This window comes from Dryas octopetala, chromosome 5 (genome assembly GCF_963921425.1).
Source record: "Dryas octopetala chromosome 5, drDryOcto1.1, whole genome shotgun sequence".
NCBI classification, from domain to species: Eukaryota; Viridiplantae; Streptophyta; class Magnoliopsida; order Rosales; family Rosaceae; genus Dryas; species Dryas octopetala.
Genome location: NC_141370.1, coordinates 12,884,243 through 13,026,792, shown reverse-complemented (window position 1 = coordinate 13,026,792; position 142,550 = coordinate 12,884,243). Strand labels below are relative to the sequence as shown.

Here is a 142,550-nt window from a genome sequence, read left to right as displayed (position 1 = left end):
ATTAGAGCAGTTTGGAATACCTATGTTCAGGTATGGTTCTTATTTAGAAGCAATTAGCAACTAGAACTGAGGGGCTGGTTGTATCTATTATGGTCATGCATTTTTTTGTTTTTTTGTTTTGGAATTGTAGCATGCAGATTGGTTTCTTGGCTTAAAGTTAATGATGCAGTTGGTGTTGATCTATTATCTTGTCATTCATGTCTTGCTTATTTGATTGGTTGTTCCCCATATTTCATTTGTTGATGATTCTGTTTGTTTGACATGTAGCATAAAAAGGAAGCAGAAAACTACAGAGGCAAATCTTGTCCATATTATGAGAGAGTCGTACATATATTTGGAACAGACCGTGCAACTGGAAGAAGCTCTCTTGCACCAGCTGACATTTTTGAGAAGGTCAACCAGAATCAAACTAATATAGAGGTTGGTGAAGTATCGGCTACTAAATCTCATTCCACACAAAGGAAAAGAAAAAGACAAGATGAGGTTTTATTTGCTGGGTTAGACAAGTTTGCTGAATCATTCAAGGAAGTTATGCATACATCAAATGAGCAAATACGCCTCCTAATCCAATCTATGCAATCCAAAGATGACAAAAAGGATAAACAGGAGGAGACTCGGGCTAAAAAAGATGAGGTGCAAACTGAGCTACTAAGGTTGGGGCTTTCCACTACAAATCGAATTAAAGTTTTAAAAGTGTTTGTGGTTGATTCTGATGCATCTACAGTTGATCTTTTTCTTGTTTTAGATACTGCAGAAGATAAAATGGAGTACGTATTGCAACTCATCTCATAAAGAATGAGTTGCATATTTGAGTAGTATTTGAATGACTAGATTGGTGGATACTAATTTTGGTACTATTATTTTGGTATGGTGGCTAAACTCATTGCATGACCAATGAGTTGAATATTTGAATAGTTTTTTATTTACTATATTTGGTGGATATTAATTTTGGTACATTATTATTTTGCTTGTATTGAAAAAATTATTTCCTTTGAAGGTGAATAAAAAAATTTGTTATTTTATTTCATATATTATTATTTTGTTAAATTTTATTACTCAAAATATGAAAAAAAAAATGGTTACTTTTTTGAAAAACAAGACTAAAATAGCATTATTTAGCTAATCTTGCCTTTTAGTTTTGTGCACAACCAAACATGGCATTGGATTAGATTTATCCTTTCCAATCCAATGCTTTCCAATGCAATACAAGGATGACTATCCTTTCCAATCCAATCACGCTTACCAAACGTGGCCTAAATGTGATCCATAGAAATACACAGTCGACCTGAACTATGACTACCAGCTAGTTTTTAACTTTTAATTTTTCTTTTTCTAAAAAAACATTTCTACAAGCTAAGAAATTTCAGATTGCATACAAATTTTGAGCATATACTATTATTTGACGAGAAACAAATAGGATGTGCATGCATAAGGCTCCTAATCATGCATGGTATGCTTTTAAGTAGCTGCGCACATAAAGTACTTAAGATAGAGAAAACAAGAATTCATCGGTCAAACTTAGGAGTTAATTTGGTGGAGAAATTAAATTTGACGCTCTATTTCAATTCCCACCATAAAATTGATTTCTCCAATTCCCATCATGAAATTGAATTCCAATTGACCAACTACAAATCCCTAGAGCTGGTTAAGGGGAAGGAATGTTGAATTCAAATTTAGCACACTGTTTTAATTAATGACCTTATAATCCAACTTGCATTAGGAATCCAAGACCTGGGGATAGAGATACTGCCCCCAACAAGGAAGGGCTAGTACAGTAGTACACTAGTACTTTGAGGCCTTGTGTGGATCATATTGGTAGATAGACTCAAGACTCCAGTGGAAATATAAATAAGATCTGAGATTGGCTTAAGAGGAAGGCAAAATTGTTGACATAAGACTTGTATGTGTCTGTGTGTGTTTCTATAACATTTGCAACTTAATTTGTACACACATTTTGAGGCCCAAGATGCCTGACCAATTAATGCATTGGACCTGAGCCCAAATTTTCTTGGGCAGGAAGCAAATGCCCACATGTCCTAAAGGATACTGGTTAAGTTTAATCACAAGACCAGCCCAAAGATCTGAACTGAATCTTTCTACTGTGCAACTCACATTAAGGCCTACCAGAGAAATAAACAGAAAAACTAAAAAAGTGCCAACTTTTATATTATTTTTTTCCTTTAATTAATAAAACTCTATAAAAAATTTGGGCAATACTTAGGCAGGGTTGCTATGTTATGTTTTTATGTTCTAATAATAAAATTTCAACTAATGAGACTAGAGATCAAAATTTTACTCTATAAAACTTGTTCAGAAGATCAATTGCATACACCCAAGTAGGTGTTATACAATACAATTTGGGGGGAAGAATGAAAAAACCTTTCCTTTGCTCTATAACAATTAAGAAAGTGCATGCAAATTGCAATGTATATCCTCATTCTCCAATCAGTTTCTGACTGAAGTTCAGATAATATTGAACCACAATAATAACACGATACAAAAACAGAACCTAACAACATATAATTAAATGATTGCATATTCACTAACAGTTGTTTAGCTGACATATACAATGTGTCTGTCTGGTTAATAACAAGAAAAAGAAGGTATAGACGCATCAACAGCGTGTTGATGAGATAAATGAAAGAGGGATCAAAACACAGAGCCAGTGTTGCAGCCAAAATTTTTTAAGAAGAGGCAGTAACCTGTCAGCTTCTGGGGTTAAGAGTAACTTGAGTTGGTATTTACACCAGTTTGAGAAGTTAGCAGAGGACTACACCTAATAGTCCGAGTGGAGAAAATCTTGGTAAGGTGTTCCCATAAGTGTCTTCTTCACATCATCCCAGTTCATGATATGGTCTGACAAGGATCCGTTGTGTATCTTTACCTGACGGCTAGTTAATTCCACTTGTGGCAGCCTGAGAAATTCTTGAACATCTCTTAGTTTCTGCATATGAAGAATAGTGACCACCTTAGATTTGTAATCCCACAAAAATGTACACCAAAATAGTAGCAGTACTAACATAAAGTCAGATGTGGTACGCAGTTGTCTCCAAGTGAGTAATGACAATATTTAGATGAGACTAGCATAATAAAGCACTACTCAAACTCAAAGATTTCATGAAAACTTTACGTAGATCCTTACAGTGCGGTTTTTGATAATATCCTCATAGTATAAAATGATGTGCCTGGTGCTATTGAAGTACTCTAAAGCCTTTGCAGCAGTCAACTCCATTTCCTTAAGATTACTAATCAATGTCATGCAATTGATAGTAGGCTTGTACTTTGACAGTGTATCAGCCTGTATATACAAGGAGTCACCAACTAAAATTCAAGACCATGAATATTTGGGGGATGCCCGGGGGGAAGAGAGAGAGAGAGAGAGTGACCTCTTCTTCAGAATGTACATGTGCCTTGTGGGTTCCATTCAATAGCTTAGCATTTCGATCATAAGAATTTGCAAGAACTGAAACCATTCTACGCAATAAATTTCTACGGAAGAGAAATATTGCAGAAACACCCCTCCAATTGAAATATTGTACAACTTCTTTATGGTGCTCCATTAAGCCCTGCAAAAACAATGTTACCTCTTCCACTGTCTCCCCCATAAAAAAGATTGAACCAAATATTCATAGTCAATTACTTTAGATATATTGCAAATTGCACACACACACACACACACTTCTTTATGGTGCTCCATTAAACCCTGCATAATCCATAAGTTAGCTCGTGCACTGTCCCTCCCCCCCCCCCCCCCCCCCCAATATTTAAACCATAGGCAATTACTTCACACATTTGTCTCAAAGCTGGTGGTTGCTACTATTTCAAGGAAAGGGTATAATGCAATAGTGTACCCTATGGAAATGTTACGATTATCCAGCAGCTTATATGGAATTTATCAAACTCTTCTTTAAACTATTAAGTAGTTCAGATACTTGAAATATTTATAGTCCCAACATTTACACTATTATCAACGTTTGCCAAACCAGAGTTACCAAAATCGTGGTATGTTTGGGTTTTCATTACAAGTAAGGGAACCTATGCCCAGAACATAGTATGTTGGGTTATACTCCAAACTACGCAATCTGTACCTCCCAAAGTTAAAATTACATCAGAAAGTAATCTTTCCTTTTAACTAGCTAACTCTAATCCCTCCTGTGCTAATCACATAGAGCAATGTAGAACTGAAAAAGGACTGCATTGAACTTAATTCCAATTTTCAAGGCAGTCTGGGTAATTGCAACCTTTTATATTGATATGATCTTTTTAATACTGAGCTGGTCAATCCTGTTAATTTGATGCTATGTATGATGCATATATAAAGCCAATAGGAGACATCACGCAGATACATAAATCAATAATTTGAGTAATACAAGAAGTAAAGCGATTATGTCTTTAAGAATCTTAGGATGAGTAAAACATCCCTAATATCACATCATATATAAAATTATTGATTATTACTAACTTATTGCATAAAAAACTTCAAAACAATAGTAATTAATCAAACATAATCTGTAAAAAAGTTGACAAATTATCGAACATGGGATGAGAATACCCTATAGCTGTTCTGATGTTTAGAGACCAATGATAGTCTACATTTCCAATATTTCATAATTGCAACCACTTAGGTAACAAGATGTTCACATTGTTTCACATTTGCTACTACTTGTCACTAAAAAGATAAGTTTTCTACTAATCACTGAGAAGAATACTTCGTAAAAGAATATGATTATTTATATACCTGGTTAAGCATCCACTTCAAGCCAGTTGCAGCAGAGCACTCATTCTTCGAAGCACTACTGAACCAGTCCAAATTGTAAACTTTATCTAGAGTCTGTACAATTGAAGAAATGTTTTCTCTCCTATACCTAACGGAGAATATCTCTCCATTAGAACTAATATTTTTGTGACTATTAAGTAGGCTTTCGAACCATCCACTCCCCGATCTCTGCATCGACAAGATTGCAAAAAACCTTACAGGATTTCGTGCACATTCAGCCCTAGAAAATAGACCAAAACAGAGATTAACAAAGTTGAAGATGCCCAAATTCAAAGTCAAAAGGTACAAATTCTCAATTTACCTGCTAAATGTTTCAGGCATTGGGTAATGCATATAGGGCATTTTGAATAGTTTGATGTCGTGAGAAGGCCTTCCAATGACTTTGATGTTTTGAAATTTAGTCATGGTTTGGATACTTATCTGCTTTAGACACATGAAGCAGATATAAATTCCACAGACCATTGCAAACATCAAGACTGTCATCCTCAATAACAAAGGAGATTTCTTGGGAGGCTTTATGATGAAAGTTTCCTGTGAACCAAAAGGGGGAAGTGGGGAGAGTTAAAAGAAAATTTTCATAAGGAGAGATTATGAAAACCTTCTAATGGGTATGCACAAATGTAATGTAGGTTCTCCAAGTAACACTAACAACAGTAATTTAAGTATAGAAATCCTTAGACCCACTAAATACCAGCTCAAAAACTAATCCACAAATTAAAAGTCAGTTAGAAGAAATCTTATGTAAGTAGGTTTTAAAACGGTAATATTAACAATAACTAAGCTTATGGAAACTTATGGAAACCCATATCATCGAACCCAAATCAAAACCCAGATCGAACATGCAGAGGAGTGGCAAGCATCGGAGTTGCAAACCAAACATTCTCCTTCAAATCCATATATATTTTTCTTTCACATCCATGAATCCACCACAAAACTGAGACCAAAGTCTGAAGTATAACACCTTTACAGGTGATTAAGGAAAGTAGAAACTAAAAAAAGAAAACGAAGATGCCCATGTATGCTACAAGACCACCAGAACATATCTCATACCCATAACTTCTTTCGAAATAAAAAATAAAAAAGGAAATTTCTTCAAGAAAAAACAGCATTTTTGAGCAAAACCCACTACTTCATTCCAACAAAAAGTGGACTTGAAAAGTCAAAAACACAAAATAAGGAAAAATAAGGAAGAAAAAAACAACACCTTGTTGAAGAAACAGATGTCTTCAGCCATTGGTTTTACCAGAAACCCAGAAGCAGAGTGAAAGACTAAGCAAACAAGGACCACCAAGCAGAGCTCAGAGAGTGCTAGCTGTTCATCCCCAACCTTGTATGCTGAGCTGCCGCTTGACCCTCTCAAAGAGAAAAGAGTGTTTGAGTCAGTCAGTCAGAGAGAAAAAGAAGGCAGAGTCACAAGGGTCTGGGTTTAGCCGTTTAGGAGCTTTTTCTTTTTGGCCTCGTGAAAAAACAGAACAACAAGGCCATGAAAAATTGGAAGGCTTGGGTTATAACTTATAAGACACTTGGAGTTTAGGCCAACTAGGAAACACACAGCCAACAGAGCCTACTCCTAGGGGAAAAACTCTCCTTCTTGTTTTTGGTCTCTGTGGGTCTGTGGGATTCTTTATTTGGTAATAAAGATTTTATTTTTTAAGGAATTTTCTTCTTGTGTTAACTCTTCATTCTATATCTAATCAAATTGTCGTACCCCCAGATGCCGTAACCCTGTGCAGTCTTAAAAAAGTCCAAGTTGAAGCCAACAAAGCACAGGACTTGAAGCGTGTGAAGAGAAAAGAGAGTACAAGCCAAAGAAAATAAAGAAAATATAACTGTTATTTGCACACCTCATTTTCTCTCATTATACACCTTTTCAATTTTTTAAAATTTGTGATTTCTCATAACACACCTCTCACATTACCAAAATATCCTTATTTCATTGCTCTCATAAAATTTATCACTACACACCCACCCACCCAACACATCCAAATACTATACACCTCACCCCTCAACACTACCAAATTGATACCAGCAACATACAACACACGACACACTCAAGTCAATGCCGCCATTGAGGTTATCGGACCCTACCATCTCACGGTCTCACCACCTTGCTGCAACATCTTCTCTCTCCACCATGGTCATTGCTGCAAGTTGGAGTGCGGGTTTTTAGGGTTTAAAATTGGAATTTTGGGTTGGGGGTTGTCACTTTCACGGTTCGTTCGGCACTAGTCTGTCAAATAAATTCATTTCATTCAGCAGCAATTTGCTAAACAAATTCGATTCATTCGGCAACAATCTGTCGAATAGAACCTAGATATTTCGATAGAACACTACCGAACAATACATGTGAAAAATAAATAAAACAACACAAAGCACAAAAGTACACTCATTTAGAATCACATCCACATAATTTTATATGTTAGTTGCACAAGGGTTAACACTTTCAACCGTCCAGTAGAAAAAAAAAAATTTGAAATTGTCGAGCGTGCGTCCAAAGGGGCCGAGCACTCAATCCTACACTAACATGACATGGAACACTGTTTTGACGAGCTATACGTTATATTGTGGGTCTTTTTAACATTTTTAAAAACTTAAGTGGACATTTTTAACATCCACTTTATGAAAGTTATTTTATCAGAGGGGTCTCTAAAATGATCACTTTTATCATTTACTGTAAAATTAAATAAGTTGTTATTTTATAATTTATTTTTTACTAAACTTTCTTTTAATTTAAGATGCCAATTGCCAAATCTTTTTCTCAATTTTGACTTTCCATAATTGGCAGGTGATATGACCAGCCCATATTAGCATAACACATTTAATTTTAAAGCTTAACACAACACACCTACACTTCGTTTGGGACGTTATAATGAATTAAATTATGCTAAATTATTGTTTTGGATTAGATGAGATATAACTTGGAGTCGATTACCATCTTGTACGATATAAAATTTAGATTAGACTATATTATATTTTGGAATAAATGAGATATATAGATTGGACTGAATTCTTAAAGTACTATGATGTTTTTGGTGAGGTATTAGATTAGACTGTGTTGTTTAATTTAATTGTAATCATCCAACAAATTTATAATTAAAAGTCTAATAAATAACAAGTCAAATAAGGATTGCTCATTTTTCTTAAAAAAAGAGTAAATTATTAAAAAGAAAAGTACAACTGAATAATATATGCATTCAATAAACCTATACTTCATTAATATTGACTATAGTTAACAACATAAATTAGCATGATTAATTTAAAAAATGAACTCTTGGATGATTAACCATAATTTCTAACAATTTTTAACACTTCAAAAATTAATTTTCAAAAATATTATATATCTTTAAGAAACAAATTATATGGCATCTTGAAAACTTGCGTCGAGTACTCGAACGCTCTCAAAGAGTGTTTGAAGACTTTGGAGAGTGTTCAAAAGTTGCAATGCAATTGCAACTGATGTAGTGATACTAAAAGATGCAATTACAACAGTGTTATTAGGTTATTAGGGGTTATTTGGGGGTTATATAAGGGATCTATAGCTTTCATTAGGGATATATAGATGTTATTGTAGGCAAAAGACAATGGATGCAGAACAAATAACTATAAAAGATAATTAGACTTAAGTTCTTTAGAAAAACAGTTTTTAGATGGAGACCAGGAGTGCTTTAAAATTTATAAGAAAATTATTTTAATTTATAATAATTTATAAGAAAATTCTTTTAATTCATAATAAAGTTATTTTAATTTATAAGAAAATTATTTTAATTCATAATAAAGTTCTTCTCCGATTTGAAGAGTATTTCCTTCTATTTGAAAGGTATTTCCCCTCCTAGGGTGTAGAGTGAGCTTTGTAGAGGTTGCATGTTAGGTTTTAACTTTGAGATTTTGGGCGGAGCCTAAAATATTGGAGTTAAAACCTAACATAAAGTCGTTAAACAAGAAAAATAAAAGGACTTAATTAAAAACCCTAAATTACTAATGGTCTTAGTTTAAGAAAGACTCATCAAATGGACTGTACTCTAAGTTTCCCTAACTATAATTATGTTGAGCATTAGAATGCTCAATGTACATTGCACTGAAAAAATTATTTTTAAAATCGTTAAATTTTCATAAGTTGATTTATGGATAAATTAGAAATGTGTTAAACCCTTATTAATTAAAATCACATAAAATTATAATACTTGTAATTTACTGATTCAAATTTGTGGAGATATTAAATTGGCTAAATTTTACTTCAGTCTTTGTGGTTTGATCATTTTTCAATGTTATCCATGTGGTCTTAATTTTTTTTAATAATGCCCCTGTCGTTAACCCTTTTTTTTTGTTATTGAGTGGCAACGATACGTATACAACCTCTTTGATACCATCGAAGAAATTAGATTATTTAACTCAAAACCAATTAGTAATAGATAAAAAGACTTATTACTTTATAAATTATTATGCAAGAGTTTAGTTATCTAATGTGAGATATTCTAAGCCCTTCTCTTTCTTTTTATCTCTCTACTGCACTGGCCTTCTCATTTGGCCATTATTGTGGGGGTGAGCCTCACATGATGTCTTCAAATTAATTCACTAACTCAAATCCTTACTAGATCGATCACTTTCGAAGAATGGTTTATGGGTAGTAGGTACTCAAAGAGACTTCGAAGATAAAAGAAGGATAATGAATTAATCATGAAGATTTTTTTTCATGAAAAAAAAATAGCTAGCAGGAAAAGGAAAGGGATGATCATTGATTGCGTAAACGCTAAAGAATAGCCACCGACCAAACTAATGTTGCTGCATTAGTTATAGCATTCTAATTTTGATTTCCTGCGCATTTGGCCATTAAACTTTGGTGATGAATTTCAAATCATTCTTTAAATTTGAAAAGATAAAGGGGTGACTCAATTTTCTGTATACTTGAAAAGGTTTTAAAGTGCATGTGAGTTAAAAGCACTTTAACATTGTCAAACCATTGAAAATTATTAGTTCTAGAAGTGCTCATTACTTCCAATTTAAAAACTAGACTTATGATTTTGCTATCAAAGGAAGGACATTTTCTCTTCCAATATTTTACCAGTTAGAATTAATTTTCACGCGTCAGAACTTTGAAGTCTTGGGGTATATAGATGAATATTTCTTCTACTCTGACAAAAAGAAAACTTAGAAGTCTTTGTGTAGATGCATATTTTAAACTCTAGCATTTATATGAATTAATGATCCAGTCTATTTAGCATCCATCATCATGACCTAAGACTCATTAAAATCCCTAGAAGACGGTCGTGCTACGTGTATGATGCGATATTCATTTATATAATGTTATTGGCGTGTGTTCTTATTAAAAGGAAAAATTATAATTTTTTGAAGGGAAACAATGATTTTGGTCCTATATTTTACCCCAAAAAACAAATTTGGTCCATGTGATTTTAAAACTCCACATTTGATCATTGCTTTCTTATATTATTTACAATTTTAGAACAATTTTAACAAAACTTAAATTTTCAATTTGAGGATAAATTATCCAGTTGTTTTCAACAAAATTTTTTGAAGGACCATCTTATAGGTTTTCTAAAACTAATTTCAATTTTTATTTTCGTCTTTATTTGCTAAAAATATTGAGGTTAAAAAAATTTTAAGGTTTGAACTTTAAGTTTGGGATTTCTCTAAATTTTTGTTTAAAAATCAAATTCAAAGTTATATACATGATTTTAGATCATTCTTAATTAAAACTCGCAAGTTTAAACAGGTTATTAGTTTCTATTTAAGAAAAAATTTCATATTGGATGCAAAATATCCTAAGATTGCAAATAATATAAAACATAAGAACCAAATGTGAAGTTTTAAAACCACGTGATCAAATATGTTTTCGAAATAAAACACATGGACCAAAATTATTTTTTTCTCTTAGAAAAAAATATAGAATACATACATGGCACTATAGTATTAGGTGTTCATATCGTACATATGTGAATGAACTATTCAAGACTTTTTTAGCTAGATTTTTGGTTTAGTACGATCCAAATCTGCTAATTATCTTGATTTTGAGTCTCAATTGACCTGGTCATTCGTCATAGCCGTTAAACTCCTTTTTATTTGGTCAGGACATAGCCGTTAAACTCACTAGACTAATATTTCATACCCTTTTATTCTCTTAGCATTTCTCTTTATCTTTTCTACTCTCTCTTATACTTTCTTAGTTAGATCAATGCAATGCTGATTAATGATTGTATGCATTCATATTATGGGGATGCAAAACCTCTAAATTCTTATTATTTGACATTTAATATTCTTCCAATAAATGAAGTTATTTTCTAACAACAAAATAAGGTTCAATATAATTTCTTTTTGTAGTTTAAGTTGTCATCTATTTAAAATTTTCATCAGATTTTCAAAAGCATATATAAAAGATAAGTTTTGATTTCCCTTACAATAATGCTAGTTGTCCCACATTTTTTTTCTTACATTTGTATCCCATTTGATGTGTTATTACTTTACTGGAAGAGTATTTTCTTTTTCTTTTTTAGGTTTTATTTTTTAATTTTTAGTGTCCAATGTATGAATGCCATGTAAGATGATATAAAATTGTGGTATAAAAATGTGGTAAGTGTAGCATTACTGTTTCCCTTATTATGCATTGAAGGAAGAACTCTACATTTAATCCTATTTCAGATAAACCCATCAATATTCAATCCAATCACATGACGTACTTTCCAGCCCTACTTGAAACATGAAATCAAAGAAATAAATTGTAGCCTCCACAACCCAGCCACATGCAGTTTTTCAAGAAGACCCAATTTATATATGAATTAATTACCCTAAGCTACATACTAGTTATTGTTTTTAATCTGTAATACCATGATCATTAAAATGTAACAATTAGGCCACTTTATTAAGAATTAGGTCACTGCATTTGATTTCTTTCTCCATATTATCAATGCACTCAACCCACACTTCCCACTACCCACCCTGATCTCATTCTCTCTTCTTTCTCCTCCGTTTCTCTTTCTCTTTCTCTTTCTTTTTTTTCCTTCTCCTTTCTCTTTCTTTTTTTTTTTCTTCTTCCTTTCTCTCATTTCCTCCATCAGTAACTCCATCCCCCACCTGGGTTGACCACCAGCCCACCTTCTCTCTCTCTTTCTCCATGCTTTCGCCCCCTACCGTCGCCCCCTGCCGCCGAAACCCACCAAAACCCAGCCCCTCCTCTCTTCCTCCACATCTTCAGCTCCTCCCAAATCCCAACTTCCACATCTTCAACTCCTCCCAAATCCCAACCTCTACATCAGTAGTAGGTTCTTGATTTTTTTTGTTTAGTTCAGTTTCTGAAACTGCAGTTTCTGGAACTGCAGTTTTCTGAAACTGCAATTTCTGGAACTGCAGTTTTTTGCAGTTTCTGGAACTGCAAGTGAACTGAAACTGCAGTTCTGGAACTGTAAGTGAACTGAAACTGCAGTTTATGAAATTGCAAGTAAACTGAAACTGCAGGTTTCTGCAGTTTCTGGAACTATAAGTGAACTGAAACTGCAGTTTATTGGAGTTGCGGACTCGCAGTTTCTGTTTCTGTTTTTAGTGATGCGTTGATGCTGGTATTTTTGGAAGATGTCTGCATGTTATATTTTTGGTGTCCGCAAATGAAGAATGAGTTTGTGGTAGCTGGTCCGCAAAGGAAGAATGAGGCTTTAGGTAGTTTTGGTTAATAAAATTAGATGTTAGTACCTATATATTAATAGACTCTTTATATATTGACTTATATCTAGGGGTGTGATTTGGATTGGAAAATCCGAATCCGACCGATTTCAATCCCAAAATTTTCAATTTTGGAACGTCCGAATCAAATTCGAAATTCAAAAATACCGAATTCTGAAAATTTTGAAAAAAATTGGATTGGAATTGAAATGTATCAGTAAATTCCGATTCAATCCGAATTTCGATTCGAAATTTTCCAAAGGCATTCCGATTCGATATTTTCGAAATTATGCCAATTTATTTCGTATTTATATTAATATTATATCATTTATTTAGTTTTTTACTATATGCTTCATTAATTTGTTATTTGTTTCAAACATACACATACATATATATTAAAATAAATAAATAATACTATTAATATAAACATATGTATATTATAAATATATGTGTATCATAATAACATAAATATTAACAAAAACACCCACATTTTTTGTACGTGTAATTACTAATTTTTTTTGTTTGTTTTTACTAATAACAAAAAGTAATGTGAAGATTCTGATTTTTTATTTGAAAATTTCGAATTTTTATCCGAAAATTCCAAAAATGTGATATTCCGAAAAAATCTGAAAATTTCGAGAAATTCAAAAATTCTGAATTGGAATGAAATGTTGAAATTCCGATTTTTTGGAATAAAAATTAAAATAAAAATTGAAATAAAAATTTTATTTTGAAATTTTTTGAATTGGAATTAAAACACCCTATTTTCGATCGAATCCGTTCGAAACACACCCGTATTTATGTCATCAATGTTCCCTTACAATTGAAGTGTCATTCAAATTTCGAGATGAGTTATACTGAAAGAGCAATTATACAAGGACAAAGATACAAGACATGGATATCATATGAATGAAACGTGAAGCCCACTCTGAATAGTTTATGACAAATTGACAATCAACTTTGTCCAGTACTCTTATTTTGCATCATTATTATATATGTCTGGTTTAATATTATTATATTCTTGTTGAAGAATCGACCAGTACTTATTGTCGCTTACCACACTGGTCATTGCTTGCATTTTAAACCATATGGAGTCATTATTGTCTTTGCAAAAAAGGGAGAACATAATAAGTTAAAGTGGAAACTAGCTAGGTCACTTCTAGCAAGGAAGGATATGGGATTTAAACGTCAACCATGAATTACATATTAGTTTGGTTAGTCATGAACTACATCTTAGTGACCAAATAAGAATGCATGAAATAATACTCGTGAGTAAAACTTGTCCTTACAAAACCAAATTATAAGATAAAAGGTATCCAAAAGCTCATATACTTTCTCGTCTGACTGTAAAGATAAATTACGAAGTCATAGCCATACTATTCTCAATGTGGTGCTTTGATTTGATACTAATTAATAGAACACTAGAAAACTTAAGCATGCTCAAGAGGTGAGGGGTTGGACCCACTTGGCAGTCCCCTCTCTAGTTAGAAGCCCATGGGCTTAGGTCAACCCCAAAAACATGATCCACAGGTTAGGATTGCCCAATACTTATAAACAGCACAGCCAAGTGGTTCCTTAGAGTATGTACATTGCTGGGATAAATGCAAGCCTAAAGGCAACATTTAGCTAAAAATGTGAAAATATCCCTATATTGCTAGGCCGAATACAAGACAATTTTTGCCTAGCAAGATTTTAGGCTAAATGTAGTCCAAAATTTTGTTATTGTTCGCACAGAAGCCAAGGAATTGTGCAGTCTGCATGGAGAAAAAGCTGGTGGCAGTACCTCTAGTGGAGTCTAGGTGTCGCGCGCGGATTGGATAAGCGGGCCCTTTTTGTCTTCATGTTTACTGGCCTAGAAAAAGTTTTCCAATTGTTATTTTTATTTTTGACATAAATTTAATTTAGACACAAACTATATAAACTATTTCAACGTAGTTTATGAACTTTAAAATATTTCAAATATACACCCGATCTATTATTTAAATTAAAAAATGAATTTATGTCCATTGATTCGTTGAGAGCTCAGTTAAATGACAGTTTGGCTTTTGCTGACCGAGATTACTTGACGACATGGTGCTATCTCAGCAAACATTTTCCGCCGAATGAGCGACACAGACCCATAAGTTTATAATAATAGAGAGAGTGAGAGTTTGTGGGCCTGTGTCAGGGGTTAGGTGGACTCGTGTAGCTCATTTCTCGCCAAATGAGCGACACAGGTCCACCTAACCCCTGACACGGGTCCATAAACTCATCATTTCTTTCTCGCTCGTTGAACACAATTGAGAGATTTATATTCGAATTTAGGGGAAAACGTTATGTTTTTTGGAGACTAAATGGTCAAGAGAACGTTTGACGAGCATGAAAGAGGTGATGGGTGTGTGAGCCCGTGTCAAGTGGACATGTGTTGCTCATTTGGCGGGAAATGTATGCTGAGTTGGTGCGACGTTACCAATTAATCCCCATTAGTAAAAGCCAAGCTGACATTTAACTGATCTCTCAATAAATTGATGGACGAAATTTCATTTTTCAATTTACATAATAAATCAGGTATATATTTGAAATATTTGAAAGTTCATGGACCCCGTTGAAATAGCATATATAGTTATGTGTCTAAATTGAATTTATGCCTTTATTTTTTAAAGCCCACCTATCAATTTCCAACACATGGCACCAATGTTCAAATTTATGACAATTGCCACTGTTCACGCATGCATGCTGCCTTTTGTTTTTGTTTTTGTTTTAATTGCCACTAGCCAATAAACAAATGAGAAAAATAATTAAATAGGTATTAAAATAATAATATTTAAATATATTCAATATTATACTCATATTAAAGATCTCATTAAAATAATTATAATTATATAATTATATAATTATTAAATTATATTAATTTATAAATTTTAATTTATAAGAATATATATGAATACACTTAATAAATTAAATATGTGGGTTTTTGCCTTTTGTCTCTAGCAATATATAAATTTGTGCATTTGGCTAAAAGCAAAAGCTAAATCTTGCATTTAGCCTTGCATCTTGCCTTTAATAATGTACATTAGAGCATGTATAATGACATGATTAAATGCTATGCTATATGCTAATTAAAGCAGAATTGATAAAAAAGCTCACTACAATGGCATAGCTAAATTTAGCATTTGCTATGCTATTGCTAAATTTTCCACCATATAGTAGAAAATTTAGCAATTGCTATTGAGGAACTCAAGAAAAAAGTTGACCCACCATCTGAAAAGTATGGGTAAAGAAAGAATAAAAAATCAAGTGAAAGAAAGTGATTGGTTGAAAAAGTGCTGGGTCCCACGAGAGAGAGAGGAAAAGATATTCACATGGATGAAAAATGTTGCAGCAAGAGGCATGAGGAGCAAGAGGCATGAGGATGAGCAGCTTGCATGAGTTGATTGACCATGTATTCAAATTTTACAATTCCTAAATTTGACTTTGACATGAAAAATACTAAAATATTAATTTGAGTATTAAAATAATAATATTTAAATATATTTAATATTGGATTCATATTAAAGATCTCATTAAAATATTTACAATGATATAATTATTAAAATAATTTAATATATTAAATTTAATTTATAAGGATATATATGAATATATTAAAAATATAAACATACTAACATATAACTATAACTTTTGTGCCATTGGAGCAAAAAACATAAAAATTATTACTAAATGCTAAAAGTCATGCTAAATATAGTATCATAGCATATAGTAAAAAGCCATTATACATGCTCTTAGTGATGTGGGACAAATTCTAAAAAAATCTAACACTTGTAAAAGAATGCCAAAAGTTCGTACGTTAGCTTAAAATGTTTAATCCTCCAATGTGAGTAGTGACGGATCCATATTGGTCAACGGGGTTTGTTGACCCCAATAACTTTTTTTTTTTGTCTTCTATTACTGTTGAGTACGTCAATATACAATTTGACTTCAATATTGTTGAATTTTTATTTTAAAAAAATAATAAGATATTTGATGAAATGCCTCAAATATGCCCTCTTTGATGTATTTCATTAGCTAAGAGAAGGCTAAAAGCACATTATGTTCAATTTCATAAACTTCTTTATCATGCACTCTTAGTGATTGATAAATCTTTGACTTTAAATGTGAGATGAGATACAGTTAAAGATTTTTTTTTTGGTCTGACAATTAAAGATTCTAACATTGTGATGTTAATTTTCTTTTATTGGTACAACTAGTGTTTGGGTAAGGGAAGGATAGGATTTTTTTTTGGCCATGAAGGAGGATAGGATATAAGTAGAAAAAAATTACTAAAAGGTAAGTAATATTATAAAGAATAAATACTTGACTCAGTCCTTTGTTGGAGCTCATCCAACCTCTTTTCACAAACACATGTCTTTTTAGTCTTTTTCATTCGAAATAAATAAAAAATTAAATTAAAAGATTAAAAAAAACATACATATGTGAGAGGGGGTTAGAAGAGTTCTTCCAACCAAAAATTGAGGCAGATATTTTCCTATTATAAATAGGTAGACGGTAGGAGGATTCCATTGTCAATCATAAGTTTGTCAACACCTCCACCTTGGCTTCAGCTTGAAGACAAAAGAGAGAAAGGGACTGGGACTGGGACTGGGACTGCCAAGACACGTGAGTGGAAAATCCTAGCTTCTGATAACAATGGATGGTTATGGAACACAGCTTGAAATTTGAATACAATTAGAGGAGCCTGCAAATCTGCAATATATATATATTCACTAAAGACAACTTATACTCGTGCATGGCACGTACACTGAATCATTGACTGCACAGCCCATGACTCATGACTCATCCCTCATGAGTTCCCCACCTGCAGGCACTGCCTTTCAATGTGGCTAGCTCCTAATAATATTTCACTACTTTATTCCATGGCACTATGGCAGTGTCTAAGAATTAATACATTAATTTGATGAAACTGGAAATTACTCCAATAGGCTCAAATCATATAAACAGAGTGATTAGCTCTAACCTCAAACCAGTTGGGTGACTCAATTTGACAAAAGTATAAACAAAGTAATTAGTTTTTCAATCAGCACCTACCGAGCACTCGACGCTATTTCGGAAGTTTAAGTTTGTGACTGGCTGATCTTGTGGTTAAGAAAATTACATTTTTTGTCCTTCTAATCAAAGCACCTTACATTTATTAAAGTAGAGTGGAACTTTGAGTTGATTTGAACTTCGGGTTGAGTCAAGACTCAAAAGTTGTGAGATTGTATGTGTGGGAAAAAACTTCTCTATTACTGGCGTATACACCTACTATCTCTCTCATTATACAATAGGTATGAAGAGAAAAATAGAGGGAATAAGTATGGGCCTAATACCCTTTTGTTTTAACACAGACTACTTGGGGACATGTTTCCATGGCTCAACAAGTGTACTCTCCTTTGGTCCATTGGAGGTCCAATGGGCTTCTGGGCCGTTAAGCGTCTGTACAGCCCACTAACAAGATTTGCTCAACTCCTTTCAATTTGGAAATTTATGAGCAGCAACCTAAAGAAGGTCAAATTAATGACATTCTATTTTATTTTTTGGTGAATAATGGCATTTTATTGCCTCACACTAAACCAACGTTTTGTTTTATCTGTTGGTACATGATGGATTAGGCCCAAATCTCTCTCCATTCTATTTTATTGTAGGTGTCCCGTTTGGATCGATCTCTTCCTCTAGTCTACTTAAGCTTTGAATATAGTATAATACAATTAAAGTAGGAAATTGAAAGCACTCTTTAATTATTGTCATTCTGAGAGAAATGATCACAATCACTAATTAATTAATTAAGCACACCACTAACATCACAATCACTAATTAATTAATTAAGCACACCACTAACATACTCTTTCTTGCCGATGAATAATTTATTTTATCTGTCTTTCACGAGCTGAAATGGCAGGCCTAGGTCAATATTACCAAGCATTTCTTATAGCATTAGCTCATTACCTACCTCAGATTTCGTGTGGGTTTACATTTTGCAGATAGCCAATTGCTATAAGAAAACCTGGTTATATACGTAATTAACATAATCTCTGGTATGTTAATAATCTTGCAGAATTTTGGTTTTCCCTAATTACATGATAAGCACTTACTTGGACTTGACAACTTCTTGCGTGGACTATTACACCCAACCTCAAGAGAGCGAGAGAAAGAGAGATATGTGACAAGATTTCCTTTAAAAAATAGGCACCTGAAATTAAAAGAGAGCACAAATTATTAAGTGACTGGACCAACTCACCAACATGTCACCCAACTTTATCAAATCTTAAGATAAATTAAATGGGAAAAGATTTGTATCAAAGAGTTTACGTGACAATTTTAAAACTTAATTAGTATAAATCTAATAAAACTTAAGGTAAGTTAAACTCAAAATGAGGGATTTGAATCCTCTCTTAAGCACTATAATCTCTTAACCTTGTTAATCTTTTAATTATAGAATGTCACGTGTCTTTTATAACATCCTATGGTTTACATTAATTTAAAACTATAATCACTAATAATTAAAAATAAGAAATAATCCAACCACATAAACATAAGAAACTTAAAAAAAAAACCATAAGCCCAGGCGCGCCCAGCCCACCCTCCCTCCCCAACCTCTGACCCCTTCCCTTCTCTCTCTTGATCTACTCTCCCTCTCTTCTCTGCAGATCGGATGGTTGGTGCCAAATTCTCCACTTTTCTTTGATTTGTATTCATGACTTCAATTTTTATACTTTACAAGCAGCCTCCCCACATGTTAATGGCAATGATGTGTTACGATTCTGCATGCAAATTAAGTAATTGCACAATAAACAAATTCAATGAATACTGTGTAATTTGATATGATATTTTTTTAATCATAATTGTATCTCACTCAATAAAGAGAAGGATAAGGTAGTAGTATTTCAAGCTGTTTTTTTATTTAATTTTTTGGAGGGACTCCGATCTACAGAGAAGAGAGGGAGAGTACGTAGAGAGAAAGAGAAAGGAAGAGAGAAAAGGGAAGGGAAGGGAAGGGAAGGGAAGGGAAGGGAAGGTGGGCTGGGTTTATGGTTTTTTTAATTTTTTTTTCTATTTTTTAAAGTTTTTTAAGTTTATGTTGGATTACATATGTGTTTTATTTTTAATTTTGATTTAGTGATTATAATTTTAAATGAGTATGAACCAGAGGATGTTATAAAAGACACGTGATACTCTATAACTAAAAGGTTAGCAAGGTTAAAAGATTAGAGTGCTTAGGAGATGATCTAAATCCCAAAATGAGACTTACAAAATAAACTTTTGTCTAAAAAAGTGTATATTTTTAAGAGTAATTATAACTTACACCCTTGAGATTTGGGGTGTTTCACAACTTGCACTATACATTAGTTTTCAATTTAATACCCAACGTTTTGATTTACTTACAATTGACTATCACTTTTGTCAGATCATCTAATTAGATGTTAACTGATGATGTGGCTATTGTGAGTCCACATTTTTGCTTACCTGCAAGGCTAAATGACCTCCTAGAATATCTCATAGGAAGTGCTTCAACTGTTTGATATAAATTTTGGTTTTAAAACAACCTCCCAAAATCCATATCAAACTTGATGTCTCGAAAATGCATATGAAGAGAAGTCGTTCGGCCTTACATGTTAGCAAAAATATAGAATCTGCAACTCCCACGTCAAAAGTTAATGTCTAACTAGATAGTCTGACAGACGACAGTAATCAATTGTAAGTAAATTAAAATATTAGGTACTAAATTAAAAAAATTGAAACGATAAGGTGTAAGTTGTGAAACATTTTAAACCTCAAGGGTGGAAGATGTAATTTACTCTAGTTTTAATGTTGATATATCAAATAAAACATACGAATAGTTATGGTGAGAGACTGAGAGGAAGAAGCAGGTATAAGAGGAAAAATGGACGTACAAAGCACAATGGCTCGTTTTATTTGATATGCGGTCGTTCTATCTAACCAGCTATGACATATGCCCTACAGATTTTCTACTTATGTTAATTTTTTGTGCTTATATCGTCAACATGTGCTTATGTCTAAAACTACCAAGGATAAGGCCAGCACACATTAAACCCCAATGGCTCCAAGTCCAAGCTATAGCGATCACCTTCTCTAAATTCAAAGATCGATCTAGCAGAAATACTTTTACCAACACGCAATTAAATAGACTAATCACTTATAAGTCATCATTTTCCATCGTGCACATATATAGCTTCATACATATGCTCTAATACTAGTACTACTAACTAGGGTTGATCCATCGCCATCCACAAGCTTGTCCTCAAGTACACCAACAAAACTAGCTTCTCTAAATTCAAAGATCTACAAATACTTTTACCAACACGCAATTAAATAGACCAATCACTTACATGTCATCATTTTCCATCGTGCACATATATAGATTCATACATATGCTCTAATACTAGTACTACTAACTAGGGTTGATCCATCACCATCCACAAGCTTGTCCTCAAGTACACCAACAAAACTCTCCCATATTTTTTTGTGTGTTTCCAATTCAACAAATCGCCATTAATGGAAACAAGAACCTCATCCCACAAAGCATTTCAACCTCCAAGATATGGGAACCTCATAACCATTCTTAGTATAGACGGAGGTGGAATCAGAGGAATCATTCCTGGAGTTCTTCTTGCATACCTTGAATCTCAACTTCAGGTAAGAAATTAAATATATATCCCAGAAATAATAATGGAAATCCGTTCAAAAAATTGTTCATATATATATATATATATGTGTGTGTGTGGTTCTAGCTCTCTGAATTGAAGCTTAATTACATGCATTATATATGGGGGTACTAATTAGGAACTAGATGGTGAAGAGGCAAGGCTTGCAGATTACTTCGATGTGATTGCTGGGACAAGTACAGGTGGTCTAATTACAGGCATGTTAGCAGCACCCAACGAAAACAACAGGCCACTTTTCGCTGCCAAAGATATTGTCCCATTTTACCTTGATAATTGTCCCAAAATTTTCCCACAATCAAGGTGATATTTATGTTCAAACTATACAAATTTTGTTCACCAAATAACATAACGGATTTTTATATATTTATGCAAATTGAGTTCATTCTAAACTTCATTTATTTCTATCAAATAATATACGATCTCACATTATTTGATAAACAAATTTAATAACCTTAACATTATTGATGCATGTTATGGCATGCATGTAGTGATCACTAAACCTCTTTTTGGCTACTACTCAAAAACATATATAGGGGACTGTGTGCATCAGTTACAGATCTTGTTAAAGCTCTAACTGGACCAAAGTATGATGGAAAGTATCTCCGCAAGCTAATAAGGGAGACATTAGGGGACAAAAAGTTGGACCAAACCTTGACAAACGTGGTTATTCCAACTTTTGACATCAAGAAACTTCTGCCTGTCCTTTTTTCCTCTTATCAGGTTGCATATATGCTTCTCCAGTTTTTTTTTTTTCTTCTAATGGAAATATATGTATATTAATGAACTAATTACCCAATTATGATAATTCAACAATTTCATGTGGAATTTGATTTATTTTTAACCAACCAACCAACCCCATACATTAATGAACAAGACTTCCCTTATTTTTTCAATGAATTAATTAGGTGACAAGCCGTCCAGTCTTGAATGCTCTACTTTCAGACATCTGCATTGGTACCTCAGCAGCGCCAACTTACTTTCCAGCCCACTATTTTGATCAACAAGGGGAATCAGAAGAATTCAACCTCATCGACGGTGGCGTGGCTGCTAATAATCCGGTGATACTCTTATCAAATATATGACATGTCATGTTATTGAAGTCTGTGTATTCCGACCATACATTTTAACAAATATCTACTCAATCAATGATTCAAAATTTCAAATTGATGAATCTGACAACATAACATATTAAACTGTTCAGTAAGAAAAAATTTCTCTAACCAATATGTACGGACTAACTAATATTTAGTAGCTTGTTTTATAATTCCTACAGGCTATGGTTGCCATTGGTGAAGTGACAAAAGAAATTACGAGGCAGAGTCCAGATTTCATGGACATTAAGCCGCTGGAGTACAATCGTTTTCTCTTGGTCTCATTGGGGACAGGTTCAGACACGAGTGAACTGAAATACGATGCTAAGAAGGCTTCCAAGTGGGGGGTTATAAGCTGGTTATACAATGATGGCTTTACTCCTTTGTTGGATTGTTATGGTGAAGCAATTGCGGATTTGGTTGATTACTACAACTGTGTTGTTTTCCAAGCTCTTCATTCTGAACATAGCTACCTCAGGATTAATGTAAGTTTTAATTCATATCTTTCACATATTTTCCTCATGTTTTTATTATACGATAGTAGAGCCTATTTGGGGGTATTTTTGGTAAACGATTTTTATAGCATTTGGCAGAAATAGACAAAAGTATTTTTTGCGTTACAGAAACACTTTTAAGTGCTTTCATGTTCATGTTTTATCACTTAGCTATTATTGTTGAATGCGAAAGCAGGAGGACACACTAAAGGGAAATCTAGCCTCAGTTGACAAAGCAACCAAGGAGAACTTGGAAAATCTAGTGGAAGTAGGAAAGCAATTGCTCAAGAAAACAGTTTCACGCACAAATTTGGATACGGGCCTCTATGAACCAGTTGAAAATGGTGGCACCAATGAGCAAGCACTTCAAAGGTGACTTCTACTTATCAAACACTTTTCAAGTTTTTCTTCTTATGTTCAATAGTTTTTATATGATATCCACCAGATAAATTAGCTTTATTTTTCCTGAATTAATAGTCATCATCATCATCATATTAATGCATGCAGGTTTGCAAATTTACTTTCTGATGAAAAGAAACTCCGGGAGTCAAGATCACCACACGCCAAAGACACAAAGTAATAAGCTTTAAAGTTGGGCTCATATATTTCTACTTCTAGCATGCTTGAATTTGGAAATTTATTCATTAATGTATGTTGAACAAAAATTGTAAATAAATAATAATAATATTACTCAACATAATTTCACCCAAATTCATTTAAGGAATAAGGGTTTTATTATTTTTGGTACGACCCATTCAAGATGGAGTACATCTCTTAATTACAATCCCTTGAATTAAGGGAATACCCTTTGATTCCAATTGCAATGAAACCAACAGATCACTTTGTGAGTGTTTGGATTTTCAATAGGTGAAAGACCTATTGAAATAGAATTTATTTGCAGCTGCGGTTGCACCCATATTTTAGGTTGACTACGTACCAATTGCAAGATCAAACCACATGTAGTTCCAAGGTTTTTAAGAATTAAATGGGTGGATGACCCAATTAAATCAATTGTGTAACTTGGGTAGAGTTTAGAGCCCTTAGATTTGATTTGAGAAATTAATTCAGAAACTTTTGTGTGTAGAATTAATTTATGAAGGATTTGAGCGGATTTGATTTGGTGCGAAATTAATTCAAAGAAACTTGTATGAATTAATTCCTAAGAGAATTTAGAGAATTTTGTGAATGAGGTTGAATGTGAATTTCACTCACATTGCCTACATACCCATGATGGGATCAAACCGGACGTAGTTCGTAAAGAATTTGACTTGATTGGCTTTATGCCATTTTGAGATTTGGATTTGAGAGATTTGGTTTCGTACCAATTGAGAATTTGGTTTTGTACCAATTTGAGAGTTTGAATTTGGGGTTTGGATTTGGTTTCGATTTTGTACCAATTGAGAGAATTGGTTTTGTACCAATTTGAGAGTTTTAATTTGGAATTGGAGGAAAATGTGCCCATTAATATTTTTGTATCATTTATTTGTTAAATGACACATTTTTTTATAATGGGCTAACAAGAATTTGGTTATATGCCCACTAATATTTTTATATCAATTACTTTATTAATTGATACGTTTCTTATTCTTTAATGGGCAAATGGATTTGAGAGAAATCCATTAGACTTTGTACCAACTACCAACTAAATGTTAATTGATAATTATTTATTAATGGGCATTGTAATTTTGGAGACAAGCCCAATTAACCTTAATTTGAATTCACACCAATAAAAGATTTGTCAATTGGTGATTTGTTTTGTTGATGGGCTGTTTCGGATAGACACATGACTATTGAACTTTGATTGAAGACATTTGTCTTCCTACTGGGCTTTCTTTAGTAGGAACTGCTCTTGAGAAATGAGATTTCTTTGTGACTCATTTTGCCTTGAGAGTGCTAGGCAGCAAGTTTTTTTGTTTGCTTCTTCCAAAAGAACAGTAATCCATTTGCATGGGTTCTATATTGTGACTTTGAAACCATACATTCTTCACAAAGAGAACAAGTGGCTGATTTTCTTTCTCCACCCAAAGGTAACGAGCCTTCCTTGTATGATTGCCTTCTCTTATTGTTTAATTATGTTCAATGGCAACCCAATATGGCTTTCCTCAATCTTCCCTTCCGTCTTTTTGTGGGCTGGCCTTTCAATCCTTTCTTTTTTTGTTGCCTCCGTTGCAGACCTTGCCTTCTCTTGGTCTCTAACTTGCAGCCATGCCCAAATAACAATCTTGTATACACGGGCCAGCAAAGTAAGATATTTTTTGTTTACTTTGCTCTTGTAGCTGGAAGTCTCCATTCATTTCTGTTTGACGTACAGAGAGCAAGAAGGCCAGTCATTGCTTTTTGCTTGGCTTTCTCTTTTGGTTTCCCTTAATTATTTATTTTAAATGAAGAAATGAAAGAGCCATCTTTTTGTTGGTAGCGGCAGAGAAGGATTTTTGCTGTTACTGCCATCAACTTTGAGCTGATGCCCTTGAGCATGATATTTTGTTGATGCTCTTGGGCGTTGCCTCTGTTGTTGATGCACTCGGGCATCATTTGGGTCCATCTTTTTGATGTCCGTAGCCACCAATTTGGTACTCGATCGAATCCTTTTTTTTTTTTTTTTTGCGGATTCAGCTAAATCCATTTTTTAAAATGGTGGTTTCAGGCGAAACCAAATTTTGGAAGAGAAAAGATTCAGCCGAATCCATTATTTGAAGCTCATGATGGTTTCAGCTGAAACCAATTTTTTTAGAGAGCAAGGATTTAGCCGAATCCAAATATTTGACATTTGAGAGATCCATCTTGAGAGGATTCTAAACGAATCTAAAAGCCGTCTTGAGGGGATTCTAAACGAATCCAAAGGCCGTCTTGAGAGGATTCTAAACGAATCCAAAAGCCGTCTTGAGAGGATTGTAAACGAATCCAAAGGCTTGATTCAACGCCATTGGAGGAGAATTTTGGTTGAATCCTAAAATAGAGATGAAATGAATGGCATAGAATGACAGCTACCTGTAATGTTTGTTCTGGCGACTGCACTTTTGCTTTCTACACTTCCCTTTCCTTAGCCTTTTGGCGTTCTCTCTCTTTTTTTTGGATCCATTTTTTGAAGTTGCTCACCTCATTTTATAAGCAACATGAGACGCTAAGAAAAGAGGATGTGATGGAATAACTCATTTGAAATCAAACTAATCTTTTTAGGGGTTGATAATTTTTAGTTCAAAATTGATAATTATCTCTCAATTATCCTTTATCATAGAAGTCTCATATTTATCAACTTCATGCATTTCAAAATATGAAGCTGATGCACAGTTTTTTTTTTTTTCTTTTATCCAACTTAGCACCAGCCACCTATGTGACGTGGGGCTCTATCCTTATTTTTTTTGAATTTTTTTATGGTTCAACAATGTACTATTTATTGGTGGACTATGATAATCCATCTAGTTAATTAGCCTAAGGAGCTGCATGAAAGCTGATTGTATTTTCGGTTCTTTGTTATCAATGAAATTGATCTTTGGCCAAGACAAAAGAAAAAGACAACAAAATGCAAGATGTTTTTCAAATAATAGGGTAAGCTTACAAACAATATAATAGAACAGAATTAAATCAAGAACGAGGAGTGGTGAGCATTGACCCACATTCCCATCAACCACTAAACCAATCCAATTATCGAAGTGTTTTATTATTTTTTTGATCAACCAATTCAGACGGAATTCCCATATGATAATATACAAAAGAACAGCCAGTATAAGCGTTAACAATACATGCTATGTACCTCACTTTGCAACTATGTGTATAATCTGCCTACATGGGAAACTCTTATGCACAAATTGAATAAAATAATAAGCAAAAATAAATTATACATAGCTGGAATACAGCTACAAGCCTACAACTCAAACTATGCAAATATTTGCTGAATGGCTGTCTCAGCATTTCCATTGTACTGTGCAAGAAGATGGATGGCATCAGCCCTCGAAAAAGCTAGAAATTCCTGCAAGCACCAAAATGGTAAAATTAGTTGTTGTACTGAGCAAACCTGTGTTAGAACTTAGAACTTAGAGATAATGCTTATATTAGAACAAAATATCATAGCTTGGTAGCAATTGCAATTTACCAACCATACAGAGACCTGGCCCAACATTTCTTTTAAACCTAGGGGAATCCTTTTGGTGGGGAATATATTGATGATCAGGAATCTTATGTCGTAAGGATGACCAAGAATGGGAAGGACAATGATGTGCAATGGACAAAATAACTATAGGAAGACGCCAATCTTTGGTAAGAGCAAGGAAGTGTTGTGGTTTTGTCTCGTCGGAAATTTCTGGAGGAAGCTACAGTTCTGGCCAAGAGCAGTAGGGAGACTGGGCAGTGGGGTAGTTTGTTGTTTTCCTAGTGGGGTACGATTTTGGAAGACAAATAGGACTTGCACAAGACTTTCCTAGTGTGGGAAGGAGTTCTAAAGGGTTTTCCTTGTGTACAAGGGAATAGAATTAGCTAATAGGTAGATTACCTAATTCTATTAGGATTAGGAATCCATATTGTAAGAGGTAAGTCTATGCTCTATAAATAGGCTGCTGCAAGTCTCATAAATAAAAAATATAAGTATAGCTAGAGACTTCTAGGGAAGAAACTCAAAGAGAGACTCGGGTTAGAGACTCAAGGGTGAGTGACTTCAAGGGAAGGGTTTTTCAAGAGGGAAAAACACAAGAGAGCTATTTGTGCAAGAGAGAAGAGAGCGGCTGCGAGTTGGGTAGTCTAGGGTTTCAATAAGTTCTTGTACTCTTATTCTATACATAGTGCAGCTGTGATTCTCTAAGGATCACACGGGGACGTAGGCAAAGTTCGCCGAACCTCGAGAACAAATCTTGGTGTTTTTTGTGTTTACTTTTGCTGCCATATTGTGTGTTGTTTGCTATATCTGTTTTAACTCTAGAATACATCAAGGACAAGATCACAGGGGGTGTTAATTCACTACAATTGGTATCAAAGCCAGGTTGGTAATAGGTGTCCGCGATGTCTAGAGGAGGTCGAAGCATGGACTTAGGGGATTTAAGGCCTGCTTTGAAGCCATATGATGGCAAGGATGATTTTACAGATTGGCAACGGATGATGAAGAACGTGCTGGTGCAGCAGGATCTGGATGATGCACTTCTTGGTGAGAAGCCGACAACCACGTCAAAAGGAACATGGAACAAGGTTCTCAAGAAGGCCAAGAGTTCAATAGAGATCCACCTCACAAGATCCGTGAGGTCTCACATCACAGAGGCGATGACAGCAAAAGAAGCATGGGACAAGTTAGAGAGTGTTTATATGGGCAAGACGGTGTCCAATAAACTCTTCTTGAAGGATGAACTCTTCGGGCTTCGACTAGAAGAAGGTGGAGATGTAGCGGATCATGTATGCAAATTTCAGCATTGCATAGCTAATCTCGACAAGGTCGAAGAAGTTTACAAGGATGATGATAAGGCTATCATCTTGCTGAGATCCCTGCCATCTTCTTTCAAGCACTTCCGAACAACTTTGATGTTTGGAAAGGAGACTCTAAAGCTTGATGACGTGGTGCAAGCGCTCCAGTCATATGCAAAGTTAGATGATTTAACTGAAGACACTCAGTCATCACAAGGCCTTTACGCTAAGGGCAAGGAGAAGAGTCGAGGGAAGGAAAGGAGGGGCAGATCTAGCAAAAAGGGGAAGTCCAATGATTCCGATGAAGAAGGTGGTTGCTTCGAGTGTGGTTCACTAGACCACTGGAAAAGGGATTGCCAGATATGGCTGGAGAAGAAGAAGAAAAGGGATGAAAACTCAAGTAACGTCGTGGTCGACGATGGGGAGCTTTTGGTGGTATCTTTAGGTAATTCTACTCCACATGCTTGGTATTTGGACTCCGGATGTAGTTTTCATATGTGTGCAAACAAGGAGTGGTTTCATACATATGAGGAATCTAGTAAGGGCAAAGTTTTGTTGGGGGATAACTCTGTGTGCAAGATTCATGGCGTCGGCACAGTCAAGGTGAAGATGCAAGATGGAATTGTTAGGTTGCTTGGGAATGTGCGATATATTCCTACATTGAAAAGAAATCTTATCTCTCTTGGAACTCTAGAGAAGAATGGGTATGCATTCAAGTCTAGAGCAGGGAAGCTCCAAGTCTCAAAAGGATTAAGTGTGATCCTGAAGGGAGTTGTGCAATCTAATAATCTCTACAAGCTTTCCGGGGTTACAGTGATAGGTGGAGCAGCTGCGTCTACCAAAGAGAGCTTGGATGTTGAGCTCATGGAGCATTGTAACAAGGGAGAGCAAGGGCATCATCTCACAAAGGAAGAGTCTCATCAAATAAGTGCTACGGCTAAGGAAGAAGAAGCAACAAATCATGATTGTTGCTTGGTTAGTTATTCATCAAAGATTGACTTCAAGGATGCAGCAAGGGAAGTCAATAAAGATGAGGAAGGTTTGATTGTTGTTAAGGAAGATGCAACCATAAAGGCAATCAAGGTGGTTATGAAGGTAAATCCAGTTCAAGAGAAGGCCAACTCTGAGCTGGTGGAGCATAACACAAGGGTTGAAGAGTTTGGGCAGCAACAACAATCAACAAAGGTTCAAGAACAGGTGGAGAAAAAGAGCACAAGGCAGTCCAAGCCCAAAAGTACCATCAAGCTAACTCATAAGTTTTGGTGGGAAAAGGACAGAGGTTACTATGGTGTTAGTAAGGGAAATCCGGCTACATTCAAGGGGGCTTGTGAGAGTAAGGAATGGGAACGTCGGAGGTGTGCTAGGTTGTCTCTACAAAGGAACTTCAGTTGGAAGTTAGTTCCTAAATCCAAGGAGAACGTTGGCTATGAATGGGTTTATGGAACAAAAGGCGAAGAGAATCTTGAGGCTGCAATTAAGATTCGAAGGTACAAGCTCGGGTTGAGCTTGCTCAATCTTCAAAGTTAGTTGATTGAGGGTGGAGCACCTTCTCACTTAAGGTGCATTGAGGCAATAGGTTTTTTGCCAATGTGAAGGGGTTTTGGAGGTTTGTTCGAGGTTACTTCAAGACTAGAGAATATCTCGAAGGTACAACATTCATGGCTTTGGTTCCGACTCGCCAAGGTGGAGATTGTTGTGGTTTTGTCTCGTCGGAAATTTCTGGAGGAAGCTACAGTTCTGGCCAAGAGCAGTAGGGAGACTGGGCAGTGGGGTAGTTTGTTGTTTTCCTAGTGGGGTACGATTTTGGAAGACAAATAGGACTTGCACAAGACTTTCCTAGTGTGGGAAGGAGTTCTAAAGGGTTTTCCTTGTGTACAAGGGAATAGAATTAGCTAATAGGTAGATTACCTAATTCTATTAGGATTAGGAATCCATATTGTAAGAGGTAAGTCTATGCTCTATAAATAGGCTGCTGCAAGTCTCATAAATAAAAAATATAAGTATAGCTAGAGACTTCTAGGGAAGAAACTCAAAGAGAGACTCGGGTTAGAGACTCAAGGGTGAGTGACTTCAAGGGAAGGGTTTTTCAAGAGGGAAAAACACAAGAGAGCTATTTGTGCAAGAGAGAAGAGAGCGGCTGCGAGTTGGGTAGTCTAGGGTTTCAATAAGTTCTTGTACTCTTATTCTATACATAGTGCAGCTGTGATTCTCTAAGGATCACACGGGGACGTAGGCAAAGTTCGCCGAACCTCGAGAACAAATCTTGGTGTTCTTTGTGCTTTCTTTTGCTGCTATATATATTGTGTGTTTGTTTGCTAATTAGTCTAACTCTAGAATACATCTAAGACAAGGCTAGAAGGTGTTTTTCACTACAGGAAGTAAAACTAACTAGTGCTCAAAAGGGAAAAATCACAACTACATATTGAATATGCTTCCAAAGGCGAGACAATACGGAAAAAGTATGCACTTTAGTCCAAATAACATACCATTACTTTCAGTATTGCATTTTCGTCACACACAACATCTCTGGATGACACTTGAGTCAGACTGTTACCATCTTCCACCATCCTGGTGCTTGAAGATATTGTAACTTGTGAAGACCCATTAGAGCAACTATCAGCATTAGACTTCGATGTTGCGGCAACAGCGAGCGAAGGAGTATTAACTTCTTTCAATGAATCAATCTTCAATAGACTTTCAAAGTGATCTTTACACATTTGAAGTTTAAACCACTCATTATGTGTGTGAAGGGTTGCTCTCATTATTTTCATAAGCTGGGGCTCGTCAATGCCAAGCCTCCTACCAATTGCAACCTATCCGAGACAGAAGCAAGTGTTAATTTCTTATTCAAGGCATGGTACATTGTTAATTTCCATATATTACATTTAGGAATAATGTCCGGATAGCAAAAAAAAAAAAAAAAATCGACAGTGAGTGCTAATTGCAACCTAAAAGCTGTTTTAGAGAACATAAAGCAGTATACAAGTATAACTGAATACAATTAACCAAATATATTGCATCAGCAGTTACTATTAATTCTTAATTCAGTCATGGCATACCTGGAGTGAAGTTGCAATAGCATGTAAAGGCAAGCCTTTCCCAAGTGCATCTTCATTAGGTTGGAGCAGTGCTAACAAAGTCTCCTTCAAAGGTTTCAGTAAAGTTGGATTACTGGCAGCTAAAGGACCTAAATGAGAGCATGCAACCCTGAGAGCACTAGAATAATCACCAGAGCTGACAAGCTTAAGAAATTCAACCTAAAATTGGTGAAAAGATTAGACTGACAAAACATTGTATAATATTATAATGAATAGAAACTATTTCCTTCAATGAAGCATTGAGAATACATGATCTAAGTACCTGCTTAAGTTGGAACAGCAAAATAGGATTGTGTACAAAAAAGTTTGGGTCCATAGCATTAACTTCTTCCACAACCTCTGCAGCCATTCCTTTGCTGGCTAGTTCCTTCATCCCAATCACAATCTCATATTTATCCTCCACATTGTTAATGTCTAAAGTTAAACACTCAGATGCCTGCAGAGCAACACTTTTGTCAAATAATCAACCAGTACCAACACTAACACTAGCACTTCTACCTAATAACAACGAAACAAAACCTGCTGTTGCTTCGATGAATACGTATTGGAAACCAGGGCAGTTGTGCTAAGCTCTTGATTACAAGAAACACCATGAGTAAAACCAACATCATCTTGTCTTCCCCTCCATCGCTTGCGTTTACTTCTTTCTGCAGTTACGTTGGTCCTGCTTCTTCGTGTTCCTCTAAGCTTTTCATGCTGATGTGATCCACTAGTGCTACAATCCCCATGGTTGCTTGTTGACTCACAAGCATAACGTAATTCAACCTCGATTCCTTGCATGCTAGTCACATCTGAATTCTTTTCAGGGGAACCACCTAGGTGATCATTAGTAATGGAAACTTCACCATCAGAATGCTTGCTGGCACCATAATCCACCTCATGAGAACAGTCTTTTGATGAACTATACCCAATCACTGGTTGATCAACTTTCAAAGATTTGGAAAGGCTTTGTACTCCACCAGATACTGTCATTGATAGGTAGATCAGTAGTAGTCAGAGTGAGAAATTAAAAAAATATAAAAGCCTAGGAAACTTTGGAAAAGAAGGATGAAACGCAAAAGTTCAAATTTCACCATAAGAAGATGCAATACCGGAATCCACAATGCCCCTGTAAACGCAGTACTCGCGAACAAGCTCGTCAAGCATGGTAACATCAAATCTCATTCTACATAATTCATTCTGCAGTCAATTAGTACAAGAATTAGTACTAGTGGACTCAAATATTTAAACCAACCATAAATAACTCAAAGAACCTCATAAATGATTTATTGGATTTATGGGCAGGAAGATATATTTGTCATTGAGAATGAAAATGTAAACACATTGGCATCATTAAGGTTTATTCTTCATGGGGAACCACTAACATGCAAGCTTAAGTAGATAATAGAAAGAAATATAGTTTAATGTTAGTGCATAATGTCAAAATCTTGTTCTTCAGGTTGGAAGAAAAGAAGTAATGTAGTATCAGCACTATAAGTTCTTCTACCCCTTCTTCTGGTCAAATCAGTCGCTACTCTTTAGATGCTCAGCCTTTCACTTATATAAACAACTGACCAGTATGCTTGTTCTTTCATTTATATCTAAAAAATGTATGTCTTAAATCAATTAAGAGCTACGAATATAGGTGGGAAAAGACAAGGACTAGTCTACATATGCATCAAATGACCAATTTTCGTATGAATTGTGAACATGATGAATACAATAAAAAAATTTAAAACTTACAGAAATGTAATAAACAAAATTTACATTGAAAAGTAATTAACCTGAAACGCCTGAAATAAATCACCCTTAGAAAATCTCAAGCTATCTACCGCTTCTTGTCTTTCAAGCTCTACAGCATGTGCAAGAGCTTGTATGTCCACCTGGTTTTCCAAAACAAACATGAAATTATATAAAGGCATGCTTAGCAGTGCAAATGATGGTTTTATTACTTGATTGTCTAACACAAGAAAATGAGGAAAATCTTGTGGATATCACATTTACCCTCAAGATGCTGACCTATATGATAATTCTCTTTTCACCTCAAGTAACATCTATGGACAGTTGTGCATATTTAAAAATCTCACCTCCTCAAAAGGAGGTGCTTCATACAGGCTCTCCTGGGGTGTTGCAGGGGGGTCACGCTCCTCAAGAAGCAACCTCTGAGTAAGATCTGAAATGGGTGATGAAATTCCTTGGCGAAAACAAAATCCCTTGTGTATGCTGCATAATACAAGGATAACTTCAAAAGATAAATACAATGATATAGTGCCTCAGATGTACCCACACACACACACACTCACTCACTCACCTTGCATACCAAAGATCAGAATAATATTAACTGTGAGTAATACCTTATTAAATATATCAATGTCATCGAGAAGACTGGATCATAGGCATGTAAATGAGCTCTTAAGACAGTGGAAATCAATCCAGCAATGTCAAACCTCCTCCTTTCAGACCACTGGAATACATAAAGAAAACATGCCTTTTACCACAAGCTACATGTATGGGTGAAAAAAGAAGAACCGTAGGTCATAGCTGTCTACAAGAACATTATATACATTGAGTATCCCACCTCACTTGCTACTGGAGAAGTTTGATCGTCTTTGTCATATATAAAAGCGAGAAGAACATGCTTGAATTCCTCATATGCTTCCTTAAATGCAATAAAAACATCCATCAGAAGCCATAATTGAAAAGAAAGAGCAATTGCATCAAAGCATTTAGTAAAATATCAAAACCCCAATTCTCATATTTGCTCAATTTTAACACATACAACAGAACTATAAGCTAGCCTCTCTAGTCTCTCGGCAGTGAATTCCATTAAAGGATTCACAAAGAAAGAAAAAAGACGAAGCTTAAAAGCAAAGAAATAGCTTTTTAAGTACCGGGTAGGCGTCAAGGGCACAAGGAGCAAGAGCAGTTCTCAGGCAATTAATTGCAGAATCACGATCCTCTGCAGTCTCTCTCCTCAACAGCTCAATAAACCTCTTTAAACAAATGGCCAAAAATTAACAATTTTGAGGATGAAAAAGACATAAATAAACCCCCAAAAAAGTACAATTTATCCGGCATTTTCTCGGCAGCCAAACAGAGGCAGTACCTGTTTCTGCAAGCGGAAGAGGAGTCGGTGATCGTCGAGAATGAAAGGGGCGTGGGAGCGAAGGAGATCGATGGCGGCTTCAATGTCGCCGGCCTCTAGCGACCGTCTGATCTGGCGAATGATCAATCTCGACTGGTAAGACGACGAAGAAATAGAGGAGGAAGAAGAAGAAGAGGGAGGCGAGGAGGGTGGAGACGAAGAAGACGATGTCGTATAGGAGGAGTCTTCGACCAGGTTCTCGGATTTCGCGAAATCGATGATCAAAGCGTCTAGGGCTTCCCAGTTAATGGGGGTTGAGTCCATCTGAATTTTTGTCGGGAAAGTTTTTCGCTGTTCGGGTTGAAGAGGAAGGTGGTGGAGGGGAAAATATTCTCGGATTGTGATTGTGAGGTAAAAATGCGGATGGATTGGGCTTTTATACGTGGCGGTTAATCAGAGGAGTTGGAGGGCGGATGTTGTTAGTTTGTTACTCTTAACCTTTGGGTGATTTATGTTTTGCTGATGTCTACGTGGAAGCCTACGAATCTGGAAAGGTCTGCGATCTGATAAGTGAAGCCTATCTCTGTGTGTCGACAATGGGCTGTTCAGATAAGTAAATAATCCAACCGAACCAAATATAATAGAAGTAGGGTTTAGGCTGTTTAGCTGGGGACATGTTTGAGACAGATTTGCAAACCTTGGATCCACATGAGTAACCCAATATGAGTGGGCCTGGCCCATAGGCAGGGACGGATCCAGGATCCCAAACTTGGGGGGTCATCATCAGATCAAGTTTAGCGCCGCGAAGCGGCGGCAAAATTTTTTAGGGACCAAACATGTGGCCGGCTCTGGTGGTGAGGGCTGGATTAGTGGGTTGGGTTTGTGTGGTGTGGGTTTTGGGAAGTTTAATTCAATCAAATATTTAAATTTAAAATTTTTAAATATATTAATTAAATATAACAACCATTAGTTATATTTTTGAATCTTAAATCTAAAAAAAATGGATTTTAGTCTATACCCACAACCCCACAACCGTACGAGTAATAGGCCACAACACATACATGGTTTTAGTTAAAATGGGCTGCTGTATTAGCCCATCCCAATTCCCATTTGTTTTCCTTTTCAACTAGGCCTACCCACGTAGCCTTAAGTCAGCAAGATTCAGGCAATCATCACCATCACTAGCCTTTCACTCTCGTTTTATGTTCTCTCGCTCTGTCTCAACTCTCAGCTCTCACTCTCTCTCACTACTCATTAAGCATCCAAATCATCGCCACTCACCAGCTCTCACTCTAAGAAGGAAGAAGGCTAGCTATTGAAACTGTTTTGAACCAGTTCGATTGGGGCGGCTTCTCTTAGCTTGAGAAAAGTGAGGCCGTGAGGGTCGCCGTCCAAACACTCGGGGGGTCGCCGTCCAAAGAGATGGCATGTTATGGGCTTCTCAGCTGGCTACTGGGGGGTCAGACGACCCCCCACCTTTGTATGTGGATCCGTCCCTGCCCATAGGAGTTACAGTCCATGACAAGAAGGTCGGCCCAAAATGCATAAGATCTTGGGTCGAGCCATTCAATGATGAGAGGCCCTTGATAAGGGGCCGGCCCATGACGAGGTGAGGATGCCAAGCGAGGGCAAACATAAGAGTATGGGTGCAAGTAGAAGTCTTGACTGTCAAGGCATACCAAGATCATGTTGTCATCCCACAAATCATAAATAGTGCCCAATAAGGAAAGAGTTTTAGCAGCACCTGTTTTGAGAGAGAGAATCAAGTATCAAGAAATGAAGGCATGGTTTATCATAATTAAGTATTGGATCTCCGTGAGATTCTATAATGACTATAGTCATTGTATGCCGTCCACAAAAACTTATCATTTATGGACAAAAAGTTACCACTTATTACCACTTACTTGAGCGATCTATCAAAAAGTAATAACTTTTTGTTGATGACATATAATGATTGTAGTTATTATAGAAGCTCTCTGGATCTCCCTACCTATTGCCAATTAATTTTGAGTTATATGCTCAAATTTACTCTATGGTATCAAACCAAGTTCACGTGTTTAGCCAAACATCCACATGTGGTCTCACATCACCTAACATATGTTGTCTATGTGTTTGATCTAAGTGATGTCATATGTGAGGGGACGTGTTGAGAAAGAGAATCCAACATTAGGAAATTAAGACCTTGCATAGTGGTCTCCCCACTCATATTACCAATTAGTTTAATTTAGAGATAAATGGTCCTAGCTATTTCCTATATTATAAAGGGATTTAAATTTCAGCATAACCAGGAAAGTCATAAAAGGATCGTAGATACAAGTATACAACCAAAGGGAATAATAATAGTTTACAACACCTCTATAAAAATATGAGGCATCATTCAAAGAAGGAAGTCACCCTCAATTACACAACAATACAATGCTTATCCGCTAATAAAGTGTATCGAACCAAGTTTTCTACTATGCACAAGCAATCTTCAGAAATGAGAGAGAGAGAGAGAGAGAGAGAGAGAGAGAGAGAGAGAGAGAGAGAGAGAGAGAGTATTATTAATCAATAAACTTGCAAGTACACATCATGTGTCAAACAATATGATTTTACAGCTTGGATTGGGCTTCAAATGTTGAGTAGTCAACTTCTAGCTGCATATTTGTGTGCATTGATTGATAGAAGCGGCGAGTTTTGGTTGAGACAATTCAGGATTTATCTTTCTTAGAATTGGAAGAAAAAGATTGAAATGACTGCATATAATAATTAATTTCACTTCACAAGTATAGGGTCATGATTCATGAATCCCTTGTAAATTTGTAGTAAGGTAGTGTTAATGTGTCAATTGGAGGAGCCTTGGTGTAATCTTCCCTTGCGCAGTCTTCTTTCCTCCGATAGCAATTTTGCAAATCTGCCATATGCATGCGACAACTAATTAATGCTTATATACAAATTCAAAGTAGTTTGATTATTTAAGTGATCACCTACTACGTACCTAGTGAGGGCTTCTTCATTGGTGCCTTCATTTCCAGCTGGTTCAAAAATCCCAGTATCAAGATTCACCCTGGAAACTGGTTTATGCAACAGACTCTCACCAGTCTTTATAAGCTCCTCCATGTTCTTATTTGTTGCCTTGTCGGTCGATGATATGTCCCCACTTAACGTGTCATCCTGCAATTACATGTTTTTGATCAATAATGTGGTCAATAAATGTAGTACATATTAGTGAATGCAATTGAGGGGTTGAACTTATCAAAGTACCTGAATACGAAGGTAGTTGTGCTCACATCTAATGGAGCGGAAAATCAAGGACATATGAAGGTCAACCATGTCTCCGCTGGCAAATGTAAATGCATCAACTAGAGGGGAATGGCCATCCGAGTAAAGCCAGCCCAAAATCCCCCACTTTGATGCCATTTTTGCATCGAACTTTTTCTCTATCTTTGAAGTTCCAGTGCCTAGAGAGAGCACAAGGTATTTCCCATAGTCTAGACTTTGTGGTGAAGGCAGAGCATTTGGATCGCCTGGGAACACCGTCCCTGTTGGCTTCATTGCCAGCAATGCCTTTCCAATTCAAATCACGAAATTGATTCCATATGAGTATAGTTAAGCATGCATACCTAATCTATATATGTAAACAAGATCATATTATCAGGGTAAATAAGAAAAGGAAACACTAAAAATTTGAAATTCCTATTCTGTCACTCGGGTTTTGGCTGAAGTGGTAACGATTGCGATGGGGATATATGGACTAGACCCTTTTCCGAAATGCTGGCAAGTAAAGAAAAACGAACCATTTAATCAATTAAGGGAGAAATTCTTACATACAACGGGTGTATATAACATGTCTCTTTTATATTCACCTCTTATGTTCCGATCATGTGGCCATTGTAAGAGGGACGTAGGAGGGGTGTAGTATATGTTAGCACAGTCCCACATTACCTGGTTACGTTTTGAATATGTAGCATCTAAGTACATGGACACCCTTTAGTCCTTTACTTGAAAGCTGGATTTCAAGAATAAACTTTACCTATGAGTTTAACACCCACAACTAACGTTAGCATTTTTTGGATGAAAGAATGAAGGATTTGTATCTTACAGGATTGTTTGCTGCCACCCCACCATCAACAAGGTTGAATTCCCTTTCATTTCCTCCTGAGTCTTTAGTTTTGAAATAATGAGATGGAAGATAAGTTGGAGCTGAAGAAGTGCCAATGCAAACATCTGATAGCAATGCATCCACAGAAGCATCCATCTCTGCCTGCATGCAACATAGATATCATGGTTTTAACATGTGAACATTTTCAATGTAATGCTGCTAGCTGTCTACATATATAAGTATGTATGTGCAACTTATTGAGTATACTACATACCTCAAAGGTTGAGAAGACAGTAGGTTGTAACAATTTGATGTCAAATGTAGGTATAACAATTCGTGTTACAGTTTCATGCAGTCTTCGAGCTCCAAGTACCTTGTGAAGTAAATTTCTAATATACTTGCCATCATATTTTGGTCCCGTTAAGGCTTTTATTCTCATAACTAGGCCACTATATATGTTGTCACAAACAAAATTGTAAGTATTAGAGTGAATACACACACACACACAGCCAGAGATCAAATTGATTAAAACCTGGATTGAGGAAATATTTTGGGGCAATGCTTGAGATAGAATGGAACAATTTCTTTGGCCTTGAAAAGGGGTCTCTTTTTTTGGTCAGGTGCTGCCAACATGGCTGCTATTAGTCCTCCTGTGCTGGTTCCTGCAATCACATCGAAGTAATCTGCAATTCGGGCTTCTTCTCCATCCAGTTCCTAAACAAAACAAACACTACTTACTACGTACACACTGATTATACATGATCCCAAAGAGGCAAATTAAGACACATTTTCTGAACTAGAAGTGTCACATTAACACTGTTGCTACTGATACTAGTTAAGTTTTAACATTTCCTTCAATATTGGCTGTGACCAAATAGTTGTGTGTGTGTGTGTGAGTGAGAGAGAGAGTCCTAAATTTGCATACTTGTAGTTTTGATTCAAGGAGACTCAATATGGTTCCAGGAATAATGCCTCTAATTCCTCCCCCATCAATGCTTAGAACAGTAATTTTATCACCAAAGCTTGATGGGTTGATTTCATCACGGAGAGAATGGCTATGCTCCCCCATAATTTAATTTTCAGCTAGCAGTACGTGACACATAAGAATGTGTGTGTATTTATAAATGGTAGGTAAAGTTCCAAGTACCCAAATGCTTGGATATTATGGCCAACCCTAACCATCAGGGTTGGCCAGCTGGTCTATATATATTATATATGTATATATATTGGCTGCTGCAATTATCATGATGAAAATGAAAGCTCAGGAAAAGTTATGCAAATTTTTACACAAAACCCAAATATGCAAACAGCTAGAAATTGATTAGATGAACAAGAAACCATAAAGTAGATCCATGTTTTTTCTGATACTAAATAGTAACGAATGGTTAGGCTACTAATTAGGTCAAGGGCACTATACCCAAATGAGTAGAGACTGGCAATTCCTGAATTCTGAAAGCATTGAGTACATAACATTTTTGTAACAAGTGTATGTACATACGTACCTGTATGGTCTACATAATGGGATTGGACAATTATACATACCAAACAAGCTTAATGCAGACTTGGATTAAATTCAAACACTGGGTCTAAAATTGATGACCAAGAGTTAGAGGGTGAGTTTTGTTCATGAACCAGAATTTTTTGAATCCAAGTAGGCTCCCAAAACTACAAGTAAATATTTAAATTGACATCAATTTCCCAAATCTGCAAATCAAATCCAAAACCATTTCCCCATCTCCTTTTGCCCACTTTCAGTTCTACAGTTGCTTGCACGTTAAAAGAACAGTATAACAAAAGTACAAGTGAGAGACAGATTTAATAAGTAGTTAATAATCTAAGAACAATACTTGGGTCACCTTGGGGATATCTCAAGGTCACCCCACCCCCAAATTCTGATTTCGGCAATGCCGACGCATAATCGGAACCGTTTTTAGATCACCTATTATAGATCTTCTCTATAAAAAATTAACTCAATCGAAAATCGTTTGGTTATATAACTGTTGTCGATTAAATAAAAAAAATCAACTGTTTGGTAAAAAAATCACTTTTTAATTGAAAACTATCTATTTTTTCTATTTAATTAACAACAGTTATATAATCAAACGATTTCCGATTGATTTGATTTTTTGCAGAGATGATCTTTAATATGTTATCTAAAAAGTGAACGGTTCTGATTATACACCGACATTGCCAAAATCAATATTTGAGGGGGTGGGGTCAGTATTGTTCATAATCTAATATGAAGTATGATCAACCTATAGCTAAGCTAGGCCATGTCTACTTAAGAGAAAGTGCTGCCAATTAGCTTCCTCTGTAATATAAGTTGACGACTTGATGTATAGATAAGATTCCTCAGTACGTAGACTTTTGTCTAGTGATATAATTAGGAAATGTTTGTTTACCAGCAACTGATAAATTGTCAATCTTCCATTAATTGTTTTTTTTTTTTTAAATTGATTAAATTGATTCTTATCTAAATATGTGGTTCAGATTTACAATGAGTCTATCAACATAAGCTTTATGTTATTAGACTATGTGACAAGAGTACATTGTATGCTATATAATAGGAGATTCCAACACCTCGAGTATAGGACTACTTTCTAGCCAAACTTCTAACGTAACCATTAGAGTTACAAGTCTCTACGAAATTTCTAACGTAATTTATGTGAAATTACCCAAACTTCACAAGTTTCATGGTAAAAAGCATATACCAACCGTCTAGCCAAACCAACTTCAACCCTATCAAGGAAACAAAATAAAGAACATATTGCACATTTGGTTCAACATTGTGAATGCCTCGGCTAAACAACCATACCAGAAATGGAAAGGTTTGAAAAAAAAAAAACAAAAAAAAAACAGTTCTTTATTAATAAACCACAACATACGATCTTTTTTAGTCATAAACTCAAACTTCTAATTTATTTATTTTTAAGCCACAAAATATAATTTGAAGCCACAAAAATTTCTTTTAAGCCACAATTCAAAAAAAAAAAAAAAAATCAAGTATGAAGCATTCAATACTATTCAAACTCGAGCATATCCAAGTAAGGTATTCAAGCATACCCAAGTTTTAGTTTAATTTTTTTGTATATCTTTTGAGAGTTTAGGGTTTATCGTATATATAGTCTTTAGAATTTAGGGTTAAAGTCCTAAAACTCTAAATATGAAGTCCTAAAACCTAAACTCTAAATGCTTAAACCTTAAAACAATACTACATTATTCAACAAAGTAAAGTGTAACTTCAAATCAAGAATTACATTCTACATTATAACAAAATAAAGTGTTAACTTTTTACATACTAAATTATAACAAAATAAAGTGTAACTTTGTGAAAGTTACATACGGCGTCAGGAAAAAATTTAATTTTAAGTCACTCTTTATAGCTTAAAAATAAATATATATTTTATATAAATTTATGAGTGAAACTTACAATATTTTGTAGCTTTTTGCTATTTTACTTAAAAGAAGAAGTGATTTCCGTCGGCTAAACCACCTAAGAAAGTTGAAGGCTTGAAGCATGTAAAAAGAACACGATATGAGAATTCTTCTACCTCTTTGGCTTTTCCTTCAAATATGTGTATTTTTCAAATTTTTTAGTTAATCCTTAAAAGAAGAAAGGATTAACGTCAAAGTTAATTTATCTATTTATTAAATTAACAATTTAACTCTAATTTCATCTTGGCTTCAGTACTTCTCCTCCCCAACTGGTGACATAGACAAGTACAGTAAAGGAAAGGTGAAAAAGAAACGTATTTGGAAAGGGCAATAAAGACTATGAGATCCGATCCAAACAATCCGGAGCGGGGGCTTAGGGCCTTCATCACTAATGAGTAAATAAATAGCATGTCAATAAATAGTTTAATTTAATGAGTAAATTACTTTCATCCATTCGGGTCAATAAATACATGTCATTTTGGTGATGACTGATAGAAGGAAGTTCCTTCTGAAAGGTAAGCATGGACCAAACTCAAAGGGGGTGAAGAAATTAAACGCTTAACCAAAGAAATAATTCGATCCATAAATACCATGTGAAAATCCTTCTTGTATAATAGACTCTGAGCAAAAACAAATATCAATAACAATATAACGCTGAAGGTAAAATATATAGTGCAACTTCCAATATAAAATTTTTAGCTTGGAAGATGCAGGTCCAATCAGATATAGAAATTCCCAAAAATTGGGAAGCTATAGGTTCTCTGGTATAGAAGGTTTAGCACCATCGCTAACACTGAGTTAGTATTTCAGCTCCATCCTTGGTTATTAAAATGGTGTGTTCAAATTGTGCTGACAAGCTTCCATCTTCTGTGACAACTGTCCAATTATCGTCCCACATTACAGGGTTAAAGCTACCTATTGTCAGCATCGGTTCTGCACACAGTTGCCATGAGTATATGATAAATAAGCAACAACTTTGCATGCATATAGGACTGGAGTTCATAAATAATACGGTGGTATAAGAAGAAAAAAAGGGTAAGTTTAAATAATCGAAATGCATTACCTATTGTGAAGGTTTGATTTAATACCATGCGTCCACTGTCATTGTTCCCTAGAAGAAATACCAAACATCACTTCAAATGGGAATATGTTCAGCTGTTGGTAGATATTGTAGATGCATTTTGTGTGTGTGTGTGTGTGTCCACTATCATTGTTCCCTTGATGGAATACTTTATATCACTTCAAATGGAAAATGTTCAGCTGTTATGCAGATATTATAGATGCATTTTGCATGTGTGATTATTACTAATGACCGTTTATTGCATACTTGGAGAAAAAATGTAAGACACATTAATAGTTTTCCTGGGTTACGACTTCCTAGTAAGAACGGGGTCCTTTAAAGATCTGGTAGATAAATGTACAGATTGTAGATCATTTTACAACAGTACAGCTAATTACATTTTATAATAATCTACTTTCAGCTGTTGATTTAATTAGCCTAAAGAAGATTTATAGACCATCAGTTTTTAATAAATAATTTGCATGACTTGCGTAAAAACTAGTGAATATTAAAGACAGGAGCAGCATAAAGCTCAGAATGATTACTGAAGTGTAGGACAACAGGATCAGCATGAAAGACACGTCCAACCCCATGCCCAACCAACTGTCGAACAACACCATAACGATGTTTATCTGCATGGTCTCTGGTTGAAGAAAAACAATGATAATTAGGATAAGAATAAGCTATCATCCATGAGTATTATGTATGCATTTCTATGACAAGTTAGAGCCTAGAGACACATTGATCAATTATAATGTAAGTCAATCATCACAGCTATTTTGACAATTCAACAAACCTACTTCCATAAATTTGGCAGGTGAGCAGAAAGTAAAGCTTAGAGCATTACATGCGACTAAAGAAAATCACAACTGCAATCACCAATGACCTTTGGGGGTGTGTGGCAGCTCCAGGTGGAGAGTGAGATTCCAGGTTCACCCCACATGGTGGGGAGAAGGGGGTGCAGTTTACATAGCGCAAAAGAAAGGACCTTAAAATTTATGGCACCAATGCCGCTGCAGAGTCCAGCAATAAGGTAAAAAAGGGAACTACAGAATTAACGGGGAAAAAGAAGATGCCTTACTGGATTGTTTTGCCAATTTTCTTAAACTCCACTCCTGGCGCACATATTGATATTGCCTTGTAGAGGCATTCTTTAGTTACCTAGAGCAATACTTCAAAAGTTATTCTTGTAAGCATAGCTATAATAGAAGAACATCTCGAGAAGTTAAGAAGAATTATTCTTCACTCAAAGCCATACAATTGACTAATTTCTTCCTGAAGAGGTTCATATACAAGATGTCTCACTACAAGTCTATAATGAAAGAAGTAGGAGATATACTTTACCAAGAAAAGATGCTGAAATTTCACCTTTGGCCATCAGTAAATAGCAATGGCATAAGTGTAATTATAGGTACAAGAATAAATAAAGGAAATCCAAAAACACAGGCACGGGGAAAGCTGAAGCATCTTTTTTAAGTTTTTCTTCTATGACCTAATGTAGCGGAAGCACTTAATAGAACAAAATTCCATAGAAGACTAAGGTTTGTAGAGAAATCCTCTCTAGAAGGACCTTGAAACTCAAGGGGAATAGGAAAAGATGGATGGAAAACTCTCTGAAAGTTGCATTTCAAAAAATTATAATCTGGATGCTGATCCAGGTTGCAAAAGGGCCTTTAAGTAGGCTAAAAATAGATACATTCCGATGCATGTTCAAGATGTAGGAACAGTCATAAATGACAGATGCATGAACTAGATGCATTAATGACAAATGCATTGAACCTATTGTGCTACATCATGACCAGTCTGTGAACAAAACTTTTGAATGAACACAGACATTAAATAGATGAGGGCATTCAAGAAGATACTGGCCATACAACGTTAGCCAAGTTTCATGTTTCATTGCAAATAATTAGGTGAAATGAATTCTTGTGAAACTAATGGAACTTTGTGTTCATCTACGGACAAAGAACAATACTGAAATTGTAACAATAATCTTTAGTCAAGAATTCTTATCACTTTTTTGCTAGCCATAACAAATATATGGAAAACCTATGGAATTCTACAAAATTTAAAAGAAAGATATTCCCACCTGAACTAAATTTCTGCCCTCATCATCAACATCTCCACAAAAGAAAGTTGCTGATGTATCGCCATGATACCCCTGTAAATTACTAGTCAGTCAGAAGGATAAAGATACTAAAGCTTGAACTTGGTAAGTCATTGAACATGCATTATATCAAACAACTGTGAATGCTAATGCAGGTACAAAAAAAGGGTATGTAATTATCAAAATCATAAATAAAAATTGATTTCATTAACTGCCTACTAATGTGTAGAGTAAAACTAAGCTATATATGAACAGTACCAATATTGTAATGGAAAAAGAAAACAAAACTCTAATATAGTAATATGAACCCATTACAATCCTAGAGCAAATAAAGATAACAGACCAAACAAAATTGGATTACTTGTGATCCAGGAGGATCTTACGTATTATATAAAATATATAATATAATATAATTATTTATATTATATTATATATTTAAAATTATATTAATTAATTAATTAAAACCATTAAAACTAATGGTTTAAAACATTCCGTTCTAAACCATTAGAATTGAAAGGTTTATATTAATTAAGAATTTAAACCATTCATATTTTATGGTTTAAGTTCATTTGTTAATTTTAGTTATTTATTTTTAGCTATTAGAACTTGTATATAAACTCAAGTTATTCAATCAAATAAATCAAGCAGTTCCTAAAGCTTCTTCTTCCTTTTGTTTCTTTATTTTATCTTTAGTTTCCTCTCGTTCTAAGGAAGTCCGCTTCCAAAGAGAAGCAACGACTCCTTGTTCCTATTGATTAGGAATTTATCGTTCTATCGCCTAGAAGTTTTGGATCAACTTGAAGACATATAGCTAATAAATGAATAGACTTGCTCTGCCAATTCTCATAACAAATCTATTTTGAATAAAAACGCAGGAGGTAATGAATCCTTGTTATAGCATGCTAATAATGTAATAATGAATATTATTTAAATACAAGAAAGGTCACAACCACCTCAAGAGACAATGTCTGACTTATTCCACTTCAAGAAAACAAGCGTGGTATCAGGATTGAAGTAATATAAGCATAATTTATAATGAAAAGAACAATGTTATTCAAAAATAAATAAAAAATGTGAAGTTGTGTCAACCATTTAATACAGATAGAAGGTCAACACCTCAAGTCATAAAAATTGGGTATCTAGTGTCATCTCATTCAAATTATGGATGCTTGAAATTAAGCATACTCACATTTAAATAGACGGTAACATCAATATTAATTATATCGCCATCCTGCCAAAAAAAGAAGTGATTTTGATTTAAAACAATTGATTACTTAGAAGGATAGAATTTTGTAGCTAAGAACTTAAATCCAAAGGACCTCAAGCGCTCGGGAATCTGGTATTCCATGGCAAATGCATTCATTCACTGATGTGCAGACACTCTTTGGAAAGCCACCATAGCCAAGAGGTGACGGGTAGGCCCCATTATCAATTATCATTTGATGAACAGCTTGGTCAATTTCATCTGTCTTTATGCCTGGCTGCCAATAGAAGCAACAATTTAAAATTTTATACAGAGCAAGACACCTGCCTCTAACATCATGCAATTACAGTCAAGAATCCATCTCCAATTACTTAATAGCAAACAACGAAATTGAGAATAGATTGCAAAATCTTAAATGTATCATGCATGTAGTAGTAGCTTAACAACTGTTCAACTTAATTACAACGGCCGAAAGAAAGACGAAAAAGATAAGTTCAGAAAATATCATGGAGATTAAACACTCCGATGTCTAGTCTTTTTACCAAAACAAACTCTAAAATCTATAAGAAAGTGGCATATTGATGAAAAACCTTTTCTCTCTTTTTTGGTTTGGGGGAGCAGGGGGCTTTTGGAAAAAAAAGCAGGCTGAATCTGCACTACTATATAAACCCAACCCAATTTTTTGACATGACCTTGGGCTTTCAAGCATTACAAAAAGATTTTATGGGAAAAAAAAAATCCAGGGCACAAACCGTTGCACTGTAATTTTGAGCTATTCACCTAAGGAAAATTTAAAAACAAGAATAAGCTTATCACCTTGAACCAATACATAAGTTCTCCACATCAATCACCTACACACTACCTGAGAGGGACAAAGTGAAAGGAGTTGATTTTTGTATGGAAGTGCGATGGTACGAGAGTAGGGCAGTCCGCTTTTTCAGGGTTTAGACAGGTAAAGGAGTCATTTCCTTTACTCCTTATTCAATTCTTTTTCTTCCTCCAAATTGCTTTCTCACCTTTTAGTTTGGATGGGCTATTTCAGTTTTTGGACAGAAACTATATGGATAGAAGTCTTCAGCCATATGAATTCCTTTTCACCAAATTGAATGTTATTGTGCACTAAGGCCGTATGGTTCCTAAATAGATTGTTATTTCAATGCATACTTTGCTACAAACAAATACATAATCTACTACTAATTCAACCCAAAAAGCTTCTAGCGAAAGGAAAAAATCAACCTAGAAAATTATTCTACAAAGCAAGTGCTAACTTAGATGATTAACAAGCCAGAAGAACAGTCACCTTGACCAAAGTCCCAGCATATTCAAGAACCTGTGCTGCAAGCCTTCCGGAGGCTCTCATGCATTCTATCCCCTTCTCATCATGCACTTCAGGTCCACTTGCAATTCCAGGCGGGGTTTTAGATTTGACATAAGGAGGCCTTGGTATATGATCTGGAACAGGGCGATGAGGTGAAACTTTTCCAGGCCTTAAACGTTTCCGCTTGGTGTTTAGCACTTTATCTACATTTCTGCTAATTTCAAAAAAATAGCTACCACTTATGAGTTTGGAAAAATGTGTCTGCCTTATGCTCTTCTAGCATACATTGTACAATTGAAAATCATGCAGGGTTTAATGTTTCATCAATTCCAGCCCAGAAACCTCAGTCATTGATGTAGGACAGAAAATAAACTAGAAGAATAACACTGTATTCTGCTAGGGAAACCTTGAATCCACAAGGAAATTGAAACTCTCAATGAGAGAATTATAGATAAGTTTTCTGATGGAAGTTGAGAATACCCAATCAAGGGTACAAGCCACCCTTACATAGCTGTAGAAAAAGCAAACTCAAGAGTCTAGACTATTAAATGTGACTCTTGGATGATACATGAATGCAAAATAACTCACAAATAAATGCATGGACAGTAACTGAAATGCTTATTACTCTAAATCTTATCCATCAGTATTATTACTCTTCATCAGTCATCATATACAAAACCCTAAACTGGTGCCATGACCAGGTCAACAAATAGATCAAACAAGCTGGAAGCTAAGACACAGTTGTCCTATAATATCATCTTTACTCATTTGAGCTTTTAAAGACAAATTTTGTACAAAAAGGCAGCCAATTGGCATGATCATGTCTGTCTTTCATATACACCTATAACAGTTTAACAGTGCCCAAAAGTGCATGAAACAATCATCCATACTTTGTGTGTTAGAATCTATAATAACACATGTGAGTGCGCAGAATGTTGCATGCCATACCTTCCATTGAACAAGAGGTTGATCAAACCAGAAAATTTTCTGGATAACTGCAACGACACATGCTTGCTTCCTGTATATAAGAATTAGAAACAAGGAAAGTAAAATGACCATCACTATATTCAGATGCTTTAAGACATTGAATCATTAACTCTGAGCTAGATATGGGCATGCAAGGCACAAATGTTAAAGAGCCACCTAAACACAAAACTGTCAACGAATCTAGGCTTTGGTTTTTAGATTCACAGAAACTATTGCCATTATACAGGAAAACATATCGTCAAGAAAATAGCCCAATTAGGCCTTTAGATTTCATTCATTAGGTATCAAAGATTTTATTTTTTTAAGTTCAAGTCAAAATCAGAAAGAACAAAGCACCATGCCAATTGTATGTGGTATTTGACAGTTCATAGAGCTATTTTAGGATTTTGGCAATCTCGAATAACAATTAAGCTAGGTTCACCATTATAACACCTTTTTTTTGCATGCTAATGTCCATTTCATACAAATATAAATAACCGCAACACGTATGCAACACTCTACTTCTAAGATGATTCAAAAAACATTAAGAAAGAACCAAAATATATGAAAACAAACAGTTGCACATACAATTGAAACAGAAGCTGAATCAGAAATATTATAACTGAAAACCAAAATTAGAAAGAACAAAAGTGAAAGACCAGGACCCAGGTTGCAGAGGAAGATTCAGTGAAACTGTATTAGCTGAAGGAAGCAGTTACCCACAAAAGAGGAAAGGTTTGCAGGTTGAACAACACACATTGTTCTGCCACTTACCATTCTCTCACTCTTACACAGTTAGTATCTCTCTCTCTCATCCATTAATTCGTCTTTATTCCCTTTAGTTGTCCTTTTAGGCGCCTTTTCTTTTTTTCTCTGGAAAGGGCCTTGCTTGGCTTGTGATTATGCCAACAAGTACCCAGATTGAATTTGCAACACCCTGCCTTAATAAGTTGTATAAAATGCAGGCCCAGTCACATGGACCCAAAGTATCTATACATTAGAACTTCCATTTGTTTAATTTCCGCATTCAAACCAACTATTTCCTGATGGCTTCACTGATCCACGTGCTTCCATTTGCTTCCTCACCCATACAGCAGCGTCCCATCTTCCAGCTCTTGCATATATATTTGACAGGGTGACATAGTGTCCAGCATTTTCAGGTTCCAACTGGACTAACTGTTCAGCAGCAAGCTTTGCAACATTAACATTTTGATGAGCTCGGCAGGCAGCTAACAAAGCTCCCCAAATACACTTATCAGGCTCCAAAGGCATCCTATGAATAAAACTAACTGCATCTTCAAGTTGACCATCACGTGCCAGCATGTCAACAACACAAGCATAATGTTCCATTCTGGGGATGAAGCTGTATTCCTTCATCATACTGTAGAAGACTTGAAGGCCCTCATCCACAAGACCTGAGTGACTACAAGCTGACAAAACAGAAGTAAATGTTACAGAATTAGGGCAAATGCCTGAATGATTCATCTCTTGCAGAAGCTCAAGAGCAGCTTGGCCAAGCCCATGCATTGCAAATCCTCCAATCATTGAGTTCCATGACACTAAATCCCTATTGACCAAGTTAGAAAATATAGAGTACGCAGATCCAATGCATCCACATTTGGAGTACATGTGGATCAGTGCATTCCACACTGGAACAGCCGAATCAAAACTACTTTTCCTAATCACGGTGTGAATTTGTTTTCCAGATTTTAAATCGCATGTTGGCAACACAGTTGAAATTGTCGTTTGGTCAACCCTGATCCGTGCTCTTTGCATTTTTCTAAAACATTCAAGTGCCAAATCCTTCAGTCCTAGATCAGTAAAACCAAGAATCATGGCATTCCAAGTAAGAACATGAACTGGGTCCATTAATTCAAATACATTTCTAGCATCCTGAATTCTACTGCAGTTAGCGTACATTGTCAATAATGCAGGGCCAGCTGAGTTGTAAAATGCGAGGCCAGATTCTATTTTTATCCCATAACTATGGATTTCTTTTCCATTTAGCAAAGACCTCAGGTGTCGACAGGAGACAAGGACAATAGAAAGGCAGTCCAAATCGGGGTAGACCATGCCGCTATCCATCATATCCCTGAAAATCCTCAAGGATGCTTCATGTCTCCCGATCCTTGTATATCCTGATAGCAGGGTGGTCCATGAAATGATATTGGGCACCTTAATCCGTTCAAAGATTCTCTTAGCCTCATCACAAAGCCCCATTCGGCAATAAGCATCCATTACCGTATTCAAAGTGACAACATCAGGCTCACAACCATCTAAATTCATACAATCCAAAAGTTCTACAGCCAATCCAAGCAACCCGTTACACACATATCCTGAGATCATCGAATTCCATGACAACAAATCTCTTCCCACCATCTCATCAAAAACCTGTTTAGCACTCCTAACATCCCCACATTTTGAATACATATCAATCAATGAATTGCAAACTTGCACATTAAGCTCAAACCCACATATGATCACATCTTTGTGAACTTGAATTCCAACTTTTAAGCACGACAACTGTGCGCATGCCCTTAAGACCTTAGGAAACACATATCCATCAGGTAAATTGCCCTTCAAAATCATTTCACCATATGCTCCCACACATTCTTCATACATTCCGTGCCTCGAATAAAATCCAATGATCGCAGTCCAAGCAAACACATTCGGTTTTGACAATTCATCAAACAATTTCCGGGCAGACACCAGATCACTGCAATCTGCATATATTTGGACTAATTTGGTTACTAGGAATGGGTTTTTGTCCAACCCACATTGAATTATCTTTTGATGGGCTTGTTTTCCTTGATTTAGAGACTTTGAATTGCTGCAAAGTTGTAGGTAAAGATTGAGTTGAGAAGGAGAGGGGACTTTGCTATCGGTTGTGGACAAAATTGAGATTGCTCGCTGAGAGTGCCATATTCTCATCTCATTTGCGATTTTAGCGCAGTAAAGGTCAGTACCAACTGGGACTGAGAAAAGAGAATTTGGTGGGAATTCCAATTTGACCGTTGAAGAATGGAACTTTAGCACACTAAAGGTCAGTGCCATATGTTGTGTGTGCTTGAACAAGAGGTTAGTCAAGCCAGAAAATCTTCTGGATAACTGCATCAATGCATGCTTGCTTCCTGTGTGTGAGAATTAGAAACAAGAAAAAACAATGACCATCACTGTATTCCCATTCTTTAACAACCCCCCTCCCACACACACACAAAACAAAAAGAGAGGAAGATTATCACTATATTCCCATGTGCTCGATTCTCGGAGACTATTGAGGAAACAGAGCAACAGTGGCATTATACGGGACAAATTTTGTATCTTCAAGAAAAGGGATCATTTAGGCATTAATATTTTATTCATTTTTTACCAAAGACCCTATTTTCTTCAAGTTCAAATCACACAATCAGAAACAACAAAGCATCATGGTAACTGTATGTGGTATGTGACAAACTGACAGTTCATACAGCTATAAAAATATTTTGGCAATCTCAAACAACCAATAAGCTAGGTTCCCTACAAAATATAACACACTTTTCCTCAATGCTAACTTCCATGTCATACATATATAAACCATTCGCAACGGCACGTTTGCATCATTTTATTCAACTTCTAAGCTGATTCAAATAACCTTAAGAAAAGAACCCAACATAGATAAAAACATAAAATTGAAACAGAAGCTCTTATAATCCAAAAAAAAAAGGTGAAAAAGAACTGAACCAGTAGAACCAAAATTAAAATAGAATACAAGTGAATGAGCAGGACCTGGGTTGTATCGGAAGAGTTGGTGAAGAGGCTGCGCTGACTGAAGCAAGCGGTTACTCACAAAAGAGGAGAGGATTGTGGGTTGCACAACACGCATTGCACTTGCGCTTACCATATTCTCTCACTATTACACAGTCGCCTTCTGGCCTTTTGCTCTCTCTCTCTCTCTCTCTCTCTCTCTCTCTCTCTCTCTCTCTCTCTCTCTCTCTCTTATCCATTAATTCATTTCTCCTTTTCTCTTTTGCTCTGGAACGGCCGGGCCTTGCATGGCTCTCGATAATTATGGCCACAAGTTTAAGGGTTAAACTTGCAGGCCCAGTCACATGGGCTTTTGTACTAGGACCAAACTCATTCAAAGCTTTAGCTTTTGGACTGATCTCAACCACTTGAAAATTCGTGTAAAAAAAAAGGCCAATGCTATTCAGACCACCCTAAATTGCTAAGTTGACCACCCTATTTTAAAATTCTAATTTTACCCTTAAAACAAAAAAATTTCAATTTTGTTCGTTGGGTCATTCGACAATTATCTACCGAAATATTTATGATTATTCGACAGTTATCTGCTGAACATTGGTGGATTATTCGGTGGATAACTACTGAATAGAAATGAAAAAGGCATTCGACAGTTATCTGCCGAAATATTTGTATTTATTCGACACTTATCTGCCGAACATTGGTGGATATTTCGATAGATGACCACCGAATGGATCTGGGTGATTTTATCATGTTTTTGCAATAAAAGGTAAAATAGGAAAAAAGTTGAAAAAAATTTATTAGGATGGTCAACTCAGCACAAAAGGGTGGTTTGCATAGCCTCCCTCAAAAAAAAAATGTCTAACGTGTAAAAGTTTATAATTCTACTTTCTAATAGTTGTTGGTTCTACTGATATAGAAGAGAATTTCATTAAATCTATTTATCTTCTCCACGGATATTCTCTTTTATTATTCTTATTTCGCATTTTATTTTTATGATCAGAATCATTCTTTGAAGATCATCTCTGTAAAAAATCAATTAAATCAAAAATCGTTTAGTCATGTAATTGTTTTCAAATAAACAAATGGTGAATCAAATATTACTAAAATTGTTTGTTTATTTTATGAATTAATTACCCTAAGCTACATACTAGTTATTGTTTTTAATCTGTAATACCATGATTATTAAAATGTAACAATTATGCCACTTTATTTAGAATTAGGTCACTGCATTTGATTTCTCTCTCCACATTATCAATGCATTCAACCCACACTTTCCACTACCCACCCTGATCTCATTCTCTTCTCTCTCCTCCGTTTCTCTTTTTTTTTTTTTTTTTTCCTTCTCCTTTCTCTTTCTTTTTTTTCTTCTTCCTTTCTCTCATTTCCTCCATCAGTAACTCCATCCTCCACTTGCGTTGACCACCAGCCCACCCTCTCTCTCTCTCTCTCTCTCTCTCTCTCTCTCTCTCTCTCTCTCTCTCTCTCTCTCTCTCTCTCTCTCTTTCTTTCTCCCTGCTTTTGCCCCCTGTCGTCGCCCCCTGCCGCCGAAACCCACCAAAACTCAGCCCCTCCTCTCTTCCTCCACATCTTCAGCTCCTCCCAAATCCCAAATCCCAACCTCCACATCTTCAACTCCTCCCAAATCCCAACCTCCACATCATTAGTAGGTTCTTGATTTTTTTTTTTTTTTAGTTCAGTTTCTGGAACTGCAAGTGAACTGAAACTGCAGTTCTTGAACTGTAAGTGAACTGAAACTGCAGTTTATGAAACTATAAGTGAACTGAAACTGCAGAAGCTGCAGTTTATTGGAATTGAAATTGCAGTTTAATTATTAGAGTTGCAGACTTGCAGTTTTAGTTTCTGTTTTTTGGTGATGCGTTGATGCTGATATTTTGGAAGATGTCTGCATGTTATATTTTTGGTGTCCGCAAATGAAGAATGAGTTTGTAGTAGTTGGTCCGCAAAGGAAGAATGAGGCTTTAGGTGGTTTTGGTTAATAAAATTAGATGTCAGTATCTATATATTAATGGACTCTTATTTTATTACAGTTATATAATCAAACGATGTCCAATTTGATTGATTTTTTGCATAGATGATTTTCATAAAATACTTTAAAAAATAAACAGTTATGATTACAAATTTACATTAAGAAATGAAAATAATAAATAAAAAGGTCGGTTAAGAAGATAGATTAGAAAAGGTGGATAACATTTCTCTAATTCAATTAAGGATCGAGTCAATTGAGAAGTTTGTAGTTTTTGGCTCGCAATAAAGTTAGGGTCCTGAGAATCACACATTCAAATATGATTCAATCATACAATGATTTTGATTCATTGCCTAATAATGTAACATACGTACCGAAATATTAACAACAAATCTTTCATAGCTCAATCAAAGGTGCCATCAAACATTGAATTTGGTGATAGGGTCTCTGGCCCACAATATTGACTGAGTAGCCTAAAGGCATAAGAAATACAAGGGAATTATCGGAGTTAGACATAACAAGTGTGATGTCCTTCAAATACTCAATGATATTTAAGTCAATTCTTAACTCATTACTCCATTCACTCTCACAACTTATATTTTGTACCAAGTTTTAATATGCTTATAAGATGTTTTCAACATGCCCACTAGTTTTTCTTTGTAGTCATTATTACGTTATCACGCATTGTATGTGTGATCCATCTAGTATTGTAGGTTTAAAATACCATATTTCTGTAGGTATGACATATTATGTTCTTATTCAATCCAATTCCAAATATAAACATAGAATCTCATGAATCACCAAAAGTATACCATTATGTAAATTTTACTTTCCAAGTCACATATAAGGTTTATTGTTGATTTATCCTACCTAAATAAATGATTATCTTTCTTGAATTTATTACAATCTTCTTATTTTTGTAGTATAATTCTTAATTATGTTTTTTACTTTTCCTTATACAGCTTGTGCTTGACAATCCAGGTTTATTGCTAAGAAAAAAAGAATTGAATTCAAATAAATATATGGATAGTATATATAATTCTATTTGATCTCTTTTCATGCAAATTTGCGAATGCTATATATACTTTGTCGTTTACAAACTACCAGTCCATCAGCAGCAGCAAATGATTTGGAGTAATCACAAAGCCAACTACAGCTCTTTTTGTACAATTATACGAGACAAGGCCAAGAAAACGAAAGGGTATATTCCAAGCATCAACTTCACATCAAGGCTTGGCACACATGCTATGAAATGATCACAAAAATGAAGAAAAAATAAAAATTCAAATCCAGGCCAATGTGAATGAGAGGACATTTTAGATGGGAATTGTGAAGTGTAAGTGACAGCTGGCCCAGTTGGGCCCAGTTGGGACTGGCAGACCCGACTTGACATGACAAAGAGGCCTTTACGGTCCGCCCACATAAAAAGCCGTCAAGCCCATGCCGTGTCGACATGTCATTTTCCAACCTCCATTGCTCCTCCAAAACGACAAGGTTTTGGAATCCGATGCTGTGTGGATACTTTGCGTCAGTCGATCTGACAGTGGGCTTGGCCCATCTTGTGGGGCCCACAGACCACGGCCCACGGCCCACACCACGTGTTAGAATGTTAAAGCAAAACGACGTTGCAGTCCCCACGCTTGACCATGAGGGGCACGTTAAAATGTCTTTATATAATTTCTCTCTTTATTTTTTCCCTAAATAATGTCTTTATATCATTTCATTTGCCTAATGGGATATGGCTATTATGGGTCTTTTCATTTCTATGTTGGCCAAAATTTGGGAAGAAAATAAATGAAGGAGTGAAAGACACATAGGGTCGGTAGCTGAGCAACTATCGTGGACAACAGCAAATTTGTACTAAAAGGCCTTGTACGAATATATGCTTAATTTCAAAAACAAAGATTTTTTTCTCTACTTGTTTTAATTTTAAATTTCAGCTATGCATTTGTTATCATCTAGTTGTATCATTATATTAAATAAAATCTATCTAATTTTAGCATGTCCAGACCTAAAAATGAATCCTATAATTGCTCTCTTATTATTTGACTTTCAGTTCGAGCCGGTGTATTACAAATTCAGTGATTTTATTTGGGGTTTAAGATTAAATGATAGGACTCAAAATTAAAAAATAATCCTTATATTTGTAAAAAGAAAAGTGCATGAGATTAAAAATAAACAAAAATCTTCTCCTTTTCTTAACAATTCTTATTTTTTAATGTAATTTTTTTTTATTTAAAATAAAAAGATTCTAATGTATAGATTTAAAATATGAGTGAGAGAAAAAAAAAAAAAAAACCTTATACACTATATAAGACCACCGCAAGCTAGTGATTTAGTTATCTTAGTTTGTCTAGTCCCTCTCTTAATCTTAGAGAGGGTTTGCCTAGGGTTCCAACTCTTGTTTAGTTTTGGTGTCTCGAGTCCATTTATTGTTCGTAGAGAGGGTTTATTTAGGGTATTGTCCATAGAAATGAATTGTGGTTAGTTTATTGTTGGTTTATAGCTTTTTTAGTTGTTTTGCAGGTTTGATGATGCTTTCAATCCTATTTTGGGTGTAGGTGGTGCATCTGAGATTGTTTGTGATTCGCACAAAGAGGTTGTACTGGTTATAGCCTAACCACTTGGTTGTATTGCTTCTTCCCAACAAGCAGAGATATTAGCGCTTTTGCACATGATCCAGTTTGTCTTTAGTGCTTTGTTTTCTTCTATTTTTATGGATGAGAACTTAGTCTCTGACAGACACCTTTTGGAGGAGGCTAAAAGAGTTTAAATTTAATTTTCCGAAGTTATATGTAGTTATGTGTCTAGAAATTGTAATGAAACGGCTTATGCTTTTGCTTGTTTTGTTTTACATTGTGAGACTCTTACTACTTAGGCGGGGGAAGCTCATGTATAACTTCAACAACAACAGTTTCATTCTAATTGTAACTCTTCTTTATTTTCTTTAATAAAAGTATCTTTCAAGAATAAAAACAAAATGTGTAGATTTAAAATCCATGAGAATCAAGAAAATGGGAGAATCCAAATTAAAATATGTCCTAGAATCTAATCTATATTTCAAAAATTAAAAAAATCAACAAATGTCCTATATACGTATCCAAACAATAAAAAAATGTTATCATGCAAATGAAGGCATGCCCATATAAAAACTAATGCATAGTACCCAATACCAAATAAAATGAATTTTGTTTTTTTTTTTTAATAAAAGAGGAAATTACCAATTTAGTCCATTTATTTGTTCTAAAGTCTCATCTTGGTCCACGATTTTTTTTTTTGCCAACTTAATCCACTATCTGTTTGACGTTTGCCAACATAGTCCATTCCGTCAAAATTTCAATAACAACCGTCAAATTTAGGGGCAAAATAGTGAATTTAACCCATAAATGGACTAAATTGGTAATTTCCCCTTAATAAAATGAATTGAATTTGCATGTAAATCCAACCCATTTTGGGATCCAAATTCATTGTATATATAATACAAGTCAAGTTAAACCCACGCTCTGTTTAATTAAACGTGGACTTCCTCAGCCTCGAGTTGCGTGTTTCCTCGTTCTGTAAGACTGTAACTCTGTTGATTTTCTAAAAAAGCATAATATATATGGTGATCACTGATCGCAGCCTTTTGTTGGCTTCTTTTTAATTATTTTCTCTCTTTTTTCTCTTTGAACAGCTGCAGGACTTTAGTTGAGTCTCTCAATTTCTGCAAAACCAACAAAGTTATCAAAGTCATAGAAGGTTCTTCTCAGTGATGGGGTGGAGCCTCTATAAGACAATTCACAAACATGGACATGAAGTACTCGTCCCCAAAAAGATTGAAAGAATAGGATTTGGATTTTGAGTTATACTTATTTTTACTCGTTTTAAATCTAGTTATATATTACAAAATTAAAGAATTTTGAATTCATGAATGTGATTCAACACACGCTCAACAAGTGTATATAAATTTTTTATTTCTAAATAAAGTTAGCATATTGCTTCATTCTTTTATGAGTACGTGTTGTAACATAATCCTAGATAAACATAATTTATGAAAAATGTATTATATACGTTGTGTTTCTACAATCAATACACTATTACATGATAAATATATCTGACTATACCATACATTGTTTTGCGAGATGGAAAACGTATAAGACTTTCAATTCAAAATTAATATTTGCAATTTACAAACTACACTACTGCAAAATCCTTCATCAGGCACACCCACCAAACCATGCCAATTGGTCTCAAAGGGCACAGTTTGCAGTGCCTATTGATTATCTAGTCACGGTTTGGGGAGTGGTGCGATTGGGAGGCGTATCCATTGCCACACTGTCACGGTTTACCTAACCGTGAGTCCATTTACACCGGGTCCCACCCCATTCGGCATTAGCATACTTCAGCCAAGCTCATATACTTGAGCCAAGCTTGAGCCGGCTTAAAGTGGCTTGGTGGACGATGAGACCACTCCAGTTAATGGTCTCATGGTTGTATAACCGTGAATCACAAAATAATATTAAAATATACCATACTGTGACATGAAAAACATGTACGATGAATTCATGTATTTTGAGTTAAATGACCTTCGCCTTTCACCTTCGGGTATCCGTGCCATACTTTCATTAAATGGAGAAAACTAATATATATACAATTGCTCATATACCCTTTCATATACAATAATATCAAATAATATATATACTTATACTAATGCTGTATGTATTGAACAATTAGTTATTAATAAACCATAATTTTAGCCATTAAAAAATTAAAAATTGCCACTTTAAGCCATGGATTCAACTTTCAGACATTTGCTTCACAATACTGATGAGTCTATAATTACATTAGTTTGTTCAACAAAATAACTTGCCTATTTACATCCAAAATATACCCAATCTAAGTTCACTGATATGATTCCAACCCCTTCCTTACAAGCAATTCACAATCTAACTGAAATGAAAGGGTTGGCATGCTCAAGAAATCAGCTGCCACATATCAATGCCAAAATTAAATTTTTACCCAACAGCTAAGCCAGTCAGTTCCTAAACCCATCATATCACTATGTTCTAGCCAGTCAGTTCCTACACCCATCATATCACTATGTTCTAGCAATATAATCTATACTTAAGTCCCCACCATCATTTTCACAAAAGGGGCTAGAATTCACCTGTCTAAACCAAAATGCTACCAACACTTATCCAAAATTTTTTGTACATACTTGGATCCAATCATGGGCTGCGAAACTCATCATTTGCTGTGTTCGCATTGTCCACGGCCATATCAGAGACATCGGAACCTATCATCAACATCGGATTGGCACCAACTGGTGGGCTTGCTTGAGCTTCTTTGGTGGCTGAAGCTTTTGACAACATCTGTATCAAAGCCTGCACATCCAGCCCTTGGAGTGCTTGTACCCCTGCACCTGAAATAGCAGCAACTAAAGGATTGTTCAAACGGGCTTCAAATTCAGCCATCTTGTTTCTAAAATATTCATCTCTCTCTCTTGCTTCTTGTTCCTTCCTAGCTGCATCAACTTTGATTCTTTCAACTTCTGCACGCGCTTCTTCTGCTGCTTGACGTGCATCTTCTGCAGCAATTCGTTGGAGATCACATTGAGCTTGTAACACTTCGACTTGTCGTGACAATCCCCTTCTCTGTGTAACAATTCCAGGTACATCTTTCCATTCAACTCCAACACCGAAGCCGCGGACAGTATTGCGTTTTTCAGGCCCAAATTGCTCTGCATACAACTCATCACGAACATCAGGCGTAATTTCCCTTCCCTTCTCCTGCTCCCTCTGCTCAAGTGCAGTCAACTCATCCTGCATTAAAACAAAAAAGACAACACCACATGCTCAGTTTAGTAGTATTGACATGTGTATATACTATAATCTAATTACTAAGGCACTTACAAAATGTTTAGCGACTTCTTCATTAACCGGCTTGAGTTGATTTTTCACTTTGCGGCTGTAGATGAGTTTGAAGAATGTTATACGGTCAAGCACTTCACCAGGGTGCTCACGTTTCTGCACAAAATCAGACATAACACACATGTTCCAAGTACTTAATTAATAATGAAAACATGCACCAAATAGATAAAGGCAAATTATTTTTCTACCAATCTCTGCCAATGTATTTAGGAATTGCAAAATTATACAAAGCATCACCACAAAATAAACAAGAAATATACTCAATTTACTGGTATCAATGTACTTCTTTAGCATTTCTTAGTGGTGAATCAATAGTCTCAATTTATGAATTTACTGGTATGCAGAAGGGGCCGAAAAGTGAGAGGTCAGAACAAATTTTGAGATGTAATGTGATTTGATGAGGGATTGGGAGGAGGAAGAGAGAAGAAAATAAGAGAGAGTGAGGAGAAGAGGACCAACGCGCGCAGAGGAGAAAGAAAAGGGCACGGGACACGAGGCCCGCAGGACAGAAAGAGGGAAAATAAATGAAAAAAAATGACGGGATATTTTGGTGAAAAAATAAAATGACCTAAGGAGGACCGGTTCTCAAAATAGAGGTCCGGTTCTCAAAATACAACTGAAGAATTGTATTGCCTCTGGAGGACCGGACCTGTTAAGAGAGGTCCGGTACTCCAATTTTTTTTTTTACATTTAAATGAATTTTGTGTCCTCCAAAAGCAGTTCCGATTCTTCAACAAATTAGAAGCACATTGCTGAAGCATTGCCCCTGGAGGTCCGGTTCTCAAAAATTTATACTGAAACCGGTTCTCAATATACAAGCATTACCTCCTTTGTGAATCAAAAAGGCTAAATTTATCTCATCTTTATCATAATTGTAATGATTATGTAGATAAAGGCTAACATGACCAGTGGCTAGCTCAAAGCATAAGCAATCTCAGGATAATTACTTAATATGTAAATGTGTGTGATTCTTCTTTTGAGGCCATATAATTTTGCCTTTCTACACTATTATGGATTTCAAGCATCAAATAAGCATGATCATGAAAAAATACACCACTACTTTGGTCTATGCATTTGTACTATACTTATTAAGCAAGCATCACTAAAGTAAAATATCCTATATGAAGTGGAACAAATAATAGGTAATGCCAAAACTAGCATAAATTAATCTTACACTGTTCAAAACTAGTTTCCCCATACATAATTGGCTGATCAATCTAACTGAAAGATAAATTGACAAATTCTTTCCCACTAACCCTCAACATTAGGTAATGTATTAAAAACTCACCCATGCATGTCGCTTTTGGGCAAAGGTTTGTGTACCAGTGGTGTGATGCAGCCTCAATTGCCTTCGATTCCTCTTATTTATCCTTGAGTATTTCTATGTACAAAAATCCAAATGACACTGTCAATTTTTTCCACCTACATGAGAATGCCGAAAATAAGAATTCGAGGAATTATGGCTTAATTTACCTCTTTCTCTATGTCCCAATCAGCCACCAACAAGCGCCATTGGTTAATGTTAACACGATTATCATTGCAAATCCACCTATCAGCTGTACCGACATTTGGGTAGTACCATTCCACCTTAAGATCATGCTTAAATTTCTTCCAACGGTCATTCAACTTTGCCTTTGTTATCTTTTCAATTGCTGCCTCCTTAGCTAATGTATCCGGATCTGACCAGTCAAGAGCTTCCTGCATAATGTGTTTGTACATACGCATCATACATTAGCACATGAATAAATTAATAATGCTTGATATACTGAAACAATTGGCGTGGTGAAAGAGATCTTTACCTTCACATCCTTCCATGCTTTCTCCACTCTGGTTCCCTTTTTAAACAATCTGAACGACTTCACATTGATTGGAAAGTAAGAGGCATCTGTTGCTATTATCCCCACAAATCTTGAAAACTTTGCACATAGGTCAGCTGGTTCAACTGCCTGCCCATGTTCATTGAATACCAACTTCTCTAGTTTCGTTACAGCAAATTTTCTCTTATTTTTTCCTCTTCCTAATCTCTTGCGCTTACCTAGTTGCGAATCAGTGCCCGTTTCATTCCCCACATCATTTGTTGGCCTCGATGATTCACCATTTTGTTCCAAAAGTTCATTTGGTTGGCAAGTTGAGAAACCCACTGCATTGCTCGATCCATTGGTTTGATTTTGAGTTTGGACAACTATCTCATTCTCAGTTTCATTAACGTTGTGTGTGGTATCATCATTCACACCTCTAAGCAATGTGTACATAATGTCATCGCTTTGTCTTAAATCATAGCCATTCAGTGGAGGTTGAGTCTCGTGGTCTTGTGCTAGGTTAGTGAGCAAAGGTCCAGTATGGGGTACGTAGTGATTAAGCATCTGTACTAATTAAGAACATTAAAGATCAATTAAATTGCAAAGATGCAAACATACATAAGTCATGGAAATTCACCATAGATGAAGCTAGATATAAGGGCGAGTGATAACTAAATTCACCATTTTGGTGTGATGAACTAATAGTAATTAATAAAAATGTAGAGAAGTAGTCAAATAAGGCTGAAAGTTCATTAATCCGAAAAATTGAAAAGGTTAAAGTTGGTGAGACACCCAGAAAAGAAAAAAAGCAATGAGGAAGTGCATAGTGGGGACTGTGGATAAATATTCAAATAGACATGTCTCTGTTCTATATTGACTCTAATTTGCTACCTTACTCTGTTCTCAATCTGCCTCCCTTCACCATCCTCCTGTGTTGTCAAGGCTAGCTGGTATTCTCTAATCTCTCTCTCTCTCTCTCTCTCACAAATATGTAAATGATAGTTAAATAATATGTTAAGGTTTAAGTTTGAAACATATTGCAGCTGACATGATCTAACAACAGATTTCAAATTGGGTATGGATTCTCTTATAAGTATAACTAATCCTAACCAGAAGTCAGAAGTTTGGTTACCAAAGTTTTCCAGTTCTTGAAAATATTTTGAACTGACTTTGTGAGTGTCTAATTAAGTTGTTCTACCGCAGAAGCCCAATTCTTCAAATGTATACAAGTGGCTGATTAATGAGTTAAATAAGAACAGAAAACAAAGCCAGAGTGACCATGAAGCTGCGCTCAAACAACAACACCAATGGAGAATATTCAATATAAGCAATCATATATGCCAAATCAAATATATTTCAAGGACCCAAACATACAGAACTCATGAAAATGACCCATATCTGAAGCTATACAGGGCGAATGATATATTTACAGAGATAGACAGAGCTACCGACATGGGGTTATTCAGAGAGAGCGAAAGAGATTGTGAGAGAGTATTATCTACCTTCAAGAATGGCAACCAATCAGGCACACCCACTTTGCCACTGAATATTTAAGCTCCAACGGACCAAGAATCTCGCAGACTATGGCGCCGATCAACAAGAACGCATCCCCTGATTCATCAGGTGGAACTGAACAGGGACCATTGGAGGACCGGTCTGTATCGACTGGGTGGTCTGAACGAAGGTGGTGGGTTTATAATGGGTCCTAAAAGCAAAGTTGGCTTAAAATAGGCAAAAAAAACCCTAATTCCCATGTAATTTTAAAATAAAATATTTGCACCCATTATTTAATAATAAAACTTTCCAAAATATCTGAATAATTGGAGGGAAACCACTTGTACCTAATGGATGGATAATGATTTGTAGAGCTCTTAAAAATATAGCGGCAGTTTTAAAAACCTTCATTTTGGAATAGTTAAATTATATCACACTGCTATTATTAAAAAGTTAAATCCTTGCACTTTATTTTCCATATTTCACAGTTTTCCAATATGTGTCATAATGCATTCAAACACTCACACGGGTGTAAAATTAGGCGCCAACCATTCAGTACAGCAATTCTGTATTTAGAATCTTAAAAAAAAAAACTGCAGGAATATAGGTCAGCTCAAATATACAAGTAGGTATTGTAATATTAAAAATGCAATACTAAAAATTAAATGCTTGGTAAATTAAAATGTCAAACAAAATACATACGTATGGGGATTATTCATCACGCAAGTGACAAACCAAATGCATACTCATATGATATATTCATAACATATATTATAAAGTCATGAACCTCAAAAAATGGGAATTCCTAAATTGCAATCAAACCCAATATTTCTATTGTTCTAAATCAATCAGATGTAGAGCAAATAATAGGTAAGTCTAACATGTAATAATTCAAGTTCAGATTGCCAGGTTCTCCTTGTCAATTCCTCATCTCATTAATCTAATCCGGTCTCGTGGTCGTTGTTCAACTTCATAGCCAACAACTCATAATGGGGATGAAGTATAAGAAGACTACCATTACATACTTAATTAGGCAAATTTGGGATATGAGTATACTAAATAAACCCATACCTGGCCTTAGTTGATCCGTGAGCGCAGAAAAATTTCTCAATCAAAGGGGGGAAGAGAAGTGGGTTTTCCTCCTGCGCGCGGTGGGTACTGCTAATATCATTTATTTCGCGTGATAAATTGGAGAGGGAAGGAGGAGGGTTAATCCTTCATATCGCATATGCCATATTATTGTGGTCATGGCACAGTATGTAAACCGTGACTAATAGATAAAATCTGACAGTAATGATGGATCGCCTCTGGATGACCGGTCATCTCAAGAGAGGTCCGGTTCTTAATTCAAACAGAAATGATGGATCGCCTCTGGAGGACCGGTCTCCTCAAGAGAGGTCCGATTCTTAATTCAAGCAGAAATGATCAAGCGCCTCTGGAGGACCGGTCTTCTCAAGAGAGGTCCGGTTCTCTGTTGCTTATAATTTCAGGGTTTAGGGTAAACCGTGACAGTGGCAATAGTAATTTTGATCATGGCACAGTATGTAAACCGTGACTGAAAGATAAAATATTACTTTAGGAATAGGCACTGCATGAAAACAGTGACTAATAGTTTAAATATACACAATTTATTCAAAACCGTGAGACTTTAGATAACCAGCAAACTTGTACACAATCCGAACAATACTTAGTACATGGCACGGTTTGGACTACTGTGAATTACTACATGTCACAGTTTGGTCATCTGTGACTTAGTAAATGCGAATGTTGTGCTCATTCATTTATCGGCTCCGTTGCAGCGGCTCCACGCAGCCGAAGCCGCTGAATTTTAAAAATCCTCACAGTTACCAGTGCCTATTATTAAATTACTCACGGTTACACCGTGAACACTAAGTTTGAGTCACTGATTGCTCAAAACCATGTTTGGAAATGCTGTAATCTCATTCGCCTCATAACTGTGAGTCATTATTCGTGCCTACTGTCCATTTTTCCAGTAGTGCTACAATGTGTTACCATGATGATGGAATCAAAAAAATGAGCAATTTGGGTGGTTGGAGATGGCCCCAAAAAGCTGGCCAGGTAATAGGGGTAAGTAAGCTAATAACTTTAAACCCTAGCCAAAACAAGCTAAGAGAAAATGCATATGTCTACAACTAATTAAGTTCTTGGTTCCAAATGGACCACAATGCACACTTGGTGCAACAACTTAGGACCTTTTGTACAAGGAGCTTATATATATATATATATATATATATATGATTATATGGTTCCAAATGGTCTTACATTATAACCTGTTTTTAATAAAATGCCACAATATATTAGTCGCACTCAGCTGTTTCTTATACATATTGATGGGATCTTTTTATGGCATGGACCACTTTGACAAAAGATCCTTTTCATTGTGGCATGTGCTTTACATGTGATGATTGTTCTCAATTTTTTTTAAGGTATATTGATTTTAACTACTAAATTTTAATAACATTTTAGTTTATGTACCAAAATTAAATAGTATTTTAGATTATGTATTAGTTGAAAAGTTAAACATAATAATAAAGTAAAAGATATTAGAATTTACAAATATTACATCACATGCCACTACAATAAAAAAAATTATATCACAAATATTATAGTAATTTATACTATATTGTATTTAAAAAAAATCAATCAAGTTACAATTTAACTGTGACTGTCTTGGTAAATTGAAGGAGACAACTCACACCACTATACTATGTATTATTTTGAGTAAAAGTATTGTTTTGACCTCTATTTATATTATATTGTAGTATAATTTTTCTAAAAAAATTCAATTAAGTCACAACTTAGATGTGATTGTCGTTCAGTCACAACTAAATTTGAAGTTGTGAGTGTCGTACAGTCACAACTAAACGTGAAGTTGAGACTACATTAGCAAATTTTCAAGATAATATAAAAGCCTCAAGGGCAATTTTTTCAAAACCTTATAAATTTTAACTAACACCCATCATATGTGGGCCAAAAGACAAAAATGTCAAATGAAAAAGGCTCAAATCAAAGGGGCCAATATATTTGTGACCTAATGCATGTAAAAAACTACATTTAAATTTGGTAGTTTAATTGAAATATTATATAGTCTTCATATCATACCAAAAAATTATTGAGATTTGATATTTAATCATAATTTTCTATATTTTTTATGGACAGTGAAAGTTTTTTATTTTATATTTTTATGGATCATTTTTCTCAATTATTATTTCCTAAAGCTTTTGTTGCACACAAATTGGATAGTGTTTTCTTTCGCCAGAAAATTGGATAAGGTTTGAATTTGAGAGAGATCGAAGTGTTTTCTCACTATCTTCAAAATCACTTTGCTAGTCGATCGCTGCATACCATATATGCTATTTAGGACCTATTTTTTTCAATTAATAATACAAGATAGTGAATTAATTAGAAGTTTAGAACAAAAAGAAAAGAAAAAAAATAGTGAATCTGCCCCTAAAATTAGATGGTAAAAAACATTACCATCTAATTTTTCCCTCACACATAATAATTTATTCAAGTTTTACCGATCCAGTGTCTTTTCTTACACACATATATTGTGAGCAAGTTACTAGTATATAATTAATACTTCTATAGGATGAATTGACATTCGTATGAGTTATATACTTGTAACTCCATTTATATACTTGAATAGTAGTTTGTCTAAAACCCTAACTCAGACCTAATCCATTCCTAGTGTAAACCCAAGTGTTTGCCTTTGGTTTTTCGAATCTAGGGCAACCCGAGTAACTTTAAATTTCATGATAATATTTTATTAGTTTATATCTAAATTTCTTTTGAATTCACTATCATATATATCACCTACCACATCATTTGATGATTAAATTTTTTAAAAAAAATTATGCTATTTTACACATTTACCACCCAAACTTTACAAATGGTGCTAATGTTACACCGGCCGTTAAATATGGGTGGATGAAATGTAACAACAAGTGCTAACATGTGAGAAAATTTTGTACCAAAGTTAAGTTTTGAATGTCAGATACTAGTGTTTGGAACTTAGGCATGCAGCATGCCCATGGTGCCCACTGCCCATGATGGAGTCGAAAATTGTTATGACTTTGAAAAGAAGCAAGTAAAAAGAAAAGACATACAAGCCGCAAAAGTTCCTCCTCATCACTTTTAAAAGGAGAAAGGCCAGGGGGGGGTCCGAAAATTGTCCTAGCCCTGACTTTGGAAAGAAAAAGAGATGCTTTTGGGAATGAAAGGACCATTTCAAGCACTATCTTGCGAAGACATGTTGTGGACATGAAATGATTTCCTTTAAAAGCTCACTTGGCCTCATTTCAAAGTTCAAACTCTGCAATTTATATCACTTCCTATTTTTACACCTTGAGTCAGATTCCTCATGTATCATTTCTTGCTTTTTCAATTTTCACTTTCTTTCTTTTTCCTTTTCCTCACTTTCTTTTTATTTTCTTTCAGCAAAATTGGTAAGTACCTTTCTTTTTTTCTACTACTTAGTGTCATAAAGAGATAACAAAACTTGAAGTTCTTTATTAATTGGTACTCCTTTTGGCTTTTGGATTGTAACCATGGTCTATATTAAAATTTATTTTCCCACTTTTTCTTTTTTATTTTCTGCCCCTCGGATAGTCGGGTCCACCACAATATTATTATTGTTATCTTTAGCTTAAACTTAACTATCATCAATCATCTGTTGGTATTGAACTATTGATGTGGCTAAGTGTTTTTTATATAAAACAAAGCAAGGGAGCTCTTAGAACACATGTCAATATAATGAACATCTTCAAAACTCTTCTTTTCTTTTGGGGTTAATTATAGTACTAGCTAGAAGTTTGAAACCATTAGCAGCTATGGGTTATGACAATGAAACAAAAACTTGTTGGAGTATACACAAATATGGCGCCCTAGACCAAACAATTAATATTGAAACAAATCCAAAAATTTTAAAAATAAATTTCTCAATCTATATGTATAAGGCCTCGTTTGGGATTGTTGTGGAGGACCCAAAAGCTGCTGTGGATGACAATTCTCAATCACCCACATCAGTTTTGGTGTTTGGTAAAAAAATGAAAAAGTGCATTGTCCTACAATTCTCAACTCCCCACAGCAAAAATAGAAAGCAAGTTTGTAGGTGCTTTTGAAAACTGCAGTAAATCACAGCAACAATGAAAATTTTATTTTACCCATAATACCCTTATTTTAGTAATTATAAATAATCACAGCAGTTTTATATTACAATTTACCAAACACCTTCATACTGTTTTTTGTACTCACAACACTTTTGAAAATATAATTTACCAAACACTTAACTGTTTTACTTCACAGCTGACTTTACTTCACAGCTGACTTTACTTCACAACTGCTTTACTTCACAACCGTTTTTTCTCACAGCAATCTCAAACTAAGCCTAAGAGATGTTCTATTATTGGATAATCAGACATATATTATATTGTACATTAGACTGTACATCAATATATATGATCATTAATTTTTAATCACATGTGCAATTTAACAACAATTAATGTACGTATCATTTTTTGAGCCCTAAGTTGGACAAAAATTTACAATTAATATGACACACAATTCACTTTCTTATAATATTCTAAACTTCTTTTCTATTAATAAAAAATTAGGATTAAATACCAAATATCAATAGTTTTTCAGGAAAGCAACAAGACACTAATTTTTTTTAGTTTAGGTACTAACCTAGAGTAAGACATTTTGTATTAGGTCACAAATTGGTTTTCTATACAGTTGTGAATGTCGAACAGTCACAGTTGTGAACTCGTGACTGTTTCAAGTTCATAAAAATTCAAAAATTATAAGGGTTTAATGTTTTTGATTTAGGTTTGATGGATGAAGTCCTATAGCCCAGAGACTAAACATTAAAGTTTAAGCCTTACAAATATTGAAAAAAAAACAAATTAATAAATAAGTTATGACTGTTAGACAGTCACAGCTCGGTATAACCATATTTTTTAAAGTTTGTACATAAACTGAAATTTAGTATCTAAAATGAAATGACATAAACATTTTGGTAATTAAAATAAAAAAAGATTGTAATTTGGTACCTAAAGTCAACGAACCTTTCTATTAATCGTTCCGAATTTTCATTCAAGTAACCGCCTTACTAAAATATATACTAATTATAGGTAAGTCTTTTACCCTGTCTTTGTATGATGTTGAGCATTTTTTGGAAAAATTATTTTGTATAACCGATATATTGACACGTGGTATAACCAGTCTATGTGTTATAATATAAATGAATGTTATTAATATTATAGTGTCTAATTTTAAACCCCCTAATCACCAAAAAAATTTGCCTAAACCCCCACCCATCTAGAAACTCTTTCAAAACCCCCTATAACTTATAATCCCAAATTATCCTTCTGACGCATGCTGACACGTGCTGACATCACTGTAACTGAATTTTGGTGAAACTTTTTTTTTTTTTTTTTTTTTTCTGGAATTGAAGTTTTTGCTAAAACTCAATATTTCGCTAAAACTAAAATCAAACACTGAAATTGAATTTCATTACACTAAAACTGAATTTCAAAAATTCAGTTACACTAAATTGAAGAATTCAGTTATGAATTCACTTACTAAAACTGAATTAAGTGATGAAACAATTACACCTTGACTAAAATGCAATTAAACCTTAATTAAAAAAGGGTTAATTACATATATATACCTCAACTATACATCACTTATCAACTGGGTACCTCTGGTTCAAAAACTTTCATTCGAGTACCTCAACTTCAATATTTCGTCAACTTAGTACCTCTGTTAGTCTGACCGTTAGGAAGACCGTTAAATGCCTACGTGGCGCTGACGTGGCACACGCATCCCCACCAATAAACGTTGACTTATCTTTAAAAAAGCCACATGGACAAAAAATAATAAAAAAATTAAAAAAATGATATAAAATAGAAAAAACAATTATTGAATTTTGAAAAAAAAAAAAGACAAACAGAAACTCTCATCCATCCCCTCCGTCGCATCGCTAACCCAACCCACCCACCTCTTTCCCCCTCTCCGGCCACTGGCCAGCAACCCCCTCCCCCGCGTCGGCAACCTTCTCCCGGTCGCATCTCTCTATCTCTCACTCTCTCTTTCTCTTTGTCACTTTTTTTCCCTCTCACTCCAGCTGCTTCGTGAGCTCGGTTTCCTGCCTCGACGACGACGGCTAGCTGCTCTGGGAGCTCGGCTTCCTTCCCCACCACCACCCCGTCCACCCCGCACCCAGCCCCTGTCCCCAACCTAGCCCCTCATCAACCTTATATCTCTCGTCTCTCTCTCACCTCCCGCTCTCCAGCCACAACAACCAAAACCCAATAAGCAATTAATCTAATTCAAAACAAAAACCAATAAAAACAAACCAAAATCGTCAATCATAATCCAAAAATCAAATCCCAAACAACTGCTGCTTTATCCCAAACTCTCATCTCAAACAACTGCTGCTTTATTTTGTCAAAAATCAAATCATAACCCAGTGGCGGGGATGGGTGGAGGAGGATGGACTGAGCTGGGTGGGTGGGAGGTGCGACTGGGCGGGGATAGGTGGGTGGGTGGGTGGGAAGAGGGAGGGAGGGAGGGGACGGGTCAGAGCAGGGGGAAGGAGGGAGGAGCTGGGTGGGATGGGGTGGGTCGGAACGGGGGGGAGGGAGGGGGCGGGTCAGAACGATGGGTAGGAGGGGTGGGATGGGGTGGGTCGGAGCGCGGGGAAGGAGGGAGGGAATGGGTGGGATAGGTGGGATGGGGTGGGTCGCCGGCGCTAGTTTGGTGGTCGGGTGCTGGAGGGAGGGAGGTGGTTCGCAGACGCTGGTTTAGTGGTCAGGTGCTAGGGGGAGGGAAAGGGCTGGGTGAGCTGGGGTGAGGTGGGGGGAGTGGCGGGGATGGGTAGAGGAGGAAGGGGATTGGGTAGGGAGGTGAAGTTTGGCAGGGGGCTGGTTTTTTTTTTTTTTTTTGTCTTTTTTTTTTCTATTTAATATAATTTTAATGGGTTTTTTTTTTTTATATTATTTTTTGTCCATGTGGCTATTTCTAAAAGACAAGTCAACGTTTAGTGGTGGGTCCGCGTGTGCCACGTCAGCGCCACGTAGGCATTTAACGGTATTCCTAACGGTCAGACTAATGGAGGTACTAAGTTAACGAAATATTGAAGTTGAGGTACCCGAATGAAAGTTTTTGAACCATAGGTACCCAGTTGATAAGTGATGTATAGTTGAGGTATATATATGTAATTAACCCATTAAAAAACAATTACACCTTTACTAAAACAATTACACTTCACTAAAACAGTTACACCTTTACTGAATTTCGTTTCACTAAAAAGAACACAGCAACCTTATCAAAAAAAAAAACAACAACAATACAACAATACAACAAGTCATTGAGATGAGAGGAGTAGCCAACAATACAACGTCGTCCGATCACCTCACGCGCGACGAGTACACGACAGTCGCCACTGCCTCAATCTGTTTCTACCTGCAAATTTGATTCATCATATTTCAGAACCATAAATTCATTTAAAACTCATGTTTCACGAACTGAAACTGTTTCACGAACTGAAATTGTTTAATCAATAAATGAAGTAAATTTGTATATACTTATAAATCAATTAAAAAACCCACATTTCTATCCGATTTATAACAAATTCAATTAAAACAGATTCACAAATCAATTTCAAATTAGAGTTTTCAAATTAGGGCTTTTGAAATTCAATGCAATTGAACCAAAATTTGTATACCAGTAGAGAGAGACTGTCAAGGGGAGAAGAATGAGACCGGAACCACTTCAATCCACCGCCGGAATCGCCAGCAACGGCGGCGATAACTCTCAGACTTTCTCGGCGTCGATTCGCCGTCCACGGTGGTCAGTTGGAGAATCGGAGACCACCATCACACTCACCACGTCGAGAGGAAGCTTCTGGAAGTGGAGAGCGGCTGCAACGTCGCCGGAGATGACGATCGGACTTTGGGCTGCATTTGGGTTTCTGTGGATTTTATGGGAAAGAAAAGGTCATGGATAGATAGATGAGGAAGAGGCGAGAAGAACCCAACCGGTCTGACACCTCATCGTCGTCGGAATCGACGGATCGCCGGCGAGGGAGCTCGGGTTTGCCTAGACCAATCCGGCGTCGATGTTATGTTTCACGAAGAGTGGAGGGCAAGGAGAGGAAGAGGAAGGAGAGGCGAGTGTGATGGGCCCGGTATCGTCGGCAACCGTCGCCAGACGGCGGTGCACGCGCCAGCGACAGCAGCAGGGAGAGAGGCACGCAGATGGGAGAGAGAGAGAGAGAGAGAGATATAGCACCCATAAATGGAAAATGAAAATAAAAAATGGGTAAAACTGGAAAATTAAAAGATGAGGAGTCAAACTTGGCTGGATATTAGTTGACTAGGGGGTTTAGGAAAATATTAAGTGTAAGATTGGAGGTTATAGGAGAGGTAGATTTTGGATGGAGGTTAAGAGAGATTTTATCTCTAATTAGGGGATTTATAATTATTAACATTTAGTATTATACCCTACTAATATATATAAACATATCGTCCAATAATACCTTTACACGTTAAATTGGTTATACTACATGACGTTATATTAGTTATACCCTATAATTTTTCCATCTTTTGAATAAGAGGGTCATAGTAACTATTGTTTACTAAAACAATGATTAATATTTTGTTTTTGAGCAATAAAACAATGTTCTAATAATTAAGAAGGGATTACGGCCTTATTGACCAGGATATATTTTAATAAGCTAGAGAAGATTAATGAAAGCCTTGAGGATGTGGATTTTGATGTGACAACATTTATGCAGTAGTTTTATATCCAATAATCAAAAAGACCTTTTAATATATAAGACCCCACCCCCCACCCCCTCTCCTAACAAAGCTCTAATTATATAGGTAGGGGGAGAATTGTAAAGTGTGGTTAATTAGTGGGAATAATATTGAGGTCACCCTAAGCTAAATCATTCAATCACCTTTTATAATTGCATGCACAGCAACTAAAGCAAGGCAATAAAAAGCACTTTAAAGATGAAATTTAATGTTGAATCCTAGTTTTAGGAGATGGAGCCGAGCCAGTGAATATGATTGCTCGCCCAATTTTTGCAGAAGGCAAAATCCAATCTAGTTTTCTGTGCCCACCCACACACCTAATCTAAAGATGCATGTGCCCTTGTCTAATATGTCTATTCCCTTTACATTCTCTTACTTGAGGGGAATCTTACTTTATAAATTTTCCTTCTTTGATTTTACGGCCATGATGTGCCTACTCTTTGATTTGAACCAAACATCAAACATTCACTGAAGCATTATTTTTGGTAGATTATTATTGCCTTACTATTACTTCATAACTAAAGTGCAATGCATGCATGCACCATTCATTCATCATACATATATGATATATCTTTCATTCCTTCTAGTTTAATTGCGTGGTAACTTGCTACCTCTCTCTCTCTCTCTCTCTCTCATAACATTGAAAATTCCTTCTTTCTATAGTTGTACTATGCACTGAAATTCTTAATTTCCATAATGGTACTTTGAATTCTTGTGTCTTCATTGGGATGAAAGGGCAAATTTGTCGCCAAGGTATAATATAATTAATAATGCAAAGGAACATATATAACCATGAAGTAGAAAATCTACTCTCTTCAGTCTTCAAGTTCTTAACATTATAAAATCGTATATACTAGCGAGCTACCCAAGTTCATTTTCATGCCTAATATATAATCAAAGAACCAAATAAATCAATTATCAATTTTAGTTAGTGATGGAAAATATGACCATATATATTTCATGTAAAAGTGCTATTCGCGTTTCTGTTGAATTTTTGTACTATAAAATTATTACACACTAAAGTATTTAAAAGATTGAAGCATATGAATAGCGTTTTTATTCAAACAACTAATACTTTTTTTATTTTATCGAGAATGACATTCAAAGATTGGATAAAGTGATAATGATGTATATGTCTAATTAGACTCTTCATGGCTCCATATATTATATGCTTAATTAGTGCAATCATCAAAGACAGCATCCCGCATCATTGTAGTTTAGGCCTGTCTAGCTAACGCGCCTGAATTGAATGGAACCCCTTCAATATATTAATAGAATTCTGAATATCCTATAAGATGGGGCACCTGAAGCGTCACTCTGATTTGGTAAAATGTGATATATAGCTTAAGATACAACCTTTTTGAGTTATTATATATCTATTTGGCTTTTTTTACATTTTACCCACTTTAAATTCTGAGCTCAATCTCATTTCAATACCTAAAAAAATAATTGTGTCAATGTATCACTTGAATTAAAAATTTGTTGTAATGTACCACCTCTAGCTAATTTTGTCTAAAATTTTGTTAAAAATAAGAGTATTTTAGTCTTTTTCAAGTTCTTATTGTTAAAAAAAAATTAGTTTTTTTACACTTTACTTGCTTTGACATAATAAAAAACTGATTTAAATAGACTAAAACACCCTTATTTTTAACAAAAGTTTAGATAAAATGAGCCAGAAAAGGTACATTGTAACAAATTTTTAATTCATGTGGTAAATTGATACAATTTTTATTTTAAGTAATAAAGTGAGATTGAGTTCAAAATTCATGTGGATAAAGTGTAATAAAACCTATCTATTATTATGAAGAAATTAATATCCATATTTTAAGGGCACTTGATTTGGATTTTGGACCCTCTGCTTCATTTTCAAAAGCTGTGTTACGTAGCTAGAAGATATATCAACGTATATAATAAAGTACTGTATTTTTTTTCTGACAAAAAGATTACAAGTTTTTCCAAATCAAAGCAAGAAAGACAACTAGTTTTTGATAATTTTGAGGAATTTTTATCAATAAAAATGAGGTATTTTAATTACGACTTACGAGAAAAAAATTCTTGTACCTAATGCTATTTTAATATAGTAATAAATCTATCTTCGTTACTAAAACTTCTAGTCACGAAATTGCTACCACTAAAACTAGTTACAATAGCCGTCGCTGAAAGTTTTAGTGACAGGGTTTCAGAGAGACACAATCACCACACTTTCCATGTCTAATACATTTAGCTACAAATTTTTTTTTTTTTAAACTTCTATTGTAGCTAATAACTAAAAAAAAAAAAAATTCTTGCTGTGGGACTCAACCAACATCTGAATGTTAATAGGTTCAAAGAGACAGCCAATCTAATTAATTGTCTCTTGTTTACACATGGGACGTACAAACCAAGCAGGGTACATTATAAAGTTCAGTAAGCCGACATTTATATGACAGTATAATATGATTTTTTTAGAAGAAATGCTAGCTACATTCTCTTCATTTCTACCTTCTTCTACATTCTCATCCATCTTTTCTCTTCTCATGTAGTCTAACTATATGACTGAAACCGTTTATTTATAAATCACACTTTAAATATCATATATGCAAAAAATCTCTCAAATCATCATTTAGATATCCAATTGTTACTAAAATCGTCTATTTATTTAATAACATACAATTAAATGACTAAACGACTTTTAAACAAATATATATAACGTTTAAAGGTTAATCTAGAAAATCAAAGGTTTCGATTATGAGACTATATTGCATAATTGAAAGGGTAAAGAAGAAAGTAAAAAAGAGAAAGTAACTAAGGTTTTTCTTTTTTATACGATAAGTCATAACGAAAATGTTAAAAAAACTTGGCTTAATTTCATTTTAGTACCTTAAGTTTAATTACTTCAAATTTCAATTTTTCATACCTATTGTTTAAAATCTTACAATGTCATACCTCATTTTTCTAATTCATTACAATGTCATATCTCTGTCAGTATGACTATTAATGAATCTGTTAAGTGCTGATGTGACAAAGGTTAATTTTAGTTTAGTATCTCAAGTTTACTTAGAATTTCAACTTCATACCTCTTGTTTAAAATCTTGCAATATTATACCTCATCTTTTTCTAATTTGTTGCAATGTCATACTTTTGTTAGTATGACTGTTAAGGAATCCATTATGTGCTTATGTGACTTTTACAGGTTCCACTATTTTTATGACGTGACACTAATGTATCAACTGAAGAATGGGTTCCCACAAAAAACCTGCTAAGTCAGTTCTGACTGGATGCCACATGGTCTGATAATTATTTTTAATTACTAATTTTTAAAATTTTCTTTTTTAACTTTCAAATTTTTAATTATTTTTATGCCACATGGCATGATGTGATACATTGTTAGATCACTTGAGATGATGTGGCATGTTGTCAGATCATGTGGCATCCGGTCAGAATTGACTTGGTAGGTTTTTGGCGGGAACTCATTCATCAATTGACACATAAGTGCCACGTCATAAAATAGTGGGACCAGTAAAAGACACATCAGCACTTAACATGTTCCTTAAGATCATACTGACGAAGGTATGATATTGCAACGAATTAGAAAGATAAGGTATGAAATTGAAATTCTAAGTAAACTTGAGATACTAAACTGAAATTAACTCTTGCCATGTCAGCACTTAACGAATTCTTTAACAGTCATACTGACGGATCGAGGTATGATATTGCAATGAATTGAAAAGATGAGGTATGACATTGCAATATTGTAAACAAGAGGTATGAAACTAAAATTCTCAATAAACTTGAGGTATTGAACTGAAATTAATCCAAAAAACTTTTACATGCAGACCTCTAACCAATGATTCAGTTATTGAGATAACAAAACATAAATTCAGTTACCCAATAACAAAGTTGAAACATTAGGAATAGTTTTATGTCTCAAAGAAAATAATTAAGATTAAAGTACAGAAGATGTTGGGCAAAGTTAATCATGTACACCCTATAGTTGTATCATTGCATAATGGTAAATCTGGGAAGGTAGATGGTAGAAGAAAGGGGGTAGGTAGCTGTGATCGATTTCTCTGTAGAGAAACCTTTTATGGCTGTGGTCCAGGTTGCCTACCATTTGCATGGTGCATGTTACTACAATTCGATCTACAGCTCATAATTTATACACTTACCTAACCGTTTTGCCGTTATGGCCCTAAAATTAAATGATCATGTCTGCCATGTCTCCTAGAGCTGATACCCCTTGAAATTATATCTAGCTATCTTCTAAATTATTATGCAAAGATGGATTTTTTTAAAAAAAAATTTGTTAAATTTTTGGAAATGGGGTCAATTTAAGAAAATGAACAATATTTAAAAAAACTCAACTTTTTCAAATATTTCTATGATTCATGAGGGTAATTATTTCTTCTTTCAATCTGTTTTAAAGTAATTAAATTTTGTTGTTGCTGACTTTGATATCACTATCACTCGGTGACACTACTGTAACGGAGTGAGAATAATTATATACAAAATAGAAAATTTTATGTAATATATAACAATTTCTTGTATAAGTATATTAATATTTCACAAGTAATATATAACAAAAGGTCATATGTATTAACATAATTGACTTTAATATAGATGTCACTATGTATGGAATTTGAATTCTGTATTTTCCTTGTTCTTACTTGTTTAAAATTGCTTGAATTTACCTCATTTGAATTTATCTCTTATGGTCTTTCTTTTGTTCAATCTGTACCATCAGCATTTCTATTGGCCATCAAGTTTCCCAAACTTAATGCTTTCTTTTCTTGAGAGTGATTAATTGGCCCAAACATGCAGATTAACATGCACAAAGCCACAAACCATTTATTCAACTCATTGGCAATTACGGAAAACAAGTCAGAAAAAACTGGTAGATGGCATTTCTGTTGTTATCAAATGAAAGAAGGGTAAATAAGTAATTCAGTTCACACGAAACGGTACTTATCGCACGAAAATACGGTTTTTACCCCCTGATTCAAGTGAATCCCGTTCGAACTTCCACAAACCGTACGGCCCTCCGAACCTGAAACTCCTCCTACGCAATCATTTCCCTCTTGTTATCTTCAACGTGGCACACGCCCACGTGGCAGCCATTAATTAGAGGAATGTTCGGTGCAAGCCCAGATCTACGTAACGGCGCCGTCAAATCCCCCGTTTCCAGATTCCCCGTCATTGTTAACGGAGTCTGGACCACCACGTAACCCAACGCCCACCCCCGCACTTATAAACCAATCAATCCCAGCCGTCCAACCGTCTCGTCATCATCATCATCATCAATATCATCGTCACCGCACACACAAACGCACACACTGACTCTCTCTCTCTCAAACTAGGGATGATGATGAAGTAGATGAGGAACTGAATTGCAGAGGTTACAGTGATGGAGGTGGCTCAGGTCGGCGGGAAGACAAAGGCTGGAGCCACCGCCGCGAGCTCAGCCATGTCGAAGAAGAGGAAGGCCAACATTGATGGACAATTGGTGAATTTAGCGCCGTCGTCGTGTGCTCGGCTCAAGAAGCAGAGACACGGCGACGACGACGTCGTAAGTGCATCGAGAATTGTGGCGGAGAGAGCAGAGAGTACTGACAATCATGCAGTACGGGATGAACGAAACGACGACGTCTGCTCATGGAGCCCTAGTAGCTCCTCATCAGATGATCACACTCAGACCTCTTGCTGCTCAAGTAACGGCTCAAGTGAGCTCGTGCAAGATAGAAGCATTGAATTCATAGATCTGGAGGTGAACCATTAAATTTCTAGCAATAAATTCGATCAATCCTCTCTCAGCTTCTTGAATTTTCAGTTTTGTCGCGGTTTTAATTGCGTTTTTCTTCACTTTGCTAACTGAATTTAATTTCACAGGATGAGAGGGAGCAAGTTGAATCGTGGACGTTTAATTCCCGCAGAGAAAGGTTTTGAACTTTGAACATATATATATATAAATAACATTTTGGCCTCAAACATTTATTACTCAAATTCATGTATTTTATCTTGAATTCAAAAATTCAAAAATTCAATTTTTCTCCCAATTCGAAATGCAACCCTATCACGTACGTAAAATTGTATATAAATTCGTCTTCTGCTTCTCAATTCTTTGCTCTAGCTCTTCAACTGTGCGCGTTATTTATTTATTTTCTGTAGCAGAAGAAAGATGACGCCTACGAGCGAGCTTCAAGTTGATGAAGCAGAATCGAGGCCGAAGGAGGCGGATAATTCTCGAGCAAGAATATCAACGGTGCCGGAGAAGATTAATGTTACGGTGTTGGAGCTCGAAGAATTCTTCGCAGAAGCCCAGAAAGACCTCCAAAAACAGTTCAAGGAGAAGTAAGTTCAACTGTTCAACTACTTTTAATGATGGTTGGGCTGTGCTAGCTCAGCTGTTTTCAAAATTTTGTAATTGTACTAATTTGAAATTCTCAACTGGTTTGCAGGTATAATTTTGATTTCGAGAAGGAGGAGCCTTTGGAAGGTCGTTACGAGTGGGTTCGATTAAAGCCCCGAAAGCAATCAAATTAAAGGACCAGAAGATCGATATCCTCGACCAATTCCTCATGCAAATTGTTATTATTTAATTTTAAGTCCAGTTTTTTTTTTTTTTAGTTGGGTTTATTCATGTACAGCTAGCTAGCTCTTTTCAGTTAATTAATTTAGAAGAAGGAGAGGAAGAAGCTGTTGATGGCCGGAGTTTGTTCCAGTACTGTATGTACAAAGCAGTACGACACCGTTTACTGCTGGCAAATCCACATAGGGAAGAAGAGAACAAACGGGGATCAATAACAAAAGCTTCTAGACCTTAAATTCTCTCTCTCTCTCTCTCTCTATGTTCTTCTGCCTTCTTTCCCAGAGTACTACTCCTGTGTACCAACAACACACATGCAGTCAATAATTTCAGTATTTTCCGGCGTCAAAATATAAATAAGAGAAATAAAATTCATGCAATTCTTTGTCTTCTTGTCAAAATATTTTTTCGTTCTTTTTTTTTTCTAATTCTCTGGATATTTTCGAAATATCTATTACGATTTACGGTACCTAATAATTGATTAAAATTTTGATGGGCGATTCGTATCGGAGTTGAGAAGCCGGAACACGCATCATGCGGACACGTGCCGAGGATCGGCGAGTTTTGATCTTATCCCAATCAGCGTGTCCTGATTGATTGACGTCGATGTGCGGTTGGCCAATGCATCCAACTTTTCCAAATTCCAAGTAAAACAAAAGCAAATAAATATGCAAGCGAAAGAGTATCGGCGGCTCCACCACTCGTACCAGCACGGCAGCTTCCAACTTGTTTTGGGTAAAAACGAACTGCAAAAAATAAAATCAGAGTGGAAATGGGTTCTGGCATCTGATGATGGGTCACAGGATCAACTCACTCAGTCAGTCAATGCTATTGCTAGCTACTTCCACTCCACTTGTTTAATCTATGTGGATGTACTCCAAAAAAGAAAAAACATATGAAAGAAATTTGACTAGACAGAGTACAGGGATGGCAAAATTTCCAGCCCCGAAAATCTATGTGGGGACGGTCCTGATTAAGCGGGTATAGTAATACCATTCTTATCTCCACCTCCCGTATATTTGTTTAATAAAATTATTATATTATAAAATTATATTTTAATTTATTATTTTAATTTTGTTATATGTTTTTAATATTGTTCTCTTTATAATTTAGTGTTATTATAATATAATATGATAAATTTTAATAAATTTTATCTATTAAATTATATATTTATATTAATTTGATATGTTATTAATAAAAAAAATTATTTAAAAAAAAATAATAGAGGCTCCGAATACCCCCAATGGGGACTCGATTACCCGGCGGGGCGGGTTTAGTATTGGCAAATCCGCCCCGTTTTCATCCCTAACAGAGTATATATTGTGCTATACAACACATTTATATTCATACAATTCAATTTTATGAAAAACAACATGCTCTTTTAATCAAGAAAATTAATTAGGATTAAATATTATAATAATTTTTTAGCAAAACAGAGAGGGATTAATTTTTTACTTTAGGTACTAATATGGATTTAAACTTTTTAGATTATATCACAATCTTAACTAGAAGTTAGTATTTAAACTGAAATAAACTTAAAATTTATGAAGGACTTCAGTTTGATGAAATGACAAATCATCAATTGAAAATTTAGTAATCTAGTAATGTGTCATAATATACATGAGGAGGAAGCACTTTTATAGAAGCTAGCAAGTATTTTGTTTTGTTGTAATGAGTGTTGGAAATTTGGTGCATTGGACATAAAAACAAATATAGCAGGTTATATAAAATTTTGGTAAGATTGTTTTAGTACTATTTGTATTATCTCAATTGACATTTTAATATTATTTGTATTATCTCAACTCACTATCTTGTATTATTGTATTATCAACTCTCTAATAAAAGTATGATCTACATAAATAATAGATGAATATCGCGTCTATAAAAACATAATGAAAATGGTTTTTTTAAAAGAAAAAAAAAACTCTTTTGACTTTAGTTAGACCACTCCATTGGATTGATGTAGGTTGCCTCAACCGTATACTCTCCAGGCCGATCTTGGAGGGTGGTTTCACTTGTCATGGTAAAAATTCCTTTGGGATTGGTGCCCCCTACAACAGTACTTTTTTTTTGTTGTTGTAATAAAACATGTTTTTTTATTAAACTTTTATGTATATGATTTAAATAATAATATTAGGGATCTCAAATTTGTATTTCAAATAATTTATTATTACATGTGTTAATATTTTACTTGTTATAAAATAAATGAACATGAGAATGTGTCATGTATGAATCAATTACATACTACCACATCATTTGAGATTTAAATTTGGAATGTAAATTTAAGACTTACTTTAAAATACTTTGTTGTCAAGTTTCTTTTATTTTTATATTTTTGTATAAAATTGATGGCACGTATTAATTTTGTGCGCACAAAATAATGCATAAGATGCCAATTTTTTTAAAATCTTGTGGTCCAATGTACACTTGTATGCAATATATAGATACTGATCAGTCACTGATCTTTCATGCCCTTGCTTTCACCTTCTTGGATCATCCTAACTAGCTAGCTTCCAATATGGGGTGGATCGTTTCATTAATTGCACTCTTTCACAAAATTTGACATTCTTCGATCTCTTGAAGTAATGTTTTCCATCTTTGGGAGTGAGAGACTGCGGAGGGATCGAGGCTAGCTTCAGTTCTTTATGAGTGATTCCAACTCTGCAATCATATTGTCCATATTGAGTCACTGACATTTCCAATGATCTATCTATTTTTTTGACATTTATCAAGATCCAATCATTCAAGTGAGTTTCATGTAGAAAACATGCATATATAGACTATAATAACATTTTTTTTACCAGATGACATTTATTTCAATGTGTGATTTTTATTAGTAGCTTAGCAACATAATAAAATTTAGGATCATATAAAATCAAACGGGTCATAAGGTGTAATCCAAATATATAGTCCTTGGAATGAACTCAAGTGGTAAAGAGGACTAGAAAATAAGTTAGTACTAACAAACATATGTTATCTTTACCACGTTCCATGTATAGATTTCTTACTCATGGAGATTTGAGAGTGAGGGACATGGTATGAATTTTTATTTATTTATTTTTAAAATAAGTTATAAATAGATTATAGAGAAAGCTAGCATTAATCATCTATGTGCTTGTGAACGATCGGCTGATATCTGTTGATTGAATGAGATACTCGATGAATGCACAATGAGTATGACTGTGTTTAGCAAAACTCTTAAACAAATGATCTGACCGATACACTAAAATACATGTCCATGACAAATTAATTACAATAATTCATGTGATGGGGAGAAAATTAAATACATCAAAAGGAACTAAATTAAAGTTCATCCTATACATCTTCAATGGAGGTAGTAGATTTAACGGAACCGGATAAGATAGAAGCCTCCTTCTCTACGGAGTATGTGATCAAAGCCTTCACAACATGGCGAAATCTCCTTCTATAAGTAGGAAGTTTTGAGACACTTCTCATCATTCCAATCATCCTGCAAAAAATTATATTCACCACTTAAAAAGATGAATATTGAGAATTATAACAGGACTTTTGATTCTTGATAAAAACTAGTATAACTGCATGCCAAGTCCATCCAGTGCCTTCAAGAAAATGGTCCATGTTATAAGGACTCTACTGTGATGTATTTACAATTGCATCAGAAACAACCCCAATTTATATTGACAAAATTTAATTAAGTCAATCCATTATACATAATAGGATGAAACACAAAGGTATATCAAATTAATTATACATATTCTTAATTTAGCAATAATGCCTTTCACTCTATTGCATCCATTAAGATGACATATATGCTGAGAAAGGAAACTGAATATTTTTTGAAGTGCAGATGCAGTGGAGGCAAAGATACTTGTTTGAATATGACTTGGTTGATGCTTATTTGAATATGTAGTTCAGATTGACAATTTGACAACATTAACATTCTAGAGTGTTTGATAAGATAATAGAAGATTACCCTATAGGGCCTATACACACATATGGCTTTGCACCCTCTGTTTGCTAAGAAATCATGGGAACATTTTTCATTTGTTTTTCCATGGTTTCTGAACAATGAGGCAATGATACTTGTTTGAATATGACTAGGTTGATGCTTGTTTGAATATGACTCAATTTGAATCATTGACTAGGTTGATGCATGTTTGAATATGTAGTTTAGCTTCACAATATGACAACATTAACAATCCAGAGTGTTTGATAAGATAAAGAGGACATTACTCACATATGGTTGGTTTTGCAGCCTCTGTTTGCTAACAAATCATGAAAACATTTGAAATATTCATTTGTTTTTCCATGTTTTCTGAACAATTTGGGTTTTTTTTTTTTTATCTGGTTTGAATTGGAATAGAGGCAAAACTTGTACCTTCTACTAATTCCCTGGATTTGAGCAGCTCTTAGAGCATCTTGAGGTACTAAGCTTCCTTTATCCCAAGCCTTCATGCGTTGTGTATTGCTTCCGAAAAGAAGAACTTTCTCCAAAAATCTCACCTCACTGTCTCCCAAGTTTAGGACCTTAATCTGTTCCTTGAGGACCATTATGGGATTAAAGAACCAGTCCAACAATTTGTCATGTGGTCTATTCAAATAGGTAACTTCAACACCATCAAGCAGCAGTAAACCAGCTGAATCTGATCTGATGGAGCTGAGAAGATTCTGCAAGCATGAATAACAAGGCAAACCAACACTAATAATCGATGCTTCATTGCTTTTCTCTGCTTTCAACCATTCATAGAGGTCAGTTGGGGTTATCACATCAGCATCCAACAGTTCCTTACCCTTCTGTTCGCAGGACATCATCAAATTTCCCCATATCTGTTGCATATTGAGTGAACACATGCAAGAAACTCTCACTTCATCATGGTACAAAACAAGTGTGAGGGCTAATAATTGGTTAATCAGTTTTTAAATTGAGGTTTAATCATGATTGACCAAAATTCAATTTGCTTACTTAGAGCATTTTAATATTTGGTGCAGCCTGTCAAAGAGGTTTTATTCCATCATATTCACATCAGCCAAGAAAGAATCGGATAGATAATACTTGAACCAAACCTTATCAAATTTCTTTTCAATTCTAGATATCTAAATGGCAAAAGAGGGTGATGCACTTTTTTCTTTTGAAAACAAATATGAATGCAAATAAATTCATTTACAGAGAAGCTTTAGTCAGAGTGTTCAGGCTCATAGTATATATTTGGTGAAAAAATCACCTCTACCTCTTAACCTAAAATCATACCTGTACCATTTTCACTTCCTGTATAGCAGCTCTAACTGATCTTGAATGGCCTACATTTGACATAAGCATTGCAGGTGCTTCCATAGGAGCAGAACTGAATTTTCCTCTAGTCACATGATTTCCTTGAACAGAAACCTCTGATGATTGAGAGACAGTTCTTTTTCGATATTGGGGCCTGGCTGCGTGTAATGAGACCACTGCTGTTAGAGATTTTCAATGAGCTCAAAAAGAATATCTCATATGATGAAGCAGGAAAATGACTAACTTTGGGAAGATAGTTCCTTCTCGAAGATACAGCCAGTCATTTGTGTATTCATCAAATTCAGCAACCATTGCAATTACATAAGCCACACCTCTCCTGAAAGATCTTTCCTTCATCCACAAACGATTAAAGCATATGTAACTTCAGTAATCATGAAAGAAGGCCAAGGAGATTGAATTGAGAGGATTATATTTCAGTATGAGCAAACCTTATAGACTATAACTGATGCATACAATCCAATAAAAATGCTTGAGAAAACTGACAATAAGACGCTCCCAACAACAACAATTGGCCACATTAGGATCGTCAAACCAGCAATAGGGATGCAAGCTATTTCAAGAAATGGACCTTCTCGACTAATTAGATCATGAATCAGTCGATACCAGCCCTTAAATAGCATGTATGGACTCTTTACAACAGCAATTGCAGTGTAAAGAGGAATCTCCACCACCAGCCCCAACACACCAACTATAATACATGCCGGCACATGAATCAACCTGCAAGATGGCTCCAAAAAAGAAATGAGTTCAGAATAAAATCGATGTTTGAGTAATGCTATTTCATTCGTTTATATCTGGTCATACTATGAACCTTATTATTTCTAACAACTGATATACTGTCATGTTCCTACCACATAATTTGATGGTTAAAAGTTGGTATAACTTTTGGTACTTGATTACAAAAAGAAAAACGATTCCGGTCACTAATTACAACACCATTACCTTAGAGTTCGAACTTCATCCGAAGCAGGAGATTCGCGCAACTCCTTCAAGTAGAGCAGGTACGAGTGGTAACATATGTCTGCAAAGTCTCTAACTACAGTGCAGCTTCCTTTAACAGTTCCCCAAGTTCCATCCTAAGGTGGATGAGGGGAAGCAGACTGAGTATTAGTACTAAATCAGACTGAAAATTCAAAGAAAGGCCAAGTTTAAGAATTTACCACAACACAATGTTTGAATTTCTTGTACTCATTGTCATGCCTGAAGGCCTCAAATGTGGAAACCCATGGAGTGAAGAATCCATAGCCCACTCCCACAAGAACACTCCCAGCTATGCTCAAACCCAACCATATACCAAATAGGGCAGGCAAGGCAAACAAAATAGCAACTTTAAGCGGAACATCAAATCTATCAATCCTGCAATTGCCAAACATTGACATATGCATATATATCATGTGGAAAGAAAAAAATAAATCTCTGTAAAATGAGGTAATTATTGAAAAATTTGAAGAGGGTAGTTCCAGAGGTTACTAACTTAATAAGAGTGTAGACTGTCCAGGCAACATGTGCAGGAAACAAACCCAAAATTATCCCCACATTCCCTATTATCAGTATTAGTGCAGAAATAGGACCCACAAGAAGACCTGCAACATTGAACAAAATCCAATGAAAATTCCAAGAACCCACCATTAAATTTTCATATAAAATTTAGCAGATAATGTGAAAGTTGGAAACAAGTCATCCTATAGTCCAATAATCATACCCAAATTGCAGAAGAGTAAAAAGGGTACCTTTGAGAGCACCCAGAAAGAGAGCAGAACAGAATGCAAATACCACATAGAGAACCTTCAACCAACCGCTCAAAGATTGTGAAAAATCCATGCCAAAATGATCATAGAGATAGGAACAGCACCATTAGAGAGATTTTAACCGAAATTTGAACAACACCTTTAAAAATTGGGAATTTAGCATCACTGGTGACTGCTATAGATGCCATCCATGAACAAAAGGCACAAATAATAATATTAATAGTTCATGTTCCACAGAGAGAGAAAGAGCGAGAGACGTGTGCCGCAAGAAGATGACACCTGACAGGGAATGAGAACGAGAGCATAAGACAAGAGGACCCCAAGTCCAACCAAAATCAATCAACCCAGGAAGTTAGGAAGTATTAAAGTTAAAGGTGGCACACTGGCACAGGCACAGGCACAGGCACAGGCACACAGAGTGTTTTTTGTTTGTTTACTGACCTGTCTTTGAACCCATGAAAGCACATAGCCTTGTAGGTGAGTACTGAGCAATCATGAAACTTAATTATACCACGCAAAGGATTTAGATTCTCTCTTTTGCAGCATTGACATAACAGTGTCAGTGTCAGTGTCAGTGTCAGTGTCACAGTGGTGACACCATAGTCTTAATTTCATTTGTTTGGTTGAAGCTTAATTATACGAGTTCAATTCTTTCGGTTGGCTATCCAGAGTTCTAGTATAGTAGTATTTACATCCAATGGCTGTTTTTCTGGGGATGCATGGTGTTATGATGCGCCAACTTATTAGCATATTATCAATACATTATCCTTTCATTTTCATGTGTCACACAATAAATAAATAATATTTTTCTTAATTATTACTATTTGTATAAAACAAAAAATTATATAACGTGCATGTGAAGTAATCTAATTAGGATATTTGGACCTTCTTAACATAATTATATTGTTTAAGTTGTTTTTCAATATTGTTTGAGGCAAAGGCGTACTCGATCAGTTATGACTTATGAGGTCTCCAGGGCTGCTAGACATGTCATGCATGATGCATGTACCCACCACATTTTCGGCTTAATATATCAGGAACAACCGAACAAGTAATAATTATAAATATGCATACTTCCAAGTTCCAAGTTCCAATTTTGTTTGTACATATATTCTATGCATGAACAAGTACAAATCCAAAAGCCATTGGATGAACAACTCCTTTTCCATAGAACTGGTTGAACAACTTCTTTTCTATTTTTTAATATATTGGTGGGTGCTGCTACCCCACAGAAGAGTCTAATTATATTAAATTTTGGGGCTCTAAAGAAATTCTATATTTATTGGCGGATTCAGTAATTTTTCATACAGAAAAGCATGGTAGGGAAGCCCGGTAATAAGAATATGGGCTTGGGCTTGCGGTCAAACGCTCAAAGTAAGGCCCAAATGACATAACCTGGAATGTCATACAGAGGCTGGTCCTGCTGCTCAAGTCCACACTACACAAAGGCTGCCATGACTCACCTCCGGTTACTGGGTTTGGACCGTTTGGTTCCCCTACGTTGGGAGCGGTTAAGTGACAGTTATTTTCCAAATGAGGGACTGTACAAACCAACAGAGCCCAAAAAAGCTCTACTTCTCTCTCACTCACACTTTCACTCACATACAGTGCTGTTTGCAGTCTCTGAAATGGCAATGTTCAAATCTCTGGTGTTCTTGTTCTTAGTGGTCTCTTTGGACCCTTTGGCTTCTACCCATTCTCAGCCTACGCAATTCCAGAACTACCCAGGTAACGACATTCTGTGTTTTGTGTGTCAGTGGTATACGTTGCTCTAAAAGCTAGGCCATTGAAAGGGATTGTGGATTTTCATTGTTTCTCTGTTTCAGCTAAAGAGCCAACTAGGAGAAATTCTCGTAGACTCTCGAGACCTCTAATTGGACGTGATGGGAGGGTTTATACTTGTTCTGAGAAAGATTTGCTTGCATTTGAAAGTAATGGGTCCATTGCTTGGACCTTGCATTTGAATTATACATGCAATTTCGATATGCCTCCGGTTCATGGTGGTAGGGGAAAGGTATGTGATTTTCTTGATATTTCATGTAATCATGTCTAATATGTAAAGCAATCAATGTGGGTAGAGTAGAGCTGCTTGAATATGAAATCTGATATATGAAAATGTTAATTCCTATTCATTTTGAAATGCCATTTTCTGCAACCTTATAAAGTTGTTAACTTTTGCAAGTCTTGGCAGATATATCTGGCTGCAGAAAATAGGGTGATTAAGATCAACTTGGTAAACAATGGAACTTCTGGACCTGCTGCAGAAGTTTTGCTTCGTACAGAGCCAACTAAAGAAGGACAAGGTGAGATTGTTGGGGTTGCAGTTAGCACATTGAGTTCATCTGTATATATAAATATTAGAGATAGGGGACTATTTGCATACATGCCACATGGGCAATTGCTCTGGAGTGCTGGACCTGTGATTGACCAATATGGCTACCGTCAGGGTTGTAGGAAGGACAGTCCAGATTGTTATTTTAACTCAGTCCCTGTGATTGATGAATGTGAGGCTAGTATATATGTAAGCTATGCTCATCCTTGCTTTGTTTCCCATTTCTTTAAGCATTATCAATTAGGGGCATATTAAAATATGAGCAGTTTCTCTCTCGGTATATACAAGTAGGAAGATTAATGTTTATGTAATTCAGGAAAATAATTTTGTTCTAAGATTTTTCTTAGGAAAAAGGTCAAATTTTTGTGTGTTTTTCTTTAAGATTTTTTTTTTGGTCCCCTCTTTAATTTGTAGATCTCAAATACTGAAGGAGAACTGTACTCTTTATCAATTCGTAGTCAATATTTCCAATGGATCCAGGATTTAAGTTCGTATGACAAAGTTTTCACTATAACCTCTGGAAACAATGGTCGATTGTATGTTACTGTACCAGCTAAGGCTCTTTTGTTAGCTCTAGATGTTACTTCAGGAAATGTGCTGTGGGAGGGAAGTATTGGGCCATTAAGTATGGCTGGTTACACACCAGTTGTTGATTCTAATGGTAACTCTATGTTTCTCTACTTGCCCAAATTTTGTGGTTGGTCATAACTCACAATGAACTGATTTGCTTTCTCTGCTACTTCATCTGCTATAACAGGTTGGATATCTATTGGTTCATTGGATGGATTCCTATACTCATTTTCACCAACTGGGATTCTTAAGAAATTCTCAAAAATAGCTGCAACGGATTCTGTGATCCAAGTCACTCCATTTCTTGACTGCACTGGCTATGCAGTTTATATTTCTCAGACAGAGATGGAGGGGAAGACCAGCCACACAGTAGGTGAATATACTTATGTGTCAGCAACGAAACCCAAAAGTGTACGTTTCACATTGTATGTTCCAGCAACCGGGTCCATCTACTGGTCTGGAAGCCATCCTGGTAATTCTGTTTATGTGGTTTTCTTTTTGTCGAATTTAGCCCTTTATTTCTGGAACCTATTCAGTATTCACCCTTTTCCATACCATTTCTATTGCTTTGCACACCCTAAATGCTTTCACTGGTTGGTTGTACCAGGCCAATTCGCCTCCTTATTGTCTCACAGTGATCTTCACCATTTTATACTAGACGAGAGGATTCTTCTTGCATTTGTTGCTGCTGCAAGTGAGATTCTAATTGTAGAGCACATTTACTTCTTAACAGTAGTCAACAATTGTTGTACAACTTTTTTCTGTGTCGTGAAATATGTATGGAAATATGAATGCCCTTGTAGTCTAATTGAGAAACATAAAAAAGGATCTTGGACTCGCATATTGATCCATTTGTTTTCATTAATGCAGAGACTGGAAACCCACTGGCATGCCGTTCCACACGTAAGAACTAACTCCACAATTGCATTGACACTCATGTATCTCACAATTCATACAATTCTCTACTTAACCTCAGGTCACAAGCTGATGTCTAGCTGCTCCCAAGTAAGGCCAAAGCTTGCCAACATCTATACCGGTAAGTAGAAACTCTATGAAAATGTAATTATTGTAAAATTCTTGACCTTGAAGGTTTTGAGCTGCCGGTCCTTAGTTTTTGTCCCCTTTAGGTAATGAAAGGGCAATACTCTGGTTCCTACTTTTTGAATCTACAATCTTGGTAGTACTAGCTGGACTTGTGCGATTCTGTTGTATATTTTGGAGCAAAAAGAAGCTTCAACGTGAAGACCTTGGAAGTTTTCTTGAAAAACGAGTAAGTTTTAAATCCTTATCATCATATGCTTACTTAAAAGTGATAGTTTTCCCATGAACAAAGGGAGAGAGGTGAAGGAGATCAAAGATGCTTATACTAGATTAGCATGTACTTAAAAGATGCTACGAGTGCTTGTGCTTGAACAATGAACTTCTCATCCTGAGAAATTAGCTGTATACAACAGCCACAATAATTCTTATGAACCCATGTTCCTCTCGCTTCCTCAAATATGTTTGCTACCTTCTTCTCCTTGATTTCAGCGTTCTCTCCGGCTCAAAAAGAAGGCATTTGATAGGACAATCACAGAACTCGAACAAAAAGCTGCAGCTGAAGCAGTGGCCAATGAAGATGTGATTGAGAAATTGGGCAGTCTGTTACAAGAAAGGGAAGGCATAGAGAGAAGGCTATCAACAACCTATAGCTTGGGTAGGGATGGGACAAGCTCGCGGTCAAAGTCTCTTCTTCCATTGTATGATGGGAAAGCAAGGAGCTATTATTTTGGTGGTGCAAAGGAAGAGAGTGTTACTCATGTCTTCCACACATTGAGTGATACGTCATCTTCCAGAGAAAACAGCAGCAGTGAGGGAGAGAGTAGCTGGACTTCTTGTGTAGAAGACAAGGGGAAGGCACCATTGGAAGCAGAGAGCTCAGGTGATGGTGGGTTCTTTACAAGGGACTACAAGAGAAGCCCATCAGAGACAGCATCAAGCTCAAGAGGATTTGTGAATCATGAGGGTGAAGTGGAGTCTGTACAGAAGGTGATGATTGGTAGTAGGAGCTTATCATTAAAGAGGAGAAGGGCTTTATCTTCAACTAATTAGAAAGTAGATCACTTAATCATACACATAGAGCTACATATTTCCCACATACACAGAAGACTTACAAATTGAAATGCAGCAGTGGCTGCTTAATTATCTTTTGAGTACATGTGGACAAAATAGGACAAACCTTAGTGGCTGTTGCCCTCTTGGTACTCTGATGTATAAACAATGGTGAGTATCTTGTCCTGTGGGAATGGTAGTTTCTTCACTTCTTCACTATTCACGCTTGCATACACCCCCACAACACATGTCTTGTGCTTCTGCTTCTTCATCTGTAATTGCCATATAACCTGCATATGGAGCATCTGGTGGCTGTATAGAAAGGGTGCTCGGAGATTTCCGGTACATGGAAAGAGGCCTTGTCTCATACATCTTTGTGTGTGTGTTGCGTTTGAGGTGGGTGTGGGTTGAGGTGAGGGGGTTTAATCAACTTTTTAAATTGGCCAAAACATCTAATGGTCGAATATTAAACAAATACATGAAGCAATTACCAATTTTTTTTTTTTAAAAATTATTCATGAAGATCCTTCAATAGATCAACTATAGAGGAGCTGCTGTAATTGCAGCAGCCATGGTTGGTTTCTTTCATTTTACCTTTTCAAGGTTAGAGTGCGGGAGAAGGGGAAGATGATGTGGAAAGAAATAAGGGTAATTTAGAAAAAAAAAAAAAAAAAATACGGTTGTGACTGTCGAACAGTTATAGTTGTAATTGTCGAACAGTCACAATTGTGACTATTTAAAATTTATAAAAAATCAAAATTTTTAAGGGTTTCATACTTTTGATTTAGGTTTGGGGGATGAAGTCCTATAACCCAAAAACTAAATATTAAAGTTTAAGCCTTGCAAATATTGAAAAAACAATAAATCAATAAAAATGTTATGACTGTTAGACAGTCACAGTTCGATATAACCATGTTTTTTAAAGTTGGTACCTAAAGTGAAATGACATAAATGTTTTAGTAGTTGAAATGAAAAACATTATAATTTGGTACCTAAAGTCAATGAACTTAAAAAAAAAAAGGTGAAATAATTAAATTAATACTTTTTAAAATTGTTTTAGATGGTGAGGAAAGAAAACTAATAAAATTATGGGTTTGTTGGCCCAGGCCCAAATATCATATATGTCCTAACTCCTAAAGTCCAAAATATTTGAATGGGCCATTACAATACAACAACAAGACGTGACCGGAGAAAAAACAGAGTTAACAAACGGCGTCATAGCACTTAGGCATTAGAGTGCGTGGGGTTGGCAAAGCGGGAATCAGGGAGGGATGGCACGTGTCGGTAAGTTGGGGTTCCACTTGTTATTTAAGATTAGTAGAGTTTTTGATGACGGGTAGCAAATTTCTCTAGTTTCAGTAGCTAAAATCGTCATTTTAGTTATTAGACGACAACATTTACAATTAGTACTGCTACTTGCACACTCTACAAATTTAATTTGTAAAATAACAAAAAACCCCCAAAACAAAATTATCCAAAACTCCATCCCTCTATCTCTTCTTCCATCTCTCCTTCCCTCTTTCTCCCTATCACAGCACCCCCCACCCCAGACCCAAGCTCGACAGAACCACCCGCCAACTGCTCCGCCTCTCTCTTTTTTCCTTTCTCCTTCCCTTTCTTACCCCACTGACCACCCCACCCCCATCCCCTCCTATTTCTCTTTCCCCGAAACCCAACCCTAGCCCTTCACTCTCTCTCTAACTCTAAGTTCGACAAGTTCGCTAATGAACCAGGCGGCGAGAACCCTGCCAAAAGCTCCCTCTCTCTTCCCTAACTCCTCAACCTAGCCTCCACCGCCAGCTAGCGCGCGACTCCATGCACACACAACTATCCTGACACCACCACTCTCTCCTCCGGCCACCACCAATCACCCCACCAGTCAAAAAATACTCCCCAAAGGCTGGGCATCACTCCCCAGAACTCCCCTTACCGGCTAGCCATCCACAACCGCAAGAAATCACTTAAAAGCTCAAGCCCAACCGAACCTGTAATTTTTTTTTTAAGTGGATGTTTGGAGGGGAAAGCGAAGAAGAGAGAGGGGGGGAGGGGCTGGGTGGGTTGGGTGAAGGGGGTGGTGGCCGGGTGAGGGAAGGGGAGGAGAGGAGCTATGTGTGTGTGTGTGTGTTTTTTTTTTTTTTGTGAAATGAATAAAATAAGAATATTATGGTAATTGGGAGGGTGTGTATATGAAAAAAATTCAACTATAAGATAGGTGTAGGGGTGTGAAGTGAGAAAAAAAAAAAAAAAAAAGAGAAAATGACGTGCAAAAAGGAAAAAAAAGAAAAGAAAAAAAGTGAAAATAGCATCACTCTTTACAATTTACAACAACAAATCGAACAAAATGTCAAAAAACCAAAAAAAGGCCAACATCCTTAGGACCAAGGAAAGGAGGAGGAGGCAGAGCAAGGCAGGCATATGATATCTGGCTTGATCTCTCTCTTTGTTTTCTTAGGCAGAGACAGGCCACCTGTGGTTTGTCCAAGCCTGGAGGAGGGAACACAAAGCTGAAAGCTCCCATTAATCATCATGGGTCGGGATGTTAAGAAAGAGACCACCGCCACCAGATACCACCTGGAAGAGGAGGACGACCACCACCACCACCACCCTCGAACGGCGTCGTCTAAGGAGGATCAATTGTCCAAGTCCAAGCCCAAGCCCCAACCCCAGCCCAAGCCCAAGCCCAGGCCTTCTCCTCTCTCCCCGGCGGTCCGTCTCTGTTTCTCTGTATCTGGGCATGTTTGCATGTTGCATGCTGGTGCTTGTTTGCTTGTTTTTCATGAAAGTTGATGTGGGTTTTTGGTGCATTGTTGATAGCATAATAAGGTCAAGAAGACAAGCAAGCCGAACGAGAAAGAAGTGGAGTTTTCCACGCCCATGAGGGAGCTTTCCAATACCCAAGTTAAGAATGTACGGTTCCTCCCCCAAAACATAATCTTGGATTTTTTTTTTTTTTAATTTCCATGTTTGTGTTCACAAAATTTGTGGATCAATGCATGAATTGGCATCATGGGTAGGCTTTAAATTACACAAAAACATTGAAAATTCACTTTTATTGATTGATCAATCCTTGTTTGAGTTAAGTTGATAGGAGGAGTACTGGGTTAGAAGCCATTCTTGTTATGGATGGGCAAAATGGGAGAAATGTGCAACCTTTAATTCTATGACAAAAATGGTTGTATGGATGAAATGGAACTGTTCTTTATGAATTGGATTGCACGAATTGATGATTTTTTTTTTTTAATAAATGAACAGGCTTTATTGGGTCATGCAGGGAAGTCCATGCCCATGAGGTCAGTGTATGAATTTCATGCATTGTGGCCCTCTCATTGTTTGTCTTTTGTATTTTTGCTTCATGACAATACTGTCTTTGTGCTTTCTCTTAAAGCAATACACAATATGATTTCCCAATTGATGGCTCACCTTCACGGGGTCAAGCAAAGTCATCTGCCGTCATTCGAGCACAGGAAGTTCGATCAAAACTAGAACCTCAATTCCCTAGCTTTGTGAAATCGCTGGTCAGGTCACATGTAGCTAGTTGTTTTTGGATGGTAAGTTCTGTTAAACTTGATGAATGTGACAGCATTATTCATGATAGGAGTTATACATGTTATATCCCCTTCTCTTCCTTTTCCCCCCTATGCTTTCTTATATACATTTTCTACAATAGGGGCTTCCCACACTGTTCTGCAAATCACACTTACCAGATAAAGATATTACAATCACTTTGGAAGATGAAATTGGTAAACATTATCAGATGAAATACCTTGCATACAAGACAGGACTGAGTGCTGGTTGGAGACAGTTTGCTGTCTCGCACAAATTACTTGAGGGAGATGTTCTGGTCTTCCAATTAGTTGAACCTGCCAAATTTAAGGTAATGGTTTGAATCTTTTCTGTTCTGTATATATGGAGTGTTCTTTCGTCACTTTTAGTAGTCAGGGACAACAAAATGGTTTAATATTTGATGAGTGAATTTTTAGAGTTTCATTATGTGTATATATGTCGTATATATTATATTTCAGTAAAAAGGGACCAAAGTAAGTAGTCTGCCACACTTGGGTTTTATTGCATATTCACATCATTAAGATGCACTAGATGCTGGACACAATGCTTAAGAGAAAAGTAATGCATCCCAAACAAATACGACAACTGAGTGCATGACTGACTAGCATGGCCTTATCTTCTCGTTCAATTGCCTTAACTAGGACCAACACTTGTGCTTTGTTCGAACTCCTGCCTTGTCATGTCAGTCAAATTCTGATGGAGTGAGTACAACATTCCTTTGCCTGTCCAGATTGTTAACTTTCCATTTTTGTTGAACTGTAATAGAAAACAATTTATAAATGAAGCATTCCGAAGGGGGGTGAGATAGATCAAGAATTTGGTTTGCTTTTGCTATATGGATAATTTTGCCCTTTGGTGAATTTCACTCTTCATAATCACATCTTCCTCCCATCTTGTAGGTTTACATAACAAGGGCAAATGATTTGACTGAAGTTGATGGGGCTCTTGGGCTTCTAAATTTCGATTCTCATACAAAGCAAAACGATACAGGCAAGTTCGTTGATGTCTCTGTTTGTTTCTTTCTAGTATCATGCACTACCTTAGGAGGTTTATATTTTAATTTGCATTTCTATTGATGTTGCTACCATCTCTCGTGGGTGTTGCACTCAGATAAAGATAATGCAGAAACGGGCACAGTAGCTTGTAATGATTCTACTAACAGGAAACACACAGATGCTCATACAAAGCAAAACGATGGAGGCAAGTCAATTGATGTCTCTGTTTGTTTCTTCCTAGTATCATGCATTATCTTAGAAGATTTATATATTAATTTATATTTTATTAAATGTTGCTATCATTTCTCTTGGATGTTGCACTCAGATAAAGATAATGCAGAAATGGGCACATTAGCTTGTAATGATTCTACTAACAGGAAACGCTCAAAATCTTCTCCTTTAATTGTTCAAAAGAAGAAAAAGATTGGCTTGCGAACACCAATTCATCATAACCATGTTGGCTTGCGAACACCAGTTCATCATAACCATATTGGCTTGCGAACACCTGTTCATCATAACCTTGGGCAGTCAACAGAACCATCTGAAAATGATAGTGAGGAGGCTGATTCAGAAGTTTTGGAGGTTTCCAAGTTATTACCCGAAACACCTCTTCAATTTGAAGATATCAAAAGTTTTGAGAACTTCAGCATTCTTGTAAATGGATTTCTTGTGGATTCCGAACTCTCTGAAGATATACGAAAAAAGTACTACAAGCTTTGCCGCAGCCAAAATGCATTTCTTCATGAAAATGTTATGGAGGGCATGAATTATAAATTGATTGTAGGAGCTATATCTGAAACTGTAAATATTGCTGATGCCATTAGAGCTTGCAAGAATACTACGACTCAGGATGATTTTGCATCTTGGGACAAATATTTAAAGGCCTTTGAGTTGTTGGGCATGAATGTTGGATTTTTACGTGCTCGGCTATGTCAGCTTGCTAACCTTGCCTACGACTCAGAACCTTCTATGAAGGCAAGGATGTATAAAGAAGCTAGAAACGAACGAACTCGAGCAGGAATAGAAATGAGAAATATTGAGAGAAAGCTTGAGGAATTGAGGGACGCATGTGATGATTTTGGTGCTGCTGTTGAGGACCTGAGGTCAAAAGCTGATATCTACACCACCATGTTTCATGAAGAGGTTACTGCTCCTTGGTAACAATACTCTTTTGAAGTATAACATCCTCGTCTTCTTTTTGTTTCTTAATTTTTCCCTCAGGTTTGTGCATGTTTCCATGTACTTATTTTGTAGTCTCCTTCTGAATCCCAAAAGATGGTTAATTGTGCATTGTGGTTGTGGAAACGACTAGCAAGTAGTAAGTGTAGCTTTGTGACCAGGTGAGTCATCAGTGTAGTTTATGTCTTAACACATCCTCATTCATTATTTAATTACAAAAGAGGAGCTTCAACTTGCAAGCTTGCCCTACCTCAAATCTCAATGAAATTCAATGGCCAAGGTTCAAGGTAGGTTGTAATGTGGGTCACGACTTTGGGCCTGATGGCATGAGAGGAACCACTACAGCCTTGGATAAGGTATATATATGCTGGCACTGAGGTCTGAGAGCTATCAGCTAATCTGCATCTTTAAGTTCGGTTTGGGGCTTTTGGACTTTTGAACTTTTGTTTTTGTTTTTCATTTAGGGAAGGTGATGTCAAGAATTGAATTCTTCTTGTGATGTAGGGAGATAAATGCGCTATCATTGGAGTTAGTAGTCCATTGGTAGACCATTTTAATTTTTGGCTACATGTAAAAGTAACTATCTTACCATACTTGACAATATAGAAAACCATGAAGAGAAAAAGAAAAAAAGAAAAAAAAGAGAATAATATGCTTGCACAAAACTACTTTTACAAATCATATATAATTTGTCCCTTTTTGTTTTGTCAGATAAATGGGAAAAGTCATGCATGAGAAAGATGGACACAAAAATATATAAGACCGTTTCATAGAAGTTTTTCTCCAAATTAAAAATTTGGCAATCACTAATCCTATGAGCATTCTCTAACAATGAGGTGAGTCTCATTTGTTGTAGGTTTCAACTCATTGTGAGAGAATTCTTCATTCATAGAAGAATATCTTATTTGACAACACAACATGGTGAAAAACTTTTATGAGACTGTCCAATACACCGAATGTGCCTCTCTCTTCATGTCATATATAATTTAGTTGTGTGGAGATTCTGTTTGACTGCCATAGACAGTTTTAGAGAAGGGTGGTACTTGGCAATGAAGAAGAGTACATCACGGGTATTAAGGAGAAAGGAGGGGTTAGGTGCATGCTTTAATACATTGTCTCCAGGCCAGGCTGCTGTTGAGTCCAGCAGAGCAAGAGTAGTGTGTTTGGGAGTTATTGACCATGAACATTGTAACCCTGTTCTCGTTTTGACCAACAAGTACTTATCAAATATGTTGCATGTGGCACAGATTTAACCTGCACTGCACTGCACCCTCAGTCGATCAGTCTAGGAAAGAATTCCTCTACACCTTCTTCAACACCCACCCGTGGCGTGGCTGTCACATTTATAGTGGTCTGCTCCTTTTGCACCCTCCGCACTAAACGTACACACCTCAACACTCCAACTCGATCCTTTCATTATCCATCTTGAAAAAAACTAAGTCCAACCTACACCTACACGTGATTAGAGAGAGACATAATGAGTATGTGTACTCGTTATATAAAAATTGTACTCGTCTTAACTTATCTTGTAGCACATTATTATGATGTTAACCAGCTTTGTTTGGCAATATGGAATTCTAACTCGATCAGTACCTATTCCTTGAAATGTAAGTTTTCAAAATCCAGGAAATGCAAAGTTTGAAAAGATTGAGAACTGAAACGGTGTTTGAAATTTTATTGTTTTGGAAACATACAAATAAGGTGAACTCATTGTTATGATTTATTATAAAGTTAAAACCAAGGAATGAGAATTGAAATTTAAAAACCCAAGTCTTCTCCTAAGAATGCAAATCATTTTTTAAGTTTTAGATACTCATGGGAAAGACCATATCATATTTTAAGTACACATTCCAAACTCTTTCCAAATATCAAAACCGCAAAACAAGCTCTATCTCAGTAAACTTTAATTGGGTTAGTACCCTTTGATTTTTATTTTTTTTGGTACGTAGGTTTAGTACCCTTTGGCTTTTTTTTTTTGGCTGTTAAGGTGCTGATATAACATGCATTATCACATTCACACTAATTAAGTGTCCTTGGCTAAAGACCTTATTATCACACTATTACTAAGTTTTGTAAATTGCAACCAAAATGTTGCATTACTTATCTTTAATACTTGGCCTTCAAGTCTCTCTCTCTCTCTCTCTCTCTCTCTCTCTCTCTCTCTCTCTCTCTCTCTCTCTCCCTGTGAACAAAAGGTAAAAGGTACTTAAAAAGTACTAGATCCAACTGAATAGTAAAATTAACAAGCTGAAGAGATCCGAGTAAAAACCATATTCATATTGCTAGGAAGAAAAATAATGAGGTAATATGTGATAGAATGATAGATAGATAGATACATCAATCAATAGCTCAACAAAAAAAGACAATTAGAGCTTGACCATTGCACTACTACAGGGTTCTTCAACTGCAAACATTTTTGTACAGTGAACAGCCAAAAGACCAAAATATTCCCACCCAGAAAATCAAAACAATCCATCAGATCATCAACAGTGAAAAACTCTGAAAACAAATTACACAGAAAAACCCACCACCCATCCACTAACATAAAACATGATCAGGACCTCCCTCTAATTAAGTTTACCCAAAAACTCTCAAACATGAATAATAATAACCAATGGCTGCCACTATATTCCAATCTCATGGTCTCTCCAACTTGACCCTCCTTCATTCAACACCTCCTGCAACAAAATCAAATACAAATGAGAAATAATGCAAACTCCAAACCCATCTATAAATACAGCTCAAAAAATAAAAAGGGGGGGGGTGGGGGGGGGGGGGGGTTCATGAATTTAATTTCTCACCTGTGAAGTCTTATTAACAACATGATGATGATGATGGGCTTCCTCATGAAGTTGCAGAGCAGACCTCCTACCTTCCACAGGCCCATGATCACTACTACTCTTTTCCCCTTTCTTGGAGCCAATGTGGGTCCTACTCTTCCTTCCCAGAAGCCCCTTCCACCTCCCCTTTGGGGGCCTGGATGACACGTCATCACCATGGTCCTCCAAGAGAAGCTCATCCCTCAGAGTGGTGGTGGTGCCCCTCTGCTGCATCTGGGTGTCCTTGAAGGGCAGCAGCCTCCCCTTGAAGAAGAGCTCATCAGCACTCATCATGGAGTAGTTGGTCACAGAGAACTCAAAGTCTGAAGAAACAGGGGCTTCTCTGGAGCTCCTAATTTCTTGCTTGATGTGTTGGGCATCTGCAAAATCATTGGAGAAGGAGATTCTTGGGCTCATTGGAGCAAAGTGATGGTGGTGGTGATGGTGAGTAGTACCCTTATGCTCAGAGTTGTACATGTCTAAGCAGGCCATGGACTATCTTTCAAAACAACATGGAAATCAAAAAGGACCCCCCCATTAATAATAATCTGACAACGATTTACAAGTATAGAACAACATGTATATGTGGGTATTTATATCTAAGAAAGCAGAGATCTTTATTGTTATGGAGCACTGAATTAATTTTTCTTTTTTCAAAAAATTTATATAATTTTTTAGTTTTATATATATGTGCATGCATGTCTTGATGTGATGTTTTGTCATGACATGATAAATTAGGGATTCAATGATAATACAGTCTCCAAAGTTTCACTGTTTTCCTTGGATGTAGGTGAAGTTGCCGAGAAGCACTCCTTTCCCTTGTTGGCTTGTTCCCAGTTAGATAAATAGAAGCTCTCTCTCTCTCTCTCTCTCTCTCTCTCTCTCTCTCTCTCTCTCTCTGAAGTTGCCAAGAAGCACTCCTTTCCCTTGTTGGCTTGTTCTCAGTTGGATAAATAGAAGCTCTCTCTCTCTCTCTCTCTGTGTCAATTCCTTTAGTTACATGCTTATGGAAGAAGATTCTAAGAAACTGTCCTTGGGTTAAAGAAGCATTTCAAAATTCACTATTTTAATTATGTGGGTTCACAACATTTTTTTTTTGACCAATATGTGGGTTCACAACATTAAATGTACAAAACATGTACATATAGGACTACCCAGGTCAGTAATTTTAAATTTAAATTTGTAAACAAAAGAAAGAAAAATGATTATATGTTATTAATGCAGAATATAATAGTAAGTAATCAAAAGTGTAGTACAATTTCAGACATAAATTAAATCACATATCTTTCTTGATTTAGGTGAACTTGGATGCAAAGACTGAAAGAATCAGGATTTCACAAGAATGGTATGTGGCAGTGGTAATCAAGGCATGCATGCAGATTTTTACCAACCCATTAAAAATGTGAAAACTTTCTGAACCAGAAAAAATAAGTCACAGCTGAAAAGGTGTAAAAGCTGGGGCCAAGAAAAAGATGAGCTAGCAATAGCATCAATAAATGGTCAAATTGACAAATTGATAGCTGCATGGGTATCATAAACTTTGGGGCCAGGGTGTCAATATGGAGCTAGCTTCCATTGCTGGATAGAAAGCAACAGCAGCAAACAGCAAAATAGCAAATGGGTTTCCTTCTTTTTCTTAAAATTTTAAAAAAAAATAACAAAAACAAAATTTAATTGTGAAGAGGGTAAAACATTGAAAATGCTTTAAATGTTTGGAATGGTGCAAGTTTTGGGAGACATGCAGAGAGTGACAGAGAGTGGCATGCACAGTAGAACAGAGAGTCCAGAGGGGTTGGCATGCATTGCATTGTAGTAATGGGTTGACCCAGATTTGACTGCTAAGTGAATGAGCTGGAGATACCGACGGGTCAAAAGGGACCACGTGATCAACATCAGGGTTGCCTTATTGCATGCCATTTAAATATTATCATAAAATAAATAAAAATTAAATGAAATTAGAAAGCTACATAGGGATGGAGGATTGCTGATTTGGGCACCCCCAAGTGAGATTGTGGGAGTGCTGGGACTGGGAGAGATCACGTGAGCACGTGCAGAGCTAATTACCTTCCTAAGATGGTGCCATAGTGGTGGCCTAGTTTGCTGTTTAATTGCCACTGACACTGTGACACCATTTCTTTCCTAGCTAGACGCGTTTGTTTGGATTTTGGACCTCTGCTCAGAAAAGTAAACAAAAGAAAATGGCAAAATGGCAACAGTTAAACTTTTGTTGTTAGAAATGCATGCTATGATAGGGTTTAGGGTTTATAACTTAATTGGTGAGTAGTATATTAAATGAATTATATTAATTTTGCGATTACAATATGTTTCTACTTTCTAGGTAATATATGTGTTAAGCCATAATAACGTATATGTTTCTAGGTATGTGTTGCGAAGTGTAGGATGCAAAATTCATGCAATATCTATAGAACGCTCTATTAATTTAGGTGAGCATTATTTCAATACTTTCTCTGAGAAGCTCAAACGATCTTTCTAATTTCTTTTTCAATTTTTGAATTGCTTTATTTCAATTCCGATGTAATTGATTAATTACTTTATATTGTAGATCAATCTCCAATCTCTAAAGCGAAACCAAATATATTGATGAGATTTTTTCTATGGCTGCAAGTATGCAATCTTTAATATATTCAATGTTCCCTAAAAAATTGGAAGTTCAAAACATAAAGTCGAAGGTGTAAATTATGGCTAAATATTGACAAAAAAAAAAAAAAAGATATGAGATGAAATATACGTTGATTGTTGACTGAATTTTTCAAGTAGTTGATAAAGAAGTTATATTATATAGTGGAATTTCGTAAAGGGTGGAGTGATCAGTTTGTTTTCTTTTATAAACATAAAAAAGGGGATATTATATGTACCAAAAAAGGAGGGGGGGATGCTTATGGGATTTGGATTCATATTTATGACCAATACATAAGATACAGATATTGAGAATCTAATTAAATATGATGTATTTGGTTGGCAAAGTCAGGTGCAAACTAGGATTTCATTTTATCTATTATCGAAAAAAATTTAGTTTCCTTTGTTTCAAATCAAAGAAAATTGGATATTCTTCGGTTGTGGCTGTAAATATAAGGGATCTTGTCATTTTGGATATAGTACACGTCACTGAGTTTTCTTGTCAATTGTAGGCCTAAGTGTCTAACATGATCATAGGCTTACGTACCATCCTGTTGATAATCTTCCATGTTGAGCTACCGTGTGTGTGTGTTTGGGAACAAGGAAAAATGCAGAGAAAATCCAGAAAATGAAAGAGAAAGAGAGAAAATAAGAGAAATCTCTAAGTTTGTTATTGACTGAATGAATTACAATGTCCAATCTTTTTAGCTTATATTACACGCACAAAAGCTTTCTTAAGCTAACACCTTAACAACAAATTAACTGCTGAACTATCTAACTAACACACAGCAAGTCAGCAAGCTCATTCTGAGCTGGCTTTGATGAGTCAGCAATGCTGACTAGGCTTCTACACTTATCACTTAATTGTATGCACCAAAAGAAAAAAAAAAAAAAAAATATATATATATATAACTATTCTATGGGATTAGTTTTACAAAAAAGAATTGTAGATTTAAAAATAGGATATGAAACTTCAACTTTATATTAAATTTAATACAACAAACAAATTGGAAATCAATTGCAATAATGGATTATTTTTCTGATTACATTAGAGGAATTGAATTATGAAAATATTTTAATCTTAATCTATTATCTCATTCATTTTCACCACTTAGAGACTAATCAAGTAAGCTAATATCTTTCGAGTTTGGTAGAGTTCTGCCAAACACGAAGGACTCACATGCTTTTTCTTGTTTTTCTTTGGTGTAAATGAATCTCCACCAAACACAAATGAGTCACATGTTTCTTCGATTATTTCTTTGGTGTAACTAAATCATCTTATTCTTTGAACCAACGTCATTGTTCGATCATGAAGTAAATCATTAAAATATAATATCACAATCTATTAGAAGAAAATCAAAATCGCGATGTGTTTTTACTTTTTTTGGTTAAAAATAATAAAATATAATAATTTCGGGATTAATGTATTATAAGATTTGGATTGAAAATGAAATAATATTATATACTAAATAGAGAATTTATATAGGTTATAATAAGTTGATGATATTAATAATTGTAGATACAATTTGTATGCATACAATTATTTAAGGTCCAAGCTATATATATATATATATATATATTGGGAAGAAGAAAGAGGCCAAGAGGGAATAGGAAAGCTTTCAAACTCAACTTGCACGCTAAGGACATGGCTGTCACTCACATGGTTAACCTTTTCTTCTGGTATCATGACAATAAACAAAAGGACTTTTCTTCCGAAGGGGTCAATCCAAATGGGGTAAAGACACGTGGTGGATACCTACAAGCAAGTAGCAAAGGGGGTGGGCCCAAAAAAAAAAACACAGAAAATGGACCGTACGAGGTCTTTTGGGTAGGTCTGAACTTGGGTCCAGAGGCTTCTGGCCATATCAGTTTGGTCCCCCATAAGCCATGGCCCATAATTAGCATTACCAAGAACTTGGATCATATGGGCTTATGATGCTAACCAAAATTACTCAGGTCTTATTGTCTTAGTATGAGAATTTTCTATGGTGCCGACACTGCAAAGCATTAGCAATTTAGCATACAGATAGATTTGACAGTCACAAATTTATACTTATTATGTTAATCAAAATTACTTTAAGTCTTATTGTTTTAGGAAATAATTACTCATTACTACATTTTTGCTATGGTTTTTAACTTCTAATACCATTATTATTAATATATAACAATCAGGTTAGTTTTATTAACAATCAGGTCACTTTGAGTTGGTACCAATTGGTATTAGCCATCAAAGCAATCCAATGGTTGCTAGTTTTTTAATTTTTCCAAAACTCTCTTAAACTTTCTCACGTGTCTCTCCCTCCCTCATTTTTGAAATTCATCTTCTCTTTAATCACTCTCTTAAACATCCTAAACATCTTCTTGAGCTGGTCTTGGGTGTACAGACACCTGGCTCGTAGGAGGTCCGGCTCCACCAGCGCCACAAACTCGGAGAACTCAACGAGTCCGTTGAAGTTCCGATCGGCTTTTTGGATGAGAGCCTCCAGCTGGTGAGGGCTCGGCTTCAGCCCCAGCAAGCGCAGCAGAGACCCCAACTCTAGCTGCGTCAAGCTCCCGTCTTTGTTCCCATCGAATGATCCAAACATCTCCCGCAGCTCCGCGATCTGTTTGTCATTCAGCTTTGCCATTTTGCTGCTGCCTGCCACCGATTTCGATCCAATTTGTCAATTAATCAAATAATTCAGATCCCGACTTTTCTCTATTCTTATTAAGGTCTGTGCATGAGTATGTTTAGTTCAGTTTCTGAAACTGCAGAATACTGCAGTTTCTGGAACTGCAAGTGAACTGAAACTGCAGAAACCTGAAATTGTAAGTGAACTGAAACTGCAGTTTCTAAAACTGCAAGTGAACTTTCTGCTGTTTCTAGAACTGCAAGTGAACTGAAACTGCAGAAACCTGGAACCATAAGTGAACTGAAACTACAGAAACTGCAATTTATTAGAGTTGAAACTGTAGTTTATTGGAGTTGCGGACTTGCAGTTTCTGTTTTTGTTTTTTGGTGATGCGTTGAGGCTGATATTTTAGAAGATGTCTGCATGTTATGTTTTTGTTATGTATATTTTCGGATGGTATTTTGAGATTTAGTAGTGATGTGGTGTCCGCAAATGAAGAATGAATTTGTGGTAGTTGGTCCGCAAAAGAAGAATAATGTTTTAGATGGTTTTGGTTAATAAAATTAAATGACACTACCTATATATTAATGGACTCTTATTTTAGTATAGAGACTGTTAGTGCAAATGTCTGCATCATTTACAGGCATATCGAACAATTATAAATTTATATTTTAAAATTGGAAAAAAATAAACACCACTTACATATTACGTGACATAGCCTTTGTGCTTAGTTGTTGAAAAACAAGTTTTTGTGTAGGCCCCTTTTTGCCCATTTGAGGGCCAAGCTTTGAACTTTCTAATCAATGGGTTCCATCATTCACTTGCTCCTATCTATATTTTGCTTTGTTGGCTTCCTAGATTCAACCTCCACACACCGGCCAAATCATATTTCATCAAATCTAGTTGGTCTAAGCGTTTATTAGAGTCATTTGTTGGTTTCGAAAATGCCATCTTTTACTCTTTTGCTGATAGAATATGTGATTGACATATTGTCAACTAAATCGATAGAAATTAATTTAAGGGTGAATTTTTTTAACACCAACACAGTAACACGATTTAAAGATGATTATTAATACAATTTATACATAACACAGAGTTAGTGAAATTGTATTGAACACTATAAAAATACTTATCACAAATTTGTATATGACACAACTCATTGACACAAATACTAAAACAATTGAGTTCTTGTCAAACACGAGTAATCCAATTTTGGCACCACAAATCCGTTTAAGGGCCCGTTTGGCACTGCTTCTTAGAAGCACTTTTATTTAGTAGCGCTTTTATCAGAAGCGCTTATGTTAAGAAGCACATATAAATTTTTATAAAACTTATAAGTTGTTTATGCAAAAGCACTTGAAAGTGCTTCTTGAGAAAACATCTGTCAGGTGCTTCTCAAAAAACCCCTTAAAAATGCTTTTATAACTCAAAAGCACTTCTAATTATTTTTGCCAAACGCTATCAAAAGCACTTTTACTAATTTGAAAGCGCTTTTGACAATTTTAAAAGCAGTGCCAAACGGGCCCTAACTACTATCATATGACGAAAATTATTAATCTTTCAATTCTTAATATGTATTGTATATTTGTATGAATTCTTAAATATAGATAAATAGAAATAATTTTGTGATTTGTTTAGTATCAAGATCAAGTGGATTTTCTTTGTCTCAAATGTGTACCTTGGGTTCAGGGACAAACCCATTCAGGGGGGTGGGTAAGGCATATGGCCCATCCTTTTTTATTTTTTTGCTAAAAGTTTCCCTCAGTATTCTTAGCCCATGTCCCAGACCAGCCCAGTTTGTGTAGAAAAAAAAAAAATTAAAACAGAAAAAACCTTCCCTTAGTTTTAGGCCATCCCACCCATCCCACTTTGTACGTGTAACTGTTTAAGAAAAATAAAATTCCCTTTGTTTAGCCTAGCCTCCTATGTCTCTCACCGCCCCATGTCTAGCCCAGTTCAACCCATTATTCGACATAAATATAAATTGATATGACAACAACACAAGCACGAATTACTACTTTTGAAAATTATGTGAGTTGGACTCAATTGCAAAGGTTAATAAACCATAGAGTATAATCGAAAATCAAAACTATAAGGAACAAAATAGAATCGGATAAAAACAATATGGATCAAAATATACATAATTTAGCCTAAAGATATACTTAGGACATTTAGGACACACGCTCATCTCTCTAGAATTAACCATGCAACAAAGATCGAGCAGTGGAAAGAACAAACCTCTTAACCACAATGGAAGATTAAAGGAAAGATGGATTCTTCTTTTTTTTTTGGAAAAAATGCAAATAAGAAATAGCAGTACGTAGTAGTACGTAGCATCACCAATTATTCTCATTAGGCAAAATCAAATTGTACAAGCATATATAGCTAGGCAAGTCACATGTGTTTTTGGGTGGACCATGCATATATATATGATCACCATCCATAATTCTCATGAATCTTCATGTGCAAATGTTGCTGGGCATAATTGATCAGCTTCTCAAACTCTTTAGCGTTGTCTAGCTCTATTTGGCCGTTGTAGTTGGAGTCTGCTTCCTTAACTCCTTGACGAGCTCTCCACCATCCAAACCAAATCCGCAGGCTGTGCAGAGCCTCCTTCAGTTCCTCGCGGCTCATGTGTCCGTTGCGATCACTGTCAAACCGGCGAAGCCATGCTTTGAACTCGTCCACTGTCATCTCCTGCTGAGGCTGCACCTGCATACAACTCATAATTATGGCCATCAATTTAACTTCTTTTTGTTTTTTTTTTTTTTGTTTTGGTTCTCTCTATGAAGAAAATGTTGAAAGAAAGAGAAGGAGAAAATGTAGAAGGGCAAAGTTTGGTTTGGTTTGGTTCTGTGCAGGTCTTGGATTGGCTTTAAATTGTGGATTGTAAGATTTTTGTAGTGGAGAATCGAATCTGGGTATTGATATATATGGGGCTTACACTTTTTATTGGCATCTTTTACTACAATCACAATTACTTGTTAGTCATGTCATGCAACTTTATTCTTCAATTAGGCATGGGACTATGGGAGCAAAGAAGGGTGAATGGGTGATTATTTTAAGTGGATCCACTCAAGACCCAAGGGTTGTGTGGGAGAGAATCTTGTTGTGGATATAAGTATAACAAAATTGAAGACCACAAGAAAAATGGTAGGCTTCAAGGCACGTTTTATGCTCTTAAAACGTTATCTTATTTAATTGTCTCTAATAATTGAGTGATGCATGCACCCTAGAATATAAATGGTATTGCTCTTGAGGATATAAATTCAACATCAAAAAATTTCAGCTTTGCATGAGAATATATAAGATTATGGACTTTTTTATGCATTGTCAATTGACTTTTTCCTCTTGCGTTAAATGCTCTAATTTTAACATGTTATTATAACGAATAATTCATATGTGAGACTCAACGGCCACATTACCCAATATAATTCATTTATGTATACAAACTATTTGCTTAACTTTAAAAAATAAAAACTATTTTCCTACATTGTATAGGACCAAAATAACCTCCAATTGTCTTCTCAAAGGAAAAAAAAACCCTCCAATTGTTGCAATTTCGCCTAATATTTAGAATTAGCATTGCTTAAAGTTTTTTAAAATGTTATTTGCACACTATAAGGCCCAGCCCAGCCTTAAAATAACTTGTCATTTTAAAATTGAATTTCAACAGTTCATATCCCACTCAATAGCCCATCTCTGCCATCCCAAGCCCAGCCTTAATTAGCCTCAGCCCTCCAAGCTAAAGCCCACATGAAAATTTAGCTCAGGCCCATAAATGGGTCAGTTCCAATTGTAATTATTTGCAGATTGGACTTGGATATTATTTGATACTGACGGAGCTTCCTCTTGGTTGGTACTACTTTGTGCTATGGATGCAGGCATTGCTTCGTTTTGTTATTGTGCTTAAAAGCATAGTTTCAGTGCGATCCTGTAGTTTGGATCAATTACTTTCTCTTGCATACTTCCATTGCACCTGGAACATCATGAGTGCATTTTGGGAGCACACTCTAGCTTTAAATTCCCAAGATGGGATATATATTTTTATAGTTGGAAATAATTAAGAACAAAGACAGACACATTCTTACAAGCTTATTACGGATACAAAGCCACTCAAAGGATATGAGATCTAATTAATATGAGTTTAACTTACAATTATAAGGATCTCTTTAAGTAGTAATTGGTTTCTTGAAGCTTCCCATCATTTTGGTAAATTCATGAATATCAATCAAACCATCACCATCAGTGTCCACACCTTTGACCATATTCCTGGCAGCCCCAAGGGTGCAATTCTCTCCCAGCTTCTTAAGAACAAGCAGCAACTCCTCTGCGCTTATCTTCCCATTTCCATCCAAATCGAAAAGCCGAAAAGCACTCTGGATGTCAGCTTCTCTTGCCTCATCAGCTCCCATGTTGAACATCTGCACAAACTCCTTAAAATCAATGAACCCATCTCCATCAGAGTCAAGGGCCTTGAATGTCTTGGCAATCTCAGCCTCTGCAATTTCTTTGTCCAGGGTCTTGAGAGCAGACTTGTACTCCTCCCGGCTGATCTTCCCATCTTTGTTGACGTCGAATTTGTCGAACACCCATCTTATCTCCTCCACTTTTGGTTGGGATGAAGCACTTGAATTGAGGCTAGCTGACCTCTGTCTTTCTTTGGAGGGAGTACTACTCAACTGGGGTACTGCTTTAGTTGGGGGCTTTTTCGGAGAGCCATATTGAAATCTGAGGAAACTGAAATTTGACATTTTCTGCAGATTGTTTCCAATGATTGATGTATCTCACTAAAATTAACAAGTAGAATAATTCAAATTAAGATCGAGGAAGGTTGTACACTGCATGAAATAACTGCTGTCTTATATAAGGTAGCTCTGGATTCGTCTTAGCTTCTTCTATATCCGAAAGGAATAATATAAAAGGTGGATAGACGCGCATTGCTAATATCTTAATTTCTATTCTTATTCCACAGTCACTTTCATATATGCATGTACAGCTTCTGGAAATTCCATTCCAAGTTCATGGACACTACAAATGAAAACAAAATTATGAGAAGGTATGGTGGACTGCTGAGGCGTGCAAATTAAAGTGGCTAGGTGCACGTGCACCGGCCACATATATTCATAGCAAGTTGTAATCGTCATCTTCTTGATTCCTATTCCAACCCTCAATTTTGGTTTGCCATCAATAAAGTTTTAGATTCCTATGTAAATTACTTGCGTGGAATACATGCAGGTAGAGGATTCGTATCTCCTATATATCTAATCGACTCCATAATCTATAAGCTCAACTATAAATATGTACCCCTCACTCTCTCATGCATGAATCTTCCATATATGCACATGTACAGTATTTTTTTTTCTAGTACGTTCGTTCTTTAATCTTATTTTTGACCGAATTTAATATTTTAAAGTATAAATCGTCAATTGAGACTTGTTCATCGATTTTAACTCTCATAAAGTAGGAGTGTAGGATCTACATTAAGAGAATACATTGTATATATGCGTAATCTGAATGTCAAATAGTATCTTTCTGACACAAATCTCACACATGACGATAAAACAGATTGTGAGGAAGTGTGTCTATTAACACTAATTATTCCAAAAAAAACATTTCAAATGTGAGGAGTTTAGAGTTTTTGAAGTATAGAGCACTTAAATCATCTTTAGCTATGCTCCCTATTCACTTCCAGAGTACGTTCCATATGTCGAGCTTGTATTTCTAAATTTCGGAACTGGTTTTCACAATCTTTCCTTGACCATAACCTGTAGAAATGATTGTAGATCTCAATGGAGAAAAACGATGAATCAGCTATATCTGTGTTAATATTGGAAAGCCAATTCTGTCATCACAAAAAATCTTGAGCAACCTTTTCACCATCTTTCAAAACCTCATGTACAGCTTTAATCGAAGAATGTATCTCTTTAACCAAAAAAAAAAAAAGGCCGAAGAAAGTATAGTATGAGCAAAATGCACCATTGGTCCACTTATTATAGTGGATTTCCCAAGTTGGTCCACGAATTAATTTTCGTCCCAAGTTGGTCATTTTCGTCAATTTTTAGTTAAATGTCGTTAAAATTCAGCATATGCAGAGCATGTGCCTTTTTTTTAGGACAAATGGGTCTTTTCCACCCCAAGCTCCCCAACTGACCCCACCCCTTCTTTCTTCTTCTTTCTTTCTTCTTCTTCTGCACATGCACCACCACCAACCCGACGCCATAGGTGAAGAAAGAACCAACTATGGAAGATATATATGTAATAAGAAAGAAATTTGGTCTTTCTGTTAACACAATTCAAGATAGATCATTCTCGGGCTGGGCTGGGCTTTCTGTTGCAGAAGAAGAAAGAAGAGGGAGAAAATAAGAAGAAAAAAGGGGTGTTAACACAATTCAAGATAGATCATTCTCGGGCTGGGCTTTCTGTTGCAGAAGAATAAAGAAAGAAGAGGGAGAAAAGAAGAAGAAAGAAAAGGTGGGGTCAGTTGGGTGTGGGCTTGGGTTGGAAAAGACCCATTTGCCCTAAAAAAAGGGCACATGCTGAATTTTAACGGTATTTAATTAAAAATTGACGGAAAGGACCAACTTGGGTAACAGTTTTAAGAAAATGGACCAACTTGGGACGAAAATTAATTCGTGACCAACTTGGGAAATTCACTATAATAAGTGGACCAACAGTACATTTTGCTCGTATAGTATTGATCAATATTGTAATTATATAATATAAATGACCGCATAGCACAGTGGATTAGTGCATTTGACTTTGGATCAAAAGGTCGTGGATTCGACCCCCACTGTTGTCGCCACTTTCAACTTAATTTGTTTATTTTTTGGTAAATTTTGGACAATGCAGATCTGATCTCCGTTTCTAGCTTTTTCAGCACACACAATTCTCTCTCCTCTTCTCTTTCTCATCCTCAAAACAATTGTGCTTGCTTTCTTTTCTTTTTACTTTATTTTTTTCTCATGATCATCAACGCGGCTAAGTTAATGCAAAGAATAATCGGTAGACTTGAGTCAGATAGGGATTGGTTCAACGCCAAATTCAAGGTTCTAAACTAGCTAGCTAGATTAAGTCAAATTAATCTAAGCTCACGAATGTACACTAACTAGTTATTAATGTAGTGGTATTTCTCTAATGTTGGAGATATGGTACACTAACTGCTTGCAATCTGACAATTAGACAAACTTGCCAATGTTTTCAGTTCTTTGAGTATGCCTATTGTCTGAGCCTTCTCAATGCACTAAACTTGGAATAACCAACTTTAAAACAGAGAACCAAGACCACAGGTCCTCAGGAATTTTGCAAGTCATTAATTTTAGAATATAACTGCAAAAGTACAAAATGTGGCATCTACATTGAACTTGGAATACCCAACAGTTACCAAAGGAGTCAAATGCACAAGAGTAATTGCAAATTTAAAAGAATGCAAGCACTTGCACCACATATTAAATCCCAAAGGAAGAATAAGAACTGCACCTTCTTTGTTGGTAATTCATAATTTATAAGGACGTGCGCAGAAATAGGTGACTCTCCAGATGATAGAAGTGGAAGGCATGCATCTGTTGCAACAATCATATGAGATTTTTGTTCATCTTTCACAGGTTCACTGTCATCTGCTGATTGAGCACTGACTTCTGGGTTCCACCTCATTGTTGCTTGCCAAAAGTGCTCTAATATAGAAGTTCGGTCTGCTTCAGCAAGGTCACTGTACTGGGATATAAGATATGATACGCAAGTATTTCTCTTCATAATGTTGGAGATATGGTATTTCTCTTCAAACCATAAGAAAGAGCCCACAAATGTACATTGATGGCATGGACCAATAGACTCAAAAACATAGCCATATGGTTTTTATTAAGAAACTCCATTCAAATGGCATCTGGTTTCACCAAGATAGCATCTGGCTTTTATTAAGAAACCCTATTCAAATATCAAACTTGTAAGATAGTTAATAAGAATTAATTTGCAGTGGACGACTTTCTTGTTGCGACAACAATAAACACAATAAATTAAAAAGAATCGTGAAGTTAAACACATACCTCCTTGATGTGACTTTCTTGTTGTGATAATATTATTGATGTTATGCTTTCGGTATGAAAGAAATTGCTATGATAAAATACATATTCACTTCCATATATTGTTTCATACCTTATTTATAATTTTAAGTTGTCGAGACTCATCATAAATGTATTTTTGGTTTTCACAAAAACTATTTGATGAATTTCAAGTTAGAACATATTTTGGATGTAGGTGCATGGGTATGAAACCAGTTTTTAACACGATAAGATGTTGCTTATGACCAACATAATGTAAGACCTACATTAGGAGACATTGTTTAGACGTGTAACGACGACAGCCTAATAGTTTTTGCCACGAATTATACACGTTTCACAATAAGACACTGTAAATGCGTGTCTAATAACAAAAGGAGATATCAAATGAGTCGAACATAGCATGAGCATTTAACATAATACAACACGAGTACGAGCACGAGCACAAGCACACTCATTGCGAATACATCTGTCTCTTTTGGTCACCGAAAAATCTCGCTTTTAGTTTCTATCTCCTCTAAACCAAAAATGAGATTGTTCGTGGATATGTGCTTGTGTATTTAAAAAGGTTTTTTCCTTTTTGTGTTCATGCTTACGTCATGTTTGGCTTGATATGGTGATTGTGTTGATCAAGACAAATCGGACCGTATCAAAACAACAATTAATAATTCAATATTAAAAAAATGTATAATGAAGCAGAGGTTGGAGAGAGTTATGATGTTGACATTGAGTTGAGGAGACGTCTGTCAGAGATGAAGTAGGACAAAACAATCTTACTAAGTTACTAATATGATGAGCTAGCCATAATAAATTCTTGAATTGAGGATTGCATCTTACTGATATATACTTGAATCTAGGATTAGGAATTCATGGTGGAAAATAAATTCTCAAGAAAAAAAATCCACCTGAAAATAGCAATATAGCATCCTTACAGACTGAAAATTAGATAATAAGACTATAAGAGAGGGATTAAAATATTCCGAAATTGGGGCTGGGGAGTTTGGGTATCGGTAGTTATTTTTTTTCTAAGTTTTTTGTTTTTTGGTTCTAATTTAAATTTAATGGACATTTTTACCCTTAGCTTTTGTTAATAAACTAACAAAAAATAATAATAATTACTTATTAGATACAAAATAGAAGTTCATATACACAATTGAGACAAATGAAACTTTTGGGACACACATCAAACTTACCAAAAAAAACTCAAAATAATAATAATGAAGTGAAGGTGGGCTGAGACTGAGAGGGCGTGGATGGACCAATGACATGGCATCTTTACCTTCTCCTTATCAGACACACGCGTACACATGTCCAAGTGAGAAACCCAATTGCCACTGGTTCCTATTCATATCAATTGTCACTCATGCATCTCAGCTTCCTGCATGAGTTTTGGAACTTGAGTACGACTAGTCACATCACAAAAGTTATTCACGATTGCAAACGAGATAGCGATGCCTTGTATTTTCAGTTTGGCATCAAGTTGAACAATGTATATCATTTCTAGTTGATGGAGGAGCAAGAAGGACGAAAAATTTGCAAGATGATTATATATCATTTCTCAGCCTCCTCGCCGATCTACGCTATTTAGGGATATCCTAGAAAGAACGACATAGACAAGGGTACACGACACTGTATGACATGCCGATATGGCAAAGTTTCAAAAACTAGCTAGGATACATATACAAAATTTGAGCTTTAAACAAGGATTCGACTTCCTCAGGCAATCCATCATGTCAAAAAAATTGAATAAAAAATATAGAAATATTCACAAGCATGGATTGACATTTCCTTCTCTTTCATGGTTTAAGCCGCTATTAATCCTAACCACAAGCCCAACAAGCTCAACTCTAATGTAAACCTCATGAAAAGCACCATGGGCAACACAACAACGTAGTACGAACACAGGTTGATCTCTGCACAACTAAAATATACAAATTTAACAAACAAAACTTTTATAAAAAGAAACACTGATGGTGAGGAAATTAAGGTCAAAGTATGTGACTACTAATTGCTTAGGGTACATTAATTGCTTGCCTAATGGATACTAATGCTTAATAGGTTTCATCCTATATATGCTTCGTCCTCCATATTAGAATCGGTGAGCTTTCTAGTTATCCTGTCAACACAATCAAAATCAAGCCAAATACAACACCACCATGAATAAGAAATGGAAAAAAAAAAAATTTATAAATGCACGAGCACGAGCATGAACCCGAAATTCATTATTCAATTTTCTAAAGAGCATGCACCTTTTTATGGAAAATATAATTAAAAAATATTATATAAATGAATTATGAATTCACTTCTATGACTTTAGGTCTTGTTTACATTTGAGAATGGAGCTTGAGAAAGGATCAATATGAGATTCCAAATTTTGTATGCACACTTTTATTATTGAAAATTGAAAAACATTTTTCAAATCAATTTTAAATATTTAAATAGTCATATTTCATTGGTCATCGTGAGTTATTATGGATACACGCTATACTTTTTTTAGTCGCACCAAGTTATAAAGTAAAGATCAACACTTACACCATAATTTGTGAGAGAGTCTTATTTAGATCGTACGAAATTGGAATGAAATAATGAATCTCTCATTTAACTTATATCTCAATTCTAACATAATTTTAAAAGGAGATTCTCATGTACTATATTCTATCATGTTGAAAAGTTTGAGGACAAACATAGAATTTATACGTGTACAAACTATTCAATCGATCGATGGTTCTCAAAATCTTAGTTTAAATATATAAATTTGAGCTTTATACAAGGATTCGACATCCCAAGGTATCGATTATATCGAAAAATTGAGTAAAAAAAATATAAAAATTTTCACAAGTATGGAGTTGTTGCCTCCATCTCTAAATTTTTTTCGGATTTTACAGCTTATTTGTTTTCTCTAGTATTTTTTTTTTAATCAATGCATCATGCCAAAATTATTCATTGACATCCAACTAAGATGAAACATCAACATGAAAGTACGAAGATAGCCAAAACAGCCCTTCTTCCATCCAAATACAAGGTTATGTACAACCTAAATCAAACTGTTCTAATTGGTGAGCAACAAAATTACAACTACGAGATGTATAACTAATAGAAATAACAAAACCCCACATCTGCTTAATTTTCCCCACAAGCTCACCATCATGACCCAAAGAAGTCTCCAAGATAGTCACCTCCTTAACCACTTCAGTGTCGTCACACTCTACCACAATAGATGAAAACCCGACATCAAAACAGAGGCGAAGGCCATATGCAGCAACACTCCTAGCACTTAGTTGCACCGTTCGTTGTATTTTCTAATATATATTATCCTTGTATCGACGATGTTTCATTAGAAAAAGAAGGAAAAGATCAATCGGCAGCCAAACCTGTATTCTATTTCACTACATTGGAGAATAATTTCATACACATAATAGCATCTTGATTTATTTAATTAAGTTTTTTCACCGAACTACAATCTAAGAGCTAATGCGGTCCAAAGCTTTTTCACCACGTACTAAAATATACAAATTTAACAAACAAAACTTTTATAAAATGAAACACGACTATGAGAAAAGATCGAAGTATGGCTTCTTGACGTCTAATTTACTTGAATAATGGATATTTATCCTTCATAGGTTTCATCTTGTGCTCTGTCCTCCACATTACCATCAAGCCAAATACAACACGAGCACGAATAAGAAATGGAAAAAAAAATTATAAATGCACGAGCACAAAATTCATTATTCAATTTTCTAATTAAGAGCATGCACCTTTTCAGGGAAAATATTATTAAAATGTGAATTGTAATTGAAAAGGATTATGTAAATGGATTATATATTCACTTCTATGACTTTAGGTCTTATTTACTTTTCGAGAATGAAGTTTGAGAAAGGATATAAGATTCCAAATTTTGTATGCACACTTTTATTATTGACAATTGAAAAACTTTTTTCAAATCAGTTGTAAATATTTAAATAGTCATATTTCATTGGTCTAATGAGTTATTATGGATACACGCTATACTTTTTTGAGCTGCACAAAGTTATAAAATAAAGATCAACAATACTTACACCATCATTTGTGAGCAAGTCTTATTTAGCTTCTACGAAATAGGCATGAAATAATGAAACTTGCATTTGAAACTCAAGATTTAAAACTTAACATCTAAGTTCTAAAATAACCTCTAAAAGGCGATTCTCACAATACTATAATCTATCATGTTGAAATTAAGATTTGAGGACAAATATAGAATTTACGCATGTACAAACTATTAAAACGATCAAAACTCTCAAAATCTTAGGGTTAAATTTAAAATTTGAGCTTTAAACAAGGATTCGACATCCTAAGGTAATCGATCATGTCTACAAACTGAATGAAAAAATATAGAAATTTTCACAATTATGGATTGGTATTTCCTTCTCTTTCATATTTTAATGTCATTCATGAGGAGTTTTTGCGTCTCTTGCATCAAAATTTTTTAAGTTTTCCAGCTTATTTGTTTATCTATCATTTTTTTAAAAAAATTAAGGCACCGGGCCAAGATTAAACAACGTGCACGTCATGAAAGTAAGAAGATAGCGAAAACGGCTCTTCTTCCATCCAATTAAATACAAGGTTGTGTAAAACCTAAACCAAACTATGTTAATTGAAGAGCAAAAAAGTTACAATTTCGAGGTGTTTAACTAATAGAAATAAAAATAATCAAACCCCACAGTTGCTTAATTTCCTCCACAAGCCCACCATCATTACCCACAGAAGTCTCCAAGATAGTCACCTCCTTCACCACTTCAGTGGCCTCACACTCTACCACAATAGATGAAAACCTGACATGATCACAATAGAAGTGGAGGCCATATGCAACATTAATGCTCCTAGCACTTAGTTGCACCCTCCGTTGTATTGCCTTTGATTTTGATTTCACTACATTGGAGAATAATTTCATACACATAATATCATCTTGATCTATTTTAGTTTTGAAAGAGACTCATATACAAACTCAACCAACTACAAGCTAAGAGCTTATGCCGTTCAAAGCTTTTTCACAACTAAAATATACAAATTTAACAAACAAAACTTTTATAAAATGAAACACGACTATGAGAAAAGATCGAAGTGTGGCTTCTTGACGTCTATTTTACTTGAATAATGGATATTTATCCTTCATCGGTTTCATCATGTGCTTTGTCCTCCACATTACTATTGGTGAGTTTTCTCTCTCTCCGCCTGTGCCGTCCAATCCATCAAGATCAACATGATCACCATCTAAGCAAAGCAAACTATTTGGGCCACTATTATACCTCATCAAGCTTAACTCTATTGCAAACCCCATGAAAAGCGCCACCTGCAACGCCATCAACATAGAGTGAATACAGGTTGATCTCCGAACAAATAAAATATACAAATATAATGAAGAAAACCTTTATAAAAATAAACACTAATGACGAGGAAAGGCCAAAGTATGTGACTACTAGTTTCTTAATTTGCTTGCCTAACAAATTCTAATTGTTAATGGTTCCATCCTGTTCTTCGTCTTCCATATTAGAACAAGTGAGCTCTCTTGCTTTCTCTGCCTATACTGTCCAGTTATCCTGGTCAACACAATCGATCACCATCAAGCCAAATACAACACGACCACAAATAAGAAATGGAAAACAAAAAGACTTTTATAAATGCACGAGCACACGAGCATGAAATTCATTATTAAATTTTTCTAAAGAGCGTGCACCTATTTAGGGCAAATATCTTTTAAATGTGATTTATTATTAAAAAACTTTATGTAAATGGATTATGATCGAATTCACTTCTATGACTTTAGGTCTTATTTAATTTTTGAGAATGGAGCTTTAGAATGGATATGAGAACGAAGCACAAATAAGATTTCATCACCGGCGACCAAGATTGCACCATCTTCTCTCTCATTTGCCCTAAATCCCTAATTTGCTAATCATGTAAGTCCATCTCTGATCTATCTTCTTAATCTCTTAGACTCTCATATTCATAATTCATTGGTAGTTGTTTGATTCAAATATAAGCAGGAATAATCCCGTCTTTTCCATGGGCTCCCCTCTAGCCTGAACCTGGCGGTAATTGTGCTTAAAGGCGTTGCAAAAAAAAAAAAAAAGAATCAGATGAGAAAAAGAGGGATCAAACAAGTGAAAACCCACCTCTTGTTTTTGTTCACAGAAGCTACGTACCATGCTGCTTGGTGCTGGGCTGAGCACTGATTGTCTTTCTTTTCAGCTTTTGGGTATAATTGCTATGCGATTAGCTTGTTGGGTTATATGGGTTCTCTAGCTTATTCGGAAAAAAGGTTCCACATTTTGTGCTTGCTCTGTTGTTTTATTGTTCCTTATTTTTGGTCCAATGTGGGTAGCTTAAAAATTGTGGTAATATCATATATCTTTCACCTTCTTGTCAACTCCACATCTTCTTAAAGCTTTTTTTGATAAGAATAGTGATAGAATTTGATATTCTGGTTTATTCGCTGAAACTGTGAAATATACTCCACCATAACTGACCCGACCTCAACCGACAAAGTCAAATGCTCCAACTATCAATCGCCCACAATATTGGGTAGGTTGTCGGTTTGCTAGGTGGGTTAGTTGTTTGGCCGATATAGGCCCGACCCGACCCATTCTCAGCCTTACACATAATATCATCTTGATTTATTTAAGTTTTGAAGGAGACTCATATTAAAACTCAACAAACTACAACTTAAGAGCTAATGCGGTCCAAAGCTTTTTCACAATTAAAATATACAAATTTAACAAACAAAACTACAAGGGAAGCAGTGAGTAATCCATAGTAAAGGCAAACATGTGTAGACCCATGATTACAATTTTAGGAAAATGGAATTGGCAATTGTCAATGACCTCGAGGATGGCATATAGCTATGAGCTCTAAAAGTGCCACAAGGCCTAGTACACAAAGGACAATTAAAGTAAGTACACACAATTACTGGAGGGAAGTTAAACTTAAGAACAAGAGTCATATATGCTTCCCTTCTTATGAAAGCTTCAATGGCATCTTCTAGGTGCAGATGATGAAACATAAGGTAGATTGTGAAGGCTCGACAAAGGCAGCAGTCTTAAAATGCTCAATGGTGCCCCCATATAAGCTAATGAAGAAAAGTTTACAAGAATACTCAATGAACTGGCAAAAGAGTGCAACCCTTGCAATCTGACAAGTAGACAAACTTGCCAAAGTTTTCAGTTGTTTTGCCTATTGTCTGAGCCTTTTCAATGCACTAAACTTGGAAAAACCAACTTTAAAACAGTGAATCAAGACCATAGGTCCTTAGGAATTTGCTTGAGTAACAAATACTAATCCTTAATGGGTTCCATCCTGTTCTTCGTCCTCCATATTAGAACATGTGAGCTCTCTTGTTTTCTCTGCATGTACTGTCCAGTTATCATGGTCAACACAATCACCATCATGCCAAATACAATACGAGCACAAATAAGAAATGGAAAACAAAATTTTTTTATAAAAGCACGAACACATGAGCACGAAATTCATTATTCAATTTTCTAAAGAGCATGCACCTTTTTAGGGAAAATATTTTATAATTAAAAAGATTATGTAAATGGATTATGAATTCACTTCTATGACTTTAGATCTTATTTAATTTTTCAGATTGGAGCTTTAATTAGAATGGATATGAGATTCCAAATTTTATATGCACACTTTTATTATTGACAATTGAAAAACGTTTTTCAAATCAGTTGTGAATATTTGAATAGTCATATTTCATTGGTCATCATGAGTTATGATGTCATCATTCATCACTTATCTTCTCTCTCACCAGCGACCAAGATTGCATCATCTTCTTTCTCATTTTCCCTAAATCCCTAATTTGCTAATCATGTAAGTCCAATCTCTAATCTATCTCCTTAGTCTCTATGTCTCTTATATTCATAATTCATTGGTACGTAGGTGTTTGATTCAACTATAAGCAAGAACAATCCCGTCTTTTCCATGAGCTCCCCTTTGGCCTAAACCTAGAGGTAATTGTGCATATATAAGGGCGTATCATGCTCGTTGTCTTTCTTTTCAGCTTCTAGGTATGATTGCTATGTGTTAGGTCTGGTGGGTTCTCTCTAGTCCTCATTCGAAAAAAGGTTCCAGTTTTTGTGCTTGTTAATCTATTATTTTATTGTTCCTTATTTTTGGTCAAATGTGGGTAGCTTACAAATTGTAACCATAACCAACCCGACCTCAACCAACAAAGTCAGATGCCCCAACTACCAACCGACCCACAATATTAGGTAGCTGGGTTGTCAGTTTTGGAAAATCACCAAAGTCAGTTTGTCAGGTGGGTCGGTTATTTGGCCAATATAGGCCTGACTCAACCCATTTCTAGGCCTACACATAATATCATCTTGATTTATTTAAGTTTTGAAGGTAACTCATATTAAAACTCAACGAACTACAACCTAAGATCTAATGCGGTCCAAAGCCTTTTCACAATTAAAATATACAAATTTAACAACAAAACTTTTATAAAATGAAACACAATGATGAGAAAAGATCGAAGTATGGCTTTTTGACGTCAATTTTATTTGAATAATATATATTAATTTATCCTTCATCTTGTGCCCCGTCCTCCACATTACCACCGGTGAGTTCTCTTGCTTTCTCTGCCTGTGCCATCCAGTCTGTCACGCTCAACATGATCACCATCCAACCAAAGCAAACTATTTGGGCCGCTAGTAAGCCCAACCACAGGCCCAACAGGCCCATCTTCATTACAAAGCCCATGAAAAGGGCGACGGGCAACCCAACAACATAGAAGTAACCGAAGTCAGTTTGTCAGGTGGGTCGGTTATTTGGCCAATATAGGCCTAACTCGACCCATTTCCAGTCCTACACATAATATCATCTTGATTTATTTAAGTTTTGAAGGTAACTCATATTAAAAGTCAACGAACTACAACCTAAGAGCTAATGCAGTCCAAAGCTTTTTCACAATTAAAATATACAAATTTAACAAACAAAACTTTTATAAAATGAAACACAACGATGAGAAAAGATCGAAATATGGCTTTTTGACGTCGATTTTATTTGAATAATATATATTAATTTATCCTTCATCTTGTGCCCCGTCCTCCACATTACCACCGGTGAGTTCTCTTGCTTTCTCTGCCTGTGCCATCCAGTCCGTCACGCTCAACATGATCACCATCCAACCAAAGCAAACTATTTGGGCCGCTAGTAAGCCCAACCACAGGCCCAACAGGCCCATCTTCATTACGAAGCCCATGAAAAGGGCGACGGGCAACCCAACAACATAGAAGGAACCGAGGTTGATCCGCGCACCCAAACCGGCCCTCGCACTCCCTCTCAGCACTCCACAAACGGTGGTCTGCGGGCAGTTCCCGAGCTCACACAATCCCACCACCGGCAGCGCCGCTGCTGTCAACGACACAATCGCTTTGTCGGCGGTGAAGATCTCTCCCCAGATGTTTCGCATTGTCACCATGAACGTCATGGCCAAGAGTCCATTGACAACGGCACACACCAATGCAATGAGTGACGAGTGTTTGGCATGTTTGGGGTGGTTCGCCCCGAGTTCGTTTCCGACCCGGGTCGAAACAGCTTGGCCCAAAGCATAAGGGAATTGGTAAACAAGCGAGGTTGCCTGTATGAGAATTCCCATGGTGGACACGGCCTCGGCGGCATTGATGAGGAGGCCGGAGAGGATGATCATGATCTCGTACCACCACCACTCCAAGCACATAGAGAGACAGCTGGAGCCGGCTTGGGAGATAATGGGTTTCCAATCTTGGAAGCAATGGAGGAGCGACCAACCTTGCCACATGGTGCTTGTGCAAATGCCTGAGAAGCGGAGGTAGAGCAAGAGGGTCAAGAGGATGTTGAGGTCTGTGATGGAGGAGGCAAGCGCAATGCCGCGGATGCCGAGTTTGAGATGAAAGACAAGGAAGTAGTTAATGGGGGCGTGGAGGGCGAGGGCCACAGCGGCGGAGAGGAGGAGAGGGAGGGTGATGTGTTGGGTGCGGAGGTAGATTTTGATGGGGTTGATGAGGGATTGGAAGAAGAGGGCTGGGAAGGAGAATGCGAGGTAGGTGGTGGCGGCGGAGGAGATGGTTGGGTTTTGGCCGAAGAAGATGAGGAAGGGCTCGAAATTGAACCATGTGATTGAGATGGGTATGGAGGTGAGGAGGAGGATGATGATGGTGCGTTGGAGGGTGTAGAACATGAGTGACCATTGTTGGGCTCCAAAGGCTTGAGAGGAGATGCCTTCCATGCCTGAAGCAAGGCCTGATATCACTGAGTAGCCGCTCATGTTGGCCACGCTGATTGCAAGGCTGCCGCCGGCTAATGCTGCCTTGCCTAGTTTGCCCATGAACAGCATTGAGATGGCGGATTTCGCGTAGACCAGAAGCCCGGTCAGGATCATTGGGAGGGCTATGGTGTAGAGTTGCTTGATCTCATCAACAACCTGATCAAATTAAATAATTCAATAAAAGGAAATTTAAATATGGCGATGAAATTTAGAGAAAGCAGTAAGATCGATGAACATGCAGTGTATGGAAAGGAAAACTACAAGAAAAGGCTGGCGTCACAGAAACTGACCACTGAAATGGTGGGTCGGCGGTCTTGAGAATCTTCTTCTTCTTCCTTGAAAGATGAGTCTTGTAAAATAGGCACAGAGATGGCTGAAGTGGCTTCTTCATTGCTATACATCTTGATTCTTGAATCTAAAAACCAATTCAAGATTTGGGAATGAGAGTGAACAGATTGAATTGAAATGGGTGAGTGAGTGAGAGACTCAAATTGAGGAGACAAAAAAAGGGTTGATCACAGAAACAACACTCTTCTCCTTCCTCTTGCTCTCTCTGCTGTGTGTATATCTTAGTGCAACTAGAGGCACATTTATAGCCGAGTGTTTCACTCCTCTTTAAGAGCCTGTTGAATTTCTTATTCTGCTAGCCACAGCTGATCTAGAAACTCTACACGGTTGTCTTTGTCTGTAGCTAGGGGTTGGTTAGGGTTTTGTGGTGGGGAATACACGAGTGTGATGAGCAAGAGATCAAAAGTGGGAAGAGGTGGCCATGCGGGGGTTCGTCTTTTTCTGTGAGCAGGGTCCGTCTGGATTTCTCAAAAACTGGAAGCTAGCAGTCCTGCTTAGCTAGATCACACTTCATGCTCTGATGGGTTGGTGGCAATACCTCCAAATGCCAAAGCATGAAATGCTGGAGTGAAACCTGGCTCGAGTTAACTCTTAACTCGTCCGAGTTGTGAATATATCGACTCAACACCAGAGAGGGAGAGACAGATAATGATGACTGACGCTTTTGTTCCTTCTATTTTTTTTTTTTCTCTTTCTCAAAATAATTATGAGTTGATTTAGCTCATTGGGTCAAGATATATAAACAAATTAAGAAATCATGAAAAGATCTGATATTTATAGGAAATATTTTTTTTATTCATAGTATATACAGGATGAGAATTCAAATAATTATGGTACAAATGGAATGTTTCCAAATCGATCCCTAACTTCAAATTTCAAAAATCTTTCTTGTTTAACATAATTTGGCTACCTAATAATTCAGAATTAAGTATGCAAGCCCAAGTAATGCAATATACAATGATAATTTCATTATCCTCTCATAAAATTTTATCACTAAAGTTGAAAAGTATTTCCCTAAATAAGTTGTGAATTTTCATAAATTCATATGTAATATATAAGTGATCATGATGAGTTCTTGTTGATACATGATTTACTTTTTGAATCACACCAAGTTATAGAACAACAATCGACCGACACACAATTACACTAAAAGCAGTGAGGGAATTTTATTTGGATTGCACGAACGTAATAGGCATGAAACATTGAATCTCATCTTATGGTAAGAGGTCTAGTCAATAATATGGTTAGTAAATGCAAAAATTACCCTAACCTGGTGCGGTCCAAAGCTTTTTGCACAACTAAAATTTACAATTTTAATAAACAAAACCTTAATTTATAAAAAGAAATAATACCGACTATGAGAAAATTAAGGTCAAAGTGTGTGACTACTTAATTGATTCTAAAGTATGTGCTTGCATAACTGATACTAATTAAACCTTCATAGGTTTCTTCTTGTGGAAAAAAAAACCCAATATTGGACTAAATAACACGAGCACAAACACAAAGTGGAAAAAGCTTTTCTAAATGCACGAGCACGAAATGCATTATTCAAGTTTCTAAAGAAAACCTTTTTTCAGGGAATGACACTTTTGGGCTACACCGCTACAACATACATTCAAGAGCTACACCGCTATATGCATGTTGTAGCGGTGTAGCCCAAAAGTAAATGTATATTGCCCACCCAATCAAGAGCTAGTTAGCCCAATTTTTTGTCTTTTTTATTAATAATTTTTTAGTCCTTAACTCCTTGAAATTAATATTGCACTAAATTAATATATTTCCTACAATTTTAGTTTTATTCTTTTTTTATTCTTTTTTTTTAGTTTTATTCTTACAAGAAATGAAATGAGAGCATCTCCAATCTTTCCTCTATATATTCCTCAAATTTGTTGATAAATTTGATTAGTAAACACTAAAAAGTTAAATTTAAGGAAGAGTACTCCGATAGTAATGTTAAACTTTTTCCAAAATCTTTTTTAAAATGTCCATCATCTTATCCTAAAAATATCATTTATGTATTTATTCCCTCCAAAACCTACTTCCCTCAATATTTGTTTTCCTTGAAAAATCTCAAACAACTTGATTTGTCCATCCAACTTGATTTGGTGAAAGTTTTAGGGAAATCTCAAATATAGGGAAAGTTTGGAAATGATTGGAGGTGAGTTAATTTTGAATCATTTTTCCTCAAATATAAATTTAGGGAAATGTTTGAGAGAGGATTGGAGTTGCTCGGACCCTAATTTATTTTTCTTTTGTTCTACAGTTTGCATCAAACTCAACACGTACGGTGTGTTTCTTTTTTTGTTGTATTATTGTATATTTTTAATTAATTTATATTTATTTATGTTAAAGTTTGTTAAAAATGAGGTTCAATTTATAAGATTTTATTTAGATCTTCATTTTTCAGGAAATTTATAATATAATTGTGGCTAGAGGTAAAAAAAAATTAATAGTCATTAGAATTTAAGGTAATATTATACATGGCCCCCCATTTTCAAAATTCATGACTCCGCCCTTGCTTCCAAGTATTCTTACCTTAAGACTTTTACCAAGCTTAATATATGAATTCTGTCCTTTTTGAGAAACCATATATGCATATATCCTTGTAGCCAAGCTTAATTATAGCTTTGCATGCAGGTCATCCCAAAACCAATACAGATAAGATAATTAGAACTTGCCATCAATTTCATATGGACTACGATGGGCACATATGCACCCCCTCTCTCTCTCTCTCTCTCTCTCTCTCTCTCTCACTGGTGTGTATATGGTGAACTACATGCCAGATGGCACCATTTCAAATTGCTATATATCATATCTTTTGCATGTCTTTAAACTTCCTGTGTTGAAACATACATACGCGGTGCAGGGGCATGGTTTCTCTTAAAGAGAGATCATGGAGAGTTGATGGAACAATACCAATTAAGTTAAATGCAAATAGAGTTTTGTGTATGGTTTCTTAAATGCACGGCCAAGTATTTCTAGCTCAATAAAACATAATAAGATCTCGTCGATACATGATTTATTTTTCAACTCATAAAAAGTTGTAAAACAAGAATTGACTGACACACAATTACACTAAAAACAATGAACGAATCTTATTTGGATTGCACAAAATAGGCATGAAACATTGAATCAAATCTTTTATGGTAAGAGATCTTGTCAACGATATAGTTAGTGAATTTGAACATCACCCTAAACTTCTGCGGTCCAAAGCTTTTTAGCTCGACTAAAATATACAATTTTAACAAACAAAACCTTTAAAAAAAATAAAAGAAAAATATCAACCGTAAAAAAGATGAAAGTGTGTGACTATACTTGATGCCCAATTTTCTTGCACAATGGATACTAATCCTTCGTAGATTTTTCTTGTGCTTGGTCCTCCATTAATTAGCACCGGTGAGCTCTCATGCTCTCTCTGCCTTTATTGTCCAAGCTGTTCTAATCAGCAAGGTCACCATCAAGACAAACAACATAAGCACGAACACGAAATGGAAAAACCTTTCTAAATGCAAGGACGCGAGCACGAGCACAAGATGTAATGTTTTTCCCAACAAATGGTTTTTTGTAGAAATTTGAGTAGTATACATTTCATGCTAGTGCATTTAAAAAGGTTTTTTCCATTTCGTGTTTGTATTCGTATTGTTTGGCCTGATGATTATCGCATTGATAAAAACAGATTGGACAGTACAAGCAAAGAGAGCAAGAGAACTCACCGGTGCTAATTAATATGGAGGACCAACAACAAGAAGAAACTTATGAAGGATTAGTATAAGAGCTCACCAGCCTCCTCCCCACTCATTAGTCGTCATAGGTTGGATGCTCCTATTTCTATATGGTATTTAGAGTGCATACGGCCAAATGGCCACACACGCCGCAATATCACCCAAACAGTTGTGTGCGTGTTTAGGTTAAATAACATCATATGTGAGAAGGCGTGTTGTTTTCATAATGGAAGACTCTTTAGAGTAATAGATGCCCAATTTTTTTTTACCCAAAGTCTTTCATATAGATGGATCCTTCATGGATCCCATCAAGTATTCACTGGAAAAAAAAAAATTGGGTTGTAACTATACTTAAATGTTAAAAACTCCCTTCCAAACTTAAAAATGAAAAAAATTTTCACGTTTTAAACTTATTTCAATCTCGTTCTGTTTAGATGTGTTACAAACAATGATATTGAGCATTTGACCACTTGACATCAATTGCATCCGGGCACTTAAAAGTAAAAGTGTACAATATACAATGCAACAATATGTAAACATCATGGGGATTTTCTAGCCAACTACTGTCTTTCATTCCATCTATTAGGTTAAATAACCCATTACGTATACTGTAGGAAGCAAGTGATACAAAACTAAGTCACGTCTAAAATGACACGACAGTATAAATTTGGTATCATTGTAACTGCTCAAAGAGTACCATATCACGTTTCAAGTGCTTCAACCACCAGAGAGAGTACAAGGGATCTTGTCCTCTAACTCGTCCTCTGGCACAGCAGATCATGTGTTTATAAAATCTCAGAAATCTGCAATACGATAAATCATATATCATATCAAAATGAGTCTAAGAGTGTGAGTGCATGTGTGTGTGTGTGTGTGTGTGTGTGTGTGAGAGAGAGAGAGAGAGAGAGAGAGGGAGTAGTGTATAGCCTGATGATAGAAAAGAACAGGACAGCTAAACGAATTTTGGAAACATTAAGCAAAGGATGAACTTACATTTATGGGCATCTCGGCTATGACCAGGCTGCTGCTTTCTTCAATACTCTTGAGAGTTACCACCTCACCCCCAACAACCATATTGATAACAATCCCATCTGCACATATTTTATATGAAGTTATTGCAAGATTGCAAACCCCATACCAACTAACAAAGGAGTAAAGCATGGTAGAAGAACCTGCAGCCAAACATGTAGCCATCCGCCTCATATATGTTTCCTGCACAAAAAGATTGCGAAGAAGGAATCAAATACAAGAAAAATCAAAGGGAAGCAGTGAGTAATGCATAGTAGAGGCAAACATGTGCAGACACATGATTACAATTTTAGGAAAATAGAATTGGCAATTGTCAATGACCTCGAGGATGGCATATAGCTATGAGCTCTAAAAGTGCCACAAGGCCTAGTACACAAAGGACAATTAAAGTAAGTACACACAATTACTGGAGGGAAATTAAACTTAAGAATGACAGTCATGCTTCCCTTCTTATGAAAGCTTCAATGGCATCTTCTAGGTGCAGATGATGAAACATAAGGTAGATTGTGAAGGCTCAATAAAGGCAGCAGTCTTAAAATGCTCAATGGTGCCCCCATATAAGCTGATGAAGAAAAGTTTACAAGAATACCCAATGAACTGGCAAAATATTGCAACCCTTGCAATCTGACAATTAGACAAACTTGCCAATGTTTTCAGTTCTTTGAGTATGCCTATTGTCTGAGCCTTCTCAATGCACTAAACTTGGAATAACCAACTTTAAAACAGTGAACCAAGACCACAGGTCCTCAGGAATTTTGCAAGTCATTAATTTTAGAATATAACTGCAAAAGTACAAAATGTGGCATCTACATTGAACTTGGAATACCCAACAGTTACCAAAGGAGTCAAATGCACAAGAGTAATTGCAAATTTAAAAGAATGCAAGCACTTGCACCACATATTAAATCCCAAAGGAAGAATAAGAACTGCACCTTCTTTGTTGGTAATTCATAATTTATAAGGACGTGCGCAGAAATAGGTGACTCTCCAGATGATAGAAGTGGAAGGCATGCATCTGTTGCAACAATCATATGAGATTTTTGTTCATCTTTCACAGGTTCACTGTCATCTGCTGATTGAGCACTGACTTCTGGGTTCCACCTCATTGTTGCTTGCCAAAAGTGCTCTAATATAGAAGTTCGGTCTGCTTCAGCAAGGTCACTGTACTGGGATATAAGATATGATACGCAGGCTATATTAGAAAACATTAACACAACTCGAAAATTCCAAGATTCAAACATTAACACAACTCGAAAACATTAACAATGTTAGAGAACACGGGTAATAACAGAATGAATCAAAAATAATGGGTATAATTCTAACAGAAAATTACCAGAGAAGCTAAAGAGATATAGGGGACGTTTGCGACGGCGGAGCTGACGGCGTCGAGCTCGTCACGTGAGCTGCAACAGAGCACCATGGGTAGACACGGACGCCTCCCTGCCACGCCCAACAGGTCCATCAATGTCTCCTGCTCGATTCAATTCACAAAATCACAAGTTCACTTCTTTAAAAGCAAAATTACGATGCTTTCAATAAATATATAAAGGGGGAACGAAGAAAGGGACCATCTTGAACTGGAGCCTGTCGACGGCGAGATAGAAGTGGCGCTGTTGACTGCAACCCAACAACACTTTCTTTGTGAATAATATTGAAAAATTTTAAAAAATTGAAAACAAAAAATTCGAAGATGAAAATGAATGAAACCTGAAATGGGAAGGAGAGGGACATGGAGGAGAGGGAGCTTCATTGGCGTCTATCGCCATGCTTCCAAGTTTCAACCAAACTGTCACTCTTCTTCGTCTTCCTCGCGCTAGATGCGAATCCTCTTCTCGTAGCTTTCAGAATATTTGTTTATTTACTTTTTTTTTTTTTTTTTTTTTCGGTGAGTATATTTGTTTATTTGTTTATTTACTTTAATCAATTTTACTGAATAATTTTGCTCCTGTAACACGTGAGTGACGTGAGTCATTAATTACGTTTTTTTTTTTTTTTTTTTTTTTATCTATATACATTTCCATCTATCTTTATTAGGCTTAATTGCAATTATATCCCCCAACTTTGAGTTCATTTACAACTATATACCTCATCTTAAAAAATTGGCGCTAAAGTGCCCCTAATATGAATAAGCGGCACTAAGATACCTCCGTTAGTTTTTCCGTCAACAGCTCCGTTAAACGCCTACGTGGCGCTGACATGAACAATAAAATGCTGACGTGGCAGGGCATAATAGTAATTTCATCTTTTTTTTTTGGACAAAAAAATTAATTAAAAAACAAATAAAATAAAATAAACTGAAAAGATGAAAAAACAAAAAATCAACCCTCCCCTTCTTCTTCAATGTTCAACTCTAATTCTTCCCACCAACCTATACTTGAGCCTTGTTTGCTGCCAAAACCCCACAAAGGTATTATCCCCTTTTACATTTGTCTTTCCCTATTTATTTATTTATTTTTATTTTTTTCGGCTAGGTGGCGTGGGTTAAGGGGTGGGTTGGGCTGGGCGGAGAGGGAGGGGGAGGGGAGGGGGCTAGGTGGGTGGGTGGGTGGGTGGGGTGGGGCTAGGTTGGGGGGCTAGGTGGCGGGGGAGGGGGGTGGACGGGGCTAGGTGGTGGGGAAGTGTGGGCTGAGTGTCTGGTGATTGATTATTATTTTTTAAGTTAATGATTATAAAACCCAAATTTGGGCTCTTAATACCTTTAAGACCCAGGCCATTTTTTGGTTTTTGAAGAAGACCCAGTTTATACCAAACCGGTCCTCTCTTCCGTCTCCATCATTCTCTGTCTGTCACTCCGTCTCTCTGCCTCTCCCTTTCTCATTTCTCTCATTTCTCTCATTTATCTCTCCTCACCCTCATCTCTCTCTTCTGTATAGGACCTCCGTAGGTGGCGACTTGAAGAAGAAGATCGACGGCTTGAGAACCATTGCGAGAAGATGAGCCACTGTGAGAACAGTTTGAGAACCACCAGTGCCGACTGTCATCTCCGGTGATCTGCAATTTCTGGCGACACCAAGGTGTCGAACCACCACTAGTCGATTCCTCTCGTCAATCTGAACTCTATGGTGCCATTCTCTCACCTCCACGACCTCTGTAGGAGGCGACTCAAAGAAGAAGATCGACAGCTTGCCGCCATCAACTTGTTTTCCGACGACGGTGCGACTGTTGCTGACCACCAGAATATTCCTTGCGTTGAGAGGAGTCTGATGGTGTGGTTAGATCGTTCATTCGACCACTAGTTGCAGCAAATCGAAGCTTGGAAGTCAGCGCCTTCTCTCCCTGTTTTCCGACGAGGCCGATGGCGGCTCCGGCCGATTTTGGTATGTACTCTCTCCCCTTGACATCTTCTACTTGTTAGTGTAATTGATTTGAGTTTGATTGTTGGTAACTGTAAAATTTCTAATTTGAAACCCTAGGCTACCTTAAATAATTCTCCAAATCCTATTCCTATCATGACAACTATCCTTTTTTTCTGGAAATATCAACCATTACAAACAAATTTCAGCAAAAACACTTAAGCTTTACACACAGAAAACCAATAGTACAAATATTGACTATGAAACATTTTCACAAGCATTTTCGAGGTGACTGTCATCACACCTACTAGGCCTGTGTATACAATGAGTATGCTTTGAAGAGCCAATATGATACAAGCATACACCTCCAGGTGATATATTAAGATTGTTATGTTGGATTGATATGACAAACTGAGATGTTGCTAATAAAAATATAGTTGTGCAATCGTTATCAGAGCATGAGTTTGTTGAGTGCTGCTAATTATTATTAGGTGATAATGGATTTGTGTTGCAAACCACCATATGGTAGATGTCGAATTATTTTGGGTTTAGTTGTAATTAATTGAAGTTGATAATGGTATAGAACATGGAAATGTTTAATTCCAGTAGATTACAGTATCTCATCCTTTGGCCCTTGTTTGCATTATCTTCTAGTTAGGTATCACAATATGATGGCAATTTCTCACATGATCATGCATATTTTGAATCCAGTTATTATTTTAATCAAGTTATCCATTGACCATGAAAAATTAGATTATTGTGCCTCTGCCTGAACCAAAAGCAAGAAGAGCCATGTTTGAGCAACCAGGTAGCTCTCTCTACATATTTTTTGCGCATTCACACACACTTGTTTTAATGTGCTTGCATTTATCAGTCTTGCTCTTGCTGAGTACTTAACTTTCTATTTTTCTTTCGACAGAAATGCCATGTTAAGAACAAGGATATCCGGAAGTTTCAAGTTATTTTTCTTTTTCAACGGAATTGTGATTCTGTTTTAGTTTGTTGTAATTGTGTCATAAGTTTATAATTCATTTAGTTATTTATGCTTTCACAGTGATTGTATTAAGTTTAAATTATATTATCTAATTTATTGTTATTGTTATTATCAAACAATAACAATACTTGATTGCCACTGTTGTGCAGTAGCAATAGGTGATTGCTACTGTCGGACAGTAGCAATAGGTGATTGCTAGCAATATGTGATTGTTACTGCCGGGCAGTAGCAATATGTGATTGTTATTAGCAGTAGGTGATTATTACTGTCAGGCAGTAGCAATATGTGATTATTACTGTCAGACAGTAGCAATAGGTGATTGTTACTATTCGATAATAACAATTATATTTATTATTAAAACATAAAAGATTACTGTGTGACAGTAGCAATCAAGTGATTGTTACTGTGTGACAGTAGCAATCAGGTGATTGTTACTCTCTGAATTTTGTAATTTTCTATGGTTTGAATTTTGGTGATTGTTATTGTATGACGATAACAAGATATATTAGTTATCTTCAACAGGTGATTGTTACTGTAAGACAGTATCAATTTCTGATTGTTACTGCCAGACAGTAGCAATAAGTGATTGTTATTATCAAACAATGATAATAATTGATTGCCACTGCCCGACAGTAGCAATAGATGATTGTTACTATTCGATAGTAACAATTATATTTACTATTAAAACGTAAAAGATTATGGATGCCTCATCTTGATTTTTTGTATTTTATATTGGTTATTATTTAACATGTTTTATGACATGAAAATACATAAATTATTATTTGTTTTTTTTGGGTAGTTTATGTACCAATTGGTACTGAAATGGAAAAAAAAAAAAAAGGGAAAAATGGCATTTTAAAAACACTGTAGCGCTGTTACTGTAGCACCGGTTTTTTAAAAAGTGGGCCGCTACAGTATTTTACTGTAGCGCTTGGACCGGATGAATAGTAAATTTTAAAAAATGGACTTTAAAAAAAAAAACCCTTATTTTTTTTTTCATTTTTCTGTTTTTTAATTAAATTTAAATTGTTAAAAACTTAAAATATACAAACTTTTAATTATTTTTTTGTCAAAAAAAAAAAGAGTCGAAATTACTATTATGCCCTACCACATCAGTGCCACGTAAGAGTTTAATGGAGTTGTTGACGGAAAAACTAATAGAGGTCTTTAGTACCGCTTATTCGAATGAGGGGTACCTCAGCATCAGTTTTTGAAGATGGGATACCTAGTTGTAAATGGACAGTTGGAGTATATAATTACAATTAAGCCTCTTTATTATTATAAAAAAGCTAGAAAAATAGTTTAGTGTTATAGACTTCACTAAAAATAGGATTACCTAAAATATCTGTTATTGAACTAAACAGTCACATAAAAAAAACTAATAAATGAGACTATAATTGTAAAATACAATCATTAAAATAAAATTAAAAAAAAAATAAAAAAACACACATCACCACTTTAAAATGTGAAAAAAGTTGTGGGAAGTTATAAAATAATGATTATAAAATACCAAAAAAAAAAAACCAGTAAAATGTCAATTGACATGTGCAAAGACGTGTCATGAGACTAGTATACGTACAGGGAGAAGATAGAGTAAGGTTAAACTTTCAAAATACCCAAAAATACCCCCGCTTAAATAAAAGCTATTAACAAACAATCTAATATAATCAAGGCATACTGGTAAAACAGTATTTAACAGATTTTTTTTAAAAAAAAAAAACACTTTGATTTTTGGAAATCTTAAAAGTAACACAACTTACAAAAAACTCAGAATGTATTTCTGAAGGCTTAAAAAGGTAATATACTTAAAAAAAAAAAAAAAAAAAAAAAAGAGTTCCCACGTTTGGGATATCATAACCCACTCTCCTAATCAGTAGAACAATAGCAATATTATTACCAAAAAAAAAAAATAAGAACAATGGAGAAATCAACTGCAACTTGGGAAGGAGCTGCGACACCAATGCAGGTTTCCCACACTATCTTCTTCATTCCCAATTTCCCACATTTGAACTGATATTCAGTTGCTCACACTTTCAAAATCAATCAAGCCCCAGATTGAAAGCAAGCTTCAAGTTATTCTCTGTTTTCTTCCCTCCCAAACTTCTTTTCAATTCTATTACTCCAAGTTGAGGTATAGTTTCCACCAAAAAGGTTATCTCTATTGATGAGTGTATCTTTTTAGTTTGGGTGTGCATGATAGACTTGATTCAAAAAGTTTATTTTATTTTATTTTTTGTGGGTGTCATGTTGAATTTCTTTATAAACAACATTTTTTTTTTTTGATAAAAAAGCTTATGCATTTCTTAGTTCTTAGTTCTTAGTTATTTTTTCATTTTCCTTATTTGTGATCAATCTAGCTAGGAATAACCTATCTTAAAAGGTTAGTGAGCCTTTTGCAGTTCCAATTTAATGAATTGGAGTTATCTCCTTCTCTTTCTATCTCATTCATTTTGTGTTGCTATTTGCTATTCCTCATATTCATACTGAATTTATTATTTCCATAATCTCCAATAGGAATATGTTTAAGTAACGATAGTTGATGAGCCACTAAAGACCCAATTTCAGGTTTGCATTTTCTAGGCATCTCAAGTCTTACATTGAGAATTTTGATTTGTAGTTTGAGTCATTTCAATTATTTTTACATTTATTCATTCCAAATTGTTCCTAGGAACATCCAAAGTCAAGCATTGACGCTTTCTAAGTATTTTTTTAGAGGATCTCAACCCGTACTTTAGGGCATCTCAAGTCGTTTTTTAGGACATCATAAGTCGTACATTGAGAATTTTAATTCGTAACTTGAGTCATTTCAATTATTTTTACATTTGTTCATTCCAAATTGTTCTTAATTTTAAAAGCTCCCTAACTACCAAAAAATTTGCACATGGAAAGTACCTAGCACGAAGCATCCGAGCCATTAAGCTTTTCAAAAAAGTGACTAACTGCCAACCCAACTTTGCAAGTGCTTTATTAAAAGCTTCTAAGTCTCGAAAGCCAAACCCACCATCTTTCTTACTACGACCAAGAACTTCTCATTTGGCCCAATGAATACCCTGCTTATTTTGAGCCTTCGACCACCAAAAGTCCACAAATAATGAATGAATCTCACGGCAAGTCACCTTGGGCAATGGAAAGTAGCAATAGCAAGCTATTGTTCTATGGTTGGTTTCAACAATAGCAAGCTATGGGTTGAGGACAATCTAATCAATTCGGGGAACTCGGCTCCACTCAATATTTTTTATGAGTTATGGTTGGTTAATTTCAATAATTCTTCACCAAGCCAAACCCAAACTCGAACACGAACACGAGCCCGAATTGTGAAATGCAGATTGAGCATTGGTTGGCTTTCTAACTAACCGGACCTGCCCAATATTGCACACCTAGTTATATGTATGCAATAGAAGATTTTACCATATTTAGAGCAAAAGAGGTAGGCAAGGAGTCAAATTTCGAAATTTTCGGCGAAAATTTCGTTTTTTAGGGGTATGGAAATTTTAACACCATACCAAATTAATTTCGAAAAATTTCGAAAAATTTCGCCGAAATTTCGGCGAAATTTTCGATATAGAGATCGGAGAGAGAGGGGAGGCTGAGATCGGAAGGAAAGAGGCAGAGCCGCCGCCGTCACCATCGCCGGAGGGAGAGACAGAGCCGCGCGCGCCGTCGAAGGAGGGAGAGAAGAGATCCGGGGAGGGAGAGAGGGAGATCGGGAAGGGAGAGGGAGATGGAGCAAAGAGAAGAGAACATGGAGAAGGAGGGAGTGAGGGACTAGGAAAGAGAAAGAGAAGATGAGAACTGAAGAAGGAAAGAAAAAAAAAAAAAAAAAAAGAGGTCTGGAGTCTGGTTAATCACGGGGGCAGGGAGGAAGAAGTGAAGAACAGAAGAAGGAAAGAAGAAAAAAAAGAAGAAAAAGAAAAAGAAAGAGAGAGGGAGGAGAGAGAATGAGTGGGGTAGGGGGGTAGGCGTGAATCACGGGGGAAGAAAAGAAAAGGGAAAGAAAAAAAAGAAGAGAAAAAGAAAGGAAAAGGAAAAAAAAAGGAAAAAAAAAGGAAAAAAAAAAAGGAAAAAAAAAAAAAGAAGAGAAAAAAAAAATGAAAGAATTTTTTTTTTTTTTTTTTTTTAAGGTAGATTGAGATTTGGAGTCTTTAGACAATTGGAAAGAAAAAAAAAATTTAAGATTTTATTTGGGGTTTGATTTGGTCATTTTGGTGTTTCGTTTAATTGTAAACATAAATTATGAAAAAGACATAATATGGTATATTAGTAAAAAAACGAAAAAAGACATAACACAGGCTACACAGCAAGTTAGTATTTGGATATGAAGATTAATAAAATAATAGAGTTTACAATGGGGTACATAGGTCAGATTGAGCAAATGTGAGGTGTTATTTATATAATTATTAATTCGTGACCTATTTTTTTAACAGTATTTACCATCAGCGCGCATTATATTTATCTTATATTACATAAAACCTACTATATAATTTAGTTTTTTCAATGTTTTTTATCAATACAGTAGATAATATGTTAAATAAGCATATGGTCAAATTTCATTCAAAATTTCCGTGTTTTGATAGCAATTTCCGTCGTTTTTATCTAATTTTGTCGAAATCGAAATTTCCTCGAAAATTTCCTCGAAACCGAAATTTTACTCCTTGGAGGTAGGTAGGATTATATTTATGGTGTTATTAAAAAAATAATGTTACCACTAGTCACACACTTGCTGCGTGGGTAATCTAAATTTATTGTATACTGAAGTGAGACTCATCCACGACTGTGGATGATTTATATCATTCACATGTGTCACAACTCTTAATTATATACAAAATATGGCAAGTATCTTTCTACTACTTCAAATTCAAGATGCGTCCACAGTATTGACAATGGCATATCCTAATTTGACACTGCTCGTAATAGATAAGGAATGTTAGGTGAGAAAACTATGGTATTTCACCCCTATAAATTATCATATTCTCTATCACATTGAAACCTGCAAAATGATGTACGTTTTCAGGTCAAAGAATTGTGTATGCAACCCATGTAGAATGGGAGTACTCTTCTCCTTTGTACCACCGAACCTATATAGGGGGTTTATACCTTCGGTGTAGTAGAGATCATATACCCTACACTCGAGATCAAAATTTGGTTCCCAACTCTCTCCTTCCGATAAAATCTTAGATCTCTTTTGTACCGAGAAAAAAATCCTCCACCAAACCTTGGGATAACAAAATTAAAAGTGGAGACAACCATAATAAGAGTACTATCTCTCAATCCAACTATATATCCTTATATTTTCTGATTTCCCCATTTATTTGTCTCCCATTATTTCATCTTTTTACTATTCTTCCTCTTTAAAACCCTCTATCATGGCTTTTTCCCTCTTTCACCATCTATTTCACATTTTTGAAAACCCCAAACCCCAAACACATATTACATATATAAGTGGGATTCATTTTCGCTTACCAAGGTGAACATTACCACCATCATGGATTGGTGACACGTATCATTCATCCATGATGGCGGTAATGCTTTTATCTAAAAAATGTTGGAAAAGACAATAGTTTATCTAACATGCCCGACTAATAGCCTAATTAGCATCTGAGAAGCAGCCAGAGCTTGAAAATATATTTGGCTGCTGCTTTTATACCCACCTCGAACTAATAACTCCATCTATCTTGCAGCAACAGAAGCAGCAAACTCCTCTTCAGCCTCTCCTCAAAATTTGATTGAGCAGCTTTTGCAGACTTGCGTAAAAAAGTGTGTGATAGATCAACATATCTTTAATGTTAAGTGCAAGCTCTTCTTTTGCAAGGCATTCTGTTCTGGCATCAATGCTGCATTCACATAGGAGATGATCACAAGTGCGAATGGATAATCATTGGCAGGTGGGTTTTGGTTAGATTCTAATCCAGGGCTTTTAAATGGGATATATGAGGATAAACATTGTTGCACTTTCTTGATTGGTATTAGGATTACATGGGAATTACATTATGCCTATGACATGAGGTATTAGATGGGATTACATTATGTTGGTCTAACCCAAGATTGTTGGTGTGTTGAACCATTAATTGGTCACCGTGGAAGTTTATTGAGTAGGCATTGGAAGTGCTACCCTCACCATCCATTATGACCAAAATTATGTGTTTATTTTCTTCGGTTAGCAGGTAAGAATAAAGCAACAAAAACAATAGAGCTTCTATGAAGACCTGAAACATTGACAATTTGACATATGATCATATGATCATATGATCTGTTTTAGATAATGTAGTAATGGAAAATATACTATTTTGTACTTTCAGATATTGTAGTAATGGAAAATATATATGTAAACAGTTCATTATAACAATTAAAATGATGTAAACAGTTGGAAAAGTTTGTTATATATATATATATATGAAATATCAATAGCAAGATTGAACAAAACAAAAGAAACGCTCTAAGAGCATGTGCAATGGAGTGTTAATGTCAATTCAATTTAGTTTATTGACATTTTTTAAGAGAAAAGATTTGCAATGGAGTGTCAATGTCAAAAATTAAATTGACATGGGTGTCAAAAGTCAAGAAATTGATATACAAAATGAAAAATAAGAAATTCACAAATGCGAAGAAAAAATTGGACCCACTTAAAAAATAAGATACATGTGAGGAGAGCTTGTGTACAGTTGTCGACTTCTGATTGGTCGAAACTCATCCCTTTTTTTTGTCGAAATTTAATATATTTATTTGTATTAATTTAAAATTATTAAATATTGGGCTCATTTGAAAGATTTTAGTGAGACATCTTCAATGGTATAATTTTTTAAATAATTACACTTTGCAACCCTTAAGTATAGATCGTTTTTCACTCTGATATCCGATATTCAAAACATTTCAATGTGAAATCTAAAGTTTATGAAAATTGCAATGTGTCCCTTCTGTTAACTTTTCTGTTAATTTTGACTGGATATAACATGTGTGAGATTCATTTATACTGATGTGGATAGTAGATTTACACCACATGGAAAAAAAATTAAAAATTAAAAAGCCAGCTAAGATTTTATCGGTTAAAAGACTAACAATCAATTACAAATTGAAAAATTGAAAAAACAAAAAACTGGGAACGAAAAAGATGAGGGAGGAGGGAGAGGTATGGATGAAGGAGATAATTTTTTATATTTAGTTTTAATGTTATCTTTTAATTTTTTAATATATAATAATTTAGCTGCATTTTTCTAATTTCTTTTTTATTTATTTTATTTGTCCACATCAGTGTAAATGAATCTCACACATGCTATATATAGTCAAAATTAACAGAAAAGTTAACATAAGAGACACTTTGCAATTTTCATAAAGTTTAGGTTCCACATTGAAATATTTTAAACATTAAGTACCAAAGTGAAAAATGACATATGCTTACGGGATGCAAAGTGCAATTGATCCATTTTAATTTATAAGAGAATATGCAAAAAGTGATTAAAAACATATAGGTATTGACTTATGTAATTGACTTGAACAATTAAAACAAAACTGATTCATGTTAATTCACTTATTGGCATGAGGTCAATAAAAACGTGAATTGAATTGACATTGACATTGACCCTCAACCATAGCCTACAAATAGATTTAATTAAAACCTCTGGAGGAGGGACAAAAGTTTCTCCTTCCACCCATTTATTCCCTTTTTTTTTTTTTAATCTTCTCCTTAATTACCTTAAAAAGCTATCTTATTCTTCTACCTTCAACAGTGGGCAAGCCCAAATATTTCTAATGACAAGGCACCTGCGGAACGGCGGAACCTACAAAGAATTATACACCATCTCTTTAACGTCAGCAGATGCATTAAGGCTAAAACAAATTGCAGATTTCTCCTTGTTGCGATGCACATTTTTTAATATGCAAAATTTTAAAGAAAATATTGTTCAAGTATTTTTTTTATAAACATATTTTTATGTCTATTGTATTCATATTAATGTATGCATAATAAATTGAAATTCTACATTTCTACCTATAAATATTGAAGTTTTTTTTTTTTTTTTAAATTAAGGAGGAAGGAAGATCAAATTTAGATGTAAGGGCAATTCTATACCCTTCCAACTAAGTTACCCCCAACAACTACAAAAATTATTAAAAAAACCTATTGTAAGAATACTACTAGGGATTGTAAATTTATATTCCAAATTTAGATCCCAAATTATGTAGCAATGTATGTGTTAGTATTTTACTTATTGTAAATAAATGAGTTTAGAATAGACCCCTAACATGGATCTATGAAATATTGACACATGTATTTAGGATCCAAATTTTGGATACAAATTTGCAATCACTAACAGTACTCTATTCAAAATATTTCTTTTGAAATTAAACACTAGCGGAATTGGTTTTTTCTTAAAATTTCGTTATTTTAGATTTTTGAAAATGACACCTATCTATCTGGTTTAAAGTTGGAATTTTTACTTTCAAATTCCACATTTCTTCCCACAAATAATTTCAAGAGTTCCTTGTCAATGATACCAAACAAAAAATTGAAGATTGTTATTTCTCAAAATTTTGACTACTCTCCAAATACAATGAACATATATAGAATTTCCTTGTTTGATATCATCAACAAAGAAATACTAAAATTCCAAATGGAAATAAATCTTAACTTTTGGGGTCCATTAAGTGCCACATAAATATATGTTATTTCTAAAATCTCAAGACAATGAGGTTTTAAGAAAGAAGCATGCCCATCACCACAATTACCCCAACACCGATGCCACAAACTACTACCACTTTGTTGCCACGACCACCAATGTCGTCACCACCTTGTCACCAACATCGTCATTATCCCCAACCCAACCCAACCCAACCCAACCACCATCGATGCAACCACTACTACCATGTTTGCCTCCACCATAGTCGTTATTGTCACTATCACCACCATTACAACAACTATTGCCGCCTCTACTACTACCGTACCGTCTTTATTGTTTGTCATTGTTGCATCACCACCAAAGATAAAAATATCAGAAATCCCTTAAATATCGGTGCTCAAATTTACGAATATATCGGTGTAAAGAAAGTTGAGGTAGATTTTGTTCTTTTGTTGGTTTATTGTTGAGTAATTAGGATTAGTGGATAAGTTTTGATCTAATTAGAGATGATTTTGGTTTGATTTCATCTTATTCCTCTTTTTCTTCTCAAATTTTAAAATTTTTCATACAATTCTACCGATATTTTGTCGACATATACCGATATTCTGCTGATATATATATC

The 142,550-nt window shown here is 35.7% G+C and overlaps 12 protein-coding genes, 1 non-coding gene and 1 pseudogene across 21 annotated transcripts; 5 read left to right on the top strand and 9 right to left on the bottom strand.

Annotated features, from left to right (window-relative positions):
- Positions 1-2,527: 2,527 nt before the first annotated feature.
- LOC147284466 (P-loop containing nucleoside triphosphate hydrolases superfamily protein) lies at positions 2,528-6,239 on the bottom strand. The gene is made up of 6 exons (XM_086244214.1): positions 5,982-6,239; positions 5,079-5,308; positions 4,739-4,997; positions 3,387-3,566; positions 3,143-3,298; positions 2,528-2,944 (listed from the first exon to the last, which is right to left on the bottom strand). The coding sequence occupies exons 1-6, from the start codon at positions 6,009-6,011 to the stop codon at positions 2,777-2,779; spliced, it is 1,023 nt and encodes a 340-aa protein (XP_086100340.1). The 5' UTR covers positions 6,012-6,239; the 3' UTR covers positions 2,528-2,776.
- Positions 6,240-20,968: 14,729 nt separating this feature from the next.
- Positions 20,969-23,303, top strand: LOC147284465 (patatin-like protein 3). Of its 2 annotated transcripts, XM_086243157.1 has the most exons (7): positions 20,969-21,109; positions 21,257-21,438; positions 21,672-21,858; positions 22,044-22,196; positions 22,412-22,714; positions 22,920-23,095; positions 23,231-23,303. In XM_086243157.1, the coding sequence occupies exons 1-7, from the start codon at positions 20,969-20,971 to the stop codon at positions 23,301-23,303; spliced, it is 1,215 nt and encodes a 404-aa protein (XP_086099283.1). The 2 variants fall into 2 exon arrangements, with proteins under 2 accessions (XP_086099283.1, XP_086099284.1); XM_086243158.1 differs by lacking the exon at positions 23,231-23,303 and having other exon boundaries at positions 20,969-21,076; positions 22,920-23,099.
- Positions 23,304-26,352: 3,049 nt separating this feature from the next.
- Positions 26,353-34,764, bottom strand: LOC147284464 (Ran-binding protein in the microtubule-organising centre protein). 3 transcript variants are annotated; one of them, XM_086243155.1, is made up of 12 exons: positions 34,289-34,764; positions 34,074-34,175; positions 33,761-33,841; positions 33,537-33,646; positions 33,270-33,405; positions 32,967-33,065; positions 32,277-32,382; positions 31,723-32,168; positions 31,466-31,639; positions 31,165-31,347; positions 30,592-30,918; positions 26,353-26,690 (listed from the first exon to the last, which is right to left on the bottom strand). In XM_086243155.1, the coding sequence occupies exons 1-12, from the start codon at positions 34,589-34,591 to the stop codon at positions 26,598-26,600; spliced, it is 2,160 nt and encodes a 719-aa protein (XP_086099281.1). In that variant the 5' UTR covers positions 34,592-34,764; the 3' UTR covers positions 26,353-26,597. The 3 variants fall into 3 exon arrangements, with proteins under 3 accessions (XP_086099281.1, XP_086099280.1, XP_086099282.1); XM_086243154.1 differs by having other exon boundaries at positions 31,165-31,362; positions 34,289-34,760; XM_086243156.1 differs by having other exon boundaries at positions 31,165-31,362; positions 32,295-32,382; positions 34,289-34,758.
- A 2,317-nt stretch (positions 34,765-37,081) lies between these two features.
- LOC147284463 (patatin-like protein 1) lies at positions 37,082-39,417 on the bottom strand. The gene is made up of 7 exons (XM_086243695.1): positions 39,274-39,417; positions 38,881-39,062; positions 38,623-38,797; positions 38,349-38,510; positions 37,511-37,813; positions 37,245-37,420; positions 37,082-37,160 (listed from the first exon to the last, which is right to left on the bottom strand). The coding sequence occupies exons 1-7, from the start codon at positions 39,415-39,417 to the stop codon at positions 37,091-37,093; spliced, it is 1,212 nt and encodes a 403-aa protein (XP_086099821.1). The 3' UTR covers positions 37,082-37,090.
- A 2,953-nt stretch (positions 39,418-42,370) lies between these two features.
- MAP1D (methionine aminopeptidase 1D) lies at positions 42,371-52,422 on the bottom strand. 4 transcript variants are annotated; one of them, XM_086244414.1, is made up of 10 exons: positions 52,204-52,383; positions 51,506-51,569; positions 47,455-47,710; positions 46,270-46,431; positions 46,140-46,181; positions 44,933-45,004; positions 43,925-44,004; positions 43,389-43,486; positions 42,847-42,894; positions 42,371-42,716 (listed from the first exon to the last, which is right to left on the bottom strand). In XM_086244414.1, the coding sequence occupies exons 1-10, from the start codon at positions 52,316-52,318 to the stop codon at positions 42,571-42,573; spliced, it is 1,083 nt and encodes a 360-aa protein (XP_086100540.1). In that variant the 5' UTR covers positions 52,319-52,383; the 3' UTR covers positions 42,371-42,570. The 4 variants fall into 4 exon arrangements, with proteins under 4 accessions (XP_086100540.1, XP_086100537.1, XP_086100539.1 ...); XM_086244411.1 differs by lacking the exon at positions 51,506-51,569 and adding an exon at positions 48,421-48,490 and having other exon boundaries at positions 47,455-47,686; positions 52,204-52,381; XM_086244413.1 differs by lacking the exon at positions 51,506-51,569 and adding an exon at positions 48,421-48,490 and having other exon boundaries at positions 47,455-47,683; positions 52,204-52,380.
- A 26,061-nt stretch (positions 52,423-78,483) lies between these two features.
- KRP2 (KIP-related protein 2) lies at positions 78,484-80,161 on the top strand. Its single transcript, XM_086243858.1, has 4 exons — positions 78,484-78,953; positions 79,076-79,125; positions 79,355-79,537; positions 79,645-80,161. Exons 1-4 carry the CDS (start codon positions 78,594-78,596, stop codon positions 79,727-79,729), a joined length of 678 nt encoding a protein of 225 aa, XP_086099984.1. The 5' UTR covers positions 78,484-78,593; the 3' UTR covers positions 79,730-80,161.
- Positions 80,162-82,989: 2,828 nt separating this feature from the next.
- Positions 82,990-86,862, bottom strand: LOC147284460 (putative membrane protein At3g27390). Its single transcript, XM_086243857.1, has 9 exons — positions 86,772-86,862; positions 86,516-86,624; positions 86,202-86,397; positions 85,984-86,117; positions 85,470-85,758; positions 85,265-85,371; positions 85,000-85,174; positions 84,130-84,578; positions 82,990-83,241 (listed from the first exon to the last, which is right to left on the bottom strand). Exons 1-9 carry the CDS (start codon positions 86,860-86,862, stop codon positions 83,088-83,090), a joined length of 1,704 nt encoding a protein of 567 aa, XP_086099983.1. The 3' UTR covers positions 82,990-83,087.
- A 1,530-nt stretch (positions 86,863-88,392) lies between these two features.
- Positions 88,393-91,782, top strand: GEX3 (gamete-expressed 3). The gene is made up of 10 exons (XM_086243853.1): positions 88,393-88,517; positions 88,616-88,803; positions 88,981-89,310; positions 89,536-89,782; positions 89,879-90,163; positions 90,299-90,385; positions 90,562-90,594; positions 90,668-90,727; positions 90,819-90,961; positions 91,222-91,782. Exons 1-10 carry the CDS (start codon positions 88,418-88,420, stop codon positions 91,780-91,782), a joined length of 2,034 nt encoding a protein of 677 aa, XP_086099979.1. The 5' UTR covers positions 88,393-88,417.
- Positions 91,783-94,170: 2,388 nt separating this feature from the next.
- On the top strand, positions 94,171-97,982 carry LOC147284458 (B3 domain-containing protein Os01g0234100-like). Of its 2 annotated transcripts, XM_086243856.1 has the most exons (9): positions 94,171-94,488; positions 94,597-94,689; positions 95,035-95,072; positions 95,168-95,330; positions 95,450-95,656; positions 96,246-96,336; positions 96,457-96,546; positions 96,667-97,498; positions 97,596-97,982. In XM_086243856.1, exons 1-9 carry the CDS (start codon positions 94,309-94,311, stop codon positions 97,651-97,653), a joined length of 1,752 nt encoding a protein of 583 aa, XP_086099982.1. In that variant the 5' UTR covers positions 94,171-94,308; the 3' UTR covers positions 97,654-97,982. The 2 variants fall into 2 exon arrangements, with proteins under 2 accessions (XP_086099982.1, XP_086099981.1); XM_086243855.1 differs by having other exon boundaries at positions 96,457-97,498.
- Positions 97,983-99,815: 1,833 nt separating this feature from the next.
- Positions 99,816-100,878, bottom strand: LOC147284457 (membrane-associated kinase regulator-like protein). Its single transcript, XM_086245157.1, has 2 exons — positions 100,322-100,878; positions 99,816-100,198 (listed from the first exon to the last, which is right to left on the bottom strand). The coding sequence occupies exons 1-2, from the start codon at positions 100,829-100,831 to the stop codon at positions 100,145-100,147; spliced, it is 564 nt and encodes a 187-aa protein (XP_086101283.1). The 5' UTR covers positions 100,832-100,878; the 3' UTR covers positions 99,816-100,144.
- Positions 100,879-109,602: 8,724 nt separating this feature from the next.
- Positions 109,603-110,434, bottom strand: LOC147284456 (uncharacterized). Its single transcript, XM_086244715.1, has one exon. The coding sequence runs from the start codon at positions 110,340-110,342 to the stop codon at positions 109,761-109,763; it is 582 nt and encodes a 193-aa protein (XP_086100841.1). The 5' UTR covers positions 110,343-110,434; the 3' UTR covers positions 109,603-109,760.
- A 1,882-nt stretch (positions 110,435-112,316) lies between these two features.
- TRNAQ-UUG (transfer RNA glutamine (anticodon UUG)) lies at positions 112,317-112,390 on the top strand. The gene has a single exon. It is a non-coding gene; the product is annotated as a tRNA-Gln (tRNA).
- Positions 112,391-122,709: 10,319 nt separating this feature from the next.
- Positions 122,710-124,334, bottom strand: LOC147284454 (protein DETOXIFICATION 48 pseudogene; annotated as a pseudogene).
- Positions 124,335-128,429: 4,095 nt separating this feature from the next.
- LOC147284453 (initiation factor 4A-like protein) lies at positions 128,430-130,874 on the bottom strand. Of its 2 annotated transcripts, XM_086244795.1 has the most exons (7): positions 130,740-130,874; positions 130,601-130,649; positions 130,366-130,503; positions 129,965-130,198; positions 129,176-129,215; positions 128,997-129,094; positions 128,430-128,806 (listed from the first exon to the last, which is right to left on the bottom strand). In XM_086244795.1, the coding sequence occupies exons 1-7, from the start codon at positions 130,796-130,798 to the stop codon at positions 128,789-128,791; spliced, it is 636 nt and encodes a 211-aa protein (XP_086100921.1). In that variant the 5' UTR covers positions 130,799-130,874; the 3' UTR covers positions 128,430-128,788. The 2 variants fall into 2 exon arrangements, with proteins under 2 accessions (XP_086100921.1, XP_086100920.1); XM_086244794.1 differs by having other exon boundaries at positions 128,997-129,215.
- Positions 130,875-142,550: the final 11,676 nt, after the last annotated feature.

Excerpts from the sequence above, each read along its gene's own strand:
- LOC147284466 (XM_086244214.1), bottom strand. The coding sequence starts at position 6,011 with ATGGCTGAAGACATCTGTTTCTTCAACAAG. Across the intron at positions 3,567-4,738 it reads TGAAGTGGATGCTTAACCAG|GGCTTAATGGAGCACCATAA; the intron begins GTATATAAATAA and ends TTGTTTTTGCAG. Across the intron at positions 2,945-3,142 it reads ATATTATCAAAAACCGCACT|AAACTAAGAGATGTTCAAGA; the intron begins GTAAGGATCTAC and ends CTTCATATGCAG.
- LOC147284465 (XM_086243157.1), top strand. The coding sequence starts at position 20,969 with ATGGAAACAAGAACCTCATCCCACAAAGCATTTCAACCTCCAAGATAT. Across the intron at positions 21,110-21,256 it reads ACCTTGAATCTCAACTTCAG|GAACTAGATGGTGAAGAGGC; the intron begins GTAAGAAATTAA and ends GGTACTAATTAG. Across the intron at positions 21,859-22,043 it reads TCCTTTTTTCCTCTTATCAG|GTGACAAGCCGTCCAGTCTT; the intron begins GTTGCATATATG and ends TGAATTAATTAG.
- LOC147284464 (XM_086243154.1), bottom strand. The coding sequence starts at position 34,591 with ATGGACTCAACCCCCATTAACTGGGAAGCCCTAGACGCTTTGATCATC. Across the intron at positions 32,383-32,966 it reads ATTTATTTCAGGCGTTTCAG|AATGAATTATGTAGAATGAG; the intron begins GTTAATTACTTT and ends AATTGACTGCAG. Across the intron at positions 32,169-32,276 it reads CGGTATTGCATCTTCTTATG|TATCTGGTGGAGTACAAAGC; the intron begins GTGAAATTTGAA and ends TATCAATGACAG.
- LOC147284463 (XM_086243695.1), bottom strand. The coding sequence starts at position 39,417 with ATGGGGGAGCATAGCCATTCTCTCCGTGATGAAATCAACCCATCAAGC. Across the intron at positions 38,511-38,622 it reads CTGTCTTCTCAACCTTTGAG|GCAGAGATGGATGCTTCTGT; the intron begins GTATGTAGTATA and ends TGTTGCATGCAG. Across the intron at positions 37,421-37,510 it reads ACAACTACCTTCGTATTCAG|GATGACACGTTAAGTGGGGA; the intron begins GTACTTTGATAA and ends ATGTAATTGCAG.
- MAP1D (XM_086244410.1), bottom strand. The coding sequence starts at position 52,318 with ATGGTAAGCGCAAGTGCAATGCGTGTTGTGCAACCCACAATCCTCTCC. Across the intron at positions 51,570-52,203 it reads ACTCTTCCGATACAACCCAG|GAAGCAAGCATGCATTGATG; the intron begins GTCCTGCTCATT and ends TCTCACACACAG.
- KRP2 (XM_086243858.1), top strand. The coding sequence starts at position 78,594 with ATGGAGGTGGCTCAGGTCGGCGGGAAGACAAAGGCTGGAGCCACCGCC. Across the intron at positions 79,126-79,354 it reads TTTAATTCCCGCAGAGAAAG|CAGAAGAAAGATGACGCCTA; the intron begins GTTTTGAACTTT and ends TATTTTCTGTAG. Across the intron at positions 79,538-79,644 it reads CAAAAACAGTTCAAGGAGAA|GTATAATTTTGATTTCGAGA; the intron begins GTAAGTTCAACT and ends ACTGGTTTGCAG.
- LOC147284460 (XM_086243857.1), bottom strand. The coding sequence starts at position 86,862 with ATGGATTTTTCACAATCTTTGAGCGGTTGGTTGAAGGTTCTCTATGTG. Across the intron at positions 86,625-86,771 it reads CTTTCTGGGTGCTCTCAAAG|GTCTTCTTGTGGGTCCTATT; the intron begins GTACCCTTTTTA and ends TCAATGTTGCAG. Across the intron at positions 85,759-85,983 it reads GATGAAGTTCGAACTCTAAG|GTTGATTCATGTGCCGGCAT; the intron begins GTAATGGTGTTG and ends GCCATCTTGCAG.
- GEX3 (XM_086243853.1), top strand. The coding sequence starts at position 88,418 with ATGGCAATGTTCAAATCTCTGGTGTTCTTGTTCTTAGTGGTCTCTTTG. Across the intron at positions 88,518-88,615 it reads GCAATTCCAGAACTACCCAG|CTAAAGAGCCAACTAGGAGA; the intron begins GTAACGACATTC and ends TCTCTGTTTCAG. Across the intron at positions 89,311-89,535 it reads AATGTGAGGCTAGTATATAT|ATCTCAAATACTGAAGGAGA; the intron begins GTAAGCTATGCT and ends TTTAATTTGTAG.
- LOC147284458 (XM_086243855.1), top strand. The coding sequence starts at position 94,309 with ATGGGTCGGGATGTTAAGAAAGAGACCACCGCCACCAGATACCACCTG. Across the intron at positions 94,489-94,596 it reads CTTCTCCTCTCTCCCCGGCG|CATAATAAGGTCAAGAAGAC; the intron begins GTCCGTCTCTGT and ends CATTGTTGATAG. Across the intron at positions 95,331-95,449 it reads TAGCTAGTTGTTTTTGGATG|GGGCTTCCCACACTGTTCTG; the intron begins GTAAGTTCTGTT and ends TTTCTACAATAG.
- LOC147284457 (XM_086245157.1), bottom strand. The coding sequence starts at position 100,831 with ATGGCCTGCTTAGACATGTACAACTCTGAGCATAAGGGTACTACTCAC. Across the intron at positions 100,199-100,321 it reads TTGTTAATAAGACTTCACAG|GAGGTGTTGAATGAAGGAGG; the intron begins GTGAGAAATTAA and ends ATTTTGTTGCAG.
- LOC147284456 (XM_086244715.1), bottom strand. The coding sequence starts at position 110,342 with ATGTCAAATTTCAGTTTCCTCAGATTTCAATATGGCTCTCCGAAAAAG.
- LOC147284453 (XM_086244794.1), bottom strand. The coding sequence starts at position 130,798 with ATGGCGATAGACGCCAATGAAGCTCCCTCTCCTCCATGTCCCTCTCCT. Across the intron at positions 130,650-130,739 it reads CCCTCTCCTTCCCATTTCAG|TCAACAGCGCCACTTCTATC; the intron begins GTTTCATTCATT and ends GTTGGGTTGCAG. Across the intron at positions 130,199-130,365 it reads ATATCTCTTTAGCTTCTCTG|TACAGTGACCTTGCTGAAGC; the intron begins GTAATTTTCTGT and ends CTTATATCCCAG.